Below are 121,896 nucleotides of genomic sequence, written 5' to 3'. Positions count from 1 at the left end.
ATTATTCTATTACACTATTACTGTATTCATTTGATACCACGTAGGCTCCCCCATGCTCCACCAATACCTAAATTTTCTTAAATCGGTAGCTACCCAGGGAGCATTTATCAATCAACTTTCCTCACCCTACACCCTGCCAGTCCCTGCCCCACTCTCACCTCCTCCGCTCTCCAAATCTTTGACCCGGGAAGCTCAAATTTCGTAATTCCAACCCGGAAACAAAAGAGGGAGGGAAAGGGTGAGAGGAAGCGGAAAGTGTTTGTTTCCTCTGGAGGCTCTGAGCGTGGACACTACTCCTCCGCGGACCGTTTGCGCTGCCCTCCTAGGAAGGGTGCAGGGTGCTTGTTTTTCCGACGGACGGAGTACGGGTGCCGGGCGGGCTCTCGCGGAAGTCCATGCGCCATTGGGAGGGCCGCAGTGGGTGTTCTGTGCCCTTGTTGCCGAGGGCTTCTTCCTGGGTCATTCCTGGAGCAAGGCCGGACGGGGGCTGACACCCGGGCTCCCGCGTGGCCCTGTCGGCGCGTGTGTGACTTCCTCGCCGGCGGGATGTGGCGACTACGCCGGGCCGCCGTGGCCTGGTAAGTGTGGGCTCCGACCCGGCTCCGTTATTTCTGTGGCCTCCGAAAAACCGAGTTGTTTCATCACTACCTCCAGAATGTGCACATAACCGTCAGGCCAGGCGGAGGGTGGTTGGAGGATTCCGGGATGTTTTTGAGGACCGGTAGTAACAGGAGCCCTGACCGGGATTACCTGAGGTGCCGGCGGCAGTCCTGGCCCTTGTTCCTGTTCCTTTGCCATTCGAAGATTCTGGGCTCCTTTCAGTCTTGGCCTGTCTCTATTGTCCTTTTGTCCCTGCCCCTTTCACCTTTCTGCCCTTGCCGTTATCGCTGGCTCTGGTTGCTTCTTGTTTCTGCCCTCGACCTCCCCGGCCTCTGGCTCTATTCATGTGTCACCCTCTCCGCCTATCTCTTAATTCTTTTTCTTCTACCTCCATGCCAGGTGTACATTGCTCTTGCGGGTACGCGTTCTTCTCCCAGAGTGAAGAGGACTCTGCCTCTTGTCCTAATCCGCTGAGTAGACTTGCTTTGGAGTCAGTTCTGGGCAGTGACGCAAATGGTGTCGGAGATGGTGATTAGAGATGCCCTCTTAATAGCAGCTTTTCAGTGTTTAGGCAGGAAGGCTCGCTTTGGATGCAAAGTGGTGAAGATAGCACCAACTTTCTAATCACACTGTTATTGCTGCCCTGGCCTGGGGTTTAAGCCCAAGTAAAAAAATCTTAGAATCTTTTCATTTCTGTGGGTTACTATAAACATTTTAATAAGACTTAAATTTGACTTTATCTTTACACGTATTTGTGTTCTAATATCCTTAGATACTTTCCGGCTTAACTCATTGTTGCAGGCTGTTGATAAGAAGTAATATGCATCAAATAAGGTTAGAAAAACTTGGTTTTCCTGAGTTAGCCTCTAAACACCTGTCTTGAATTTTTTTCATAACGTTGTTTAAAGGGTGTAGGTAATTTCTAGTTTTTATAAGGAATGGAATCCGTTTTTATGAAGGTTGAATCTAAATTTAGAACTGGATGACATACAATAGTTATAGTCAATTAGAATAATTGAATAGTTATTTCCGATTTTATGGAATTTGAGGTTCTGAGTAAATCCACAGCCCTTGATACTGCAGTAAATTATTTACTACCTTTTTATTTCTACTCTTCACTGTTTCCTGGAGAAACATTTCTAATTTTATTTAAATAAAAAGGGAAAAGACTTTACAGAAAATAGCATACTTCATTGGAACAATTGAGATATGTAGGAAAACTTTAAAATTTGAGCTTAACAACAGACTGATTAATAACTGGTATTTGTTTATTCAGGTGGATGCTATTGCACTAAATTGTTTAAGTTACTATGGACTCCATAGAGTCATGGCTTAAAAGTGTTTATGTTGATAGCACAGTTTAGCTCCCCTGCAGAAGTAGAGATGTGGAAGGTCAGAAGCCTCAAGCTCTGGAATTTGTCTTTTGCTGTATTTCTTTTGCATGTTCGTTATGAAGGAGAACATTTAAATTCCCATTCTTAAACAGATGGGAACATAAACATTTTTTGATATAATATATCTAATTACATATGGTAATATAAGAAGATCAGTGACCAGCATTTATTTAGGTGCAATAAATGTTTGTGTAAATTTGTTGAAAAAAGAATTTGTATTAGGAGATGATACATAGGTTAAAAGAGATGATAGATGAGAGAGACTACATGATTTTGGGAGCCATGGGGGGGATTGTTTTGCATCACATTGATTTTTAGTTTGGCCAAATATAGAAATCTATATTCAAAATACTTATTTATTGAGCACTTACTCTATGGTCATTGCTAGGTTCTTTCACCTTTTGTTTTGTTTTGTTTTTGCTATTTTCCCAATAACATATGTTCATTCAGCAAATTTATTAAGCATCTACTACTTGTGAAGCACTGGGCCAGGCTTTAGAAATACAATGACAAGCAAAACAGGACTGCCCTGGCCTTATGAAGATTGCAGTTTACTGGTAGAGATAAATATTAATCCAATAATTACAATATTATGTAATACCAATTTTATGTGCACTGAAGAAAAAGTACACGGAGCTAAGAACTGTAGCAAGGGACTCGAATTAGAATATAGGTTCCAGGAGAGGAGGGAATGCTGAAGTGAAACCATTTGTGACCAGAGTTAACAGGAGTAACGGGAGCTAAGTAGGTAGAAGAGTTTGTCCAAGCACAGTTGGTATCAAGGCCCTGAGGTGGGAAGGAGTATGACACAAAGAGCTAGATGAAAACTGGTCTGGGTGAAGCTGGGAGGTGAGACGGAGAGAGGCAGGACCAGACCATGGAGGGCTTCATAGACCAGGAGTTTGGATTTTATTCTGAATGTGGGAGGAGACATTGAGGAGATTTATGCAGGTGAGTGAAAGTGATCAGATTTACATTTCAGAAGAGTGCTTTGCCTGTGCTGTGGAGAACACCGCAGTCGAGACTGTTATAGCAGCCCAGATAAGGAATGGTGGTAGTGGAGATGGGACAGATGGAAGATTCGAGATCTGTGTTGGAAGTAGAACTTGAGGATGAGGAAGGTATCAAGATTGAACCCCAAGTTTGTGGCTTGTGAAACTGGACAGGTGTTTGTGCCATTTCCTGAGATAGGAAGTACTGGGGGGGGGTCAGGGTTTGGGGGGAGGGAGGAAGGATATCATGGATTTGGACATTTGAGGTACTTTCTGATATTTAAGGGGTGATGTTCGGTAGGCATTTGGACACAAGGATCTGGAACTTAGCTATTTGTATTAGACATGCAAGTTTTGAGAAACATGAGTATGTATGTGGTAATTGAGGAAATGGGTATAGATAAGATTGCCTAGGAAGAGTGAATAGAATGAGAAGATAAGTGACTTTATATCTAAGTCCCATGAACTCCCAACATTTAAAAGGTAGTTGGGGAGGGGCACCTGGGTGGTTCAGTTGATTGAACATCTGATTCTTGATTTCCGCTGGGGTGGTGATCTCTGGGTCCTAGGATCAAGCCCATGTTGGGCTTCGCACTTACCGGGGAGTCTGCTTGGGATTCTCTCTCCGCCCCACCCCCCACCCCGCTCACAAGCTCTCTGTCTGTCTCTCTCTAAAATAAATAAAAAAGGGGGGGGGATAGTTGGGGGGGCCTCTGAAAAAGAGTGGCCAGTGAGTAGGAGTAAAGCTAGCGACTGTCCGTGTAAAGGGAGTTCCAGCAAGGAGGGGGTCAACACTGTCAGATACTGGTGAGAGAGAAAATGAGAATTGAAAAAAATAAATACCCATTGGAAGGCATCAGGACACTCAGTGAGGGCTGTTTCACTGAAGTGATACAAATGGAAATCAGGTTGGTTTGGCTTTTAATAGAATAGCTAGAGCAGGGAACCAGCGTCTGTTTTTTCTCTCTCCTTTAAATTGGGAGAGACTTGACTAGTGATTCCTGAAAAGGCAGGAAGAATTCCGAGGAAACAGAGGGATTTGCCTTTGAAGGGAAGAGGAGTACTTACTGTAATCTCAGAGCTCAGGGCTCAGGACCCAAGGGGACAGGGAGCTAGAGGAGGGTGGGTGTAGATGCAGTAGGAAGTAACAGCATGTCTCCTTCTGATGGCTTCCATTTTCTCCAGAAAATTGCAGGAAGTATAGGGAGAATGTGGGAGGGCAGAGGAGGGTGGAGAACATCTGAAATAGTCCTAGCAGAGAGTGGAAGAATGTATTGATGAACAAAGTAAGATTGTCAGGCATTCCTGTCCTGGGGACCAAGGTGAGATGTCCAGTGGATGCAGTTTTCTTCAGTAGTGCTTCATTCCCTTGGTACAGGCTTAACGTGATAATAAGGTTCATCTAGGGTTTGTATTTTGCCAGACAAGTGTAACAAAAAACCAGAGGGCAACTGCGTTTAGATTATTTGCAAAAGAGTCATTGAAACTATGAACTATTTATTATAAGGTGGCTAAGTAGGTAAATAGATAAGGTGGAGACAAATAGGTTAAGAAGATAGAAGGATCCATGACTTGGTTGTTCCAGTAGGATCAAAGATGGTTGTATCGAAGGGGATTATGGTCTGAGAAGAAGATACTTGAATCAGTGATTATTGGCAATAACTGATGTAGTTATTATCCCATTTTAACAGATTTTAAAAAACTGAGGCTTTGGTAAGTTCATAATTTGCCCTTGATTGCACACAGGTAAGCAGTGAAACTATAAATGGAACCAAAGTTTATCTGGCTCAAAACACTAAGTTGCTGCAAGGATAGAGCTGAAAGAAGTTTGAGCTAAATGTTATGGAACCATGGGCTATTCCCCCCAGTTGGTTTGGCTCTTGATTTTTTTTTTTATATCTGTAAGTGGTAAGTAATATTAGTCTTCCAGCAAAAACATCAGGACTACTATTTACTCTTTGCCCTTGTCTCCCGTGTCTAGTCTGTCATTCTGGTATCTACCATTCCCTTCCTTTTTCAGTGCTGCCACCTCAGCTCACTCTAGTGTGTTCTCTTATATCTGCACAACTGATATAAAATCACCTTATCACTCCCCAAATTACCAAAAGATGGGTGGTTTTAACAGTAGACATTTATTTCTCACAGTTCTTGGAGGTTGAGAGCTCCAAAATCAAGGTGCCAGCATATTTGGTGTATGGTGAGAACTCGCTTCCTGGTTCATAGACAGGCATCTTCCTTCTGTGTCGTCACGTGACAGAGAGGGAGAGATCGATCTGTACTCTTCATCTCCTTATCAGGGCACCAATCCCAACACAGGGCTCCACGTCCATGTCCACATACAAAGCAAGTTACCTCCCAAAGGCCTCACCTCCAAATACTTCATGTTGAGAATTAGGCTTCCATATATAAATTGGGGGAGGACACAAATATTCAGATTGTTGCACATTGCCTTTAGTATCTTCTTTTATTTCTCTTTAATCTTACTCTATTCAGAAATGTTCAGTCAGGTATCTTATATATAGTTAATGATTTTTCCTTAATTTCTATCCCTGGGCTATCTCAGGATTCTGAGACCTAGAGGAGAGGGCAAAGAATAGCTATTCTAAGCTGTTGGAATTTTTGTGCTTAAAAGCAGGTTTGCATTCATTTTGTTTCCAATTTTACTGACAGCGAATAGCGGTTAATAAAATAAGTAAATGAGAGGGCAGGCTCTGGAGTCCCACTGCCTGGGTTTGAATCCTATCTGTGTGGACTTGGGCAAGTTATTTGTATGTGTGTGCCACCTTTTCCTCATTGGTAGAATGGAGGTAATACTAGTATTTTCACCATAGGATTTTTAGCAGGATTAAAGGAGGTAGCACATGCTGCAACAGTGCCTGGCATGTAGTAAATGGTTAGTAAATGCGAGGTGTGGTCTGACATAATGTGGTTGGTCACATGCCCGCCTGTGTGTTTTCTCTTGGGTATATTGCTCTTTTTATATCATTTCCTTTGCATTGTTACCCAGTCTGATCTTTGTCCCATGCTCTTTTTTTTTTTTTTTTTAGCGAGGTCTGCCAATACTTAGTGAAACATAGCTCTGGAATCAAAGGAAGCTTACCACTACAAAAACTGCATCTGGTTTCAAGAAGTATTTATCATTCACATCATCCTACCTTAAAGCTTCAAAGACCCCAATTCAGGACATCATTTCATCAGTTCTCCTCTTTAACTAACCTTCCCTTATGTAAATTGAAACTTTCTCCAATTAAATATGGCTACCAGCCACGCAGGAATTTTTGGCCAGCGAGATTAGCTGCAAGACTCTTAAAACTTCGATATCTCATACTAGGATCTGCTGTTGGGGGTGGCTATACAGCCAAAAAGGTGAGTCTAACTTCCACTGCTTTTTCAATTATTTTAGCATGATTATTTGAAGGTTTTACAGCACAAACCATTTTTCTTTAGTGCAATAGAATAGAATTAGGTATTTAAAAATGTATTGTGTATCTCTACCATGTGCTAAATGGTTTTAATGGTGCTAATAGAAAAATGCTCTTTGAATCTTCGTTATACTTAAAGGAGATGAGAATGGCCTAGTGGAAGGGAGCACTGGGCTGGGGTGCGGTCTCCTAGGTTTCATTTTCAGCTTGCCACTTAGTAGCTCAGACAGGAAAGTAAGGTGGCATGCTAACACAACCACTTTTTGGCAGCTTTGGGAGTAGAGGCAACACCGCTGGTTTATCTTCTGTTCCACAGTATTGTTTAAAACCAGGTCATGAAACCTGTTTGAAATAAGACTGTTTTGAATTTTTACATTTTCCGTATTTTGTAAAGGAACATTTACATATTTTATATGCTTGCCAGCTGATTTGTTTTTAGAAGAGCCGAGGCTACTTTGTTTCTAAAATATTTGAACATAATACATCGTTCGTAGTAGATTAGCATGTTTTAATTAGATAAATTAAGGTAGTTTTTCTTTATTTTTGTATGACGTTCAGAGCATTTGATTGGCATACTTTCTTTTCTTTTAGACTTTTGATCAGTGGAAAGATATGATACCTGACCTTAGTGACTATAAATGGATTGTGCCTGACATTGTGTGGGAGATTGATGAGTATATCGATTTAGGTTTGTATCATCAACATTAAAACACATTTCTTGGTAGTGTCTTTGGGAAAGAGAAATAGTGATATTGAGATAGTTTCTTCACTCATGAGCTTACTGTGTAGCAGTTTTATTTGAGTGATAAAAGTAATAGAATCAAAGAAAAAATTGGTAGGAAAAATAATGCCCTCGCCCGTCACTCTCACATAGCCACCACTGTCTTTCCTTAAGGACATTTTCTTTTAATTGTAGCTAGTCTGTGTGTATGGCTAATATTTTAGAGCCAAAGTCTATGTACACTTTGGTTTCTTATCTTTTGCTAACTAATTTGTCAGCTAAGCAGCCTTCCTAGACATCACTTTCAGTGTTGTGTATTGTTACCCAGAGCAGATGCACCGTGACCCACCTAACTAGTTAATTTTGACTAGATCCCTTGGTTACCTCTACTTTTTGTGACCAGGTCCCTAAAAGCCTGCTAATGTCCGTAGTAATTTCTCCCCATAGTTAGCCACTGTTCCCCTTTCTGTATAACAGGTAGATGAGAAAAAAGTATATTTGATAGTTCTGATTGCCAAGATTAAGTTATGGTAATTTTATTTTCCTCAGTCTCTTTTTTTTAGACTTTGTCTAATTTCTTAGCCTAGGTGTATATGGGGGTGGAATTAATCTATGTACTTATTCACACGACATTTTCTTAAAGATAAAACCATGCTGCATTGACAGAGGAATCTGCAGGAATTTGAAGCACTCTTTCGGTATTTTTCTAATATTCGTGTGGAGAGCTTTGGACTTTATTTGCCAGTACCACAATGTGGGGCTGAGGGTCTGGATTCTGAAGCTAGCCTGAGGCCTGACTCCCCACTTCTCTGTTGTGTGCGCAGGTCCAGCTACTTAACCTCATTGCCTCAGTTCCTCACCTGTAAAGTGTGGTTGATGATAATTTTGTAGGGTTGCTATGAAGATTGAACAGGTGAATGCTTTTATAGCACTAGAACAATAGCTGACATATATTCTTATTTTGAGAATATTTATGTGTTTTGGTCTTCTGCAGAGAAAATTAAGAAAAGCCCATCCTAAATCAGAAGATACTGTAAAGTTGTAACAAACCTCGACAAAATTGTTGAGTGTTTGTAAACAAAAATTCTCTGACCATTTTATAAATAAAGCTAGCAAAAATAAAACCAAAGCTCGCCTTGGGCTCTTAGACAGTTATTTCCAAATAGTAACAAGTGTGAATTTTCTGAAGGTCTGTGAAAGGACAGAGAAAAGTAATGGAATTCTGTTTCTGAACTTGAACTGAGATTTCATTACTTTTTTTTGAGTTTGGACCAGGTGTTATAGGAGGCGTTTTCTCTTTTTCCTTTGATTCTTAGCCTCTTTGCTGTGACTTTCTCCTTAAAAGTATTTCTGATTCCAGTACAGTGTTAACATTGTTAATATAGCGCTTCTGTTTCAAGTCATTTAACTTACAGAGCAAAGCTGTCCATGTAAGCCAGACATTTGGTGAGTCTTTTTAAACAAATTTCATGGCTTGTGGAATATCCTTAGAATTACACATTGTTTCAGATACATGTAGCAGTTGTGGTTGTAGTAGGGAGAAAAATGGAAAAATATTTTAATTTAAATTTATATATATTTATATATGACATTATTTAAATTTTATCAATGTTTTAGTAGTGAAATTCTTATTTTGAGAAATTTTTTTCATCTTCTCCAGAGAAAATTAGAAAAGCACTTCCTAATTCAGAGGACCTTGCAAAATTGGCACCTGACTTTGATAAGATTGTCGAAAGCCTCAGCTTATTGAAGGACTTTTTCACCACAGGTAAGGAAGGATCTATTTGATCTCACTTAAAATGTCAGAAACCGCAGAGGAAAAATACTGAGATGTATTCATTTGTTGATTCTATCTTTTAAATGAAAACATTTAGTACAAATGAAAAACAGGTTTTTGAAAAAAAGACGCACAAAGTTTTGGTGCTCAGTGGTTTTAAATTTTGGTTAATGCAACAAAAGGAAAATTTGTAAGAGCTTAAACATGCTTGGCTTTAGTCAATGAGGGAAAAAAAAATCTCTTGTTCCTGACAAGTAGATGAGACTTCCTATGTGCTTGCTTTTCATAATTGGTTAGAACCAATTTGGTGATTTTAAAACAAACTTAATTATGATGTACCATAATGAGTAGAATTTACTGAGGTTAATCCTGGTGTATTTGCCCAATTCATGCCCTGTCATGATATAACTCCGATCTCAGACATATTTGTTTGCTCATTCCTGTCAAATTTTACATTTCTATTTCCCCTTTTGCTGGTTTTTCACAGGTCACAAATTGGTTAGTGAAGTCATAGGAGCTTCTGACCTACTTCTCTTGTTAGGTGTGTAAACAGACATTTTTGCTGACCTTAACATGCCTTTTAAATGCTTTTAATAAACTAGTTGCAAATAAAATGTCAGACCAAATTTACGCTGCTTATGCTGAATTTTAAAACTCCAGAACTATATTGGGCAAATTCTTTATCTTATAGGTGAAATAATAAAATAGTTATTTTGCAGTAAAACTAAAATTCCTAAATATGTATCTATAAGATTAAAACTATTAGAAAGTTTGCTTAACCAAAATATTTTCTTGAACTTGATATGATTGTTTCTGATAATTGAAATGAAAAGTAATTTTAGTTTGTCTCATCTGTCCTGTCACAGTTGACATTTTAAATTTATTTTGTTACTATCTGTGGTCTGTAATGGCAGTGGTAAAGGGCTGAACTGTAAGTACTTTCATGGAAAATAATCCTTATCAAAGATTGTCTTTTTTTTAATTGTGATTTTCGGTGAAATTTTAAACATGTCTTATAATATTTAAAAAGGTTTTTTTTTTTTGACATAGGTTATCAGTATGTTCCTTAAAATAAGAATAGCTTTTAATTTTCAAAAAAGTGATTTTTGCTTTAAAAATCTATTTGCCTTTAAAATAAGTTGGAATTTGGGCTATTGACAGCAATGGAGAATTTAAAGGACTGCATATTTATCTTTAAGGTTCACCTGGAGAAACAGCATTTAGAGCAACAGATCATGGATCTGAAGGTGACAAGCATTATAGAAAGGTAAGTATAAAGGAGAATTCTTCACATAGGTAGTCTTGAAAGAGATAAAATAGTTTTTACCCACCTAGAAGACTTGAAAACAGTAGCATCTGAGGAGCAACTATAAAAGCATCTAAGTAAAGGTGTTTTTAGTCTTGGTACAAAGTGGAGGTACTATGTGACAGTTCTGGAAATATTGGAGAAGCCCATTTCTTTCAAATATGCTCTATGAACTATTAGTTATACAAGGATTGTTTTCAACAAAGTGCTTTATTGTTAAATATGTATAGGAAAAGCTGAGTAAGTAAAATAAACAGGCTTTCCTTTTCCCTAGGACTTCTCAGACGTTAATATACTTGTGTGCATTGTGAATCCCAGGAGAAGTCAAAGTATACAGCGTTGTCCAGATTTATTTAGCAACAGAACCCTTTTTCCATGAAATATATCCTAGGGACTAATGTTTCATGGCATATATTTAGTGGAAATATTAAGAGAATAGGAAATGGGTTATTAGGGGATAGATTGATTCTGTTACATTAGTAGTCACAATTGTGTATGAAGTTATTTTGGTTATGTCAATTTCAATACTTGTGTTAAAATCCATATGAAAGTTTTGGTAGAATTGATGATGTAAAGTAACATATGCGTTGCTCTTTATTTATATTCATATGTTAACCTGATATTCTCTTAGTCTTCATTTTTTTCATCTTTTGGAATTGGTAAGATAACTGATTCCTTGGAATTTTTTCCAAAATAATATTTAGATAAATAGATACCTGAAAAAATAATGAACATTTTAAAATTAAATTTGGAGTATGTAACTTTTATACTGAAGGTTATTATGGTTTTTATAAATTGAAGGGAAATTTATGTTTATTTGGAAAGCAGAAAGAAAATAATTCTGATGCATAAGTTTCCATCTCTCTCCTTGTCCTTTAACTTTGAACTTTTTGCATGATATTCCAGGTTTAAATTCTAGTATTTCAAAGACTTTTCTCTTGCCTTTTAACTAGATCTTTTAGAGAAAACATTTTAAAATGTTTGTGCATATCTGTGTATGTGTACAAGTGTATTTGCCTTTTAACTTGATCTTGTTTGATACCTTTTCCATTGGCATTTTAACAAAAGGAACACCCTTGACTATTCATGCGACTGGGAAGAAAAATTTGAATAGCAATTAGCCTATTATGCAAAGCTTATTTTGAGCCAAGGCCTTGGCCTTTAATGCAGGTAGACTTAATGGGCAGAGAAGAGCTAATCTAGTGAGGGAGAAGGAACCTCTCTTATAGGATTAGTAGTGTGGTTTTCCAGTGAGGAGGCCTTGTTGCGTAGATCAGTTAGGGGAGGTCGGCATCTTTGCTATTCTCTGTTATGGCCAAGGATTGCTTTGGTGAATGAAAAAACTTGTTTCAGGGTCTAGCTCAGATAATCTCCTTAAAATCCTGCTAAGATGCTTAATGAATAATTGGTAAGTGATCAGGAGCTTTGCAGTACAGAAGAAGCAAGAGAATGGATCCCTGGGAATATCATTATAGTCTCAGATGTTTTTTATGCAGTAGACATAAAAGTAAATTTACTGCTTTATTTTATAATTTACTTTGCTTAAAGGTAAATGTCCTCATCTACTGTTTCCTTTTAACTTTTTCATAATTTATGGTGATTATCTTTCCCATTAAAAGCTCAACAATTAATATTACTGAGTCTAGAGTTGTAATTAAGGTGCTTTCATTACAGTTTAAATTAAATTGTAGGAAATGCTAGTATAAGAATTTACTATACAGGAAAAGTATTTCCAGCCTCAACTAGTGGTTTTAAATTTTGTTAATATGCAACATTATGTGTTTCAAGGCTTGACTCTTAACTATGATATTCTTGCCTATGAGAGCCCCAGATAGAAAATGGTATTCAGAGTTTGAAGCAGCCATGCCTTAGCTTAATGGTTGTCTGGGTTGTACCAAAATTTCTGGCCAGACTTAAACTAGAAATGTAAAAGTAAATGTGAATCCAATTTTTTTAATTTTTTTTTAAGATTTTATTTATTTATTTGACAGAGAGAGAGACAGCAAGAGCGGGAACACAAGCAGTGGGAGTGGGAGAGGGAGAAGCAGGCTTCCTGCTGAGCAGGGAGCCCAACATGGGCTCCATCCCAGGACCCTGGGATCATGACCTGAGCCGAAGGCAGACGCTTAACGACTAAGCCACCCAGGCACCCCCCAATTTTTTTTTTAAGTAGTAATAAAAACATTTCTACAGCTAGAACTAGAAAAGAGATTTGTCCTTTCTAATAGAAGAACACAGGGGCACCTAGGTGGCTCAGTCTATTGAGTGTCTTGACTCTAGGTTTCAGCTAGGGTTGTGGTCTCCCCATCAGGATGGGGCCCTGTGTTGGACTCCCCGGCTTCCCCTCTGCCCCTCCCCCTACTCATGTGCTTGCACTCTCTCTCTCTCTCTCTCCCTCCCTCCCTCTAAAATAAATAAGTAAATTAAAAAAACAGGAACACATCTGGAGAAATGCTAGCAGGTAGAGGAATAGTTAGGACCTTTCAAAATCAACTGAAGTGAAAATGACAGAGTTGAGAGAATACAGATGTCAGATTGTTTGACTTGAGTCAGACAAAATGAATAACACAATGAACTGATTACCTATGGCTCCCAGTCTGGGGTCACTAGACTTTTAGGTACTCTGGAAAGTTGTAATTGAGGTCTACCAAAAGTCTACAAAAAGGGAAAAGCATATATTTCTGCATGATGCTGCACAGGCTAACTAAACATCAAGTTCCTTTGACTTTGCCTGGATTTATCTCCATTCAGTTTATGGACAGTGGTCATTTACATCATGTTGACCAGAAGTTCTGATACATATTACCAAATTTAAAAAATGGAAAAATATCAAAACCACTTTTCAATAAATGCTGTTAATCAGAAATTTTAAAATTTATATCCACTGAAGAAAAATATTAGAGCCCTTGATGTCAACTGAGTAATATCCTTGAGACCTGGAGACCTTCAGAACCACCTGAAGGCAAATTGAGAACTGAAGTGATGAGCCTATTTTAGTGAATAATTTGCAAATCTGCAGATTTCTTTATATCAATCATAACATAGATAGGTGACAAGACCACTTAGTGAATCTCCTTTTTTAGATTCAGTAAGATTGTCTGTTGTAGTGAAAACTAACTTGCTAAATGAGACATGTTATTATCTGTACTTTCATTTTATCATGTTTCTCATTGGTCATAAACATTTCACAGAAGTAAGCAGTGTGGTCATTCTGAAGGTTACAAGCACATTTATAATTTATAGAAAATATTTGAAGGACCTTTTAAAAGTCTAAATCATGAAGAGTGGTATTACTGTTTTAAGTATAATTATTAGATGGTAATTAATGTTCTTCCTTTTCATATGTTACTCTAATTCTTATTTTTGTGGCTTTACTTCTCTTGTACCTCCCAGCTGAAATCTCTCTTCCCTTTTCTGCCAAATTTTTTCTCATCCTTAAAGCCTCGCTCTGTTGTCCTCTTCATGAAACCTTCCATAACTATTTTAGCTCCATTAACACTGAAAACAGTTGCCAGCTGAAACATTATTTACTTTGGCTTGCATTCTTTCTATCATAAAATCTCGGTCCTCAGAACACCTAGGATAATACTGAGCTTTTAGCAAAATGGAGTGGTTGATTTAACACAGTAAAAGAGATGCTAATTGAAGTAAATAAGTTTCATTAATGCCAACAGGTAGGCCACAAAATCTTATATAATGTGTCTTCACTCTGATCACATGTGAATTTCTCTTGGCCTTTGATATTCGGCATCTACTGAGGAGCATAAGAATGTGAAAGTAGTACCTGTGCTTGGTGACTAAAATGAAGCAGCATTGCTTAAGTAGGATTTATGTTTCTGGGATTCCTCAGGCAGCAAATAATGTAGTAACTGTGTAAAATGAAATTCCCACAACCAACATCATCAAGCAAGCACAGATCAGTAAACTTAAGTTTCCTGAGCAGCTAACTGGCAAACAAGGTTAGAATCTTAGCTAGGAAGCCAACCCACTTGTGCACCGAAGTGTAGTAGTTGGGAAGCAGAGGAATCAGCGGAAGAAAAGGAGGGAAGAACTGCATAAAGAAAAATGGAATGGCAAAACAGGCCATCCTATTTTATTCCTTCATAAGCACACTGTCCTTTTATGTCATTTAAGAAACATTAAATGTACATACTGTGTACATAATACTGTTTTTTGGTAACAATTTAGAACAAAGGGGATTTGGTAGGAATTGTAATACTGATAATAACTATCCGTAATAGACTGATTTACTCATCTCTTAAAATTATCAGTTGTAGAAATTGTCCAAGTAGTAAAATAGGAAATTATATTTCTGAGTAGAAGCAGATTAAATAATCCAAATGGAAAGATATATTTCCTTCTGATATCCATTAATAAATATTTTTCCATTGACCATAAATACCTTGAGCAGAGCTATGTATTACTGGGAGGGGGGAAAATAGTTATTTTTAGCTAATCAAATAGAATTATTCAAATTTTGAAAAGTAGTTTAATTCATACCAGTATTTTTTGAATGGAAGTGGAAAGTCTTCTCATTCATAAAGTTCTTTTCTGGACCCAGGTTACTTTTTTAAAAAGTAATAAAGCAGGAGTTGGCACACTTTTCGTTAAGGGGCTAGGTAGTGAATATTTTAGGTTTGTAGGTCCTGAGTTCTCTGTGGACTACTCAACCAGCCCATCTTCTTGGTAATTCAAATATGCCTTCTAATGTATTGTAGTATTACCATTTTCTTCTTTTAAATGTGGATTAAACCTCCTGGAGTCAGGGCCACTTTGTAAATATACCATTGTGCCGATAGGACTGCATCAGGTACAGACTTCATAGTCACACTGCCTGCATTCAGATCCTGTCCTTCCTGCTTTCTGAGCTATGGGATCTTGGTTGGACAAGCTCAAACTCTTGAGTTGCTGGTTTCCTCTTCTGTAAAAGGGGGAACCCCTGCTTTATAGGGCTGTTTTATGTATAGCCCTTTAGCACAAGATCTGCACATAATAAAACTAAACAAATATTGGCCATTAGGGTGATGATAATGACAATGATTATTATTACCTTACATTTTTAATTACTGTATGAGTTAATTGCCTATTAACATTATTTGATGAATTTCCTCCCCTTAATTTCTGTGGAGTCTGTTCTGGAGATTATGAAAAATGGGAAAATAGATTATAGGGCTGATGTATAGCTTATTTACAGAATACACATTTTTTTGGAAACCCAATTTGAATTTTATACTAGAAACGTCATGTGCCTTATTAGGTAAAAGTAGGTCATAATTTGATCATTGAAGGAGCAAACGTGCCAAGTCGTTCTTTAGGTGTCAGCTGTAACACATCTCAAGTGTCAGGTCTTATTCTAGGTGGTAGGTATACAAACAAACAGGATAAAGGCCTAGTTCTGCTATGATTTCTTAAAATGCTGTTATAAATACAGTATTTTAAATGTATTCATATATGAATGACTTATAATTTTAAGATTATTTAAAATCTTTCCTATTAAGGGAAAGACTTTAAGGTTTTTGCAGCATTTTTGGCTGATATTTTGATTTCTAGACTTATCGCTGATTTTCTTGATCTAATGTTAGAATTCTTTAAAAATCTGGCAATACTGTAGAAATAACGAGACTGAGAGTTGCAGGGTCAAATTGACAGTAACTAGGAGATGTTTAGAGAGTATATCGTTTGTAGTTGTTTACAGTAACTATTGTTATTTACAACAATTATGTTTATATATAATGTATACGATTTTAAGATAATTACGTGCTGTTTCTTGAGGGAAAAATGTCTGAGCTTGGGAAAATATTTATTGAACAAAATGTATTTTGTCCACTTAAGGAATGTGTCTTGCCCAGTAGTCACATTTCTTTCCCTTTCTTATTCCATGTGGCCTTATTAGCTCAGAAGCTGTATTTAGGGTGAGATTTGATATCCAGAATAGATAAAGGTAATCTCCTTTAGTCATGTAGCATAGTGTAAATAGTTTTTTCTGTATCTAATTCTTGTTTTCTTCCTACTTTTTCAGGAGGTAACAGTTAGTTTCAACTATCTTCACGTAACAGTGCTTCAGTTAACAACCTGGAAGGAAAGTGAGGTGTCCCTAGAAAGAGGGTGTTTACTTGTAATATAATAGATATTAAGTGTTTACCATACAATTTGTATATAGATACAAGCAATGGATTAGGGAGGGGTATTTAAGCTATAACTAAAAAAAAATCTTGTGCCTGATAGACTAGCACAGTTAAAAACTGTGGGATATTTGCTCACTGCTGACATTATGTAAGTTAGAATACTGGTAGTATGTGAATTAAAGCACAGGTACACTACTGTATAAGCCAACACAAAAGAAACCTTTAAAAGGGTATTGTTTTGAGACATCTAAACATTTGGATGATGAGAAGTGATTATAGTAAATGACTAATAAAAATAAGTTGGATTACTCTTCTTTCTGCTTTATGAAAAACAATCATACAAAAAATGAAAAAATGACAGTTAGGAATGATGAGGACAGTGAGAGTAGTTGGTTGGCATTGTCTTTCTTTGCTAGATTTATCCATGACCCTAAAAGTATTCATTTAAAAGATCTATCTTTAAAGATAACCGTGATGAATGAATTTGGAAACAGATGTTGACAGTTCAGTTATGTCACCTGCCATTTTGATGTTCTCTCACTTGTCACGCAGAAATTTCAACTAGTTTCATCCTTTGATTTCTAGTAAGTCAACCAGTTTTATTACTGTTGGCATAGCCTAATGTATTCAGTGTAAGAATCAGACAAAAATCTCCCAAATTATATGCCAATACTTTCCCTTAATTTAAAATGCTTTACTATAATACTAGCTTTCCTGTTTGTATTTCTTTCTTTTCTGGAAAACTTTCATTTATAGTAGAAGTCTTTGGGTTATATAAAGTTAAGTTATTAAGCCTCTGGATGGTTCTACTAATTAAAATTTGAATGTAATGTTAACCAGCATTTTAGGAAGCTTTCTAGTTGTATTATATAAAATATAATATTTTGGACTATTATTTTAAAAATCTCTGAAGCTATTTGAAACTGCCAATTTAGATTATTTTAATGAGTTTAGTTTTCCTAGCTCTTTTTATTTTTATAATGTGGTAAAAATTGAGCCCATTGTTCTCCCAGAGCACTGTTCTCGTGCAAATCAAATAGTGACCCCATTCATTGGAACTTTACCTTTTTTTGGGGTGTCTAATTGAAAAAATATTAGGCTTGTGACATTTTCAATCCTTAGTTGTCTTTTCTCCCACATCTTTTGGGGGTCTCTTATCTAATAGGCCAGCAATTAAAAATACTGTACAGAAAATGACATGTATTGAGTACCAATCCACATGTAAATACATTGTGATAAAAATTGCACCAGTTAACATTTCATGATTATTAAATGGAATGAATTTTAAACATAGGAACGGTGATTGTGTTGTACATAGGTAACTGGGTTTTGTTTCATTTTGAGTTTTCATAATAACTGTATTTCCAAATCTCAGTTATGTTCTTTTATAGTGCTTTTGCTATTACTTACGTTCTCAGAGACTGTTTCTACTGAATGTCAGAACAGCTCATAAAAAGTGAAAATTCAGTCAAATACTTTATGTTGTATGAAGTTAAAACAGCGCCTCAAACATTATTTTTTAATTTGAAGAAAGAGAATCCTAAATTGTAGTTAGATAAGCTTGTGTGCGTAGGCATGTAGAATATATGAATTAATATAAAACTGTGATTAACTTGATGCTTGGAAACTCAAATTAATGGTTTTGAGGGGCTGTAATCTTTAACTTAAGTCATTAGATATCAAGGAAAAAATACTTGAGTAATAATTTAATAATTAAATAAGCTATTATGTATACTCCTTTCAGTCTTGTGAGAATTATGGTTGAGAATTAAGGTTTTTTTCCCCTTTTGTATCAAGTCAGGAGCATATACTAGTTCATATTGGCAATTCAGAAATAAGGGTTGAAGTAGTAAGCTATTAACTACAATGCCACTTTCCTTGAGCATTCCAGTTAGTCTAGGTTTTACTGTATATTAATATTACATGTCTGGCCCATTTTATTCAGCAGACAGTCACATTGCTTTTCACTTTTGTAAACTCTGCTATTTTATATTTTGAGACATCTAATTTTACTGAGGGGAAAAATGGAAATGTGGTATAGAGCCCTATTATATAGTGGCTCTAAAGGTACAGAAATGCATTTCCATTTTTGTTATAAGCTATCCATTCTTCCCTGACTTACACCCGTTCCTTGCTTGTGCCCTTTGGTTTAACATTGTTCTCCTCCCCAATTTTCCTCTTCTCCTCATTGTAAACTCATGGCAGGGTCTGCTTGGTGAGCTCATTCTCTTACAACAGCAAATTCAAGAGCACGAAGAGGAAGCACGCAGAGCTGCTGGCCAATATAACACGAGCTATGCCCAACAGAAGCGCAAGGTGATGGATGATTTAAGGGGGCTACTGATGTATTCACACTAATCAGCCATTTCTACCAAGATCATATCACCTTAATCCATTCGTGGACTCCAGTGATGGGAAATTATTTTTGACAAAGTAGAAATATAAAAGATACATAATACAAATATCTAACTTTCCTGAAAATAAACCCAAAATATTAAACATAGGAATTTTCTCAAACTGAGATTCTCTGTGAGGGTCCATGGATTTGTATTTAGAGAAGAATTATGAATTCTGGTTTGCTTGGTCCAGTTATTGTATCAAGTCACCCTCAGTTTTTAGCTTGTCTATGGTTCTCCCAAGTTTTCATTCCTAAAGTGTAAAGTGTAAACTGTGGACAACCACTATTTAAATTATTTAAAGAATGAAATTTGCTTGTTTTAGTAAAATGGGTCAGCAGAAAACATGGTTATTTCTTATAGAAAAAAACTATTTTGGTATAAGTTTTGGGCAAAATTATTCGAATACACCCTGATAAACTCATTGATTAAGTTTTTCCACAATCATCAGTGAAGTCAGCACAAGTAAATTTTCACCTTGGACTACTGAAGGATTGAATATTGGAAATTTGATACGATTCAGGTTGCTGAAGAACAGATTCTAATAAAAGTTGGCATAAATTTGTACAAATGTTTGGTTTTAGTTTTAGGTATAATCAAGAAGTTCTTAAAAGGATGCTTTTGGCTGTTAGATGATCGCATGGTGTAGATCCCAAGGTTAATGTTCTGAAGAGACTTGAGTCAAAATGAAATGAATGTAATGACTTTAAAGTTACATTCTGAGATCTTGACATCAGCTTAATTAGGTTACATATATTAGATCAGGAAAGTTTTAAAAGTCATATACAAATTTTACTCAGGAAAGGAGATTCAGCCATTTAATTAGCTTCCTGTAGGTTCTGGTTTAAAGTCAACCAATAATGATTTGATGCAGTAATTTTGCTTACTAACTTTACCTCATTTGGTGATGGGTAACACTTGAGAGTACTCCTCACAGTTTCATTTATCTTTTCAGTGTCACTTCCTGGCTTTTCTCAATTCCATGGCTGTAGAATCAACTCCTGTATATTTAGCTTTCAGTGAATGAACAACATAGGTGGAAATCGAAAATAAGTTATTTTCCTTTTTGGTTAAGTTAAAGTAGATGTGTTAAACCAAGAAAGGGCTTATTTTAAATGGTGCTTTAGCATTCTCTGTATGTCGTTGAAGTGCCATTTAAATATTCTAACAAATTGGATGGTTAAGCTGAGCCATCTGTTCCTTAGGTTTGTTACAGAAAGAAGGGGAAAGAACTGGTATGTTCTGGTATGTTAGTTAGAAATATGAATAGCTCTAGTTACAAGTTCTTGTTTTTTCATTATGGTAAAATAATTTGAAATGAGTCCCACAGATCTGCCATTCTAAGATTCTAAGATATGGTTTAAGATCATCGATATACTTTTGAATCGGAGGATTTAAGGGATATTAGTAGTGAATAATGTTCATTTTCTGCATTGCCCAAGGTTAGTGTTCATTTGAGGCCTACTTTACTAGGCTGTTTACAGGTTTAGAGATCTCATTTCTCTTTCTGATGTCATCAGATTGTCCATGTAATCTTTTATTCCGCATTTTCCTCATTTGTAAAATAGCAACTGACAGGACTGCATCTCTATGTGGTGTGGTTTATTGAGGCATACTTAGTAGAGCACCGGATAGTCTGGCCCACTCTGGAGTTACCCAGTGCGAAAGTAAATGGAACTTCAAAAGCAATTCATGCTCTTCTGTAATGACATCATTCCCATGACTGTCCTTAAAGATCATTTCCTTACTGCATCTTCCCCCATTTCTCCCTGTAGTGGGTACACAGGTGACTTTTTCAGCCCTTCACTGTCTTCATGATCCGAATCCCAATTTGTGAGATTTGTGTCATTCCTCCAGGCATTTGAGGTTTTCTTGAGGTGCAGAACCACAGCTTTTTGTCACTTGTTAATCATTCTTCCTCCCTTACCTTCTTTTTTTTTTTAAGATTTTATTTATTTATTTGAGAGAGAGAGAATGAGAGATAGAAAGCACGAGAGGGAAGAGGGTCAGAGGGAGAAGCAGACTCCCTGCTGAGCAGGAAGCCCGATGGTGGGACTCGATCCCGGGACTCCAGGATCATGACCTGAGCCAAAGGCAGTCGCTTAACCAACTGAACCACTCAGGCGCCCCCTTTTTGTTTTTTTCTCCCTTACCTTCTTGAAAATATAAGTAGGCCTTCATTTTTTTATATCTTATTAGTAGCGGCTAATAAACTGTCCATATAGCTCATGCAAACAGTAGATTCAAACTGCCTTTGGTAGTTTTGCCTCCTATGAATACATACACATACATGGAAATGTTTACGAGTCCTTTACCTATGTGTTTTGGTATTTTGAAACGGCCACAATGGCTCAGTAGGAAGAAATACTTAAAATACAACACTCAGGCTTGGTTTTGTGAGGAGCTAGTAAAGGTTTTTCTTTTTCAGCTTTAGCTTGTTTCTGCGGAGGATTCCGCTCTTTCTCCATCAGATTCACAGCCGTGGAATTGTAGAAAAGCTGTGGTTTCAAGACCATTGATACCCATTTCTGTCAGGGTGAGTTTTAAATTAATTTCATAATGCAAACTGAATATATTGAACAATGGGACAAGAACTTAAGTCTTGTCGTAAGTAGCAGAACTTTACCAGTAAAGTGCATCAACATTAAATATACCCAGATTAGCTAGTTAAGATATTGAATAAGTGACAGGTGAAAAATCGTATGTGCTGTTCCCTTTAGAAAATACAGAAAAGTATCTTTTCATTATCTTTAATATTTACTTTGTAAACCTAAAGGTTTTCATCTTATTTCCTAGAATGTATTAGGTCTGATTCCTGACTCCACCACCACACTTGTCTTTTAATATAATGTTAATTTTGATGTTCCGTTAAACTGAGTAGACAGGAAGCATAGTGATAAAACTACGCATGAGTTATGCCTAACACTTGTGCCAGAAGGGCAAATGATAAATCCAAAGACTTCTAAAAATCCAAATTTATAAAAATCTTAACAGTCATAGTTGCTAAATACTAATATTAGCATAAAGATTGTGATAGTCTAATAACCTTGTATCATTTTAACTTTTTATAGACCCTTTTTATTTTACCAAATTACCAAGTTAACCTTCTATAGACCTTGGTTTACAGTAAGCATTCTAACTTTTTTGTGTAATTGTATTAGTTACTTAATTATTGTCCCAGATGTAGAGTACTAGTGGATTTTCTATTATAATTTAGGATGTATTGCAGAAGTCATTAAATATTCACATTCAAAGCTAAAACAGTTTATACTAATACTGCTTATACATTTCATACTAACTTAACTGCAGTCGGATGAGTATTTAATAGAACACAATTACCTTTTAAAATGAATTGGGAATTTAATCTACACAGCAAAATTTTTATGACCACATTATTACAGCATGATGGCAAGCTGTATGAAAACAATATGGAATTATTTCATCCGTCTTCAAGATTTTGTTCTTTGGGTTATTGGTGCCTTCTCAGCTTGCTTGTTTCCTCACATTTTAGGAGACTATTAATAATTCTTGTCCGTTTTACACAAACACGGTCAAATGAAAAAGCTTCTCTCTGTAAGTCTCTGCTTGCTGTACAAGAATGAGAAAACAGTAATACAAATTTTGTTTTATATTATCTTTTCTTCTAATTACTGACTCATATTTGGAGATTTTTAGTCATAGACTTTTAAGGAAAAAATAATTTGTTTGTAGCAAGTATTATCATTTTTATTTAAAAGAAGTTTGGGGAATATTTTAAGAAACTTTGGAAAGAGGAATTAAAACCTCAAAATAACTTTTTGTGTGGATAAGAGTTATTAATATCTACCTCAGTAAGTAAATCATTTAAAATTTTTTCATACACAGTTGCTACCATAATGTCTTGATTGCTTAAATAGCCATTGAATAAAAGTGAACACAGACTTACATGAAGTTTACCTTGAGTTTTGTCTCCTATGAAATAAATTCATGTTTATGAATTTTGATGACCAGAAATTAGACAATTATTTTGAAAGACTGAGTATGACAACTTCTGCACCTCACCAAGGAGTCAAAGCACAGTTATATGGGTTTGTCATAAATGATATCATTTTAATAAAATTGATCATTGTGTTTTATATTTTGAATTATACTGTGACTAGAGCCTGTTAATGTAATAAAGTTCTTTGTTGTTTTGGATATTTTATCTTAGAACTATTAGCTTTAGTAACAATTGGAAGTAGTTTCCACAATACCTGTAGGTTTTGTCCTACTTTTATGTTTAAATCAATTTTAGTTGCCTTACTCAACTTTATTGCTATTGCATTCACTCTATTATGGGTTAGCAGATCTTGCACTGGAACTGAATTTAAAAACAAGCAGCTGGCTCCACTTAAAGCTCTGAAAATACAAGTTGTTCTTTGCATTTATTAAATACTTCCCTACTTACAGAATAGAAATGGGTAATAGATGCTTAACATATACACTATGACTAGTGAAATTTTTTCAGTACTATAAATGATAACATGCATCTAAGTTCCCAAAACACATTTCTGTAGGTGTCAGTGCTCTTTTTCTCCAGGCATCCAAATGCCTGGGGTTGAGTATAAAACAACCTATGAAAACTGTAGTAACCATATGTGTTGATCTCTTATTTTTCTAATGAGCCATTCATCAGAAATGACGAGCATAGCATCTGGAAAAGGATTGCTTTTTCAGGCTTTTACGTATTAATACAGTTACAAAATTTTAATAAGCAATTTTAGTGTTGAATACAGATTTTTTTACTTTATTAAATCATCTGATTTAAAATTTGCTTTGATTAAATATGCATGTAAAGTCAGTAGTTTTTGTTTTTAAAAATAACTTCAAAAAATTTAACTTACTGTACATTTTATGTAAATCTATTTCTACTGAAATAAAATTAATTTATTTTAAATATTTAGGTGACAGACAAAGAGAAAATTGACCAGCTTCAAGAAGAACTTCTGCATACTCAGGTAATTCTGATGAGTAGAAAGAACCAGGGACTTTAAGGGGCACCTGGGTGCCTCAGTCATTTAAGCATCTGCCTTCAGCTCAGGTCTTGAGGGTTCTGGGATTGAACCCCACATTGGTCTCCCTGCTCAGTAGGGAGTCTGCTTCTCCTCCCTCTGCCTGCTTCTCTCCCTCCCTCTGCCTGTCGCTCCCCCTGCAGAGAGAGAGAGAGAGAGTGTGCAGGCTCTCTCTCTGTCAAATAAATAAAATCTTAAAAAAAAAAAAAAACCAGGGACTTTATCTTAAGTTTGATAATGTGGGAATTTTTTTAAGAGAGTGAAATTTGGAGTGGTTTGATGATATGACCTTATAAATAGATGTAAAAAAAGAATGCAAAAATAAATTGAGAAATAAGGAATAAAAAAGAAACTTGGTAAATGTGGTTTAACTCCTTTATTTGTAAAAACCTATTTTTGAGTGAATCTTATACTTCTAATTTTGAAGGAAAACTGCTATGGAAAAAAAGTGGGGAAAAGTGACTTGTTCTTACATAGACCTGTGCTTGCATTTTTACATTGATGGACTAATTAATTTAAGTCATATAAGAAGTTGATTTGAGTCTACTGTAGTTCTAATCAGCCCTCAGTATCTTTTCCCTTCACTTCTCTAAATCCCTAAACTAATCAGATAATGACTTTTCTAAATGTATTTCCGGCACAGTTTGAAAAGCTCCTCTCCTGTAGTTTGTTATAAAACTCATTATTTTAAAGTTCTGTGCAATCTGATGAGTAGGTAAATTCTAGTACAAAATTGCCATATCACACACTCCATCATTAGTTAATATATTTTTACGATTACTACTATATTATGATGTAATATAAATACAATAATAATATATAATCTAGTTATGTTAAATTTACATGGATAACAATGATGTGCAATAATTAAGAAATTTTTGTCTTAGGGTACCTGTGTGGCTCAGTTGGTTACAACTGCCTTCGGCTCAGGTCATGATCCTGGAGTCCCGGGATCAAGTTCCGCTTCGGGCTCCCTGCTCATCAGGGAGTCTCCTTCTCCCGGTGCCCACCCCTCCATGTGCTCGCTCTCTTGCTCAAATAAATAAATAATGAAATCTTAAAAAAAAAAAAAGTTTTTGTCTTTTAAGAAAACTTTTTTTAAGGGGGTCTCTTTTTAGGGAAAAAATACAAGAGACAACCTAGATGAAATTAAACAGTATATTTTGAGTCACAGGTTTTCTTAATATCTGTGCATTGATTTCACTGATATCTATGCATTGATCCTCATGCCTGACTATATCATAGAATCACTTGTGCTCTGGCCATCTCCATATATATATGTATATATATATATATATATATTTTTTTTTTAAAGATTTTTATTTATTTGACAGAGAGAGAGACAGCGAGAGAGGGAACACAAGCAGGGGGAGTGGGAGAGGGAGAAGCAGGCTTCCCGCCAAGCAGGGAGCCCGATGTGGGGCTCGATCCCAAGACCCTGAGATCATGACCTGAGCCGAAGGCAGTCGCTTAACCAACTGAGCCACCCAGGTGCCCCTCCATATATATTTTTAAAGGCTTCCCAGCCAAGCAGTTGTAATCTTCAGTTCAGCCAGAGGTTAGGAATCATTGGTCTCAAAGTGTGGTCTCTGGAGCAGTTGCATCGGTACCTTTCCAGGAACTTGTTAGGAATGCAAATTATTGACCCTTTCCGAAACCTCCTGAATCAGAAACGGTAGAAGTAAAACCCAGCAATCTTTCTTTTTAAAAGCCCTCAAATTATTCTGATGCATCCTTAAGTCTGAGAATTATTAGTTTAGATCTTTGGAGGACAGCTCAGTAACACATCTCTGCAGAATGGCTAAAGCTTGGCACCTATACCAAATGTTCCGTCCCCAGAAAATGTAGACCCCATAATTGATTCCGTATCTACAAAGAAATGAGCCATTGGAAATCCTACCACCCTTATATATTCATTGATAACAACTCTTTGACTTGTGAAATTTGTAGTGTCAGCCAGTGGGCATTGACACAAACACTGTATGAAAAATTCCTGATAAAATAAGCCCTGAGGTTCTCTGTATCAGTCATGTGCAAGAGAAATACAATGCAAGCCACGTGTGTAATTTAAAATTTTTACATTCCAAAATGTAGTCCAGTTCCATCCAGAACTGATTTTAATAATATATTTTATTTAGCCCAGTAAATTCCAAATTAGTATCATTTAAACGTGTAATTAGTATAAAAATAGTAATGAGTATTTTATTTATTCATATATTTACTGAATCATAAAAGTCTGGTATGTATTTTACACTTAACAGTACATCTCAGTTCAGACTAACTACATTTCACAGTGCTCAACAACTCCAGTGGCTAGTGGCTACCATATTACACAGCAAAGATCTATTATGTCAGAATTTTGTTGTATATATTATATATACAACATATAAATGAACAAGTATGTTAAAAAATGTTTATAGTAAAATCTAGCTTCTAGTTCTACCTTTCTCATATTACAGAGTTCTGCAGAATATGCTTTTTTAAAATTTGACTATAGTTGGACATTCTCTGAGGATAGACCCCTGATTTCCTGTTACTTACTTTGTTCTTGAAAGATTACAACAACCTAAAAATTTTCCTAAAAATGATTTTCCATTTTGAAAGGCATGATATTTGAAGTTGGACATAAACGTTCTGCTGGTTGTAGGAACAAGTAATTCTTAATAGTGTCTGAACATTATTCATGTTTAGAGAAGAAATGATAGTATACAAACTGAAATGACCAAGTAGAAAAGGATCACATTTATTTGAGAAGAAAAGTGTATAGCTAAGCATCTACTTTGGCAAAACAAGCTGTCTACATGTTATTAGTCTTATTTAAATCTGTGTTTATATCAGTATTTTAAAAATTAATGTGTAATCTCTGGCCTTGGTAACTTAACCAAAATTTGGAGTTTGAGCTCTTGATTCTGACCTATATTCAAAACCCTGTGACCTTGGATAGGCTATCAAGGGTCCCTAACCTCAGGTCCCTAATCTAGGTTACCTTTGCCTCATGTAAAGACTTAAGGAAGCTCTAATGCTTGTAAAACACTCAGTATTGGGCCTGTCACATAATATATGCTCAGGTACTATTAGCTGTTGTTATTTTATATCATTTTTATATACGACATAAAATAATATGGGGAATGGGAAGAATTTGAATTTTTGTCAATTGTTCCTATAGTAAAGACATCAATTTTTGATGTAATAGGAAATACTGTTTCAATAGAGTGTACTTAAGAACTTGCTTCTTTAAATTCTTATATTTTAGTATTTTTAAATAATTCGGTTTCTTCAATGTAAATAGCAAAGAATTTTCCAAATAAAATGCCAAATTATAATAGAAAAATAATTCTACTGTTTGAGATAATTTTCATAATTGATTTTATTCTCAACATTTTTGAAGAAGCTTTTTAAATGAAATAATTCATTTTAAATATTCAGGAGATATGACTTCAGGATTTTGGAAGATTTTAATTTAGACTTAATTAAATTATTAACTCATCTTTTTCTTATGTAGTTATGGTGTTATTTTGTTACAGTTAAAGTACCAGAGGATCTTGGAACGGTTAGAAAAAGAGAACAAAGAATTAAGAAAATTAGTACTGCAGAAAGATGACAAAGGCATCCATCACAGAAAACTTAAGGTATTTTCAGTTTACCTTAATTTTGCTAGTTCCAGAACTTTGCTACTTCACATTGTGCGTTCATCAATACCAGTTTTTAAAGCTGTAATGTGTTCTTTCCTTTTCTTTCTAACCTGATATCCTTGGGAGATAGGGAAGTCTTTTCCTATATTAAGACATCTCATAAATTATAGTCGCCAGGTATTTGTTTCATACAAGGCCCGTACAATTTTCATTCTTTTGACAGTCATTTCTTGTCAATCAGTTTAGTTTTCTAAAATACCACATTTGTCTTTAGGCTTATTTAATTTCTGCAGCTATAAGTCAGAATTGTGAGTTGAGGGACATGTAGATATGACTTAGCATCATAACTTACTTGTATTTCCAGGGAATGATTAGTCCACTTTCTTTAGTTTTATAAGAATTTTACATTTTCTTCTGGAAGGTTTCTTAGGCATTTTAAAGCATTTTCGTAAAAAGCATATGCTGATATTTTTAGCACATTGGTAATCACCATTTTCAGTAAGTTAAATCTCATTATTGCCCACTAAACCAAGCTGTATTTGCTGAATTAAGCTGAAGTAATATTTTTAACTTATATCTCATATAAGTAGACAATTTGTGTGTAGCAAACCTACAATAAATCATGGCACATGTATTCTGAGGCCAAGGTCCAAAGATAAGTAGTTCTAGTTTAACCAACATGTATTAGTAGTTCTGACTCTAATCATGTCTGCATAAAACAGATAAATAGCATGGCCTTATTCACAAGTTACACATGGCAATTGAGAAAAGTCATGTCCAAGTGTTAATATATTTTGAGAGTTCACCTCAGAAACGGTATTTTCTCTCATGAAATGAAATAATAATGAAAATTTCAAGAATTTTTTGTTTACTTTTAGGTGGAAGCGATAGCAGTTGCTTTCCATTTAATTACTTCTGGGTGTTAGGAAGGTGAAAGGAAGTGTAGGCCCTCGTTTTCTTCCTACCTTGCATTGAAACTTGTTTTTAATTATTAAATGCTTGGCATAGTAGTCCTTTTTTTCCTCGCTTGTTTATTTATTTATTCATTCGTTCTTCAGATACTTTCTTGAAGCTTATTATTTGCCAGGTACCATGTTCTGTCCGGGTCCTAGAGAGAGAAACAATGCAGGATGCCTGCCCCTGATGCTCTCACACTTGAGACTTCCCAACTGTCACAGTACACTTACTCATTCTTACTGATTTAACAGTCTTCTTGGTGATGTCTTCTCTACTTTTATCCTTTCTTCAGTTTCTTTCTCTCTCTCCCTCCCTCTGATACACATACCAAACGTGATAGAGGATGATTTCCTTGTAGTTGGTCACCTGACTCCTTGTTTGGCCTTTATGGTATTAATGGTCTTCCTTTGTTGGGTATTTAATATTACCTCTTCAATAATAAACAGTAACTTCCCTCTTTTAACATTTAATTGGAAGGTTAGGAAATCCTCAGTTAATGTACTATATTAAATCACCATATCTGTAAATAAATTGAATATGAAAAAATGGAATTTTATTCTATACTGTTTTACTATGAAAGTGTTATTTATGTAATTAGAAAAAAACAATACAATCATTATGGAAGAACATTTTGGATTTATCAGCTTTTTTTTCTCTTGACACATCTGATTTTCTTTAATTTGTTCATTGTTTAATATCAATTTTTAAAATTTTATAGAAATCTTTGATTGACATGTATTCTGAAGTTCTTGATGTTCTGTCTGATTATGATGCCAGTTACAATACACAAGATCATCTGCCAAGGGTAAGTGAAAAATTAATACATAGTGAACTTGCTCTTTAGCAAAAGAACACTTTTAGGTTTTAAAAAAGTTATGTGTGTCTATATATGTGTGTGTGTATATATATATGTGTGTCTCTATATATATGTAGACACACACACACACACACACACTCAGACACACAATATAGCCATATACGTATGGACACACCACACAGACATAAACAGAGACATATTTTTTACCTATATAATGTTACTTATGCGCTCTAGATGATGTCTTAAGCATTGAATGTTGTTTGACTATTTTGGTCCATTGGCTTACTTATATTTATGTGTAATGAAGTAAGGTTATCAGGTACTTGGCATTATGTATTTGTAACATCCATGAAACTAAAATTCCGGAACAGTGGATGAAATTAGTCAGTGAGTGAAATTTAACATCATAGAATTGAAAATGTCTTTATGAAGAGTAAACTGGCTGTGGAAAAGATTTGTAGAACATGAATGATATGGTTTTAGAAGTGGTGGCTTAATTAGCACAACTTTTTATTAAAAATTTGGTTACAAATAATGGATCCAATTAATATTTTGCTGTTTATATTTTCAATATGCATAGAGGTAACAACCATCTTTGTTTTTATGGGTGGGATTTTTAAAATCATTTAACTATAGGTATTTTAAAAGACTGAAAAATCTCAGCGGTATTTCATATCTATTTAAATATAAGCCTGTATTTAAAAATCTGAATTAATGTTATGTGTTCTATGGTAAGGTGGTTGTGGTTGGAGACCAGAGCGCTGGAAAAACTAGTGTGTTGGAAATGATTGCCCAAGCGCGGATATTCCCTCGAGGATCTGGGGAAATGATGACACGCTCTCCGGTTAAGGTAGGACAGTAGGCCATCTGGAGGAAGCTCCTCAGGAAGGTAGCTGCTTCAGTGAAGTTTGTTCATTATGTTGAAGTGAAGAATTGTAACTAAAAAGAATTGACACATAGCACTGGGAATTAGTCCAATTGTGGAAATCGGTGGAGGCACAGCCTGGAGACCAGTGGGACAGGCGCGGGGCGGGTGATGGAAGAGAGAGAGAAGAGGAGGGCAGAGGCGTGGTTGAGCCGGGCTGCCCTGAGCTATTGTTAGCACTCTGGATTTTATTCGGAGTGAGGTCACTGAGAGGCTGAGTTAGAAGATGACGGTATTGGAAGTGGAGTCAGTAAATGTAGATAATTTTCATGGTTTACTGTAAGAAAATAGAGCAATGGGACAGTACCCATTTCTGGGGCTTTACCACCTTAACCCAGGGCTGCTTGATACCCTGATCTCTTACCTTGTCTCCTCAACCCAGTAAGACCGCTTCAAGTTTTAAGCTTTTTTCTTATGCTACCCTGTGCCATAAATCTGCAGTTGAAATGTGTTGGGTCAAGGGAAAAATATTTACATACTGATTGTAATGATCTACTTTTAGAGGTAAAAATGATGATGTAAGAGACAGGGGACAATTGATTGCAGTAGCAGGGTCTTTGAGGTAATAGGCTAGGACTCAGCATGCAATATATAGAAGTTCTAACAGTTTGTCCGTAGTCACAGGAAGAAAGTCTATGGCTACAGTCTTTCATTCAACAAATAGTTATGGAGTGCTTAATACATTCAGCACTGTTCTAGGCAGTGTGTTGGTTAAACAAAACAAAGATCCTTGCCATATTGGAGAATACATTCTAGTAGGGGAAGCAGGCAATGAAACGAGAGGCTAGATTATCAGCTGTGAAGTAAAGAGGGGGGAAAGTATTAAAGATTGAGCTAAGAAGTCTTTCTTGGCGAGTGCTGACTCCAGAAGTGAGTTGATGTTGATGAGAGAAGGCAAGATAATAGGATTCCTGAGCCATACTAAGGGCTCCATTAAGATCTATGGATACAAGGGTGCCTGGGTGGCTCAGTCGGTTGAGTGTCCAATTCTCAGTTTTGGCTCAGGTCATAATCTCAGGGTCATGAGATCAAGCCCCATGTTGGGTTCTGTGCTGGGTGTGGGCCTACTTAAGAGTCTCTCTCTCCCTCTGGCCATCCTTCTGTGCCCCTCCAGCCCCCAACATGGGCGCTTTCTCTCAAAAAAAAAAAAAAAATCTGTGGACATAAATTTGAGGGAAAGCTTGTATGGGTGTGTGTATGGTTTTTTTTTTTCTTTTACTTTAGCTGGTGGTTGTAGAGTAATTGGAGAATTAGAAAATTGACATCACCAAGAACGAAGGCCAAAATAGACAATAAGGCTGATGCTAAAATCTTCCAGAAATGAAGTCTATTCATAACTGCAACAAGCAGTCTAGTATGATTTATACGGAATGCACTGTTTTGGGTCTGGGTGTCAATTCAACTATGTTGTGTAAAACTAGTTTCTTTTCCATTGCTCTGTAGTTTTGTGTGAACGCACCAAAATTTATAGATCCATTTTACTATTGATGGGCATTTGGGATATTTCCAGTGGGGGGAAATCAGTCTGACTGCACCTCATATCTTGCTCTATAATCATCTCTAAAAACATTGTAAAAACCTACCTTCTACATTGCTACTAGCATTCTAATTGTAGTGGCTGTTATCTGAATAACACGATGAATGATGTTTTGGTAAAATAACATTATGAATGATGTTTTATTTTAGGAAGGAATTAATTTTCTTCTAGCAGGCAAGTAAATCATGGACAGATTTCCTTCTTTCCAGTTCACCATTACACCTCTAGAATTTACTAGGACTTCTTCTCCTTGATGGACTCTGAACTCCAGATTTTTGTCTCTCCTAAACAGATTGCCAGAATCTTGACTTAGCATTTTAGCGTTTTTAGCAGATTCTTCCTGCTTTGTTAACTCATGTGCAAACACCTTATGGGGAAATTGTGCACAAAAGGTAGGGCTTGTTCTTTGGAGATTCATTTCTGCTGTCTTTTTTTCTGGGGCTTTACCACCTTAACCCAGGGCTGCTTGATACCCTGATCTCTTATCTTGTCTCCTCAACCCAGTAAGACCGCTTCAAGTTTTAACCTTTTCTCTTATGCTACCCTGTGCCATAAATCTGCAAGCACCCTGAAGGAAAGCAGCCATAGGAGTGTGTCCTAAAATCCTCTGGGGTCTTGGACCAAGTCCAGGCTGCCATGGTTGCTCTCCAGTGCCTTCAAACAGCTGAGTTTTGTTGGTTATCTAGCCTGCTTAGCTTGTCTCAGTAGAAGGAATTGTATTTTAAAAAGTGAAATCAGATCATTATAAAGAAACTTGAAAAGTTACAACTGAAAAGTGAAGGAATGTGAACTTAAAAGTTCTCATGAAAGCCCTGACTGTTGATATATAAGTTGTTAGAAAATTCCTTATGCAGATGTCAGTCACTCCTTGGGTCAAGGCTGCCTTAGCTCCCCTGTGGTCATTCTTGTGTGCACCTAGGTTTTGCTACACTGTCCTGTTAGCTCTGTGTATATTTCCACCAGGAGGTAGTGAGATCTAAACCAGAGACAGTCTGTTCTTGGTTCCCTCTCCCCCCAACACTTGACACAGTTAGCCCTCAATAGATAGAAATTGAATAAATGAATTCACCTTTACCTAAGTTGACCTGTGAAGTTAAATCCAAGATTTCTTTTTGTTTTTCAGGTTTTAGGTTGATGGTTTTGTGTTCAGTAGTCGTACAGCCTTGACTGGGAAAGGAGAGGGACAGCAGCATTTAATTTTAGGTCATGAAAGATAAAGAGTAGCCAGCAGTCTTGTTGGGAAGTTACAGCACATGTAACAGATGTATGGACAATACAAATAAAAAATTCTGTAGTCTCTGTACTGCCATGTTGACAGCCCCCAGGGGTGTTCCTAATGTGTACTATGAGGGCATGCCCAGATTTATGCAGTGCAGTGGGCCTCTCTAGACCATGTAAGTCCTATGGGATCAGTATGAATGGTAAATGCATTACTACCTCTCGATTTTCCATTAATTTCAGGTTACTCTGAGTGAAGGTCCTCACCACGTGGCCTTGTTTAAAGATAGTTCTCGGGAGTTTGATCTTACCAAAGAGGAGGATGTAAGTAGAATTTACGTGGAGGTTCATGTGTGTAACTTTATAACTCCTATAAGCTTATGAAAGACAACTAACTGGAATATTTGTTAGCTGAAGATTTTCATAGGATTTTGTTGTTTTCCATTAATAGCTTGCAGCATTAAGACATGAAATAGAACTCCGAATGAGGAAAAATGTGAAAGAAGGCTGTACTGTTAGTCCTGAGGTAAGTGTTGTAATTCATTTTAACAATGTTCTATGGAAATTCAAAGTTAATGATTTCAGATAAATCATGATATTGGTATTCGTGTTTAGATTGCAGCTATTCTAAGATACATAGATTTTTTTTAATATTCCAAATAATGTATCATTTTGTGGGTAATTTCCTAGAATAATTAAAAGGATTAGAAAAAGAGTAACTTCTTTCTGAATGGATGAGACTCAGAATTTTCAGAATATATATCACCAATAAATTCCTAACAAACCAACCCCCCACAATGAGTTTTGGTTTGCTTTTTCCCTGAGTAGACCATATCTTTAAATGTAAAAGGCCCTGGACTGCAGAGGATGGTGCTTGTTGACTTACCAGGTGTGATTAATGTAAGTATATACAAAATGTGTATTTTGTCTTGTTCCTATTGTGGAAAATACATATAATGACATTTAAAACCTTTTTCTTCAAGACTGTGACATCAGGCATGGCTCCTGACACAAAGGAAACTATTTTCAGTATCAGCAAAGCTTATATGCAGAATCCTAATGCCATCATACTATGTATTCAAGGTAAATCTTATCAAAAGGTTTTAATTGCACTGATATGCTTCCTTCTTTAGCAATCTAAGCTTTGCTCTAAATATGCGTGTTACATAAACATATAAGATAAATGTCTTGCATTTTATTAGTAAATGGAATTAAAATTGGGAATATTTTGAAAAATTTCATTGTAGGCATCACAGATTTTTATTGGCTAGAATTTCTTTTCATAACTAAGATAAATGTATTAAGAAAATTTTTCTTACTCTAATCTAGATATAAGGGTATAGCGTATAGAAGTTTTAAAATCTGCTTTGCAATTGTTAAGTATCATTTTTCAAATTTTTTTCAGATGGATCTGTGGATGCTGAACGCAGCATTGTTACAGACTTGGTCAGTCAAATGGATCCTCATGGAAGGAGGACAATATTTGTTTTGACCAAAGTAGACCTGGCAGAAAAAAATGTGGCTAGCCCAAGCAGGGTAAGGGCAAGTTCTTCATTATGAGAAAACAGATTCTTTGTACAAGCTTCAGCCATGATAGGGACTGGTGATAAAAACAAAAACAAACAAGCAAACAAAAACTCCTTGTGGAATACTTTAGTGGGATTTTTCTTCTCATTAAAAACAAAGTATTAGAAAGTTACAATAAATTATTTAAGTGCAATTTTAAGGTATAAATAAAATTCCATAATTTTCAGTTTGTTTACTTCAGAAATTCTTAGAAAACTGTTAATATTGCTTACTCTAATTTAAATAATCTTGTGTGCTGACAGTCATTAACCACTTATTAATTAACCACAAATTAATAATGATTGTGGTGTTTCTTTTCTAAATATTTTTTCTTTTTAGTTAATGTTCATAAATTAGTGTAGACCTGGTGACAGTACAGATTCGTTTTGGACATTGTGTATACTTACTTTTTTGCAAACAGACATTACCTTTCCTAACTGATCAAAGACTAAGAAGCAGATTTTTATAATAGGGAAGGCACTGGTTGGTGTCAGGCCTCAGCATTCTTATCCGTGCTCCACCACCAACTGGCTGTGTGTCCTTGGGCAAATCTTGTTAATTCTCTGCATCTAGTCAGTGCATAATCCATCCTGTTAATCTAGTTGATCTTTAGGGTCATTTTCATTTCTGAAATTCTGCAGCTTTATACATGTCCCTCCTGTCCCTCTCCTGTAACAAGGAAAGAGTTTTATTTCAAGATGACACTGTAAGTATTGTTAGGGTGCAAGTTGTAACTCAGGGCATGCTCTTTACTTAGTTGTACAGGCAGAAGGGAGTGGTTGAGAGTACAGAATCTGTAGCCAGATTGCTTGGTTTCAAATGCTGGCTATACTCTCTGCTAGCTGTATAATGTTGGGTAAATTTTTAAACCTTTTTAGTGCTTTCGGCTTCCTCATCTGTTGGGAATGAAGATAATGGGTACTGTCTCATAGGTTGCAAAGATTTAATGAGTTAAATATTTGTTGTGAAGTGGTTAAACTAGTGCTTGGCACTGTCTTATAATACATGGTGGCTGTCTTCTGTTATTACTATATCTTGATCCCCCATAGCACAACTTCAGGTATAAGTACACATCCCTTGTGCTGCTGCTTAGAATTTCTCTCCTTCCCACCTGAAACTTGCTGCACGTGTGCCTTTTGTGCTGGGTTCCCAAGATAGACTACCCCGAAGTTCACCGATTCCTTAGAAGGACTCACAGGACTCAGCACACAGTCATCCTTACACCTAACATCTGTTAACAGTGATTGGATACAAAGCAGAATCACAAAAGGCAAAAGTACAAGACATGGTATCTGGAGGAAACCAGGCTCAGGTTTCCAAGAGCCCTTTCCCAATAGAGTCCTGCAGGAAGCGCTTAATCCCTCCAGCAACAAGTTTCTCATGAGAGATTCAACACCTAAGGTTTTTACTGGGGGCTGTTCATGTAGGCACCCTCAAGTACCAAAATTCCAGACACCCAAAGGAAAGCAGATGTTCAGCAGAAACCACATTACTCACACAATGAGCCACTGTTATGCGGGGAAAGTTTTGTATCAATGTGGGAATTGTTTACCAGTGAGGTCCTCAGATGCCAGTGAAGGGCGAGCAGGCCTTTCTAAGGACAGCAGTCTCAGGCTGCTATGTTAACTCTTCTCTGTACAGCCTCCCTGACCTTTGCTTTGCTGTATTGGGGGGCAGGGAGTGCCTGCTATGGTGGTATTGGACCTGGTTTGGAGACAGGGAGAAACAAGGTAGAAGTGAATTCTGTGCCTCTTTCCCATGTCCCTTCATTTCTCTCATTACTTTCCCCTCTTCTCTAGGATAGTGAGTTTGTATTTCTTTTGAAATGCAATTGAATTTCGTATCAATCCTTTTTTATACCAAAGAGTCAGCATTAGCTCAGGTGTGTAACTTGTCTTAGAGAAGGGATTCTTACTGTGTTATTAATGTGAACGGGCTTCCGGGAGCAGGAACTCAAACTGTGAATGATCTCTATGCAAATATGCATTTTTCTGGGGACAGAGTCTCTAGTTTTTATTACATTTGGAAAAGGGTTTTTGACCCTAAAAGAGATGAGAGCCAGAGTAAGATAAGACAGTCCAACTTGGTTAGAATTTATCTATTTGAAGAAGAGTATGGGGAAATAATCATCGCAGCTGCCATTACCGAGTGCCTCTGCATGCCTGGCACTGTGGTTTGTATCGTAGTGCCTCAAGAGAATCTTTTCAGCAGTCATTTTGAAAAAAGTAAGTAGCTTCTTAAGGCCTCATAGCTATTAAGTGGTGGAGCTGAAACTAAACTGAGGCCTGACACCAAAGCACTACACATCATTCCAAGTTTTAATAATGCATCTTAGGTCTTAATAATGTATCTTTTAGTGTAGTAAAATTAAATATATTCATTTCTCCCCTCAAATAGCGATTAAAAAACATTTTAATACTTTTGTACAGATTTATATATTTGACTGAACATATATATGCAGCATTATTAAATTTTCTGTATAGTATGTTGTACTTTAAAAAAATTATATAAACCTGCATCTCACATTTATTTCCCACTTTTAAAAATAGATTCAGCAGATTATTGAAGGAAAACTCTTCCCAATGAAAGCTCTGGGTTATTTTGCTGTTGTCACAGGAAAAGGTATGCAAAGATGGATTATTATAATTTAAGATTTTGTTGTTTTCAAATAAGATTAATTTTCTTAGACCTCCAACATCTTTCCCTAGGAAACAGCTCTGAAAGCATTGAAGCTATAAGAGAATATGAAGAAGAATTTTTTGAAAATTCAAAACTCCTAAAGTAGGTATATGGTTTAAATATTTGAAGATTTTTGTAGTGAGGGAGTAGCTTAAACTGTTTTCACTTAAAAGTTTGTTTCATAGCTGCTGGTTTAACATTGAATTTCCAGCATTTTTCCCAAATAGTGATCTGTATCTAATAGGCAAGTCCTCAAGCTACTCAGAATTAGGAGCATCTTATCACTGGTATAATACATGCTGGTATAAAAAACTGCCCCTCAGGCTGTGGGCACTGAAAGACAACACGGACACCTCTTTAGTTGTTTTACTTATGAAATAATATTTAAAAATCAGTGCTTACATTTTTGTTTGTCTTTTAAACCCATCCTTCTGCTATTTTACTTTATTTTACGTAAACTCTACCCCTGACGTGGGTATCAAACTCACAGCAAGATTCGCATGCTCTCCCAGAGCACCTGGGTGGTTCAGTCAGTTCCGCATCCAGCTCTAGATTTTAGCTTAGGTCATGATCTCAGGGTTGTGGGATCGAGCGCTACATTGGGCTCTGCACTTAGTGGGGAGTCTGCTTGAGATTCTCTCTGTCTCTCCCTCTGCCTCTCCCCCCGCTCGCGCCCATGAGCTCTCTCTCAAATAAGTAAATAAAATCTTTTTTTATTGTTTTAAGATTTTATGTATTTACTTATTTGAGAGAGCGCGGGCGAGCAGGGTGCAGAGCAAAGGGAAAGGGACAAGCCGACTCTGTGCTAAGCGCGGAGCCCAACGTGGGGCTTGATCTCATGACCCCAAGATCATGACCTGAGCTGAAACCAAGAGTCAGATGGTTAAACAACTGAGCCCCCCAGGCACTCCTAAATAAATAAAATCTTTAAAAAACAAAAAGAGCTGCATGCTCTACCAACTGAGCCAGCCAATTTCCCTCAGCAGTTATGTTGTGAATACGTGTATTTGGTTCTCTTCAGTATTGGGGAAAGTTGGAGTGGAGGGTGGGGTTGCCAAAGGGGTACCCCTACATAGATATTGACAGAAATTAACAGAAAATAAGATCCTGATAGAAAAGCAAAAAGGAAGAGCTAAAGGACAACTAAATTATATTAAAACCTTATATATAGAATCTCTTAAAATGGCAAGGTATGTTTGCATCTGTATTAGTATAGTAAGTGAAGATAGCTCTTGCAAACATGGTCTTGAGTATTATATGTGGGGAGGAGCTGACAATCATATGGAACTTAGCTGTCCAACGTGATAGGCACTAGCCTCCGGGGGTTACTTAAATTTGAATTAGTTAACTTTAAACTTTAAACTTCTGTTCCTCGGTCACACCAGCCATACATTCCAAGGGCTCAAATACCCCAGGGGGCTAGTAGCTACCATGTTGGATAGCTCAGATAGAGGTCGTTTCCCGCATCATGGGTCTTATTGAACAGTGCTGGTATGAAATATGAGTGACTGTTCTCTTATATTATAACAAGCACATCTTCAAACGTAGTGAGAGAGTTGTCCTTTTTGCCATTTTTATGTACCGTAGCTCTTGTTGTTTTTTAACAGGACAAGCATGCTAAAGGCACACCAAGTGACTACAAGAAATTTAAGCCTTGCTGTTTCAGACTGCTTTTGGAAAATGGTACGAGAGTCAGTTGAGCAACAGGCTGATAGTTTCAAAGGTAAGTTGGCTTTTCAAAATGAGCTAACAACTTCAGACATTTTATTAGTTGGCGGTCTTAGGTATCCAGCAGATTCTTTATTCCCTGAGCAGTTGCTTTTTAGTTCATTTTCTATTAGCTACTATGTGGAAAATGGAAAAAATACAAATTTCCAGTTGTTGTTCAAGAACACTTTCTCCTTCAGAGGAAACATCGCAAGGAGCACTTTGCAGGTTAAACAGAGTAGAGGGTTTGCGGTAGTGTTTGGGAGAAAACTTAGCAAACTAGAGAGGACTCAGATTCCCCCATTTCAGGGGGAAGAGAGGAGTGGTGTTGGAAGGCAGCACAGCCTGGGCCTCAGCTATTTTGTCCTCGTTCCTGAATCCACACTTCCTGCTCTGTGGCTTTGCTTCCATAGTTTCATTTGATTGAGAGTATACTTTCCTTCCCTTTTCCCACTTGGGAATTCTACCTGCTTAGTCCCTCAGCAACCCTATGAGTATTGTTATTGTTCCCATTCCACAGAAGGGGAAAGTGGGGCACCAGAGTTAACTTACCTAAGTGATGCACCCAGCGTCACACACAATAGATAATAGACCCAGGATTTGAATCCTGGTGATGTGATTCCAAAGTCCATGCCTTTAGCAACGGTACTGAGTTGTTTCAGCTCTATGTTTTGTGGATTAAAGATGGAGAAACAAGAAGATTGGTTTGGAAAGCTGTTGCAGTAGTGAGGTTCTGAGATGTTGAGAGCCAGAATACTCAGGAGCCATAGATACACACTCAGAAATTCAGTTAGTACAGAGATATGTGAGATCACCTGTAACCACCACAGCTGGATAGAAAGAGAATCCTGAAACTGGAACATCTGTCCTTCTTCCTCAGCAACACGTTTTAACCTTGAAACTGAGTGGAAGAATAACTATCCTCGCCTGCGAGAACTTGACCGGGTAATGTTTGTGTGCCTCATGTATTTCGCATATGTCTTGTTTAATATTGTGCTCTAAAAGAGTTTATGTTGATGAGCAAAATCTGGTAAGCCAAACTGCTCTGATTTTGACCATAGGATTACTAATTTAGAGCTGCAAGAATATATTTCTCTGTATAACTGCAAGAGTGCAGTTATCTCCTCTATAATAATTTAAATTATTTAGGACATAATATTAAAAAATAATTATAGATCGTAAGATGCTAAAGCAAGTGTTTAAAAACGTTCTCTGAAAAAGTGAGAAACACTTGTTTAATAGAATTAATATATTTATGTAATGCAAACTTTTTTAAAATTATACATCAACTTTTTTACCTTTTCAACATTTACTGTGGAGAAGTATACTCTAATTTAGTGGGACTTAAATATTGGTTTTCTTTGATTTTTAAAATGCTCTCTGTTGTAAAACACAGCATTGGTTTATTAATGCTAATAGGCTAAGTTAATATGTATTGATATTTTCATGTAACATTTGTTACACGAAAAACTACACTCAGAATTAAGTGAATAAGGTAGACGTCTGTGTCCATGTCTTTGTCCTTATCTGGCTACTGGTATTCCTAAAAAAGAGGGTAGGAGAGAAGAACATTATTTGCTGGTCATGCATGCTTCAGACATAAGTTCAGCCTACTAGCCTGTCAGAGGCCTTCTTTTTAGTGATGTCTAAAACTCGTGGCAGGGCAGATTGATGTTATGAAAATCTTACTTGTATCTCTATTACCTAGAACGAACTATTTGAAAAAGCTAAAAATGAAATCCTCGATGAAGTTATCAGTCTGAGCCAGGTTACACCAAAACATTGGTGAGTATTTGACCTTTTCTCAAAGATTTTACTATAAGGGTTATAATGAGATACTAAAATTTAGATTGATAAAGCAGTGATTTATTGTAGCCTTCACTCATCCCCCAAAACAGTAAATAGGCAATAGCATAAAAGTATTTCTTTTTGCAAAATCTAACCACTATTGTAGTCTAATTAAGTATTTAAGTACAATAAATTGTGTATTTATTAAGTATCTTTCAGAAAAGATATTCTGAAAAATTGCTTTCTCCATGGTCTTTTTAAATCTTAATTTGTCTTAGGCTTTCTTTACCTTGTATATAATTTTGAATTCTGTCAAGTCATTTAGGCAAAAGTTTCATCAAGTTGTGTTTTAGGTAAAGATCAGTCTATCAAAACTGGTTGCTCTTATAGGGGAAGGGAGGGAAAAATAAAATAAGATGAAATCAGCGAGGGATACAAACCATAAGAGACTCTTAATCATAGGAAACAAACTGAGGGTTGCTGGAGGGAGGGTGGTGGATGGAGGGATGGGGTAACAGGGTGATGGGCATTAAGGAGGGCATGTGATGTTAATGAGCACTGGGTATTATATAAGACTGATGATCACTGACCTCTATCTCTGAAACTCATAATATACTATATGTTAATTAATTGAATTTAAATTAAAAAAATAAATTTAAAAAAGCTGGTTGCTCTTGTTAGATTAATCACAGAGAACGAAACTATAGAGAAAATTACTTTGTAAAGGGAAAGGAGTATATATTTTCAAGTTCTCATTTCTGAGTAAGAACAGTTGGTACTTTTTGTAATATGTGCCTCATGTTTTATACAAGTCTTATTTCAAGTTGAATTTTGTTGGAGATTTTTTAAAAATAGGTAAAGTCATCCTTTTAAAAAAAATAGTCATGCAGATCTCTTTCGGGGCAAACTATCACCTTCTATTTCTGTTTAAATGAATTTTGGCACTCTTAAATTTGTTGGCACTGAAACCAAAATAGGTTCTGTGTAACTCAAGCAAGATATGTATAAATAGCCTTGATTTTTTTTGCAATCATATTTTAATTAACAAATTCCTTGTGCATAAATTATCTTTCTAATGAAGTCTGTAATTTAAAAATTTATCATTCTTGGACTAGAACTAAATATTTTCTGTTCTTCTGTTTGCTCAGTTTAAGATGTACCTCCAGGAGGTGAGAGCAAGCAAGGTGACAAAGGTAGCTGAAGACTGTTACCTATGGCTTTAGCATAGGAGGAGGCAAGTGGCAGGAGATAAAACAGTAGATACAAACAAGATCTAGATTATCGAGGGCCATGCAAGTCGTGTTCAGAAGCTTGGAATTTATCCCACGAGCACTGAGGGCCACTGAATAACCTTAGGGCGGGTTTGCATTTTATTTTAGAATGATCTTTGTAGTAGGGAAAGTGGAATGCTATGAAGAAGAGGGCAGTGAGCAAGGAGGCAGTTGGCTGTTGAAATTATGTAGATGAGAGGTGATGGTGGCTGGAACCTGAATAGTGGTTGTGCAGATAGAGAAGAGGAGACAGTTTTGAAATGTCTGAGAAGTTACCTAGAAGATAGAATTGACAGAATTTAGTGATTGGATGTATAGGTAATGGAGAAGTCCATTAAACAGTGAGTACATTTTTATCCAGTAATTACATTGCTGTGAATTTGTAGGAATGAAGATACATTTGACAAAGATGAACACATAAGAACACTTCACCATTGTTTTGTGTATAAGTGTAAAAATATTGAAACCTTATGTTTTCTATTTGGAATTAATATATTTGATTTATTCATAGAGTGGATTACTGTGATGCCATTGAAAAATACAGGTTGTTGACATGGAAAACTGTATAACATGCTTTTAACTTTTTAAGAAGTATTTATAGGGGCGCCTGGGTGGCTCAGTTGTTAAGCGTTTGCCTTCGGCTCAGGTCATGATCTCAGGGTCCTGGGATTGAGCCCCGCATCGGGCTCCCTGCTTGACAGGGAGCCTGCTTTTCCCTCTCCCACTCCCCCTGCTTGTGTTCCCTCTTTCGCTGTGTCTCCCTCTGTCAAATAAATCTTTAAAAAGTAAATAAATAAAAAACAAAAAGTATTTATAAAACAGTCTGTGTAATATGTAAACACACAAATATTTATTCAGGGATTCAATGTTTTTATTGATAAATTAAGCTGAATAGTGATTGTACTACTGAAAGAGGAATTATGGAGGACTTCTTACGTTTTCTGTATTGGTTGAAATTATTATATAGAGTGAGTCCTCTGCTTTAAAACAAGAAATTTCCATTTTGAATTAGAATGGAGTAAAGTGGAGGTAAAGTTCCTGGAGATAATGAGAGGAATACGTAGAACTATAATGTTAATTGTATTTTGTGTATTTGTGGAATTTTCCCTAGATGATGGCAAAATTTAGGATAAAGTCTACAGTCACGTAACATATGCTGGGAAATGTAAGTAAGGGTGCACGTCAGGGTGGCAGATGGTGTAAGCACATACGCTGGCCACAGCCCACGGGGAATTTTGCGTGAGAGTTGAGGACCAGTGGTCTGGAAGAGAGATTGTGGGGTGAGGAGAACACAGCTTCCACTTCCTAACTCTGAGCACCTTCCGGTCACCAACCACGGTCTGGAAAGGAGAGCCAGGAAGGGTTTGAGGATGTAAGGAAGGGAAAGAGTGAGAATGTAAAGTGGTTTGTTTGTTCCAGACGGGGTATTGGGGGCACACTGAACATGATTATGATGAAGGGGGGCAGGGCGAGTGTGGGCAGGACAGCAGCTTGCTGGTGGAAGGGGGATGGGGATCGGGGACAGCAGCTACCTGTGGTGGACTGGAAAGCAGCCTCCTGTGAGAAAGTTACCTTAGGCTTGTCAGGATTTGATGGTCTGGGATTTTGTTATTATCTCCTTGAAAGTGTGTCTGGGATGTCGATTCTTGGCCCAGACTCTGAGGAAGAGATAACAGAGCAAGTCTGTTCTGAGGCAGGAGCAGCAGAAAGCTTGATGGTCAGAGGCTAGATCCTGGCCTTTTGTTCATCTTTCAGAAATCTTGAATTTGTGTTTAAAATTGTATCTGAATAGGAGACCCTGAGAAGCTTTTTTTCTTCCAGCTTGCTCCTAAAATTCTCCCCCTGTCATTATCTGTCGTTAACACCATGACTAAACTGACTGCGTCCTTCTGGTCCCCCCGTGGTGTATCCCTACCTCACACTCTTTGGTGTTCTGGTTGTCACTGAAAAAAGACCCAAAAGTTAGCAAGGGGAAACCAGCAGCTAAGCTCATTGACTCAGTAGACTTGATTTTACACAAGATGTTGCGTGAATGTGAGGAGTTTTGGATAGAAGGGAGTGTTGACACTGCTCAACCAAGAAAATTGCAGCTTGGCCTTAGAACAGCTGTTTCTGCTACCCTGAGCTTTATGGCTGTGTAGTAGGGGGTGAAGTTACTCTTAAGACTGACCACTCTTGGCAAGCAGAATGTTTTTGTATGTTACGGTATTATCTTAACAGTAGAAATTAGTTTGGAAGAAGCCAAATAAATATTTTCTTGAGAGTTCAGTTTTTTTTCTTGATTGAAATAGTTGTCTCTTTGTTGTTTAGAGATCTGTGTTCTTCTGAGATGTCTTGAAAGCAGGAAGGACTTGATTATCCATCTTTTATATTCTTTTATTTATCATGATGTGTTGGACCGTTTTACCCAGCAATATCCCATAACATCTCTGTGCTTTGGGCCGTGGTCTGATAAATTATTAAAATTATACCAACAAGTTCTCAGACTTGGACTCCACTTCACAGTCAGTACATATAAAGTATGTATTAATATGAGGCAAATAAGCACATGAAAAGATGCTCAGAAGTATTAGTCATTAGGGAAATGCAAATGAAAACCACAATGAGATACCACCGTAAACCTGGCAGAATGACTAACCATATCAAATGTTGGCAAGATGTAGAGCATCTAGAACTCTCATCCTGTGCCGGTGGGAATGTAAAATAGTTCAGCCATTTTGAAAAACTGTTTGGCAGTACCATAAAAAGTTATTTATATAATTGCAGTATGATACAGCTATTCCAGCCCTAGATATTTTACCCAAGAGGAGCAACAGTGTATGTCCATACAGTGAATGCTCATAGCAGCTTTATTTGGAATAGCCAGTAATGGGAAGCAGCCCAGATGTCCATTAGCAGGTAAATAGATAGATTCATATAGTGGAATACTACTCAGCAATAAAAAGTGAAACATGGATATACACAACAATATGAATGCATCTCAAAATATGCTGAGTGAAAGAAGACAGACAAAAAGAGTATACTGTATGATTGCATTTATATGCAGTTCTAGAAAATATAAGCTAAACCTCTTATAACAAAGCAGATCCAATGGTTAGAACTTTTGGAGATGATGGGTAAGTTCATTATCTTGATTGTGGTGATGCACACAAGTGTATTCAGTCAAAGCTTTAAATATGTGCAATTTATTGTAAGTGGCTATTACTTCAATAAAGCTGTTTTTAAAAACTATTATATTTAAATTCGGTGTTTTTGAAACTTTTTTTTTTTAATTTCAGGGAAGAAATCCTTCAGCAGTCTTTGTGGGAAAGAGTGTCAACTCATGTGATTGAAAACATCTATCTTCCAGCTGCACAGACTATGAATTCAGGGACTTTTAATACGACAGTGGATATCAAGCTTAAACAGTGGACTGATAAACAGCTTCCTAATAAAGCAGTAGAGGTTAGGATATAATTTAATTAAATGGGTAAGAAGCATTACTTGAAGGGAGGAGGAGCTGTGAATTTTAGGTTTTATTCCCATCACAGCCACTGTCTCTCCTAATGGGTCCTTATGCTCCATTTATTCTTTACTCCTCATCTCTGTGTTGGGATTAACCTAAATGCTACTACCTTGACTACCGTTATAAAAATTTACTAATTGGTATGCTGCTGGTCTGAGGGTATTGGTTCTATTCCAAAGATAACATGTAATAAAACCAGCAGAATTTGCTTGAATGTGAAATGTTTTTAGCCTTTTCTGTGGATGAGGATTCCATAAGGAAAATGTTTAATGAATAAAACATTTCAGTTGTTGATTTTCTACAGAGCTCAATTATACTTAAATAATCATTTCCTTAGTTAGGATCCTGCCAGAAGGTTAGACTAGGAATTATAAGAAAGTACCTTGAAGAATGCTTTTCTGTTACATGTGGTCTCTACCACATAGTAGCTATGTGACCCTTGGACTAGTTGCTTCAGCTTTCTGTTTATTTGTACATTAGGGATGATAATATTGCCTGCCTCACAGATTGTTCTAAGGAGTAAATGAATATGTAAATGGATGTAATATGTAAAGTATTTAGACATACGTGGCTCACAGTAACTGCACAGTAAGTGCCATCTGCTGTTAGGATGATGACCATCATCTAAGTTGATCTGCCATACGCATTACTCTGAAGAATGATTATTCTGTCAAAGACTCAGCATGTCCTGTGCTTCTATGTGTGGTTGCTCACAAAGTTAGACTTGGTGTTAAAGATAATTTTATTTCTCATTACCTGAAAAAGAAAATGTCAGCTAATTTTTAATTATTTGGCTGTGTTTCCCCCTTTCCTGTCCTTCACTCCTGGCTTCACCTCTTTTCTCAGCTTCTTCAAACTTCTCTTTCTAAAAACTGACAGCTGTTGTGCCAAACCTGCATACAGCTGAGCCCTGTCAGTTCTCGACACATTGACCCCTAAAATAACTAGAGGGCTGCCGCCACCACTCCACTAGCTCTTCTCACAGCTAGCCCGGTCCCATGGTAGGATATTGTCATATCCTAAGGCTCAGCAGGGAAGTGGTCATTCTGTTTCCTGCTGCTTTCTCCCTTCATGCCTGGGTGTGGCAGAAAGCTGTGGATCTGCTGGAGGGTCAGGAAATATAGATTCTAATACCTCACTGGGTATTCTTGGATAGTCACGTTGTTTATGCCATGGTTTAAAATGAGGAGGGCTAAATAAAAAACACAACATTAACTAGCCTAGCCCACTTAATCATAAGTAGATTTAGTTCTTTTAACACTATGCTCTTCTTTCTCTGGCCAGGTAATTACGAGTTAGCTATAATATAGGTTGAATATTACTTATATACCCAATATAAGTAATAGTCAGTATGATTGAAGGTATTGATGCATTGCTTCATATATTTGCATAAAGGCAAAGATGTGAAGAAGACTAGATCTTCACAAAGATGTGAAGAAGACTAAATCATTATGACATTTTAAACTTTCTACAGTATGGAAGAAGCAGGCAAACTCACGTGTTGTACAGAATGAAATAAATAAGTGCACTAAGTGTGGTGGCTGATTGGAGTGCAAACCTATCTCAAGGGGGCGGCCCCTGTTCAGTTCCAGTTGGTGTTATATAGGAATGCGGGTACAGTGCTGCCAGATAGTTCAAGAGAGGCTGGAAACACAGGTTTTATATGAAGTCTATTTTTAGTGTTGGCTACTAATTTTTTAAAATTTAAAACACTGTGTATGTCTAGCAAAACATGTCAGGACTCCAGATCTATCCCACCAGCTACCAGTGTGAGATCTCTAGGCCAGAGTTTGTATTTGCTGCCTTCTTTAAAAAAAAAAAAAATTGTGGTTTCAATATGTATTTTGTGATAAGCTAACTTATTACATCTATTTGGCTTAACTTCACGTTTGTCACATTACATATTAAAATAAGTAGTATAAATACAGCTTTTTTTCTTTTAAATCTAGGTTGCTTGGGAGACCCTACAAGAAGAATTTTCGCGCTTCATGACAGAACCAAAAGGGAAAGAGCATGATGACATATTTGATAAACTTAAAGAGGCTGTTAAGGAAGAAAGTATTAAACGCCACAAGTGGAATGATTTTGCGGAGGACAGCTTGGTACATCATTTGTATATTACAGTGTCAACCTCACAGTTTTATAGAATTTCTCAAATTGATACCCTTTTTATAGGAAGTTGTTTTTATATGACCATTTCAATTAGGTTCTGAATTTAAAATAATGAGGGAAAGAAATAGTTTATCTGTAATCAGCCCTTTAACCCTTGAAAGTTTTCCTAGGAAACTTTTCACTGAAACTTCGCAGCAAACAGGCTTCTCTAAACTTCCACAAATTGTTGTCCACTAGCCATTACATGAGCCTGAACCACAGATGGCTCAGATAGCTGCTTCTCATTTTACCCTTGGTGGTAACGAAAGGAGTGAGACGCATTGCTTTTCAGTGGATTTGAGTCATAAAATATTAGATTCCTGAAATAATGCTAACTACCACATGTTGAATGCTTAAAAGGTGCCAGAAACTTTACAATATATTTTGTAAGCACTATTTTATTTAGTTCTTAAGCAGTCCTATTATTGTCCTTGCAAAACTGAGACTCAAGCCCTGCTCTAATTACAAAGCCTGGCTATTGACCTTCACCAAATGCTCCATCTCCAACAGATCTTTTGTTATGTAGAACGTTTTCATCACCATAAACCTTGTTAAGCACCTGCTCTGCTCAGACAGTTCCAAGGAGGCACCCTTGAAAGATAAGATAGAACAGTTTTCTAGGAAAATGCATATCTCACTGGGGGCTGGTTGTAATTATAATTAATTTTTAAACAAGTGTTTTGTCTTCATGTTTGAAAACTATATTCTTTTTTTTTTTTAAGATTTTATTTATTTGGCACAGAGAGAGCGCGCACAAACAGGGGAAGTGGCAGGCAGTCAGAAAGAGAGGGAGAAGCAGGCTCTCTGCTGAGCAAGGAGCCCGATGCGGGGCTCGATCCCAGGACCCTGGTATAATAAAACAAGACAGCTCCGAAGGCAGCTGCTTAACCAACTGGGCCACCCAGGTGCCCCGAAAACTATATTCATTCTTGTTAAATACCTTATTAAGACTAGCTCCTTCGAGAAGTGTCCTTTTTCATTCATTCATTCAAAAATTATAACATTTAGTTTTCTTGTAATAAATAGCTCACATTTGCTTATAGTTGCCCAGACCTTTTACGCTTCTCTCCTTTATACTTTTCATTGATGTTAACAGTGAGACAGTGGTTGTTGTTCTCCTCTTTTCTGAAAATGCAGACACACAGATCATATGGCAAAAAGGAGAGGTAGCGAAGATCTGAATCATTAACTCCTGAGTACTAGGGTTCTAGGTGCAGATTTTATGTAGTTACATGTATAACATGCCTGTCTCTATCTTAGACATAGCTCATTTAATTTGGTGTAGGAAAAAATCTTCACTGCTCATTCTTTTGGGAGAAAGCTGACAATCGGCAGATAATAGGAACTTCTGCATTTGCATGGGAGCGACATACTTTATGTTTAGGTGCATCTATTATTTTGTGTATTTGATAAGCTGTCTATTTGAATAAAATTACTAAGATGATAAGGCATAAATCAAGTTAGCTGTTTTTCTTTCCTTCTTATTTCAGAGGGTTATTCAACACAATGCTTTAGAAGACCGTTCCATATCTGATAAACAGCAGTGGGATGCAGCTATTTATTTTATGGAAGAAGCTCTTCAAGCTCGTCTCAAGGATAGTAAGTAGGGACACTGGTTATTGAGTTTTGAGTATTCCCAGTGGTGAAGGAGTTATCCAACTTGATGAACATTTGTTAAAAAAAAAAAAAAAAGCTTTTAAAAAATAAATGAAACCAACATTTTATAGTCTTTGTCATTAATACTATAGTTAAATGTTTTTTGTGAGATTTTTCAGTCAACTGCTTAGTAACTACTGAAAATATTAAATAAACTGGACACATGTTTATATGTACTTACATTCTAAAAAACTATAATTGAAGACTATTTTAGTGTTTGCCTCTATACCTACAGGAACTTTACAAGCAGTTGTACCTTTCATAGATTGTAAACATCTATAATTAAAATAAATTTATTATAAATGTACCGTAACCATCATGTAATCTTTTTCTTTATCTCAACTGACTTTATATTGATATAGTAGTTTGAAATAGTTAAGAAAACAAGACTTATTTATTACTAGTTACAGTTTGTGAACTTGGTAAGTGATAAAATTTCTTGATGAATTAAAATTTTTTTAAATTTTTCTAGCTGAAAACACAATTGAAAACATGATAGGTCCAGATTGGAAAAAGAGGTGGTTGTACTGGAAGAACCGGACCCAAGAACAGGTAAAAACAAACAAATCTCTGTGTTATGATATAATTTTGTTTATTTTAATTCAAGCATTAAATACAAGTTTTGCATGCCTCTAGTCCAAGCTTAATAATTTCAAATGTTTTTTATCAGCCTTTCTAAAATATAATGAATCTTTAGAATAAATAGAAAACTACAAAAGAAAGTTGGTTTTTGGTTTTTTTTTTAAGTGAAGTAGCTGTGTTATTAAAAGGAAGGGGAAATGAGCCATGCGCCTTTTGTGGTAGATTACTTTGTTCATTTCAGTTCCCTGTTTGAGGTAAAGTGAAAATTAAAGTTATGAACAGAAATAAAAAATGACAAGAATTTAAAGGATGTAGAGTGAAAGTGATTAGAATAAAAGCTATAGTGACTTTTATTTTTACCTCATCTGTTGTTACCTCTGGATTTTTCTGTTAGTTTGTTGTTGTGTTCCCAAAATAGGTATAAAAATTCAGATAGGAATAGAACTATAGAATTTATTCATCCAATAAATATTTAATGAGCACTTCAGTAGAACAGAATGGTAAAGGCAAGTATAAATAACTTAACAAATGAATACAGGAAAGATGTACAGATCATTCAAGTCCCCATCCCCTATCATCTTTTTATTCCTTATTGTTACGGCTTCTCTGTTTTTACACCACATCTCATTCTTATGTTCATTCCTTAAACAGAAGCGAGAAAACAGAATGTAGAACCAAAATACGGAAGTGAAGGAAGTAATGAATAAGAAAAAGAGGTGGAATCCAATCCCCCTTCTTTCCTTTTGTCTTTGAATCCATGTAGTTAGAGAAAGGAGACCAAGATACAGAAATATCAAGAGAAAAAACTTAAAAAATGGGAAATTATCAAATGTCATGTCATTCCTGTTTTCTTATTTTTTTCTTTTCATCTTAAATACAGAATTAAGTTATATAATCAACACCCTATATATACATACAGAGATACAGGTATCGATATCTTTTTTTAGTTTCATGCATTTTTTGTTTCATAAGCTGTCTATCAGATGTGAGTTCCAGTTTGTCTTAAAAAAAGTGAAGGGACAGTCTTCCTCTTTTTTTTTTTTGATAGGATTCTTAGGGGAAAATGAGTCGTTAAGAGACTGGAGAGAAGCTGAGGAAGTGGACAGAGTTAGTGGTTGGATCATGTGTGTTTTCAGGGAGCATCAGTTATCTCTCACGACACATGGGATGAGAGGACGAAGTCTGTCAGAAAAGAATTTCTAGGAGATCATCAGAGGTTTCTGATTTTAAGACTAGAAGAATTGGTTGAAAAGAACTGGCCTGAGGCAGATAAACTTGGAAGAAAAATGGTGTCTGACCATCATGGCTTAAGGGAAATTAGACCTAAAGTTTCCGGAATAATCAAAGATGGCAACTTGCCTCAGCAACTAGTGGCAAATATGCTTAGGTCAAACACTCTCAGAGAGAAATAATTCTTAGTTGTAAGTTATTTTCTCAGGAATGTGAACCCATACGGGATTCCTGCAAGAGAAGCAGAGGAATTAGTTTTAAGATAAATGCAAGGATCTGTGGCCTAGGAGAGGACTGTGGAAACCCTTCAGAGAAGAGCCTTCTCAGGGTTTGAGGACAGCATGTGTAAGACCCAGACTGACTGTAGAACAGAGGCCATAATTGGGAATATAGGGGGAGGGACATCAGTACCTCCTGGGGAAGTGTTTGACTGTGTTGTTTCATTTTCTGTTGCAAAAGAAAGCCCCTCCTGCCAGACTCACTGAATCAAGTTCTCATTCTCTAACCTTTTTATCCCTCCTGCTCCCTGTGGAAAACCGCTATCCTAGACCTCATTCCTAGAGGTTACTGTGAGACACAGATTCTGGAAGAGGTTGAGATCATCCCCATATCTCACATTGCAAGTTTAGGTGACTGTGTAACTATTCTTTCTGTCTTTTTGCATGACTGATTTAGTAGGAAAAGAAATTTAAGAGGTCCTGTGTTAAAGCTGAGAAACCTGTGCTCTGAAAACTATTTTGTGCTTTTATATTGTTAGATATTCCTTAGTTTTCTAGGGAAAAATCCATCCCTTTGAAACATTCTCACCTTGTCCGAGCTGAACTGTGGAGATCTTGTTCAGGATGGATGGGAGAGTAGTGTTCTCCTGAAGACCCAGTGTGGGCAGGGGACAGGTGGACAGACGGAAGTGAAAACAGGACAAAAGTTGGGGAATATCCTCCAACTTAGAGAGCTCCTTCTTACTTTAGACCAAGGGCAGATGTTTAAGGAAACTGTAAAATTTCTCTTCGTTAAGTAATAGCTCTTCTAAAGTGTCATGTTTTCAGAGAATATTAATTAGTAGTTTCACTTATAAGCCAGTTATTTACATTTACATTTTATTCTTCTCTAAGTACTCAGATACTGTAGCTTGCTATAGTTTGGGGCAAAGTGTTGTGGTAGTAGCTTGTTTCGAGTAATCAGTGAATTTGAAGCTAGTTTCTTCTACCGTGCAATTTTGAAAGGATTGAAAAAAGAAAAGATAAACATAATTTGACACTGTATAGGAGTCTTATTTTCAAGTTTATCACTAGTATGTATATGTTTTCCTCCTTTGGTCATCAGATTGAACAATTATAGAGAAGAGATTGGAAGTATATTTAAGAATGATAGGTACCTTGGCACGCCCGGCAGCCTCAGTCGGTAGAGGGTGCTACCCTGGATCTTAGGGTTGTAAGCTCGAGCCCCAGTTGGGTATAGAGATTACTTGAAAATAAAATCTTAGGGATACCTCAGTCAGTTAAGTGTCTGCCTTCGGCTCAGGTCATGATCCCAGGGTCCTGGGATGGAGCCCCATATGGGGCTCCCTGCTCACCGGAGAGTCTGCTTCTCCCTCTCTCTCTGCCTCTCCCCCTGCTTGTGCTCTCTCTCTCTCTCTCCTGCTTTTCTCTCTCGTGCTTGCTTGCTCTCTCTCAAATAAATAAAAATCTTTAAAATAAATAAATAAAAATAAAATCTTAAAAGGGGAGGATGATAGGTACCTTGCAGAAGCAATCTGAAGCACAATTTTTAATGAAAATACTTTTTTAAAAAAAATCCCAACTATGAATTTCATATGTAATTTATCAGAAAAGAAACATGTCAGCAGGTGCAAGTCCTTACAGTCATCTAGTTCTTAGATACAAGGCATTTATAGAACATTATCTCTTCCCATGTATTCAGGGTCCTTTTTCCTAGAGTGATACCCCACCCTAAGATCAAGAAGCTATATAGTAAGGTACCTGGTACCGTAACTTCGACAGTGAAACATTTCAGCAAAAGTAAAATATATAACAAATAAGGCCTTTTTTTTTTTTTTGGCCTCGCCTGAGTCCAGCTTACCCTGCCTTTGTAAGCTGGTTGTCCTGTATTCATAAGCCAGGGTATTATATTCTTTCTTGTTGCTTGTGTGGAGCTCGTGTCCCCTATTGTTCAATAGCAGTATATTTAGGAAAATTTTTTTAAGTGTGCCAAATCATGAACCATAAAACAAGTCCTCTTTGAAACAATTTAAAGTTTGTCCACAATGAAACCAAGAACGAATTGGAGAAGATGTTGAAGTGCACCGAAGAGCACCCAGCCTATCTCGCGAGCGACGAGATAACTACGGTCCGAAAGAACCTTGAATCCCGAGGAGTAGAAGTGGACCCAAGCTTGGTAATACGTACTGCTGATAAGCATGCACTTGCTTCCTGAATCTCTGTTTCTTGTGGTGACATGTGACTACTTCTCATGTGTTATTTGGGTATTTAAGTGCTTTAATTTGACTTTGGTCTTGTGGACCTTTGCTGACAATAAAAGCAGTCATTTTGACTGTGTACAGAGTAGAGATTTATTCTCAGTATTGCTATTTTAAGTGTAATGCTTTAATTTGTAAGCAAGGATATTGAGACTTGAAAAGGTAACGTACCTGGGCAAGTTCAGCAGGGAGCTCTGGCAGGAGGGGGGTGAAACCCAGCCACATCTCTGCACCCTGCTACACTGCTTCAGATTGCAAAATTATAAGTTCTGCTTCAATACGGTTCATTTGTATGTGTGTTTTCTCAGTCAAATGTACCTTCATCAGGTAAGAGTGGGTTTAGAAAAAATATGAATGTTAAGTTTTTATTAAATTGGATAGTGCCTTAGGGTTCTACCTCATTTTCCTCATTTGTAATAAATACAAGAATAAAATTAATTGCAGTTTAGACTATGTTTTACTTTACCTTCATGATGCTTATTTGGGAAAATTTTTAAAAAATAACTTTCTGGGCCTTTGTGCCCCTAGTTGAGGTGTAAGGGATCGAAATTTCATTTTAATATTAGCTTAAGTTAAGTGAAACCCAATTAGAAAAATAATTCTAAGGGGAAAAATAATCATATAAGAAATTTCAGAGCCACACATAAATTATTTTAGAGATTATCTACTATTTGTGTTTCTGTATTTGAGAAATGAGTATACTTAATATAAATTCTGCTAGAGGTCAGAACAAGAAAAGAAAGCAGGTAAAACTCAAAGCAGTTCAAGCAGTTACATCTAGCATTATTTATAAATTGAAAATGAAATTAAAACTAATGATAATTACGTGAAACTATTAGTTGAACGTAAATTTAATTTATCCACATTTGGACTTTGCCCACATATTAGGATATGGATTGGCTATATATTTTAATTACTTTTTCTGAACAAGAAAATATCTGGTTTTTTCCAAGAGACATTTTGTTCAGGGTACTTTATGAAGCTGTGAAATAGCGAAGTATTACGACAAGAATAGCAGATGGGCTAGATGTCAGAGATGTGAATACTAGCACAGTTTCATCCCATTCATTAGTAATAGTACCTTTAGTAACTAATATAATCTCTTTGAACTTCCACTTTCCTTATCTGTCATATAGTGTTGGTGATACTTGTTATACCTACTTAACATTATTACTCTCGTGCTCAGAAAAGATAATGGTGTGAAAGAACCTTGAACACTCTGCATAGTAATGACATTAGAGGGGTCATTTTGTTGTGGTAACAATGAAATGTAGTAATCAGAAAGGAAATATTGTTGCATTGATGGACATGGTCTGAGACCAGCTCCCTAGTCCCAACTCTGTCCTTAGATTTGGCTCACCACCCCTTTTTCCTTGGGGCTCTTTACCTCTTTCTTACTAGGGGAGATAATAATCTCAACCCTATATATACCCTACAGGATGATTATATGAATATAATAGCAATGCTTGTTAAAAACATTGCATATTTGGAAGTATGTAAACTGGTAAAGAGTCAGACGAGTGGTAAATCTAATCTTTGTCTTAAAAAAAATTTTTTTTAATGGATAAAAAAGATTGGTAGAATAATAACGTTACTGTTAGTTTTAATTATATTTTTTATAAGTAAACTCTGGATGACTTTTCAGAATGTGTTTGGTGAACCTGCAGAATGTATAGTAACTCAGTTTTTTGTTTTCTTTTTTCATTTTAGATTAAGGATACTTGGCACCAAGTTTATAGAAGACACTTCTTAAAAACAGCTCTAAACCATTGTAACCTTTGTCGAAGAGGCTTTTACTACTACCAAAGGCATTTTGTAGATTCTGAGGTAAGGTGTCCAAAAACAAGGGGAAATGCTTTGGTGATCGTTTACATGCTTAAAAGTGAACTATAACTTTAGCATTAGTTTTAAATCCTTTGATCTACTGGGGAAAGAATGTGTGATTGATGAAGAATAACCTAACTGCTGTCTTTTCTAAGGTATTCCAGTTTATATTTTACACACTATAAGATTTTGTATGCAAATAAGAGGCACTAAACCACTTTTTAAATTTTTTTTTTAAGAATTAACTTTTTGGGGCAACTTTTTTGGGCTCAGTCATTTAAGCGTCTGCCTTCAGCTCAGGTCATTATCTCAGGGTTCTGTGATTGAGCCCCGTGTCAAGCTCTCTGCTCAGCGGGGAGTCCTGCTTCTGCCTCTTCTTCTGCCACTTGCTTGTGCTTGCTCTCTTTCTGATAATAAATTAATAAACAAAATCTTAAAAAAATTAACTTTTTTATGTTAGAAAATAATACATTCTTGTTGTGGAAATGCAATGAACAAATGTAAAAAAAAAATTGCAACAGGAAATAGTCACTTACTTAAATATTCCCTATTGAGGAGTAAGTCACTTAGAATCCCCTGACCTAGAAGTAATTTTAGTTAACATATATATATATATCTGTTCAATTCTTTCTATCCTTAGTTGTGTATGCATGTGTATGATATAACAGTCCATTTGGATAGTGGAAATCATACTGCAAAAACAGTTCTTATTGTGCTTTTTCCTGTATTGTAATTCTTTATACCATTAAAATCTTGAAATAATTATTTAAAAGAAGTATATAAGGTTGTACGTTGTTTAATGCCACATTTCACAGAGTAACCCCTAGGTGGCAGCAGACTCATGTATTTTGAGCATTTTCTTACAAGCAGAAATGCTTTTTAAAGCATCCTTCTGAAAGAGCTCTGTTAATCAGTGATCTTATTTGAGACCCCTAAAATAAGCTTTTGAGTTTTCTACGGCTTAAAATAAATTTGTATTTAAATATGTCTATGTAAAAAGTGGCAAGTTTTTTGCGTAATTGTTGAGGAGACCTCTCTATAGAATAAGCTTCTTTTAAAACATAATATATTATTAATTTACTTTTATATACAATTGCATTTCAAAACTGGCTTGAGTGCACAAACAAAAGAGGTTAGCCTAAGGGTATATTTAAGGTAACATGGTTGTTAGCTGAAACGAAATATAAATTAAGGGTATATGCTATGAATTTCTACTTGTATATAATGTCATGAAATTCTCTCCTTCCCAAATTGATTTGCTTTGTCATTGGAATCAAGACAAACCTCTGTGGTTGGGGGGCAGATTGACACCAAATCATGCAGATGTTCATGGACCTGTGCAGAAAAGATTCAGTGGCTTATATCTACAATAGGAATAGATGTATTAGGTAAACATGAGGGTTTTTACGAAAGTTTACGGTATAGGTACTAACTTCAGTAGTTGTATGTGTTTATGAACGTGGTTTTCATTTTTAAATTTGCATCTGGTAATCTTAATTACCTAAATTTCAGTTGGAATGCAATGATGTCGTCCTGTTTTGGCGAATACAGCGCATGCTTGCTATCACTGCAAATACTTTAAGGCAGCAACTTACAAACACTGAAGGTAAGCCACAGAGGGACCATTTTCTAACATCAAAAAAAAAGAGTAATAACTCATTTTTAATGGAAGGATATCAAAATACTTCTTTAAAAATAGATTCGTTAGGGGCACCTGGGTGGCTCAGTTGGTTGGTTAAGCCTCTGACTCTTGGTTTCTGCTCAGGTCATGATCTCAGGGTCATGAAATTGAGTCTCTTGGGATTCTCTCTCTCTCCCTGTCCCTCTACCTCTCCCCACCCCACACGCGCACTTTTTATCAAATAAATTTAAAATAAATTTTAAAATAAAAATAGATTTGCTAGAAAAATTGAGAACTATAATCTGCCATTAAAATATTAACATAAATGAATCATAAGTGGAAAAGATGGGAGATAAAACATAGCAGGAATCTCCCTTCATTACACAAAAACTATTAGAAAAGGACTCCTAAGCATCACTTAAGTTTTTTGGAGAAATCCTCACTTCTTTTAAAGTGTTAGGACTTGAGAATATGACTTTCTCTGAAAATATGTATTAGATTCATGTTGGATAGAAGTACTGTATAACGGGTACAGATTCTCCCTATACCTGTGAGAAGTCGGAACTGAACAGATCTAACATGATGACAGCAATCGGAACTTATTCTCCAGCTATTGCTAATTTATCATCCCTGTGCATTCATAAAAATGATGCTCCTCAAGTTTTTTGTTTACTTTGAACAGTCAGGCGATTAGAGAAAAATGTGAAAGAGGTATTGGAAGATTTTGCTGAAGACAGCGAAAAGAAGGTACAACTACTCACCGGCAAACGAGTTCAGCTGGCTGAGGACCTCAGTAAGTAGCTCTTCCTGCCCTTCCCTGACCGCCTTTTCTCCTTCCCCGTTTCCATTATTCATTCATCCATTTAATCGCAAACTGTAGAAAAGTACATACAAGAACTTTTTTCCATGAACTATTTGAGAGAAAGTTGCTGACCCGTAGCCCTATCATTTTCAAGTACTTTAATGCGTGTTTCTTAGAAACAGGGATTTTCTCCTAGCAACCATAATGCGACCATCAAAATCAGGATGTTGACACTGATACATTACTGCATCTAATTTTCAGACCCCATTCAAGTGTCATGTGTCATTCTAGTGTTGTCCTTCCATGTAACAAGGTGTTCCACGCTCCTCCTGTACTTTGTGTAATCCAGCTTCCTTTTTTTGGAGAATGGTATTTAGAAACCAAGAGTGGGGAACTAGATGTGCTGATTGTATTGGAATATCACTGTTCCCAGACCGTCTCAATGGAAAGAGCTGGGGAACAGATTTTCATGCATTTGTGTGTGTGTGTGTGTGTGTGTGTGTACGTGCGCGTGTGTGCGCGCACATGCACATATACACGTGTAGACACATTTACACACATTTACATCTATATTCCTAATCATAGGTATATGTCTGTATTGAAAATCATAAGTTGAGGGGCGCCTGGGTGGCTCAGTCATTAAGCGTCTGCCTTCGGCTCAGGTCATGATCCCAAGGTCCTGGGATCGAGCCTCGCATCAGGCTCCCTGCTGGGCGGAGAGCCTGCTTCTCCCTCTCCCACTCCCCCTGCTTGTGTTCCCTCTCTCGCTGTGTCTCTCTCTGTCAAATAAATGAATAAAATAAAAACAAATAAATTCTTCTTTAAAAAAAAAAAGAAAATCATAAGTTGACACTGATACTTTCCATTTTAATTCAGTAATACAGAGTTCATCCTAGTTTCCTCCTTTTTCTAACCATGAGAAATCTGTCTCCAAGTCTCCTTAATATTTACTTCCTTTGATCAGTCTTACTGTATGGAACTAAACTTGTCACTGTTACCTTCATTGCACAAGCATCCTTTTCACCCAGTTCAGAATCTAACCACCCAACTCCACGCCACCACCACAGTGACTCGCCCTGTATGGACCCCCTTTTCACTGAGCTCATGCTCTGGCATCGTGTACCAGGCGTATCCCCCTTTATCCTTCCCACCTCTTCCCCTGCAGCAGGACATCCTCCTCACCTGAAGCCAGGCCATGCTTTTGTAGAGGACAACCCCTTCATCCCACATATGCTCCAATACTGTGCACCAGACTGGACTGCCCTCCTACAGGGCTACTCTCCTCACTACTGGGCCAAGCCCCCAGCACCCCCATGTGAACACCCTCTTCAGCCGGGTCAGGCGTTAACAGCTACACTAGACCCACAAGGCTTTCCCTTCTGCCACCCCTCCCCCACCCTCCAGCCTAGCTTGGCCTTCCTGATCACCTTTTCACTTTGTTTGGGGGGGGATATTTGGTTCTTTCCTGAATGCTAGTTGGTTCCTAGCTTTAAGGTATTTGGATTGCATAGTAAGATTTACTTAGATCCTTGAGAACCCAAGGGAAATCCATGAAAGAGTAATATTAAATAAAAATAAAAATACTGAGGTTGGTCCTTCTGTTTGAGCTTACCTTGGTACAAGTTTCCCCTCATTTAATTCCATGAAACAAAGTATTTTTCCTTTCAGTGTATACTTAAATTTAGTGTCTTAGGATTTTTCTGATATCTAAGAGAAAGTTCATCACATTTGAAAACCATTTCTAATCTGAACTTAGGTCACTACAATACGCTCCCTAAAATGTCCAAGAGAAAGCAGCAGTTGTCCTGTTTAACACCCAGCGCCTCAGCAGCGCGCTCCATCACCGCCGTCGCTGCCTCCTCTTGTCATTTGTTCTCTTTCTGTCCTCTTTTCCCTTAAAATAGTCTTTTTTTAAAAAGACTACGGTTTTTAAAAACGTATCTCATTTTAGCTTTTATTTCCATTTTCTTTTGCTTTTCTTTTAATTTCTTTCATGTCACTTTATCAGAATAATTAAGTTTGTGCTAACTCGTAGAAGATCTGTGTTTGAGTATGAACTGCCATTCACTAGCTGCATTATCTTAGGCAGGGTATCTCTCAGAGTCTTAGCCTCTTGTTTGTAAAAATGACTCCAATAGTTATTATATTGCTAGGAGGGGCTTTGGGAGAATTACTTCAAAAACCACTTGCAAGTCCCTGCTTCACAATTTTATGCTATATTAGTGCTGTTACAGGAAGAGGTGTGTCAGTGTCACAAGGTGTACAAATATATTTCTTTTGTATCCCTCAGGACTTGGTTATCAGACAGCAAAATACTTCACTGAATTTTACCAGCATATATAATTTTAAGTAATGAAAAATGTTTTTTCTCATGTTCTGTAAGAGAGCCTTATATAACCCCCAGTCCCAATTTGATTATTTCAAGAAAGTGAATTCCTAACACAGATTTGTGCACTGTCAAGCCAAGTCTTATGTTATCCTGCTCGTTTTCCTGAGAAAGTACTCTATGACTCCCTTGAAATGATTTACTGTTTTTGTACATATAAAATTATGGTCATGTTAATGTACCAAATAACGTCCTCGGAAGCAAGTGTTTCACCAGCGACTCAGCTTCATCATTCACACTAAAGGAGGAGATGAGCCAGGACGTTGTCTATTAGTTGGAAAAGACTCTTGGGAGTACCTTTTCTATACTGTTTATCTTTAGTGTAACACTTGGGAATATGGTCATGGATTCTTTTAGCCAGAAAACTTTCAAAGTTTTAACAGTAACTACTGTATTACTTGGATCAAAGTTTTTAGTATATAGCATATTCAACTAGAATATCGTGTGTTGATGGAATTTAGAGAAAGGGAAACAGTCAAAAGAGCTTTTACTATTTCAGAATAGTACAGGGGTAGAGTATTGTGGCATTTGGGAAAGTTTGGTGCATGATATTTTTTGCCAGTCTTATTAAACTTGCTCGATTTTAAATCCTTTCACCACTTTACTTTGGAGATTCATCAACTGATTGTCCTGAGTTAGGAAGGTCAAACAAATGAAACAAGAGCCTACCCCTTCCAGTCTCAAGAAGAGAAATCATACATAGGAAACAGGACTCTTTGGAGAGGTGGTGGATTCCATAGCTGGAGCAAGAAAGATGAACCTGGAGCATCCTAAGATGACAAAATAAGGAAGTATTTGAAGGATGAAGGGGACATGTCAGCAAGGCGCAAAAGCCAGCTCTTAAAAGGCTCCAGCTGGCCAAACTAGGACAATTGAGGTATCAAAATAAATAATGACAAGTATAAATTGTAACCCACTGAATAAAATAGGATTCCATAAATTGATAATTATATAAATGAACAAAATCAGTGATGAGGAATGGGATATTTGTATAATCACACAAAGTATCTCCACACAAAATAATTAAAAAAGAAAAAAGAGTAACTTTACAATGGAGAAGCCTGGCAATAACCACCTTAATCAAGCTGTCAACATTAATATTGTCAGTAATGGTCAAATTAGAACTGTGTGCCACCTTGTAGAATGGCAGTGAAAAAATGCCCAGCATCACTTCTTGGATATTTTTACCAAAGGATGTGTACCTTAAATCCAATCATGAAGATAAATCAGACAAACCCAGATTGAGGCACAGTCTACAGAATAACTGGCCTGTAATCTTCAAATGTATCAAGATCATGAGAAACAAGAAAATACTGAGGAAGTATTTCAGGTCGAAGGAGACTAAAGAACATGAAAACAAAATGCAACGTGTGACCCTGAACCTAATTTTGTTGCTGTACAGGACATTAATGGGACAGTTGGTAAAAGTTGAATAGGGTGTTACATGGTAGTGATACATCAGTGTTAATTTTTAAATTTTGATTGTAAAATTGGGATTATTTAGGAAGATATCTGTATTTGTAGCTAGTACACAATACAATATTTGGGGTTTATGAGATGTAATGACAGTAAATTATTCAGGAAAAATACATTCTTTGTAGTGTTCTTACAACTTTTCTTCGTATCTGAAATTATTTTTACATAAAAAAGGTAAAAAATGGTTTAATTTTGTTTTTATAACTGGATTTGTTTCTGTAAATGGATCATGGTCATATGAAAATAATTTAGAGAAAATGAGAATTTTAAAAAATATGAATTCTGAGTATGTTGAGGCTGAGTTACCTCCTAGACATTTTTTTTTTTTAAGTAGGCTCCACGTCCAGTGTGGGGCTCGAACTCATGACCCTGAGATCAAGAGTCGCATGCTCTGCCAGCTGAGCCAGCCAGGTGCCACATGTCCTGCATAGCTCATCTTTCCACCTAAATTCCTTATTTGCAGCATCTAATTACACTTAGAACTATTTAGTGTTGAAATATGCCCACTATGACCTTGATGAAATTCATTTGACTTTGTAGCAAATTTTATTTTAAAGGATTTTTTTATAGATAAATACAGTGTCTACTTAGATAAAATCTATTTGGATTCCCGGTATAATTTGTAATAATGTTTTTAGTATATTTATTGAAGCAGACTATATTTTTAAATGCTTTCTTTGAAGAAGGGAAGATTGGTATGGTATGTAGCTCAATTCAGAGTTTTTCCATAATGCGTCATTTTATGATTTATAAAATCTATTTTATGATTATCATCATATGAAACAAGTGATAATGCTAACATCTCACAGACATTTTGGAATTTATTCTCTGTCCCGCCCTAGAAATGGAGTATTTGGGCGCTGGTAACAATTGCTGTAATGTTGCCAAACTGAAGTCCAGCAAAACAAAATGGAATTCTTTTATTATTTGTTATATGAATGTTGTGTCAGTTGTTAACTAGGTTATTGTGAGTTTTGGACCTTTATTATCAATTGCTTGGGCTTTAGAGCTTAGATTTCTTTCTAAATTCTTGTTCACTAAAGCCCAAATTACTTTTCATTGTCTGTGTACATAATCAGAGAATAATTGATATCCAGAAATTAAAGGGGCATTAGAAATCATTTAGATCTCTCTAAGATCTACAGTCTTTCCCTTCTTATTTTACAATATATTTCTTTTCATTTTTATATTAGAACTTGAAACTTTATGAATATGAATTAATATTTGGGTACTTTTCCTGTGCCAGATGTTAGTTTGTGTGCCTTATATGCATTCTCATAGGTAGTCATTTTTCTTATTTTATAGATTAAGAAAATGGAAGCCTAGAAACACATAGGTAGTAAGTGGTAAAGCCGGGATTTGAGTTCAGGTCTTTTAACGACTCTGCCAAACTAATTTGAGAACAAAACTCAAGTCTTTGAAAAATATAATTACACAAAATATGGTCCTTTACATTTGGAAGGTTATAGTTAACAGGGTCCTTTACAGAGTGAATCAGAAAAACATACACATTAGTGATTTAATATTTAAACTCCCAAATGATATGAAAACTTTGTTAGAATTAGAATATCTGGATAAGGGGACGCTAAAGTGTAAAGCAAGCCACTGACCAGATGGAAGAAGTTAATTTATGACTTTTAAACGTGTCTCAAATTATACTCTATCAAATTCCACCATAGTTAATTAAGTAGTATGTAAGTTGCCCAAAATTCAGACACAGCTTTTCTGTGTGTTATGTTCATGCTTAAAGTCTTAAGATCCAGTTGGAACAGATAGAGAATCTTTACTTGAGCATAAAGACTACTACTCTAAGTTGAGGGGCGGTGGGGAGTTTTGCACTGGGAGTATTGAAATCTGTGGTAATAGGCTTCAGTGTATTGCTTCCTACTTCTCTCGTACTTTATATGAATTGAAGATGTGCTTCAGTAAAAATTGAGTTAACTTCATATTTCCATTCTCGTTTACTAGTGAAATGTGAAACAGTGATAAACTCCTTTACTTGGGCTGTCATTGCATAGGCTTATTTTATTTTAATGATACAGTTTGATGTCCCTAATGTTTAAAATAGTATAGCTTATAGAGCTTAGCCAGTTGGAGTCTTCCAGTATCCGCAGCCTTTTCCTCCTGCAGTTAGTTTGCTCTGCTGACTCCCTGCGCCAGGTGGCAACAGCTGGCCTTTCACTGGAGCCCAGGGACTGGGGAGTAGGAGTCACAGCAGTGTGCTCGGCCTCTCGCCTCTGTTGGCTGTGCTTCATTGGTTGATGCCTGGGCGTCTCCCAGACAGCCAGCAGTTGTTTCTTAAAACTTGAAGTTTGTTTCTCTTGGGAGTATACAGTGCTGGTGGGGCTTGTCTTCGGATCTCTTCACTTTCCCAGTCTCCTCTTATAATCCATCCTTGCTTTCTCTTGATAATTAGAAAGGAGCAAAGTTACCAGCTTTGTATCTTAGTGTGTGTGAGATTCAGTTTTGACTTTAAAAGCTTAGATGGAAATTTTATTTTTCTCTGAGCTACCAGATACTCACTAACAGAAATCATTCTTAGAATGGGAACTTTGTTCATTATTAGTATACTAATGTATTTTTGAAATTATGGTGATAAAAAGGGCATGATGTTAGAGTGAACCACTACTGCCATTTTAAAAGCTAAAATTGGAAGACAAATGCACCATAGCTGCTTAAATTTAAAAAGATCCTTTATTGGTACAGCACAGGGAATAGAGTCAATGGTATTTTAATAATAGCGTTGTATGGTGACAGATGGCAGCTACGCTTGTGGTGAGCACAGAATAACAGACTTGTCCAATCACTGTGTTTACACCTGAAACTAATGTAACATTGTCAACTATACTTCAATTAAAAATTTTTGTAAGATTTTTTATTAAATCTAAAACAATTCTAAGGGTGCCTGAGTGTCTCAGTCAGTTAAGCAGCTGACTTGATTTCAGCTCAGGTCATGATCTTAGGGTCCTGGGATCAAGCCCTACATTGGGCTCTGCACTCAGCGGCGGAGTCTGCTCTAGGAGATTCTCTCTCCCTTTTCCTCTGCCCCTCCCCCCCATGTGTGTGCACACTCACTCATTCTCTAAAATAAATAAATCTTAAAAAAAAAAAACCACTGACTAAATAAATAAAGCATAATTCTAATTTATAGGATAGTTAAGAAATGTATCTTCATGCCATGTTAAAACTTGAGTAAAAAGTAGTTAGAATATATCTAGATGGAACCCTCAGCCGGAATGATTTGGTTGTTCCTTATTTAGAAAGGAAGACTATCAGGATACTCTCAAATTTAATTTCCATTGGTTACTCCACATTCCTAAACTTCTTCCATACCTGCCATACCTTTGAAGGGCCATTATGGATGAAAATAGTGGCCATGAAGTAGTGTGAGGCTGAAAATTATCATAAAAAAATTATTATACTCAGAATCTGGAACTTAAAATTATAGAAAAAGGAACTCATATTTAAAACTATTTTTCTAGGGGTAGGGCTCCGACATGCGCAAATTTTAACAAGTCTCCATAGGGGATTTTTGCTGGGCACCACCACTACCCACTCTCCTGCCCCCAAGTCCATACTCTAGAGAATTCTTCCTATTCACAGCAATTAAAAATTGTCGTTTTATTAATTGGGATAAAATTGATGTATATCTTCTTTTAGTAGAGTCTTAGAAACCGTGTGACTGTTGAAAATTTGGTAAGTTATTTGAACTCTATCTGTAGTAGCATATTCATTTTGTGTCTGTTGATGTAACCAAAGAAAATGAACTTTTAAGAGATTTGAAAAAGGAACGAGTGGTATTGAATTGTAGAATTCTAGACACAAAGGCCCAGAGAGGATTTTTTTTAAAGGCACAATCACGGAGAATAGAGTAAGGTGCCCTGGAGAGAATACATGAAGTATGAGGACTGTAACCCCTGTAATTTCACTTATATCTGACTACTGCATTTCTTTTTGGCCAATAATTGTAAGACCTCAGTACTGTTTTCTCATCTGTCCTGGCATCTACCACATTTCTAAGCAGTCTTTTCCCTTTGTCTGTTTTTTATGTCTCTCACTGTGCCTACTTCCAGACTATTATCACTTGCTCAACCAGGATTTTTCCTTCTGCCTACTTATTTACCTTCCTCCAGTGAAAACCTTACTGAGGTACTGCCAGTGTGGTTTAATTGAGCAGAAGGCAGACTTCCCACTGTAGGCAACTGTAGATCAACTAAAATAACCAGTTTAAGAAGGAAAAATTGGGGGGCTGCCTGCGTGGCTCTGTCAGTTAAGCGCCTGCCTTCAGCTCAGGTCATGATCCCAGGGTCCTGGGATTGAGTCCCACATCTGGCTCCCTGCTCAGCGGGGAGTCTTGCTGCTCCCTGTGGCCCCTCCCCACGCTGTGCGTGCACTCTCCCTCTCAAATAAATCTTTAAAAAAAATTTCATGTCTATTTTGATTCATCTGTTCCGCTAAAGTGATTTGGTTCTTTCCTAAATTCACCATATCTTGTATGGTACATAATGTATGTGTTCAGTGATTATTTAATCATGACCTTTTAATACAGACTCTTTATTAGCCTCCTCCGCCTCCTGGCTTCAAAAAGAGGAAGAAGGACGCTAACTCTTATCTTAAGGAAACTTCCTAACACTGTCATGCCAGAAAGCTACCATATCATTTCTTTTGTAGAACAGCTTGCATTTGCTATGTTGGCCCCCGCCTCCACCCACCCACTCCCTTGCTGACATCTTGTGATATGGCTTTCATTCCTAATGAAACCACTTCCTTCTAGGTCCCCAGTGATTTCCTAATTGCCAAGCCATCCAATTTACCAAAACAGTTTAATAATTTTTTATGTTTGTTAGGCACTTTTAAGTTTATTGGAATTATTTTCATTCTCTTTAATATTCGTGGACCCTTTGTGTACTTTTTGGAATGGTTATTAATAGAAATTAGTATGTTTTAAAAAATGGAAAGATTGGAATGTTTCTCTTGTTGATACAGAATAAGATAAACTTCTTTCTGTTTCGTGTTACCAGTGTTTGAGGTCTTTAAGGCATCTGTTCAGGGTAAAAGCAGTTGAATTTTACATTTTGCCTTTGTGAAATAGTATTTTTTATAGTCAGATGAAATTGACAAACTAAGGAAAATGGTGAAGGATTATTTTTACCTTGAGTCTGCATAGGTGAAGTAGACTCTGCTTTGTGTTGTAGTGAGAGAGAGAAAAAGAGAGAGACAGCACAAAGAATAAAGTAATCCTCAGGGAGAGTCCTCTGTGTTAGAGAAGTAGTTATTTACACACAGAATTCCATGTGACTAGCCTGAGTGGTGTGCTTTCCAGGTTATTGATGAGAAAATCCAGACTCAAAATGGGGCATTTAGAACCAAGCACATTTTTCATGGCCTAAGTCTATCTTTTAAAGGCAACATTGAGGATATTGGTAAATTGGTAAAGATTAAAATGGTATTACTTCTCTGTGTAATCTTATACAGGCTACTGGTATTCAGTGTTTTATTAGCAAGTATATTCTTTCTTTTTGCCTTAAACTCATGTTTTAACTTATTTAAAGTAAGAATAAAGAAAGGTCTTTGTTTATCATTTTGAAGTAGGTTTTATTTACGTGTTGTGATACGTGTTTATGTGTATATTGTTATGTATAAAAGGGCCAGTGTGCATATTTTCAGCTAGAAATTCAGCTTTTTTCCCTAGCTACTAATGCTTACCACTTTCTTACTAAGAAGGTACTGAAATGAAGTAACATCTTTAAAGTTTGGATTAAATTTTGATGTGTTTTGTTTTTTAATTGTTTTATGTATTCTCTCCATTGCGAAGATGGAAAAAAATGAAATCTAGTCATTGAAAACCAAATCTAATCATAAAACAGTCTACCGGCCTGTGGAACACTATGTTAAATAAAATTAAGCAGGACATGAATAAATATTTTTAAAAGGAATGGTCATGGAGGATGAATTGGTACACACTGAACTGGTAACCTCTATGAAGTAGAGTTCTCAGGGTAGTTGGAGAAGGGAGTTAAAGGCAAAAGAAATTTTAACTGTTTACTATTTTATACATTTCTAGACTTTCTTTTCCCAAATAAGCATAATGCAGAATTACCTTAGAAATTTCATATTCTTAATTATTGTATTCATAGAAATGACAAAGGTAATTCATGATATAATCAATCTTAAAAGTGACCGAATATTTTCCCAAATAATTTCTTGGTGATTGTGATGACAAGAGACATTTCATGGGACTAGACGGTAATTGTTCATCATGGGGTCTTCGTTAGTGGTTGGGATTCACTTTGAATTCTTCTGATTTCCAGTAAATGCCCACTGTGGATCTGTCATCTGTAAATGAATTGAAATCTTTCTTAAACTGGTGAAGTTTTCAAGCTCATGCAACCCATGCAAGAGAATAGATTTTTCTGCTTCATTGTTACCTACTACATATGAAAAATAGTCCATATTCATTTCTCTTAGAACAGCTGTTTCATCTCAGTATTGTGCATCGTAGAAAGGAGTTTGCTGGGTTTTTTTTATTCCCTTCAGTTCGGTCTGTTTCCTGGGTGAAGGAATTCAGGTCTTTCTAACCTCGCCTGTTTAGTCTCCTTGAGGCACCACTTCATTCTCTGAGTCATAGGTACAGACTACCTGTCTCCACCAAGTACACTACCAGTATTTCAGGTGTTTGTTTTAATCCCTCTTGTTATCACAGAACTAGTACATATATATGCATTGTGGAAAAATAGAAAATAGTGGGCGCCTGGGTGGCTCAGTCTGTTAAGCGTCTGCCTTTCGACCCCACACCGGGTCCCTGCTCAGTGGGGATCCTACTTCTCCTTCTGCTGCTCCCCCTGCTGTGCTTGCCCTTTCTCTCTCTCTCTCTCTCTCTCAAATAAATAGTCTTTGAAAAGAAAATTAGAAAATATAGCTAGCAGAATTTTTTTAAAACAATTGCCACTACCCAGAGATAACCACTGTAACATTGTATCTAACAAAAATTTTAAAGTGGTCTTAGGGACATAATTTCTGTGCATTTCTGGAACACATTTGTCATGAGGAGATCTTAGCTTGGCTTTCTCTTGTACTACCAGTCTTCACTTCGTTGCCATTGCTCCTATTTCTGGTCTCTCATTTATCAGAGTAAGCTAAATTTCTCCTCTTTTTTCTTCATATGGTACTAGTTACTTTAAATAGGTCAGGTATTCCAAAGGCTATATTGTAGCAAAACATACACAGAAAATCATTCTGCTTTCAAAGTTAATCCCCACCTGTATCCAGGACTCTGGCACTTCCTGTGTGTGCTTAGTGCCTGCATTATGTCTGTCCTTTCTCCAAAGATGTTCACACCATCCCCATCTTAAAACCATTGGATTGATTCTTCCACGCACTCTGCCTTGATCTTGACTTTCTTATCCAGAAAAACCTTCGAATGTTTGCCTGCTACCTCCACTTTAACCATCCACTCTCTTAACTTTGTAATCTTATTCTCACTTCTGCCAAATTTGTTTTTTCCAAGATTGCTGACAATCAAGGGAAAGCAGTGAGCTAGGTGAGCATTAAGGAATAGAAAGTATCTATTCCCATGTAACTGCAGCATTTGGTACTTTGAGATCCAAATCCTGCTTGGAGCTCTACAACTGTCTCTGACATTTGTATAGAGCTTTGCGCTTTTGTCCATGTTTGCCTTGTAAAGGTGTAAGAGGCTTGTAAGGTATTACCCCTGTTGTTTGGATGGGGAAATTAATGATCATTGAGGGAAACGATTTAGCTAGGTGCATAAATATTTATGGCAAAGCTGGGGTAACAACATGTGTCAGAGATAGTATCTTTTTAGATTTGTTTTGGGATCTGCTCGTCTTTAGTCTTTGGGTTTGTACTTGTGGGTGATCAAATTCATATAATTTGGCTTCCTTTTTTATATTGTTTTCAATGTGCTAGTTTCGGAGCCTGCTCTCCTAAACTAATTATTAAGAACCTAGAACAATGAATTTATCTCCTAAAGACCTATGTACTGGTTTCATTCTTCAAAAAAGATAAACACACAGGTTTATAAATCTGTGTATTCTGTATTGCTATTTCAATTGTGTGATTTTCCTTTTCTGCAGGTAGTAAGTTGTGACAAAATGTAAAGGTGATTTTCTGAATTAATAAATATGTAAAACTAATTCTGAAATTATTTTCATTTCTTTGAGTCTTATTCTGACTTCTGGAATCAACATCAACAGTGATACCTCTTTACAGGGTCGTAGTGAGAAATAACTGAAAACTTACAGAATCAGCCTAACAAAACATGAATTCCTGTTAGCTCTTCTTGTGATAAGTTTAATAATAATCCTTTGTCCTAGTGCAGCATCTTAGTTAAGAAGTATCATTGTATTTCATTTTTGTTTTTCATCTCACTTAATTCATAACTTTATTAAAACCTGCAATTTTTAGTTCCATATTTTTTTCATAAACTTTTGGTTAGGTTCATAAATCAGAATTACAGTCTCTATTCTCATATTATTTTCTTTTACTTTTAAAAATTACATTAAAGAGCTGACTGTTTAAGAATCATTCTTGTGATTCATTCATCTGTTACGCCTCCTTTTTAAAGCTTCAGCACTGAAGGTCTTTTGACAAACCAATATTTATAACAGTTTGACAGCAGGATGAGGAACAGCGTTTGTCTTTGTAACAGCTTGAAGAAAGACCCTTTCCAGGACCCAGTCATGCAGTTACAATCTTGACCTCTTTCTTATGCTGGGAACATACATACAGCAGCACCTCCCATGTGTTTTCTTGTCCCATTGACTGTCCATTCACTTCCCATCTGTTTTGCAGTCTTAAAGGAATAGAAGGGGCCCTCTTCTTATAAATCTGTCTTCGCAGGTGATAAATGATGTCCTGTCTCTTTAAGGGCTGCCTGGGTGGTTTTCCTTTTCTTAAAATGTTTCAACATTCCTTCTAACAAAATTCAGAATAAAGTATACTTTAAAGAAGAAGAGGAAAATAGAAAAAAAAATGGATTATTTTCAAACTTTCTTAATTGATTGGGACCAAATATTTTACTGGTCATTATGCTAAAGATTTTTTAGCCTTCTCAATTAAATACCTAAACCATAGTTTAGAAATTGTTTTGATGTTTAGATTTTTCTGTGGAGACAAAAGGAATGTATTCATTTTGAAATAGTGTATTTATTTAAACTTTTTGGGGGGCAAATAAAGCAATGTATCATTAATGACTTAGTATATAAAATGACTTTTAAAGATTTTTTTCACCATAATTTGATTTGATAGCTGTAATTAATATGGACTGTTTTATGTACTGGATACAGAATAAAATAATTCACAGCAGATGATTATTAATCTTATGCTAGAGTTTAACTTTTACATTGAAAAGACAATCATGAATCCCATAACAATTTATTTTTTCTTTGATTGCTAAAAAGAAATGCTTTAAGTATCCATATTTATATCATTGGATTTTCCAAGCACTGGGCAGAAGTAAAAATATTTTTTTCTCCCATGCAGAAATTACTTAGAGAAGGTTAATAGGACAAATATTGTCCCCCCAAAATGTTTTTAAAACACTGATTTTAAAAACATTACCAGCAAAAAAAGACCACTTTTCAAGTTTTATAGTGTGTTGTATGAATCAGCCACCTCATGGTACATCTTCTATGAACTAGTATTTTAGCTTATTTATTCCCTGCCCTCTTTCAAAAAGGGTTTGAGGCAGCTTGCAAAGATCTATCCTGTACAAAATGTAAAAGTGCTTAAGTGGAAGGTTGGATGAGAGGAAAGAGAAAGGTAAGGCAGGTGCAATAATGTGAAACTTGGGATAAGATTGGTACCCCTCAAAACACTTGCTCAGGGGTTCTTCTGTTTTGCAGGTAACCTACAAATTTAGCTCTGAGTTTCCTAGACAGCTAATGCAAAATGGAAAGCAAAGTTGATTACGTGGCGTTGCTGGTGGCTGTCGGACAGAGCAGTTGCTTAGTGGAAGCATAGGTGTTCCTGGTATACAGCACCTGAGGGAAATTTCATCCATCCTCACAGACAGAACACTGAATTATATGATAGAGTAAATCAAATGACTCCATATAATCATGAATTTCATGGGCCTCTTTACTTGGTTTCAGCTCACTGTGGGCTAATAACATAAATGGTGCAGTCCAGATTCATAGCTATTTGACTTATCTAAAGATGAACTTACATAGTATGTAATATCTAGTATCCCCCACACGGTCTTCCATGCATATGATTTCTTTTTTCAGCTGAGCCTTGTAATAATCAGGTAGCAAAAAGTTCAAGGTTTTATACTCATTGACAATGACAGACACCTGGAATGGAGCCACTCAATTAAGGGCAGATCCATAAGCATTAATAGTTAGCTGAGATGAAATTACAATTGCCATCTGCTTATAAAAGTGAAAGACCTAAGTGTAAGGCTACTCTGTGTTCATTCATACTGAAGTCTTTTGGAGAATTAGCTTTAATATATCATGAAAGTGTTTTAAGATGTTTTGGTTATATTGGCCAAAAGAGCCTGGTAGAAATGCTACAGTTAAGAGTTTTTAAAAAGAAAGAAAAAGAGAAAGGGAGGGAGAAAGAGAAAGCAAGCCGAATTCATTTATATATTCACCAGACCTAAGTTGCGGTTTATCTCATAGACTTTCTTAAGGCAGCTTTCTTTCTAAATCAGATTGTTTTGGGGGTCTGATTGCAGCAAATTTTTTAAATAGTCATCTTTAGTGTTTGATTCATGTTTTGGTTAAGTAGATTACTCAACAGTGAATGAATATTCATAGGCATCTATTGCGTAGCAGGTTCTGTGCTAGGCCAAGTGATATTAAATGGCACTTTTTTGTATGTAGATAATTCATGCAAGCAGTCCCACATTGATTCCTGGGGAAAAAAAAAAAACAGTATAAAACTGATGTTTCTAAAATTATGTAGCCCTGTGAGAATAATACTGTCATTTGCAGTTGAATTTTTACTCAGAGCTTAATATCAAATAAATTAAAATATTAAGGCACAAACAAGAAAATTAAGTTTAAAAAGGATGCAGTTAAAACATATGATCAGTTAGAATAGTAAATTTCAGTCCTAAGTTTTAAAGCAATACAGGCTTTGAATTCTTCTGGATAGATTCCTTCATGTTATAGATAAAGAAACTGGGGTTGTGACATGACTGTGATCATGAAGTTAAAGGCAAAGCCGGAGCTAGAAGCCTTGTTTCTCCTGACCACACTGTTTTATAGCTTTTAATCCATTATGTTCTTTCATCTTTATAAAAACCATATAAAATTACCCATTGATTATTTAGGGGTGTTAGGGGATTCTAACATTTGTTGTCATCAAACACTCCTTTCATTGTGTACTCCTGTGAAGTCTATGTTTTGGAAGATCTGTCTATGGTAATAGATTTTTCATTAGAAACATAGAGTTACGATTATATCTTCTATCGGCCTAAATAATAATTGTTCTGAGAGTAGATGTAATTCTTGCCAAAGATTTCCATTTGAACTTTTGAGACAATGGAAATAACCCAGACAACTCTGTTACCACCTTTAGCGGACCCCCTAGAAGTCAGGGACCCCACCCAGCTTTGAAATTAGCGTATCAGTCTCAAACAGTTTTCCAGAACATAGGAAATAATGCCTCCTTTTTCTGTAACAAGCAGAAGTATTCTGTTGGTCTTCATTAATGACTCTGTTTAAAAATAGTCATGCCTGTTTGTAGGGGGAAAAAAAACTACAGTGCCAAGATTCAGAAGATAAGCATTAGATTTAGCTATACACCTTTGACTCTCTCTTTCGTTTTTCCTCTCGACTGTAAAAGGTGCACATTTTTTCTTGTGCTAAATCTGTTTTGACTATACCTTTAAGAGCTTTAAATCTGGTCTCCTGTTACCTTTTTCATTTGTTTTTTTTCCTTGTTTCCCTGTACTCTAGATAATTCCTCTAAATACTGAACTTCTAAAGAGCACTTATAATTGTCCATTAGGAGCAACATATATTACATGTTAAGAACTGTTCCTTTAGTGAACAGCTTTTTTACAGCTAAATCTCACCTACAAGGTGTCCTCAAGCTTGGTACAAAGTATGTATGCAGCATGTTATGAAACAGTTCTGTTAAGGTACATTTTAATCTTTGGATGTGTGGTTTGCTTAAAGTACACTGCATTAGTAAGTTTGCAGTTTGTTTCTTTGTGCTTTCTTTAAAAACCTCAGAAGTTGTAAAAGATTTATTTCAGCGCATGTGGTAGTGTTTTGTGTGTGATTCTTTGTTCCTATTCTAAACTGTTATTAACCACTGAAGTGAACCTTCTCCCAGGTCTGGCCTTTTGGTATTCACAGTGTATTCAAAACCTAATTACAGATTAGTCTATATTTGAGACTTTTTGAGCAAGTATCAGAAGATTCAAAAAGAAATTGAGAGTAGCAGTATCATTTCATGTGGAGATAAAGAGACCCAAAACATGAATGGGTGTCAAGTCATCTGAAGAAAAGAAAAAAGAGAAGGAACTTCATTCACTGAGACGGGCGGTTTATGAGGTGGGGATTATGGGAATATTCATGACTCAATCAAGAAGCACAATGAATTGATGTTTGAAATAGTTCATCTTTTAAGTAAACATTGGATAAATGGAAAGTAGACTCCATATTCACTACATGTAGAATTGCCTATTTCAGAACCGAAATAGCAGTTCAAACAGAAATAGCGGTTTGTTAATCCCTTCCTGAGTTGGTTTAATTTATCAAGTTAATCTGAAATTTTATAAGAATTCTCTAGGTATAAATATTTAGTGCAGATATTTAATAGAAAAAGGAGTTTGTTTTGTAATTAGCCATGCTAATCTGTACACACATTTCCGTGGGAAAGTAATTTCTAAATAGTTAAACACAATAAGATCTTAGAATTTGAAAACACTAATACTGGGACATTAATTTGAAAGGATCAGAAAGTAGAAAGTTTTAGTTGCTAGCACTTAACCTTATTTTTATCGGTAACTATTTCCTGGGTGCAGTTAGATGGCATAGTTTGTATATAAGAAGTGCTGAAAAGTTAGAATTTAAAATGAATGAATTCAAATATAAGAAATAATGCTGATTATTATTTGTAATATAGCTTCTTTGCAAAGAATGAAATCAGTCTACTTCCTAAAGCTCTGTGTCTGTGTGTGTGTGTGTGTGTGTGTGCACGGTCAGCATGGTTTAGTCTTCTTAATAAAGTGAAATAATTAAATGGAAGTTTCTCTTTCCACTGGTATTGTATTGTTGGATCTGAGTATTCTCTGTTCTGTGTGGTTCAGGTGACCCATCAGCGTTCCTTGACCTTCATTGTCAGTGTGTATGTACCCTGCCTCCCGTTCCCAGGCTGGCTCTAGTTCTTGTGCTCCTGGCGTCTGCCCTCTGGGTCATTGGCTTAACACCCAGGAAGCCTGTCAAATGGTATTTTCCTTCTTAATAACCTACAGCCTTTATTTTCTGTGCTCTATTTTTGGGAACTTCGCTTACCACCTGTCAAGTATTTATTGAGCATGTATATTGAGTCTGATATCGTAGACACTGAGGATGCTGAACTTTTTTTGTCCAGTTTCATACTTTGGTATTGTTTTCCAAGGATTTCTTCCAATGTGTGTAGATCTGGTCTCCTCAAGAGGTAATAATATTTATTATATGTTTTTTAGTCATCCCTAGGCACAGAACTACTTGGGAACATGCTTGGTAACTAGTCCATTCCCTAACTTTTACCATAGTGTGTCTTACTTCACATAAAAGGTAAAACTTAAAACAAATACACTTGAAGTAATAGCATTGGTTTTCTTACCATTTAGAGTCTGTAGCAGATCTAGTATGTTTCTGATCAGAGGGATGTCACAAAGCGAACTCTCCAGGCTTAATATCCTCATCTTTGGCAGTGACACTTTGGGTCGTATGAGGACCAAGTGAAATGTGGGATTTAAAATCATCCCAAATATAGTAGACACTTCATAGACTTATAATGAGGTAGGAAGGAGGTGATCAGGGAGTTCTTCTCAAAGGCAGGATAGCATCTCTGTCCCCATGTCACTCCATTAAGTGCACTGTATAAAATGAAGGAACACAGAAGTGAATTTTTAAATTTAGTGTAAAAAGGATATGTTTATCACAATTATTCTTTTTTCTTTTAATGTTTACCTCCACCCTCTCTTCTCATCTACCCCCATTACTTCCTAGTTACTCACTCAAATGCCCTTTGTGTCATTCTTGAGGTTTCAGAGTATAGTGTCACGGTGTCCTGATACTCTAACTATAAAATTTGTAAAAAAACAACTTTTTGAAAGGGAAATTTGGCAATTTTATTCTGTGGTTTTCTTATTAATTGATAAGTCTTTTTACTTTCATTTGGAAAAAAAAACATTGCGTATCTCTAATTTTCAAAGAATTTGAGTTTGATTCAGACTTCACAGTTAGACACCTGTATCGGAGTGGTCCTTGGGAACCCTCCTACACTGTTGGTGGGAATGCAAGCTGGTGCAGCCACTCTGGAAAACAGTATGGAGGTTCCTCGAAAAGTTATTAAAATAGAGCCGCCCTACGACCCAGCAATTGCACTACTGGGTATTTACCCCAAAGATACAAATGTAGGGATCCGAAGGGGCATGTGCACCCCAGTGTTTATAGCAGCAACGTCCACAATAGCCAAACTAGAGCCTGGATGTCCATCAACAGATGAATGGATAAAGAAGATGTGGTATAAATATACAATGGAATATGATGCAGCCATCAAAAAAAAAATGAAATCTTGCCATTTGCCACGACATGGATGGAACTAGAGGATACTATGCTAAGCAAAATAAGTCAATCAGAGAAAGACAATTATCATATGATCTCACTCATATGAAGAATTTGAGAAACAAGACAGGATCATAGGGGACGGGAGGGAAAAATGAAACAAGACGAAACCAGAGAGGGAGACAAACCATACGAGACTCTTAATCTCAGGAGACAAACTGAGGGTTGCAGGAGTGGAGGGGTGTGGGAGGGATGAGGTGGCTGGGTGATGGACACTGGGGAGGGTAATGTGCTATATGGTGAGCGCTGTGAATTGTGTAAGACTGATGAATCACAGACCCGTACCCCTGAAACAAATAATTATATGTTAATATAAATAAATAAATAGATATAAAAAAATAAAAGAGTGGCCCTTGGTCTCTTTCAATACAAATAGACCTTGCTCTGAGCAGTCTCCTGTGAGTGACACTACTGTGCCACCCACTCACAGGTCATCTGTCCAGCTAAGGATGAAGGTCAGGGACAGGGCGAAAGGATGGATAGAGCCGGCCCTGCAGCTGCCCGACTGTACGCAGATCATGGAGCAAATAGAATCAGACGACTTCTTACACAGTACAGCTTTCCCAAGTAGAAAGAGTTCACAGTGAAATGTTTAGAGGAGCTGCCAAGGCTTAACACCTGTTTTAGATTTCCATGTGTTGTGCTGTTTAAGCCAGATGATTTTTTAAAAACCCTGTTCAATTCCAAAATTCTGTGAGACAACTTAGAAAACTCCTTTTCTCCTACTCTCCCTTTTTTTAAAAAAATTCTTCAGCTGATGAACTGCACTATGTGGAATTCTGTAAATACTCACTGAAGAAAATAGGTGAAGCTATTTCTAAGCAACAAATGAATTAATTTTAAAAATAAGAATATGACCTTATTTTGAGAAGGGATGTATATTTTTGGTTTGACTTTTCTTTTACAAATAGTACTGACTACCAAAAAGTACAGACTAAACTTCTAAGAGATGGGTTGGGATTATTTTTTCTGGTTTCTCTAGTTTACTTTCACATATAAGGAATTGTTGGCATCTCTGCAGTAACTATTCTCATGTTTGCTCAGTAAATAGTTTGATTAAAACAATACACTTTTTTTTTCTCTATAGATTTTGTGTTAGTCTCAGACTCATACGAAGAGGTAGAAGTGTTAAATTACTGGCAAAAAAAAAAAGAAGACATGTTCTTGATATGCAGCCATATAGGCTTTGTTGAGTTCCTGCAATGCTAATAAGAATTCGCAAAGAGGACGGGTCTTCCTTTCATTGGCTATTCATCAAAACTGCTGTCTCACTGATAGAAATACTGTGTCTTCAATTGCAGATTATTTATTTTTAAATATAAAAGATACAAATGTTGGGGTGCCTGGGGGGCTCAGTTACTTGAGTGTCTGAAACCTGAAGTTTCAGCTCAGGTCATGATCATGAGATGATCCCCGCATCAGGCTCCATGCTCAGCAGTCTGCTTGAAATACTCTCCCTTTGCCCCTCCTCCCACTCGAAAGCACTCTTTCTCTAAAATAAGTAAATAAATATTTTTTTAAAAGATACAAATGTTGAATATTATAATGATTTTTCTATAGATATAATGCAGAATGCATTACAGTTTTGCCTCTAGATCGATAGTTTTGAACCAGTCACTTCACTGTAATTGATAATTCCCGCTAATATGTAGAATTGTGTTAAAAGGACAAAGATATTTGTTACTGTGCTTACCACAAGCTATATTTTAAAGGGGAAGTTGCATAATTAAGTTAGCAGTGAAGTAGAATAAATCACAACTTCCATTTTTTTAACATTTGGAGATTGACATGTACTGTGACTAGTTTATATTTGTGAAGGAAATCTTTATATTTCAGAGAGAAGTTACAGATTTTATTTGGAAGTCTATAAACATGAAAATCTAAAATCAAATAAAATAATGTAAGTTTGTCTTCAGCGCCTATAGTGTTCTTAAACTATTCATTTATAGCTAGAAAAGTACATTTTTTCTATGTATTTTTGAAGTGTTTTGCCCTTTTCATGTTTGTTGCAAGTATTTCCTACAATTTCTTTTATCTATTTTGACATATAAAGTGTACATTTTAATGTGGTCATACTGGTAATCTTATCGTTTGTATTTCCCATTTATCCTAAAAAATCATTTTCCAGTCTAAGGCCTGTTAAATGCTCACCTGTATTCTCTTTTAATTTTTAAAAATGGTTTCATTATTTTATTTTATATTTTCCTCTGTTCAGATATTGCTAACTGAGTCCTTGGTTGGACTCCAGAGAACCTGAGAACTCCTTAAAGTTCTATATGCAATTACATATGTATCTATACATACATTTTTCTGTGTAAGATTCCATAACTCTTACTACATTCTGAAAGGGGTCTGTCACAAACCCCACACTCCTTCCCTTTCCAAAAAATTGTTAAGAGCTACTTACTACAGTCCATTTTAACCTTTTCTGGACATAAGGGGGTATGGGGTGCTAAAGTAATTTTTTTTCCCTTTCCCAAATAGAGTATCCCAGACCATATATTGGATAATTATCTTCTAAGATTTGTGTTGCCTTTGAAAAATAAATTCACTTTTAACTAATTTATTGTCTTTTTATCTCTGCAGAGAAAGTTAGAGAAATTCAAGAAAAACTTGATGCTTTTATTGAAGCTCTTCATCAGGAGAAATAAATGGTAATAAGTTAAGTAAAAGTCCTCTTACTGCATTGGTACTGACTAGATGCAAAATTTATACTTTTTAACTTATTCTTATAGTTCATCATTGTACTTGACTATATCCTGCTTGTTCCTTAATAACAATTTTAGTGTAATTAAATAATTTTAATGGCAGGGATCTCTGAAACTAATTATACATTTCATATGTGTAATGTTCCTTTTGAATACTTGATTGTCTTCTGGCTGAACTAAAAATATCCTCTAGAACTCATTTTGAACAGAACAAAGGTAAACAAAGCTAAGCTGTTTCATAATATGTATATGGCTTGTAAGTTTTCTGCATTTAAAGAATTGAACTGTAGCTCTCATTTCATTCCTCATTGTTCACATTCAGTTGATAATTATATGTATGTTAAGTTGCAAAGCATTTGTTTGGCTTGACTAGTAATCCTAACAGTTGTTCTTAATCTTATTCTCTTATGTTTAAAAATATTTCTCCTGTTTAAAATTACTCAGATAGCCTTAGTATGTAGTACTCTTCTGAATGTGTGGACTCTTGTCTAATTTTATAGTCTGGCATTGGAAGCATGTTCCAGATAAAGTATTACATATATAGAGACTTGCCTTAGTAGCTTAGTAACCTGCTAATTATTGCTAAAGAATTATAATTAGTCTTTTGCTTTTATTGAAGAAGTTGAGAAAGGGAAAATGCTATAATTAAGACATTATCGTGTGTTTAAAATATTTAATTAATCACTTTATCTGTGAGCCTTGCCCTGTAGGCGGCCCGCAACACAGTCAGAACTGGAAGGAATAGAAAAGTAAAAGATTCCCTCCCTAGCTGCTGCATTCATTTCAGAAAAGGCCCTTTAACCAAACTACCTATTTTCCTCTACTGGAGGGACAGTATGTTTGAGAAAGCAAGCTAGAAAAGGAAGCACAGCTCAGACCATTATCACTCAGAACAGCATCCCAGCAATGAATGAGGGAGGAAGGAATTCGAAAGCTTTCCAGTAATGCTTTGGTACTTTGTTCTGTCTCTCTCCCTGAAGGTAAGACAGATGTGTATATGGATGTATACAAAATGTGTCTGGAAACTAAGTATCAATCATCTTGAACACAATCCAAAAATAATTCATTGTTTTTAAGTGTGTTCATAAATGTTTTATACAACTTCAGTGTATGAAAATTTTCTTTTAAAGTCATAAGGTTGTTATATCTTCCTCATCATAATTACTCAATAATTAATGTTAGAAATAAACATTTTGAGAGCCTTTTTGATTTGAAGATTCTCCTCTTCAGCACCAAAGTTCTCTTGAAATTTTTGTTTATAAATGTGGTTTGGGGCGATGGGGCGAGGGGAGGAAATTCATGAAAATCCTTCTGTCTTTAATGAAATTGAGGAAGCCTAAAGCCAGCCAGTGTTTTACATAATGGTGAGTGTCACTTCCCTGAGTGGGTCAGTGTGACATCTTAGTATTACCATTGCCACTGGAAACATGCCTTTTCCTGCCAGAGTGTCTGTCTCAAGTGGAGTCCAGGGCAGTCCCAAGAGCTAAGTTGTGATGATACTTGTCTATGAGGAAACCATCCCAACTTTCTTTGTTCCTTACTTGTCTTTAATCTCCACGGCCCTGCCCAACCCTTGGGATTTATAACCCTGTGAACTGTTAGTAATTCTATTTTGTACCCTGCAAATCCAATGAAAAGAATAAATGTGGCAAAATGGTAGTAGCCTTGCTTCATTCTGACCATTTTATAAAAGTTACCAGGAACTTTAAGGAGTAGTTTCTTAGTGATAGTTTTAACATGTGTGGATTCCTCAGCCTGGTAGTTTTAAGTAATTCATTCTGATAATTGCCGAAGATGTTTATACCCAACACAGTCATACACAGATTCCTTCTGCTGATCAACTTTAATATGTTTTTAAATTTTTCCATAAAAATTAATTACAGTATTTTTTGATTCACACATCATGTTAATAAAATTGTTCTATTACAGTAGGTGATATTTTGAATTTAATACAACTAGCAGACAGGCAGTTAAACATCAGTATTTTTATGATCATGCAGTAATAAAGTTTAGAAATTTTGCATTTGTCTCCTCATACCTTAATTTATCAAATATGTTTATTTTTGCAGAATCCTACTCATAATATAATCACCTCTGCATACATGTGAAGAAAGAAAACGCCAGAGTCTCTTGTCCTCCCTTTTTTCCTTCTGCTATTCCACCTTTCTAAACATAAAATAAAGTCATGGGATAAAAATAATTTATGTGTGTTCGAGGCACTTTAACCATCAGCTGCCTTTTGAATGCAAGAACAGTAGAAATGGCATTAAAATCCTATTTTATTGTATTGAAGTGACAAAATAATGCAAGTGGTCTGGCCGTTAGATTCAGTCCTTGAAGATAAGACTCTTGCTCTCCTGCTTGTCTCATTTGTGGTGGCACGCATTCAACTAATTCATTAGCTGATGTTACTCAGTGTCAGTTTTTTTCTGGGGAAAAAGTGCTAGATGTTGTGAAAAGCTATCAGTTGTATATAAGATGATGGTAACCTGCTAAGTTGTTGTCTGTATCTGTAATGTTCTATATGCAGTAACTATCTGATTATGAAAATTGAGTTTACATTTATCATGTGAAAGAGGACTAGCTAACAGAAGAGCGCCTCAAACAGGTGAATTCGGATTGCAACAACCCAGGTACATCCAGTGAAAGAGGTCTTACCCTTCGTTGCCAGCTGAGAGGGCTGTCTTAGAAGCAAAGTCGGCAGCAGCTTCCCTGTTTGCTTCCATTGATGATTTTGTCCTTTCTGTACCCATTTGAAATTCATTTATTTTGTATAGGTAAGCCGGGTTTTCTGTTAACCGTGGGTTTTTTGAACCTGTTGACAGAGCTACTGGGTTGTGACACAGGGTAAGGAAGATAAAGAATAATCGGTTGACTAATTTCATTGAGACTGTTGTCAAGCACTTCAGGTGGGCTTCAGGAAAAGGCCTTCTGTCATAAGACTATTTTAAATAGAAATTACTTCAACAGAATAATGTTGACCATCTCCCTCTTAGCTGAACGTGTAAAGAAAAACATAAAATTTGATTCACTGCAGTTCAGTTATTGTACCTTCACAGCATTTTCATGTGTTTCATACAAATATTTCTTTATTGGCTGACGGACTTTAAAGCAAAGAAATATGCCATTTTTGACTTAAAATGTCTTTCTCATTTATCTCTGCTTTGTTGCCATTTCATGGAACCTTTATTATTCTAATAAAAATGCCCACTGTGTGACAGTTTTTATTTTATTTTATTTTATTTTATTTTAAGATTTTATTTATTTATTTGAGACAGAGAGAATGAGAGAGAGCACATGAGAGGGGGGAGGGTCAGAGGGAGAAGCAGACTCCCTGCCGAGCAGGGAGCCTGATGCGACACTCGATCCTGGGACTCCTGGATCAGGACCTGAGTCGAAGGCAGTCGCTTAACCAACTGAGCCACCCAGGCGCCCGACAGTTTTTATTTTATAGTTTACTTAATTTTCAGCTTTTTTAGAATTATGTTTTGGTAACAGTTCCCTTGCCACCCCACTTTTTTTTTTTTTAATTTAGCATCAATATATCCTTCATTGTGATTTCTCTCAAGATCTGAGGACACTTAATATACAAAGTTGGAAGGATATCACAGAGTATTTCAGAAATTGAGAATTCAGTAAGTATTTGTTTTATCCTGTTTGATAAGAAAGGTAGATCCTGTTTTACACAGCTGGTAGCAGTCTACATTGTTATTTGGTAGGTGAGAGTCAGGAACATTTCATGTGTCTTTCAGCTCTAGGGCTGATGGGTGAAAGGGAGTACAGAGCCCCACTCCATGTTCATGTGTCTTTCAGCTCTAGGGCTGATGGGTGAAAGGGAGTACAGAGCCCCACTCCATGTTCTGTGCTGAGTTTGGAGATGACCTCACTGGTTAACTCCCTCTAACCAGTGCTGCTTGGTGGTAACTCCTCACTGAAGCAGGCACCATGCAGTTATTAATATTTTTGTAGTTGTAAAACACAGCCACTTTACAACTACAAATCTATTTCTAAAGAAATAGGACCATGTTTATTTATATGTGCTATGGATAGGAAAAAATACCTTCAGCAGTATTTCTGTAGATTTTTCCCAAGCAAAAGGCTGATGTTAAGTCAGTACTTTTTTCACATCTCTTCGTGTAAATTTAAGAAATGGGGATGGGGTGTCTTCATTTTGAGATCAGTATTTGTAATTTAAACATACAAATAGATGATAAAAATTAATGTGATTAAAAATGCAAGTAAGAGTCCGGACACCCCCTCATCCCCCCAGTAATATGACTTCTTTCTTTTATGGGCTACATATATATTTGTTTGTTTGTTTGTTTGTTTTAGCTGAGCTCATTCTAAGCATGCCTTTTTTTTTTTCTTGGAAGTTAGGTTGATGCAGATGTTATTAAAAGAAAAAATAAAATTCGGATTCTCAGGAGTAAACCCTGTGTGTTGTGTCTATAGTTCAAAAATTACAAATGATTCAAAGTTAAACCAGTCACTTCAGAAATTCAATGTATTGGAGTTAAGTTCTAGCTCGACCAGGAATCATTTGTTTTGCATGGCAGAAATTGCAAAGAATAGAGTGAACAAAGCTCTGTATGGAAGACTGAACAACTGTAAATAGATTATATCCAAAATTGACTTGGTCAAGGTATCAATTTTAAAACTCCATATTCGTAGGCAGTGCACAATAGGAAACAAGCCGTTCTTGCTGCTTCACAGTTCAATCAGCTGAACTATAGTTATAGGTGGAGCAATCCTCCTTTCTTAGTAGCTTAATTATATTCTCTCCTCTTTGTATTACCCCCCTTTTTCAGGCTTTACTCCAGTGGACTCCTTGCCACAAATAATTTGGCCTCCAAATGCAAATGAATAGTGTAAAAATGAGTAGGGAACATTGCAGAGAGTGGTGCTTCCTAACCGTATAATTTGGGAAGTTTACATATGATGATAAGATTCAGAATGGAGGCTTAAAAGGTAATTTCCTTAACTAGTTAATAATTTTATATTTATTTCAGATGTATTTATCTGCAGAAAGAAATATGGTCTTTCAGGTTTCCAGTAAAAGGGATCAAAACAATACTTTTTATCTCAGTTCTCTTAGCTGGTGTTTGCTATAGTTTCAGGTACTTTAGCAGTATAGAGATGTGCTTACAAATATACTTACTTTTGAATGATCATGACTATGTGTTTAAATATTTAAAACTTAACCTTGTTTTTACTTGTGCACTGTGAATGAACTTTGTATTATTTTTTAGAACCTTCACACTCCATGTAGATGTTACTGCGATTATATTTTGCCTGTGATTAATTAAGGTCATTTGTGTAGATTAGTAATTAAAGCTATTTAAATCATGTTATAATTCAATATTGGAGAGCATCTTTTAACTTTCTGTGTATTAATGAGAGGGTGAGAAAGAGAGAGAGAGAGAGAGAGAAACCTGAGCACCTGGGGTCATAATTTGACCTCACAGTGTAACCAAAATCATGGTCTCACAAGCCTCTTAATGTGGCTCTCCTCTAAATACTTATACTTCACACGCTTCACATTTCGCAGTTGTAATCCACGGTCAAACAATGCCCTTTTTTATGTCTTGATACTTGTCAAAACATTTTGGTATTTACTTTGATAAAATATATTAAAAATGTCTTTTAATTGGATTTTGCTGCCATGCCCATCATTTTCACTAATGATGCTAGCATGTTCATTCGTACAGGAGGCTTACTGAAAAGTCATACCTAAGTCTTAGAAGGGGAAGGAACCTTGAGGATCCCTTACTTCCATCTACCACCTTATTATAAACTCCCATTTCTTTTTTTTTTTCTTCCCAGAACTTTGCTCCTAAATGATGCTTATTAAATGTCTGTTGATCATTTGATATGTAAAATAAGGCAGAGTATAGGTGTGCCTTCTCCAGGATTCATATGGTTGGCTGAACTCAAAACTAGGGAAAGACTCAAAGTCATGATTGCTTCAATAAGTAGTACATACTAGCTGGAATATGGTTTATTTCTGGTGAGTTAATGTCAGGAGACAGTCTTTGAATTCCTTTGGAAGGTTTGTAGAAAAGAACATGTTTCAGTCACATTAGCCTGTATGTCACTTGTCACTGTTAACGGACCAGTCTCAATGTGAGGCTCAAAAAGTAGTTGTACTTTAATTTTTTGTCCTTTGTACACTTCAAGTTCAAAATCTGCATGTATCAAAAAAGTTGGAGACTTTACTTCCTGTAGATTTAACAGAGTGATTTGTTTCCTTCTCACGCTTCCAGTTGAAGACTTCATACCTTTTAAAAATTATTCATTTTTAATTGTAATAAAGTTGACGTAATATTAAATAAGTTTCAGATGTATGAATTCTCTACCAAAGTGAAGTAGTTTATCATGTGCTTGTAAATAAGACAGATGTATAGTTTAATTGTATTACAAAATGTGTTTTAAAATAATCACATCCAATTTGTGTTAACTAAAATGGTCATATTTTGCACATATTAAAACTAAGTTAATGGACGTAGAAAACTTAAGAGTTAAGATGAGTGCTACAAAAATTGTCAAAGATTAAGAAGCAAAACAGTATCAACAAAGTTTATTTATTTAAATTCAGTTAGCCACCATAAAGTGCATCATTAGTTTCTGACGTAGTGTTCAGTGATTCATCAGTTGCATATAACACCCAGTGCTCATCACGTCACCTGCCCTCCTTAATGCCCATCATCCAGTTACCCCATCCTCCCGCCCCCCCTCCCCTCCAGCAACCCTCAGTTTGTTTCCCAGAGTCAGGAATCTCTCATGGTTTGTCTCTCTCTGATTTCTTCCCATTCAGTTTTCCCTCCCTTCCCTTATGGTCCTCTGCACTGTTTCTTATATTCCACATATGAGTAAAACCGTATGATACTTGTCTTTCTCTGATTGACTTACTTCACTTAGCCTAATTCCCTCCAGTTCCATCCACGTCGATGTAAATGGTAGGTATTCATCCTTTCTGATGGCTGAATAATATTCCATTGTATGTATATGAACCACATCTTCACCCATTCATCTCTTGAAGGGCATCTTGGCTCTTTAAACAGATTGGCTACTGTGGACATTGCTGCTATGAACGTTGGGGTGCATATGGCCTTTCTTTTCACTACATCTGTATCCTTGGGATAAATACCCAGTAGTGCAATTGCTGGGTCATAGGGTAGCTCTATTTTGAACTTTTTAAATTTTCTCAAATACCTGGATAGGAACCAGGCTAACACCTGGATTAAGTAGTTAAAAACAAAACAAGAATTCTTTAGCTAAAAGAATGAAGGAACAGGGATTTAAAAACATTTAAAATTACTTCCTACTCAGTGACTTGACCCCAAATGAGCCTCAACACTAGCCCTAGAGAATGTGAGCTCAAGTCTTTCTGAGAGTGATCATATACACGTTCTCAATTTTCAAGATAGTAACTCAACTCTGTCATTTCAAGATACCTCTTTAAGCTTATGATGCACATTTTTCTTACCCTTACTTTATAAGATGGTCTTCTTCAGGGTAAACGTCATTCATATTTAAACAGAATGTGTTTAATTAATAGGCCCAAGGCCCCACTGAAGACCCAGTCACCGTGCCGTGACACACCAGCTGCCTCCCACAGAGGAGCTGCCTTACAGCTGTGTTACCAGTACAGGTTACACTCCTTAATGTTTGAAGCAGAATGTCTGTTCTGCTGCTTACTCTTGGAGTCACTAAGTCACATAGCAGCAGCATGGAAATTAGCATTTTATCCACTTGTCAGAAAATATAGTCATGGTTGACATGATCTAGCACTTGCCAGAAGCTTGTGAGACTTCTAACATTTGTGAGAAAGTGTGTAGAGAATAGACTGACTCCATCTTGCTTTGCTAAAGTTTTTCTGAGAATTAGGCCAAATCTTCGGGAAGCAATACTGCCTGGACTGACACTGACCTACCTCTGGATTTATCTAATACGCCGTTGGCTTTCCCAATACTATATGATGTACCTAGTTGAAGAAAATACTCTTTTCTGCAAGGTATCTTTTGCAGAAGTAAAACCTAAGAACATGTCTTATCATTTAAGTTCACTAAAGTAAGAATTACTAGATAATTCAGGGCCAGCAAAGCTTCCCACTCCAGACAAATGTATATGCCACTCTTCTTCTGTCAAAGAGAATTCAAGACCTTAACCTATTTCTTCACTTCAGCTGCAGGAAATGCTAAAATGAGTTTACTTCTTAACTTAAGGAATTAACCTGTCCATTTTCCTGCGTTCCATTTTTGTTTTTAATCTCCCTTCTCCATACGTCTTAACATAGAAGTAGTCACACATCATTAACGAGTTGCAATGCTTACTCTTTCTCCATCAAGAAATGTATTTGTCTAGAGAGCTTAAGTCGGAAGTCACTTGCAGCACCTTAGCTGTGCCTTAAGAACACTGCACACACCCAGTTAACAGTAGCGAACCTGCCTCCCTGCCTCCATGAGCAATACTAGCAGGAGGAAGAGGTGCCGGGTGTGTGTCGGGAGAAGGGTACAGATGGTAGCACACCCTTACTAAGGGCCCATTCTACGCTACAGGACTGAGCGCACAGCAAAGATGTGTACTGTCACAGGCCATTAGCATTTTGGGGTCCGTCTAGAAACCCCAGAGCCTTTTTAGTATCCTATCTTGCCAAAGATGGGTCCCATGAAATTTTTTTCGTTTTTCTTTTAAGTTTTGAAGTTAAGAGGACTTGAACCAGTATGTCTTGCGTTTTGCATTCATGACCACAGGCAGTATGATTTCCATTTTGTAGATGAGGAAATTGGCTCAGAAAAGTTGTTAAGTAACTTGCCCAAGGTCATTCTAGTGAGCAGCAAACTCTGAATTCAAAAACAGGTCTGGTGACAAACCCCTGTACGTTTTGCTGTCTCTCAAAAATACTTTTAGGACAGTGAACTTATTTACAAAGTAAACTTACTGAGGAATACCCTGGGCACTGACACCCCTAGAAAGTGCATAAGGGGCTAACCCTAACTATATGAGGCTGTTGCTGCACCACAACAGTGGGGATCTCAACAGAGATAGGGGTCCCCCTGGGGTCCTGGGGGGACAAGGTGATACTGAGATTCAGGGGGCTCTAATCTGTCTGACCCAGACCTCAAATCTCAGCAGTAGAAATTAGTACTTTGTGATTTTTCCTCAACATGTTAATCATGTTAATTTTCCCGTCGTAACTATGTTGATTCTCTAAATTTGGGGGGTTAGCCCAACTAGTCAGATCCAGAATTATTTCTACTCTGGTTTTTAAAACCTTGATTGAATATTTTCCCAAATTTTGACTACCTTTTTGTTTCTAATAATAAAACACTTGAGAGCCTATTAGCAGACGCCTCTACAATTTTGACTAAATTTATTTTTAAGAACATCATATCCATTCTTTATTTAATTTTCTTGCCCTGAGTTTCTAGTTTCCCAGGACTTGGAAATAGATACTTTTCTTGCCAACCGTCTCATGAGTTTATCCTTTCGTGTATCGGATTGATTTGAACATCCCCACCCTTTGCTGCCTCTGCCATATTGGAAGCTCTCAGCAGGAGCAAAACCACTCCCATTTTCATACATTCAGATTTCTCTCTAAACATCTGAGACATTTACGTTCTTGCTAATTATACTTGCCAATTGCCGTGGTCATAGCTGAACCAGGATTGTGAGATTGTAGTTTCATTCATGTCAAAAGTACTGTGTGTGTCGCTATGGGTGGATGAGGCATTTGGATCTTGTTCTCCATTGGGCACCCCCATCGGTGCAGTTCGCCAGCTGTGTACCCTATGATTGGCTGGGCTTTTGATGTGCAGATACTACAAGTTGGTCACAAACTTGTGTACAATGGGCCTGTTCTGGTTCATGTGAAAATCAACATCCTTTTTTGTGTTCCCGGGTGACAGGATGCTACAATACTATTAGCATTTGCAAAGAGTGTGCTCTGTCCAAGGGTGTAACCACAGATCGTGTGCTGCTCAGTTTGTGTTTCTCTATTATGTGAGAGACACAAAGAAGCTGAAGGCTGGCAAAGGCCTGTCAAATCTTGTAATGTAGCGCTCGACCCCCAAACTCCACTTGGCCTCCGAGAATCTCTTGTTCCCCGTTCCACCCCTTTCCCTGAATGGGCTCTGAGGTAGGTAAATGAATTCAGAGGCCTGGTAGGCGGGGGATTCCTTTCTGACCTCATTCCTGTACCATTTGTTTGCAGGCTTGTAGGGGGAGAGGAGGACATTTTGGAATCCTTTGTGTTAAATAATTTTCTTGCAGGTTGGGGAGTTAATGGTAACTTTGTCTGAAGCCAACCGAGCAGAAAGCCTCCAGGGACCAGGCGTGGCATGTTCAACCAACCTCCTCAAAACTACAAGATGAGAATGTGGAAATAGGGAAATTTCTTCCAGAGTAGATGCATACAGGGCACATCTGCATGCTTCCCATTGGGTAGTGGGAAGCTGAGATCTTCCTGTGTATATAAAATAGAGTAGTTCCTCCTTTAAAAAATAGTTTCCTCTTTCTGAACTACCATAGCTTTTATTATTAATGCCTATCGTTTGGATAATCTTTTGTGCAACCAGATAGGTATATTCGGAAACATTTTTAAAGCCTTCCACTACCTGGCTGACTGTATAGAGTGGGATTTGTAGAGGATTTCTATCATTTTTTTTTTTTACCCTCGGCTTCACTTTGTTGACCTAGCAAGTGATTTATAGTTCTAGAACAATGATAGCTCACGTTTTGCAAAAGAAGAAAAGAGGTCCAGAGAGAAGAAACAATTTGTTCAATTAGCGGCAGAACTAGAACCCTTCTCTCCTGACTCCTAAGCAAGTATGGGAGTCCTCCCTTATCCGCGACTCCAGTGACCCAAGGGCAACCTCCATCCGGAAGCGGGTAATCCTCCTCTTGAGGCGTCATCGGTGTCCTAACGCTGCATCACGGTGCCTATACCATTCCCCTCACTTCGTCCCATCACAAGAAGGAGGGTGAGTACAGTCCAGTAAGGTATTTTAAGAAAGAGACCATATTCACATAACTTTTATTACAGTATATTGTTATAATTGTTCTATTTTATTATTGGTTATTGTTAATCCCTTACTATGTGTAATTTATAGACTAAACCTCCTCATAGGTATGTGTGTATAGGGAAAAACGTGGCATGTATAGGACTCGGAACTATCTGCAGTTTCAGGCATCCACCGGGGGTCTTGAAATGTTCCCCCCTGCTGATCCTGGGGGACTACTATACTGTTTCTGTTCCAAGAAGATTTAAGTCAGGCCACAAACTCAGTGCCCCCAAAGTCGGGCATTTTGTAAAAGAAATTGGGGATCTGGATATTTGAAACCTCCCTACTTTTGAATGTTAGCAGCTAATTAAAAAATCTTGGGGCACCTGGGTGGCTCAGTCGGTCGAGTGTCTGACTCTTGATTTCGGCTCAAGTCATGATCTCAGATCTGTGGGATCCAGCCCCACGTCGGGCTCCGCACTCAGCGGGGAGTCTGCTTGGGATTCTGTCTCTCTCTCCCTCTGCCCCTCCCCCTGCTCTCTGTCTCTCAAATAAATAAATCTTTAAAAAAAAAATCCTAAACGGTGTGTGAGTCAGACAGAAACATCCACAACCAGCATGCTGCCCAGCCACGGATCCACCACGTGAGAACTCTTGATTTGAACTGCAGCGTTCTGTCCACTGCTGGCCTCAGTGCATCTGAATGACAATTCTACTAAGGGCTTCTGAAGAGAACATGATTTCTGGTCATGCTTAGAGAGATGCATAGATGTTTAGCTTCATTTAGATGCACGGAGCTTTAACTTTAAATGAAGTTAAATGATGACGCTGTACTGAAGGAAAAATCTCATTTACTAAATGCCAACTATATTAAATATATGTTACATACATTACTTATTTTTACTTCCTAATGTCGGTGCCATTGCCGTTTTTCAGCACGTCAATGCCTGCTCGGAGAGGTTCCCTGAGTTCCCAGCTGGCAAGTTGGCTGAGTCTGTCTGGGATCCCATGTAGGTTTGCCTCCAAAGCCTGGAAAGCAGAGCAGGTATTGAATAGGCTGGCAACGTGCCAGGAGCCCCTCCCCTTACCCACTCCCCTGTCCCGACCCGGCAGTTCCTTTTCATGTTGTGAGCTGCAAAAACGTGTGTACATTCATCAAGAGACACTTAACACACTACTTCCAGTGCAATGGATAAGTCGGTGCTAAGGGGAAACCCTGATCGAATAAGATGCACATATTTATATAAAAATCTTTTGTTCTACACGTCTACTTTTTCAAGTTCTGGAAGTCACGCTGGTGAACTTCAGCAGGGGAAAGTGGCCCTGAGGCCAATTTTACACATTTTAAGTGAATCCTGAGTATTCAGAGCACATTCCATTTTTAAGGTTTACTGAGGAAGAGGTAGCCCAGAATTCTGGTAATTATTTTGTATTTGTCGCTCAGCTTGAATAAAATCATCTCACTAACTAAAGGGTACTGTATCATAAGGGAGAGCCAGGTGTGTGTGTGTGTGTGTGTGTGTGTGTGTGTGTGTGTGTGTGTGTGTGTGTGTGTGTGTGTGTGTGTGTGTGTGTATTTACCCTGGTTTTGTAACAAAGGGTTCACCTCTGGTTCCAGAAAAAGCAGTCCTATTTGGAGAAATTCTGTCAGGAAAGAAGACAATGACATGTGCACACACACACACACACACACACAGTTCAAACCTGTGCATTCGGATCTTCAGAAGGGCAAAGCAGAGCACGCGACCATGAAGCACAAGAGTCCTAGTTCTGATTAATCATGCTCTGCTCCCCACATGACCTTATTAGAGCCACTTCCTTCTCCAGACCAGATGTGTGAAAGGACAGTGAGCTGGATAGTCCCACAGGTTTCCTCCAGCCCAGATAACCTCTGAATTTCTGCCACTGATTAAACTTGGCATCCAGAGAAACCAAAGGAACATGCATCCTCATCCAACTAAGTCAGGCAAGATATTTTCCAGATTACATTCATTTTTAAGTGAAAGGCATTCTAATATTTGCCTCCAAACCAGGTACAAGGTGTTTCTCTCTTACATCCTTCTAAATAATGAGAGTTACCATATACTGAGTGTTTGTCAGGCACTGTTGTAAGCACTTAAACTATGTGAATGTTGTTAATTTCCACAACCCTGAGAGAAAGGTACTATTACTTTCCCCATTTTATAGGCAAAACAAAACAAAACAAAAGAGCCTCTAAATTGTTCAAGTTGTCAGAGTTTGCTTAGCTTATAAGGGGCAAAACTGGGATTTCCACCCTGGAAGTCTGGTTCCTGGTCTGTGCACCTCACCACTGCCCTATACTGTAAATTGTTTCTCAACCATAAATGGCCTGCATTACGGTAGGGTGCATGAGGAAGAAGTTACTGTTGGCAAAGATGTCAGAGCAGTTTGAGAGGTTGTGAGTTCAGAAGGGAAGCCTTTGGGAGCTGTAGGTAAGAGAGGGCCTGCTTTCTCAGGAATGTTTGCACAGAGAAATAGCGTTGCTGGCTCACAGGCACCTTGGCTCCACACCCAAGTCCTGGGATACCCCTGACTGCCAACAAGACGGCTCACATCCAGCAGCTCCTCCCTGCCAAGGGCAAAGGGCATGAGCCTGGGTTAATCTGCACTGGGACAGTGATGAGCAAAGAGACCTAAATCCAAAGTAGGTTTCTAAAGAGACTATTGATTGGCTGCCTGAGAGAGGGCACAGTGTGAGTTGTGTGAACTTAGGTTCATGGCCAGGCTTTGGAAAAGGGATTGGCTTGTCTACTTGTAGCCCCGCTCCCAGGCTGTGCTTTAGCCACCATGTGGGTATAAGGAAACTGGATTTGGAGCATTTTAGATTACCAGTAGGGTGGTTTGCATTTGCTATTTTTGCATTTTTCTAATCTGAATGGGTTTTCCTTTATTCTCATTTTGTACCACCACTTTAACATACTGTGTTCTGGGTACTCTGGATATAGTTATCTGGAAATAAGGCAAATGAACTTTTTAAAAAAAAATTTTTTTTAAGATTTATTTATGTATTTTTGAGAGGGCATGTGCACATGCAAGCAGGGCAAGGGGCAGAGGGAGAGAACCTCAAGCAGGCTCCGTGCTGAGCGCAGAGCCCAATGGGGGGCTCAATCCCAGGACCCTGAGATCATGACCTGAGCCAAAATCAAGAGTCAGGGGCTCAACCTACTGAGCCACTCAGACGCTCCAAAGGAACTTTTCAAATATCCGTGAATCCCAGGATCTAGAAACGAACTGGTATCTTCTGTGAAGTCTATGTATCTGTAGATTGTATACTCTCTTTCCTTTTATTCACAGCCAAGCTCCTTGAAAGAGAAATCATCCGCCATTCCTTGTTCAGCTCACTCCAAGCTTGCATTTTCTTTCACCAGCTGGGCTCCTATGCCGCGTGCCCCTCACTGAGGCCACCACTGTCCCCCCAAGCACTCTTCTACTTACTTGTGACATCCGTTCCCTCTCCTTCTTCTTCCCTCTCTCTCTGTAAACCCTTATTTCTTTGGCTTCTGTCCTTTGACGACACCACTTTCTCCTGGGTTTCCTTCTAGTAACAAAGCAGCTGCTGGTTGTCACTGCTGTTTGCAGACCTTCCTAAATGGTGACCTTTCCCGGAGCTCTCCCTCAGTGTCCTTTCCTCAATCTCACACTCTCCCTGGCTGGTCAAGTCCCTGCCCTCCCAGAGAGTGACTGTCACTCTCTGGCTCCATCCCAGTCCTCTCTTCATGCCCCAAAGCCCCATCTCTGGCTGTCCACTCGTATGTCTCACACACACCTGTCCACAGTGAGACCACCGCTTTCTCCATTAAACCTGTCCCTTCTCCAGACCTCACTATTTTGGTGACAGTCACTGATAGGTGCACAAGACAGACATCTAGGAATCTCCCTCTCTCCCTGATACAGGAACAAACCCAATCGCCAGTCTCTCTAGTTTTCACCTTACCATCTTATGTCCCCATCCCACAGCCTCTGTGCACATCAGGCGGCCCTCATGTCTCACTCCATCGCCACCACAGACCTTCATTGTCCCCTCTCCCCCATCCAACCTCCACACTCTTGCCAGAATGATGTGTCCGAAGTGCAAATGTGACCACTTAATTAATAACTGTCTCCAGATAGCTTTCAAGGTAAAGTTCAAGATCTTTACCTCATCGCTCTTCCCAATGAGCGTCTGCCCACCTCTCTAACAGCAATTCCAGCCCTTCTCCTCATCCCACATGCCTGTTAGAGACCCAAAGCCCCCCAGCTCCGTCACACTGCTTTCCTGCACACACACTGCTCAGTCTGGACAGGCCTCCTTGCTCTGGTGACCTTCCTGCCTCTCTGGGGACCCCGATCCAGCACCCGCTCCTCTGGGGAACTTACGTGACCCCTTCCTCACTCCCTTGTCTCCCACCTGAGTTAACTGTTTTTCATTAGTGCCTTCATTACTAAGCATAGCCCTAACCTAACACGGCAGCACATCCTGGAGTTACTGATCACTCACACATTTCCTCACAAGGCTGAAAGATCTCTGAGGGCAGGGACGGTGTGTTCTCTTTTCATATACCTATCACTTAGCACATCACAAATATGGAAAAACTGTTTAAATGAGTCAGTTGTTCACGTCTATAATATAGTATGTAGATACTGAGTTACATACAAATCAATGTTTACTGCTATCTGTACGTTTACTCGTGTGTGTGTGTGTGTGATCTCTTTTTTCATTTGCTAACTGGTATAAACAATTAAATTTTCACTTCAATTGGCAAAAAGTTGGACCCATAATCAGGATTTGCTATAACTTGGGAAGTCCTTTTCATCTTTGGTCTTCATTTCCTCACTGATAAAACAGGGGATTTGATTGGGTATTCACTAAAGGTCCTTCTAATGCCAATATTTGTGAAAAGTTTGATTCTATTTTTATATAAAACTGCCTCTCATAAATAAAACTACCCTTAAAAATAAAAAATAAAACTACCTTTAATTGACATACAGCTTTCAGCGCTATTATCTCATTTGATCTTCACAATATATCAGTATGGTAGAGAAGATAGTCATTGTGGTGGGGTGAGTAGAATTCAGTTGTTAGCCTATTTTAAGCATGTATCTAACCTTAATCAAACGGTTTGACTCTAGCACTAAATTTCTGAAATATTTATTTCTGCAGCACAGATGCACTTCTAATTCTTTTAGCTGTCAGAGCTACACTCAAGATAGAAAACATTTTCAGAAGGAAATGCTTGCCTTTTCTTACTTGACATCTGGAGAGCCTCTCCTCGAGTAACTGCCTTCTTACAAGTCTGGTCTTCCTCTGCACCCGCAGTTGGTAAAAGGTGGCCTGTGGACCCTCAAGGTGTCCTCAAGACCCTTCCAGGGCTCAACATGACTTTATAATAATACTAATACGTTATTAGCCTTTTGCACTGCACTAATATCCACTGGATGTGCCAGAATCGTGGTGGGTAACCCTGCTAAGCAGGAATCAGGGAGTGGCGCCGCCCTGCTGCACTCATGGGCATTGTGCCGTCCGCACCACCATGCACTCAGTTTAGAAAAAAAGAAAAAGCCCATTTTACTTAACAAATGGCTTGGTGAAGTAGCAAAAACTAGTCATGTATTTTATTAGTTTATATTAATATTATTTTATTGATTTTTACTTTTATTAAATCTCCACTCTTAAGTATTTTTCATGTCTTTTTCATGGTCTGTGTGACAAATTAGGAAGTTCACATAAAGCACTTTCCAACCTAAAATATGATGGTCATCTTGAGGAAAAATACTTGTGCAGTTATTTGGTGACTTAAAGTCTCACTTTTTTTTGAGGAACGCCATTTTGCTGAGGATGACTGAGGAGCTATGGTAATCCAAACTTAGTCACGTGGCAGACATTTTCTCGAAAATAAGCACAGTGGGCCTGCCACTTCATGGAAAACAACTCTGTTGTATTTGTTGCCAATGACAAAACTTACCCAGGTAGGCAAAAGCAGAATCTGGAAAAACAATGAGCTTGACAACTTCTCAGTATTTTTCTGGTGAGGTGGATGATGACTTTGGTGAATGTATCTTTTTTTTTAGTTTTAAAAGAATGTTTTAATTTTTTTAATTTGAAAATAATTGACACACGGTGTTACATAGTTTCCGATGTACAACACAGTGATCCGACTTCTCTATACTATGCTCACCACAAATGTAGCTACCCTCTGTCCCCCTGCAACGCTATTACAATGTCATTGACTATATTCCCTATGCTGTGCCTTTTATTCCCATGACTTAGATGAATGTATCTTTTTGATTTTGTAACAAGAAATGTGTCAGTTAGAAGATCTGCATAACCAAGGAAACCAGTATTTTCCAAATGGCTGATGCATGATGGGGCCAAGTCAAGCATGGAGAAAGCTCCTTTTTAAGGAGAAGGTAGACCAATGGATTTTACATCACAGAGTATGAGAAGTTCATTGATACAGTTTCAGAGTCTACACTGTAACTAACCTTTGTCAAGTGTTGATGTAGTACCAAAGAAGATTCACAATTACCTGGAAAGCTATTAAATCGTCCTTCTCTTTTCCAATTGCATTACTGTGTGAGACCAAATTTTCTTCATACACTTCAACCAAAACAATACATTGCAATCGGTTGAACGTAGAAGTGGATGGAAGAATCCAGTTATCTTCTATCAAGCCAGACATCAAAGAGAATTGCAAAAATAAGCTACTCTTATTGCTACAGTTTTTTTCATAATGTAATTTATGTTAACATGAAGTTGTTTTATTTTTTAAATTAATTAATGAGTATATATTTTAAATAATTCTTCATTTCAATTTTGAATATACAAGTATCAAGTATTATATTAAATATTAAATATCAATACACATAACCCACCTAAAGAAAAATTTCTCTGGGGTACTCAATAATCTTTAAGAGATTAAAACTTTGAAAATCACTGCTTTGTACTATGAGGCTTAGCTATAGGACCAGACCCTTTCTTTGTTTGAAATATCTGAAGCAATGCACTCCCCATGAGAATTACCTCTTAGTTTCTTAGCCTGAATTCAAGTTGGATTTTAAATCCATGGCAAGTGTTAAAAGCAGTCTAGCAAACGTCAGGGATTGTTGGTATGGGAGTTGCACGTTAAGCCACTTGAAAGACAATTTAAGGAAACGGTTCTGAGATTAGGGAAGACATGTTTAATGCAGCACACGAGAATTTTTGTTTGAGGACCCACTGTTGATAGAGGGTCTCAGTCCTCAGTGTCAGGGAGAACTGTGCTTCCCCTGAGCGACTGGTATGCTCTGACCATCCATGGACCATTTTTCTCCCTTTTCTTGGGCTGCTAGGAAGCCCAAAGTTACATTCTTAGCTCAGCCTTGCTCCCATATGGAAACTGACATTTACCTGTAACTTACTTGTTAACACTTACTGTGGTATTAAGCTTTCGCCTGCCTTGGTTCCATTTTGCTCTAATTATCTTTGAGTTCTTCATCTGAATTTTTGTGGGTATTTCCAAAAGCTACCTCCAATCCTTTTGCCAAATAAAGGTGAAGTCTATAAACTAAGTGCACTCAACTACCAGTGACGCTGTCACTTTGCTGTCCTCGGTATACTGACCCCAGTTCCTTCTAAGCAGCAGGATGCATGACTGGGGTTTCTTTGTTATATCCTTTGATTCGTCGGCAGAATAGGGACAGGGAGTACTGAGGGAAGCAGCCTAGCAATGCCTTATGAAAATCTGGCTCTCCATCCAACCTGCACCAAGAGCGAAGAAGCTAGCCAGACCCTGAGGCCTTGGAGCAGGAAATCAGCCAGCAGGCAAGCCGGTGGGTAGGAGGGGGAGGCAAGCCCCCAGGCCGCCAGGAGGAATCTGCTCCTCTAATGAAAGGGCCCTTCTTTCCAGGGGATTATAAGAATATTCATGACCCTTGAGATCAGCAGGTGAGGCTCAGCCCTCCCTACTCATCCTTTGGGCAAATAGTCCAGAAAGCCGAGGTTGCCAGGATGAGAAAGGAACAGTGGGAGTTGGGAGCTTTTCCTGCTTCCCTAGGCCCCCAACCCCCTTTATTTTCAGAGGAGGGCAGGGTGGGGGGCACTTGTCCTGAGGTGAAGCAAGGACTGTGTCTTTCATTTCTAAAGAGCAGGCAGCGAGGCCGAGGCAGAAGTCCCGTGACATGACTTGAGACACAAAATGGTATCTTAGCATCGAAGACCCCCTTTGACAACAAGAAGAAAAGCCCTTTTCTTCCCAGCCCGGATTAGGCGAGGAGCGAATTCTCCCGAACATGTGTGCATTGTTTCGTGGAGGGCGGCCAGGCTGGCCTGGGGCTTGCCTCCCAAAGTCAGTCCAAGGAAGCTTGTCCCCGTGTAATTAAAAGGGAAGGCCAACAGCAGGGAGCCTTGTTCCGCTGCTGCCCACCAAAGTGGGGTCCCCGGGGGACGGTGTGGCCCAGGAAATTGGCTAAATTAATGGTTATTGGAGGCCTCACTGAATGTGGGGGCCCTGGAGGCCCAGAGAGGGCAGGGCAGGCCATCTCATCAGAGCTCCTCTGATCAAATGGGAAAAAGAGTCATTCTCAGAGAGCAGAGCTGTCTTAGCGACTTGCCACCTGACCGCGCAGCAAGGCTGCCCCCGGGACAGAGCGCCTGCAGCGAGGGGTCAGCCCCTCGTGGAAAGCAGAGCCCCCAGGCAGCGTTTCCAGGCCCTCGTTTGTCCAGCTGACGCAGGCGGGGCCCCTCTCTTTCTCCAGCTGACAACAAGGCTGGGAGCCAGGAGGTCACAGGTCATGGCCGCCGCGGCTGGGGCCCGGAGCTCACAAAGGGGGCAGAGTTTCTGGAAAGTAGTCTCTTGTGTTTGGCAATGGGAAAGTGTCTCACTCAGAAGTTACCGGGGGGACGTAAAACCCTGAACCAGAGGCTAACATGTTTGGCATTGGTAGGGTTTAATTCCGTTATGAGAAAGAAAACTTTTTCAGGGGGAAAAAAAAAATCTTTCTAATTGCCATTTCCTGAAAACTTCAGTTCAAGACTGTGAACTTCATGCCTCGTTTTCACAGCTATCTCCTCTGCAGGTCTAGCGGATTGCATTTGCACAGGGCTACAGGGCGATCTGGAAACTCCTGACTCCCCTCCACAGCCCGGGGTACAGGGCGAAGGTAACAGAGACAACAGGGAAACCCAGCAGGGTGGATTTTCCAAACCCACAGCCCCCCAGCATCCTGCCTAAGGCCACACACTCCCTGAAGGCCCTGGCAGGTGCGGAGGCAGGGCTGGGGCCTCCACTTTTTCTGGTAAGTGGTGGATCTAAGTCAATATTGCCAAGAAGACACGGCTCCTCTAAGTGCAAATATTGGACCAGAGACTTGAGCACCGCATCGCTGTTGACAGTTACGAGATGGTGTGGCATTGTTGTCTTTGTCACCATGAAGTGCAGCCCGGTGGAGCCTGGCCTAACACCCTGTGTACACAGAGGGGCCAGTGTGCTCGGAGGCCTATGTGTTTGCTCTGCCAATATGTGCGGGCAGTCGGCCTTCCAACCTCCCACTGCGGGGGAGACAGCGGGGGTGTTAGCCGTGCCCCGCCCCCGCCCCCCGGGGTGCTGAGCACAGCGTCCAAGACACGTGCTTCCCTTCCTCTCTTTTCAGTTCGTTTTCTTTTTTTCTAATAGTTTGATTGAGGTGGAATGTACACGTGTCATCTGCACAGCCTCATGAGTTGTCACACACCGCCACCCCTTTGTATCCAGCAGGTCAAGAAGCTGAACATTCCCAGCATCCCACGAGCCCAACTGTGACCCTCCCAGGCATCTCCTCGTGCAAGGCTGACCACTCACCTGACTTCTAACATACAGTAGTCTCACCTGTGTTAAGCCGCATGATTTTTGAAAGACTTCCCTTGGCATTTGAAGCCAGCTTGTCGTGTGTCTGTCCAGCAGGGCCTGGTTACAGCACAGCCTGGCGCCAATGGATCCCAGCTCTGCCCTGACCCGGCCCTGCCCCTTCCCTGCTCTGGCTTCGGGGGACTTTGTTAAAGGACAGAGTCAGTCTCATGTCTCTTGGGGCCCTTCAAGTACCAGTGTGTGGTCCCTGGCTCCACTCTACTGTTTTGAGCCCGAGAAGGCGGATGGGCTGACCAGAGGAGGACTGTCTAAACCAGTGGCAATGCACAGGCTCAGGCGTTACGTCCCAAGAAGGTGGCAGGTGCCCTGCCCACCATGCCTCACTGTACCTCCTCCCTCCATACCACCATCCAGAAACATCAGAAGACAGGTCGTTTACGGATTCCCTCCTCACCACCGAATATATCTGAGTTATTCCAGTCCTGAATCTGGTCCATTCTTCTGCCTAAGAACCCTCCCAGGCCCACTGAGAGAGGGATGGGGGAACCTCCCTCCAACTGCGCTCTGCTATGTGATACCCCTCTCCTTTTGCCTTCCTAAAGCAAATTGGGGGTTGGGGATGAGAGGAAGCTTAAAATGGATGATAAAAAAAACATGCCAGAGCTAGGGGTTCAACTTTCTCACTCAACAGGTGGGGAAACTGAGACTCAGACAGGGAGGGGACTTGTTTGAGACCATGTAGAGTGTCGGGACAGGCTCTCTCCAGTTTGCCGAATCCAGTCCTAGAATGCTTTTAAAGAACTTCATTGCTAATGTCAAAGGACACACAGTCACCAGTGCCGGCCCCCACTCCACACACACAAACACACAAAAACAACTGTTCCCATCATGAGAATTCTCCACGTCACCTACTTCTCCGGGCATTCACATTGACCTCTACCCCTGACCCCACCCAGGGCTCTTACCGAATCTGTGCTTCCCATGGTCACAGCAACCCTCTGTTCTACTACTGGGAGTTCTGTGTTTTGGATTGTGTTACCCCATGTTACATTCTTGGCTAAGAAGCCGGCTTGGAAATGCCAGGTTCTGGAGAGACTTCTGTCCCAAGTCAGGGGCAGAGCCTCTGGATCTCCTTCTTGCCCGAATCCAGAGTCTGGCTCCCTCTCTCCTGAGTACGCACAGTGGATCCGCTATTGCCAGACTGTCAAGACATGCCACCCACCGGAGGCAGAAGGGCATGGCAGAGGCCACCAGCCCAGGGGCCTCCATGGGGGGACCCAGAGACCCTACAGCCCTGGCAATCTTGGGAGCATTTCCCTTATCTTGAGGCCTTTGCTTCACTTCCCTTCAAGACACACACCAGCAATGCCCCAGACCTCATCACTGGACTACCTAGAAGCTGGAAGTTGGGGGCAAAGGTGAGGTGCTGTGTCTGCGCAGGTGCACAAGAATCCTTGGGAAGCGCTGGGGGCTCTGCAGCCTTGGGAGGAGCCTGCTGCAGGCATGTAGGTTCTGTTCCATTCAGTTCATCCTCCTGGCCTGGAGAGACAGAAGTGAACAAGACATGCACGCTCAGCTCAAGAGGCTCACACTGTTTGGTAGGGGTTGAACTTGAAGAAGAGAGTAATAATCCTGGATCACAGGCACAAAATAACTTTAGACAACCAGCACTCTGAAAAGGAGCACAAAGAGAACAGATTCAGCCAAGGTGGGCTTTGTGGAGGCGGTGGTATGTGAGCTGAGCGAAAGAACATCCTTCAAAAAGTGAACCATCCTGTTTTCCTTTGGCATAGTAAGCTCTTACTTAGTCATTGTGAAGTCTGGGAAAGTTTACAGTGAAAATGCACCTAGAGGGTTTCTGGTGCTCACCAAACATCACAGCCAGAGCTAGGCGTCAGCAGCTGGCCTCTGGTGTGATTAGAGCCGAGTCTGCGTCTTTGTCAAGGGAAGAAGGCTGGGTGATGAGATGGAAGAGTCAGGTTTGGGTTACATTGTGACAAGCTGAGTATAGGTTTTTATCCTGAAGGTGATAGGGAGCCATTGAAGAATTTTGAGAAAGAAGAGACATAATCAGAATTGCTTTATCAAAAGATCATGTTGACCACAGTATGGAGTGGAGAGTGGCTTCCTAAGTGAGGAGTTGGAGATCAGAGGAAAGGTGGAGGCTGGGTGACCCTTACGAGTCTTTTCTATGGTCCAGGTGTAAAGTGACAAGGGTCACAGCCTGACCATGGCAGTAAGGCTGAAGCTGATGGGACCAACATCGGGGTTCACTCTTTGTCTGCGGCTGGGCATACCCTCCCTCGGTGTTGGTGTGGGGGAGGGGAGGAGCATGGGTGTGGTCCACATTTGAATGGTTCCCAGAGAAAGCCCTGGAGGTGGGCAAGGGCAGCAGATGGACCAGGAGGTGAGCACCAGCTCCTCTTGGCCATGTCCTGATTCTGGCCTGGACTTGGCCTTGGTTCCAGAGACAAGGTTCTTCTTAGCTGCAGCTTGCAGAGCTGAGATGGACTCAAACTCGGGAAGCCTAGTTTTAGGCTCTTTGTTGGGCAGCATGCCTTTCACTGAGCACCCATGTCTCAGCAGCATACTTCTTACAATCATCCTGTGAGGTATGCTTTATTGTGCCCATTTCAGATGAGAAAGCTGAGGCTCAGAAAGGTCAAGTCAAATACATGGTAGAAATGGAACTACAGTTCAGGTCCTGTGATTCCCTGCCCAGGGCTCTTTCCAGAGCACACCTCTGCCAGCGTTCAGCAAGATGGAAACCCAAGATCCTACCAGACTGTATGAAAAGAGATATTAGAAGTTTTTTTTAAAACAACATTTATTGTTTTTTTAAAAAAATAATTACAAAGGTTATTTTCTTTTTTTTGGATTTTATTTATTTGAGAGAAAGAGTGTGCATATGTGTGCAAGATGGAGAGAGAGGGGGAGAGAGAGAGAGAGAGAGAGAGAGAGTGCACACAAGCAGTGGGGAGGGGCAGGGAGAGGGAGAAGCAGACTCCCTGCTGAGGAGAGAGCCCAACGTGGGGCTCAATCCCAGGACCCTAAGATCAAGACCTGAGCTAAAGGGACGCTTAACCGACTGAGCCACCCAGGTGCCCCATCTTTTCTGTTTTACTTCAACATATGTTACAAATTCTCCAGTACACTGCTGTTACTTTGCATTCAAAGATCTTTTTTAAAAGTGATCTTTCAAAGGGATTTAAATAATTTTTAAAAATCATACGTCCTTACCCATGTTTGGCCATTCCTAGTGTTCACCATTCCTTTCCGGAGATCCAGATGTCCACCTGGTATCATTTTTAATGGATTTCCCTTAATATTTCGTATAGTGTAGGCCTGCTGCGGATGAGTCTTTTCAGCGTTTACATGTCTCAGGAAGTCTTTACTTCACCTTCCTTTTTGAAAGATATTTTCTCTGGGTGTAGAATTCTAAGTTGGTTTTCTTTTTTCAGGACTTTGATGGTGTTTCTCCACCATCTTCTGACTTGCATTGTTTTCTACGTGAGGTATACTGTCCTTCTTGTTCTTTTGTTCTATATTGTGCCTTTTTTTCTAATTGCTTTTATTTATTTTTTTTTCTTTTTACCACTGGTTTTAAGCTATTTGATTAGGCTATGCCTTGTGCTTTTCTTCATATTTCTTGTGCTTGGGGGTTTATTGACTTTCTTGGATCTGGGGGTATTTTTTTTAATTAAATGTATAAAAACTTTAGCTATTACTTCTTCAGTATTTTTTTTGAGCACCCCCTCTTCCTCTGTGAGGCTAGTTACATACATTAGGTCACCTGGAGCTGTCTTGCAACTCATTGGTTGCTTATTTTTTCCTGTTCTCTTTTTATCTCTGGGTTTTATTCTGGCTCTCATTTGGCATTCTGTTGCTATGTCATCAAATTCACTAATCTTCTCTGTAGTCACAATCTGCTCTTAATTCCATCCAGGGTATTTTTCATATAAGACCCAGGATGATGGAAATTTGGGGTGGTGGACAGAGAACCTAATGCCTTGTATGCTTCTTACGTCTGGAGGAATCACAGAAGATTTCACGGAAGAGGTGGCATTTGAGATCAGCCTCAAGTGATAGGGAGTAAGGGTATTTTAGGAAGAAATGGATGCAAAGAGAAAAAGGAGCACTCATCACTGGCAGACAGACCAGCAGAAAGCAAGGTACAGAGGTCAGGAAGGGTCCTGCTGGTGTGGACATCAGCTGCCTGGAGTATGGTGGAAGGACAGGAAATGGTCTGGCTTGTGAGTGAGGAGAGCCTTGAATGGCAGAGTGACTCTTTTACATTTTTAGAAGAAAAAGCACGAGGCTGGGATTGTAATAAAAATCCTGCCATAAAGCTCAAAACCAAATAAAACAAAACCAGAATTCCTAAGACAGGTGGAGTTACAGGTTCCTTGCATCAGAGTCATTTCCCCTCCTTGGTAATTAGCTCTCACATCAGAAATAGGAGGGTTGAACATGACTTCTTTATAGTTTTGTACACTTGATCTCGAAGGTCTCTTTCTGCCCTAAACGTGCACAACTCCATGAGTCAACATAATTTCAGTAGCATTGGGAGTCATTTATTATGTTTGGGCAGGAGAGTGACATACTTTTAAGAAGATGATTACTTGAGCAGTTATGAACAGGCCTGGTGAGTAAGTTCTCATTATATTCATGCGTAGTGAGACTTAGAGGGAAGGTACTATTTGCATAGATGAGAGTATGTGTTTTTCCCACTCGCTGAAGAAGTGAGAATGAAGAGAGGGTCAGTCAGAGAGAAGTAGCATGAAGGATGTGTTTTTGAAGGTCTATTTTGCAATCAAGTAAACATTAAGTGATGGCTTCATGGGTTGAATACAACCCAAAAATATTTCAATGGGAAATCCCAGCTGAAGGCTGGGACACCATTTATGCTAACTCCAAGCTCTATTGCTGTAGCAAGAATTAGAGCAGTCATGGGTCCTAGTTTTTATTCTGTCAGAAATGAGATTCTGTTACCTATATGAGTCTTGGTTTCTTCATCTATAAAACAGTAAGAATAATGCCAAACTCAAAAGATTTTTGGTAAAATTTAAGTATGATCCGCATATAATTAAAGATAGGAGCTTCAGAAATATCCCAGCAGATATTTTTTTTTTAAAAATTAAGTAATCTCTGTGCCCAACTGGGGCTTGAAGTCACCACCCTAAGATTAAGAGTTACATGCTCTTCTGACTGAGCCAGCCAGGTGTCCCTCAGCAGAATTTTTAAGTAGATATTGACAAACGGATCCTAAAATTCATATGGCCGGGCACCTGGGTGGCTCAGTTGGTTAAGCGACTGCCTTCGGCTCAGGTCATGATCCCGGAGTCCCGGGATCGAGTCCCACGTCGGGCTCCCTGCTCAGAAGGGAGTCTGCTTCTCCCTCTGACCCTCTTCCCTCTCATGCTCTCTATCTCTCATTCTCTCTCTCTCAAATAAATAAAAGCTTTAAAATAAATAAATTAATTAATAAATTAATTAATTAAATTAAATAAAATTCATATGGCCATGCAAAGGACTTGAAAACCAAAACAAATTTGCAAAGAGAAATAATTGGAATAAGATGAACAATAGTTGATTTCAAGACTTATTGTAAAGTGGGTGGGGACAGTGTGATATTGGCTTAAAGACAAATAGGTCAATGGAACAGAAGAGAATACAGAAATAAACGCATGCATGTATGGACACTTGATTTTTGACAGATGTGCAAAGACAATTCAATGAAGAAAGGATAGCTTTTTCAAATGTTGCTAAAACAATTGAATATGCAAAAAATAAGCTTTAATTCACCATACACATAAATTAACATGAAATGCATCATGGGCATAAATGTAAAAACTATAACTATTAAACTTCTAGAAGAAAACATAGGAAAAAATCTTTGCGACCTTGAATTAGATACTACAACTAAAGTACCATCCATAAAAGAACAAACTGATAAACTGGACATCATCAAAATGTAAAACTTCTTCTCTTCAAAAGACAAACCAGAGACTGGGAGAAAATATTAACAAATCCTACATCTAATAAAGGTCTTGTATTTAGAATATATAAAGAACTCTCAAAACTCAATCGTAAGAACTCAAACAGCCCAATAAAAATATGGGCAATAGATTTGAACAGACATTTGAGCAAAGAAGGTGTATGATGGCAAATAAGCACATGGAAAGATGAGGTTCTATTACACAGCACACCTATTAGAAAGGCTAAAATTAAAGACTGACCACACCAAGTGTTGATAAAGGTGTGGAGCAATTGGAATCTTCATACATTGTTGGTGGGAAATGCAAGGAACTACAACCACTTTGGAAAACAGTTGGCCAATTCTTAAATGTTTAAATATATAACCTACTGTATGATCTAGTCATTGTATTCCTAGGTTTCTACCCAAGAAAAATGAAAGTATGTGTCTATACAAGATTTGTGGGGTTTTTTTAATTTTTTAAAGATTTTATTTACTTAGTTGAGAGAGAGAGAGAAGGAGGAGGGGGAGGGGCAGAGGGAGAAGGAGAAGCAGACTCCCCACCAAGCAGGGAGCCTGATGTAGGACTCCATCCCAGAACCCTGTGATCATGACCTGAGCCCAAGGCAGACACTTAATCCACTGAGCCACCCAGGTGCCCCATCTGTACAAGATTTGTACACAGATTCCATAATAGCTTCATTTCTAACAGCCAGAAACTGGATATAACCCCAATGTCCACCAACAGAGAAATGTATAAACAAACATTGGTACATCTATGCGATGGAATACTACTTGGCAATCAAAAGGAACAGATTGGTGATATATACAACAACATGGGGAATCTTAAAATGATTATGCCGAGTGAAAGAAGTCACACTAAAAAAAAGTATATATTATATGGTTCTGGGAGTCCTACATTCTAGGAATTTTAAACCAATACATAGTAAGAATAGATCAGTGGTTGCTTTGGGATAGGATAAAGGTACTAGAAAGAGGCACGAAGGAACTTTGGGGAAATGAATATGTTCACCACCTTGTGTGGTGTTGGTCTCACATATACTGAAGACAATCAACTGTACACTTTAACTCTGTGAAGTACATTGTATGTCAGTTATACACGAACAAAGAAAAAGAATATAGACTTCTCTATTGCACAGACATGGATTTAAATCGCACATTTAAATCCTAGCTCACCACTTACAGACTGTGGGACCTTAGGCAAGTCACCTTAACCTCTTCGAAGCTCAGCATTGTCCTCTGTAAAATAAGGATGATAATATTCCTACCTTTTTTGTAAGACTGTTGAGGACCTAGAATGAAATGATAAATATTAATTGTTTAACAGAATGCCAGGGACACAGTAGGTGCTTAATACATATTAACTTGTTAAAGTGCTTCCCACACCACCTGGCATTCGGTAAGAGCTCCATAACTTTTCCCCATGGAGCCCTCTGTTTCATCATGACATAGCCTTGGCACTCGAGACAAAGAGGGGTCATTAGCTGCACCAGGCAGAAAAAGGCTGCCTCTGAATGAGACATTTCAGCTGAGCTTAGATCTCCCAGCTTGCCCCCCAGTGGATCTGGTTGATGTTGGCATCACCAGGCAGGTGAGGGCTGGCAGCGGCTGTCCCTTGGGTTGTGCCTTGGCCTAAGAGGGCCCCGGCACAGCAGAGGCCTGAGCTCTCTGTATCTCCTGGGCTTCATGGAACTTTCCATATCCACAAAGTGCTGGGCAGCCAGCAATTCGTGAGCCTCGGCCCTCCCTCCTGGGTGGAGCAAGCACTCTGGAAAAGGGTGGCCCTATTGTCCAGGAGGTTTCTTTGGCCACAAAGGTCCCGCTGAAGCCTCCACATCCCTGGAACGAAACTGGGGCTAGAACTTTCAGGAGGGAACAAGGCCTGCTCTGTGTGGCCCATAGCCGCCGAAACTTGAGAGCAGGGATGGCGGAGACACAGCCCCACTGCTAACTTATTCTGGCCACAAAGATGTCCCCCTTCAGTTAATCTTTCCCTTCTGAGTTCTTTGACAAAGGGCGGCTGAATGGGATTGGGTTAGAGCTGGGAGGTGTGGGCCGGTGGCCGGTGGCCGGGTGTAGTGAGCGGGTTTCAGACACTCCCGAGATAAAGGGAGTTTGTTGAGCTTCTTGTGGAAGGTTTGCTGTTGGCCTGCTGGCAAGTGATGTTGCCAGTTTTAAGTACCAGATCAGACCCACGAGTGGGAAGTGAGCTGAGCTCTAAAGGCCAAACATCTTCAAAAGGATATCTGCAAGCATTATCTGCTGCATGGGATTTGGGGAATTCTGGAAAGAAGGTGGCTTACATACCCCTCTGTTTACCAAACATATTGCTAAGACCCATTTTCAGCCTCACACCAAGCCCATGGGGTTCATATTATTTCCAGATGAGGCAATGGAGGCACAGGATGTATTTGAGCTTTGGAGTCAAAAGAATCGTGTTTCATTCATTCATTCAACAAACACTCAAAATTGCATGGCGTGGGCAAGGTGTGGGGGATACAGCAGTGAACACAGTGCAGTCTTACCCTCTGGGTCTTCCCAGCATAGTGATTTGGCTCCACTGTGTCTCCTTGTGTAGCCTCGAGCAAGCTACTGACCTCTTCTGGACCCCGGTTCCTACCTCTGATACCTGGGGTTGCAACTCTTTTAAGGGATCCCCATAAAGCTGAAGTGGAATTAGACAAGATGATGGATGTCACAGCCGCAAGGTCTAGCGGAGACCAGACACTTCACAAATCCGGCCATGATGGCTATGAGTGATGAGCAGGGTTGGCCCAGGCTGGTCTCGTCTTGTCATGGGACCTGCACCAGATGGGAAGAGCAAAGCAAGGCATGAAGAGAGGCGGCTGGAAACTTCCTGGGATGGGGGAAGACCCAAGGGGCCACACGATCCAAAATGTAGCTCCCTCACAAACCCGTTGCCCAAGCTTTCGCAAATGGGCTCTCCTGAAGGCGCTGTGTGCATTTGAGTCACTCTCATTCATCCCACACACGTATTTACTAGCACCTTCCATGGGCCAGATGCTGGGCATATGATGTTGCTATGATACCTTTTGGAGGAACGTACCGTCCAGTGTGGGAGACTGACAAGCCACAGGCAGCTACAACACCATGTATGGGTGGCGGTGCCCTGGGGTAACAGATGACCCCCTCATGGCGCCATGGAAGCTGCTGCTTGTCCTTCCTTCCTCCCCCCACCAGGGGGTTGTCTGCAGAGGCCCTTTCCTTTGGGGTGGGGGGTGAGCTCTGAATCCACTCTCTCCTCACTGTTGCCACAACCCAGTCCACACCTGCCTGGCTACTATGGCCACCTGCTCATGGTGGCCCTCTCCATTATCTCCTTCCTCAAACACAACCTGTCAGAGTCACCACACTCGGACAGAGCTCACAGCATGTCACCTCTTGGCTCAAGAATCCTCAAGGGCTTTCCTAATACCCATGTGAAGCCTCTACAAATATAGCTCAGCCTTCTTGTCCAGACTCACTTTGTGTGTCCTCTTGGCTCCAGTAAAACTGGTCGCCGTTTTACATTCACATCTGCATGGTTCCCTTCCCTGATGCCCTGCCCTGCTTCCAGCACCAGGGAGACTATAAATTTATATATAGATCCTTCCACGCTCTTAATTTTATTATCATATAAATAGAAAGTTTAGGATTTTTTTTTTAAGACTTTATCTTTTTGACAGAGAGAGAGACAGAGAGGGAACACAAGCAGGGGGAGTGGGAGAGGGAGAAGCAGGCTTCCCTGCTGAGCAGGGAGCCCGATGCGGGGCTCGATCCCAGGACCCCGGGATCAGGACCTGAGCCGAAGGCAGACGCTTAACAACTGAGCCACCCAGGCGCCCCAAAGTTTAGGATTTTTTTAAAATAGGATATACTAAATGATTTTGAATGCACATGATCCCTGATAGATCCTTAGATAGATCCTTAATAGGAAAAAAAAAAAAACAAACACAAAACACAAAACAAAAACAAAAAACCCTGAGCAAACCACTTCCTTGTTCTTGCTAGAAACCAGCGTGACCCTTGGGACGAACTCTTGGCAGCCACCCAGATGGCACGTGACACCAGCAGCCAGCTTCTGCGTTCTTCAGGGTCTGCAGCTTTGGGCAGGTTTTCCCCACCAGAGGCTGGGCCCCCTCGGGCAGGCCCGGGCTCCCCCGTCACTGGGAACACAACCCACCGCTCAGGAGCAGTCTGCCCGGCCAGGTGCAGGCCAGAAGGGGAGAGCCACGGGCCTGTGGAAAGGCAGGTTCCTCTGAGCGCCAGAGTGACTGTCCTCCTGGGGCGGGGAGGGCCCCACAAAGCCCTGGAAGGAGCTATTGAGATTTAATTGTGCAGACCCACGTGGCCAAAGGGAAAGACAGGAGAGAAGCTCTAGGGGGCTTCTTTTTTCCTTTCGTCCCTTTCTTTGCTCTCTCACTTTTTTTCCCCCTGACTGATGGAATAAAAAGAAACGATGCGTCTGTCGCAGCCTGGGGACTTTCTTAGGGTTCTCTGTGTGGTGTTATTTGAAAAAAGACAAAACTCCCGAACAAAACACAGTTGTATTAACACAAAAGTCCAACTCCACGGTTGAAATCTCCCATTCCATTCCCAGGGACGAGTTTCCCGAATGAACCCCGGCTCATCCGGACAGACAATGGGGTCCCCAGGGAGCTGCACGTGATGGGAGCTGGGAGTGAGGGGTCAGTCGGGTCAGCGGGAGGGGAGGCTCTCCCAGGCTGCCCACTGGGTCCCTGTGACCACCCCCCCACTACAGCTCTGTGAGTTTCCTATTTTTAGCCTGCACCTCCTGTGTTCAAACCTGATCCCAAATGCCTGAAGGATCAAGGCACAGGGCATGTCCATGTTGACTTCTGACGTCATTTTCTGCTTGCTTATCTTGTCTGCAACCCCGGTCAGACTTTCAGCCTGGCACCCAGTACAGGGGCTGGGCCAAGGGCACATTTTGCTGGACGAATGTGTATGGGTGTGTGCACGTATGTATCTTCTCATATATTCTTAAATGTTTATAAAGATTCCTAAAGCAGGTGGAAACCTGGCCCCAGGACCTAAAATGGGCACTTTCAGACCTGGGGGAACCTAGGGGAGCCTCGGGGCAAAGCTTTGGCTGAATTAAAAGAAAGCCGTGGCAACTTCTACCTAGATTATTATATTAACCCGGTAACTGAGTGCAGCTGAATTGGGGAGCCACATTGACTCACTTGAGGCTGTCACAGAAAAAAAGGAATAAATTCTTGGTTTTGATGCTTGGTAAAGCAGCGGCCTCTCTCTGGGATAAAATCTCACATATGTCCACCTGGAGCTTGTGTGTCTGGGGCCACAGGCCTTTTGAAAGTCAAGGTGTGGGGTTTAGAGTCACGGGAGAGTGGAGCAAAGACTGGACATTTCCTTCAGGGCCTTGTCCCACGGATGTGGAAATGAAAGCCCCACAAGAACCCCTACTTAGGAGAAAGAATTGAAAACCTCTTCTCCAGCTTCTCAGAGTAGAGTCCCCACCAGCAAGGGAGGGGATGCCCGGACCATCCTTGCCTTGAACTCCAAGATGCGGAGGTCTGGGGCCAGTGGGCAAAGCATAGGCACAGGGACGGTCTAGTGCCTGGTTTCCTCTCTCTCTCTTTCCCTCTTTCTCTCCCTCTTTCCCCCCTCCCTCCCTCCTAGTCTCTCTCTGTCTGTCTCTCCCTCTCTCCCTGTCTCTGTTTCTTATAAATGCCACTGCCGGGTAAGGCTGCCATGGCGGCCGTGGTCCATGACCTTCCTCCTTGGTTTGGCCGCATCCCTGCCCTTCTTCAAAGTCTGGCTTCAAGGCTCTAGGGTGCGTGTGTGGCCTCAGTGTCCGTGCCCCGGCCCCAAGGCAGGCCTGACCCTCCCTTTGTCCTCCTCTTCAATCCCGTTGAGGAGCTTCATCAGCAGGCCTCCTGAAGCTCTGAGCAGACGGACTGGCTCACAGGCAGGAGGACCTTCATCTTACTTTCAGCCGGACCTTCACACTCAGCTTTGATGATCTGGGGCTCGGGCATCCTCGGGCTTGTGTTTACTGCTGTGGCTCAGCTGGAGTTCCAATAGTTCTCTGTTCTGTCATGCTTTTCTCTCACCTTCCTCCTCCTCAAATAGATTTCTCTGCCCCCTGGTATTGAAGGATGGCAGGCATTGCAAAGGGGCAGCAGAACTGGTCCAAGGACAGAGACAGGAGGAAATGAGGAAGCTCCTAGTGGCCAGGGGGCCCAGAAAGAACTTCAGTGAGGAGTTGGGAGATGGAGTATAAACCAACCTCTACCCCCAGTGAGCTGTGCGACCTTAAGGAGGTTGCTTCCCTCTCCTTGTCTCGGCTTCTCATCTGTAAAATGGGAATCAGACCTACCACATGGCTTATTTTAAGATGAAATAAAATAAAGGAGATGGAGTTTTGCACAGTCATGTGGCCCAGGTCTGCAGACTTCCACGGACCCCCAGAAACTTCTCTGGCAGAAACCACGCTAACAGACAAGGTGAACATTCTCGCTATGCTAATGAAGTGGTTATATGATACTATTCCAAGACTCCCCTCACTTAGTGCCTGCAGGGAGGAAATGTGATTCCCCCTGTGGCCGGGTGGAGCAGGTGCAGAGGGGAGGTCTGGCCATCATGAGGATAACAGGAGGCTCCCAGTGGGACTCTTGGGGTGCCCTGAAAGAGAGGGTGATTTGGGATTGCCCTGAATGGCACGAGTCATGTTTTCTTTTTTTTTTTTTAAGATTTTATCTATTTATTTGAGAGAGAGAATGAGATAGAGAGAGAGAGAGAGCATGGGGGGGGGTCCGAAGGAGAAGCAGACTCACTGCCGAGCAGGTAGCCCGATGCGGGACTCGATCCTGGGACTCCAGGATCATGACCTGAGCTGAAGGCAGTCGCTTAACCAACTGAGCCACCCAGACGCCCCACGAGTCATGTTTTCTACAAAAGATGCTTGACTAACTCTTGAGAATTCAGGGAATTTTTTTAAATGACAGACTGGAGAATTCTCATCAATTCTGGATCCTGAGCTTCATTCAAGAAATGGTCTAAACCACTTCTTGAAGCCAGTGAGTCTCCTTTGGTCAAGGTCTGGGACTGACCTTACCTAAGACTGGATTAGTGTGCAGCTGGGCAAGTTAGTCAGCAGGAACCTCTCCACCTACACCCTCCTCCATTATCTATCAGCCTGCCCTGCTGCCTAAAATTGCCCATGGGAGGGCAATCCCTCAGATTCCTTTTGGAATCCAATCACCCAGACAGAGGGGCCAAAACCTGCTATCAGTCCCTGAGCTGCCTCAAAGGTGAGCAGGGCAAGCCCTATTTTTTTTTTTTTTATACATGAATTGTAGTTTGATCTTTTTCACTGAATATATGTTGGATATCTTTCATTCTAGGACATGTAGACTTCCCACGGGTACTTTTTAATTGCTGCATAGAGTTGAGAGGTACACCCAATGATCAGAGTTGTCTGGTAACCATAAGAGCAGCCCTGAAAGGTGATGAGCTTCCTGTTGCTAGAAGAGGTCAATCAGACACTAATTGCACGTGAGTCATAGTGAGGATTCCTGCAGTGGGTGCACAGGTTATGGTAATGTAAATTAGTAACTGACACAGAGCGAGTATTATGTCTCCAGGATCGTTCTATGGGCCCTCAGCTGTGATACTCACAGAACTCTGAGAAGTAAGTACTGTTCTTGTTCCCATTATTACAGATGAGAAAATGGAGTTACAGGGCAATGCCCTAGGTCACAGAGCTGGTAAGTCACAGAGCTCAGACTCAAACCTGCTTCTATAGTCCAGGCTCTCAGCCTGAATACAGTAACACTGACCTTCATAGGAAATCTCTGAGCAAGTACCCTTCCATCTCCAGAGTTCAGTGAGACCCCGCCTGGCCGAGGCCTGGTGCTATTGATGTTCTTGTCAAATTAGCCCTCATTGGCTGGTACCTTCCCTTGCTCAGCCAGACAGTAAGGGCAACAAAAGATACGCGTCTTTGAGGGAAGAGAGGCTTCTCCTAGTAGAAGAAGAAGACAGTGGGAACGTCCCCTCTGCTGCCTGGCTGGCCTGGGAGGGGTGGAGGGCAGTTGGGGTGTGTCTTCCCTCCACCACCCAGGGCCCAGTTCCAGGGGCAACAGGGACCCTGGAGCTCTCACTGTCCTCTCGGGCGCTCCTCCACTGCCCCTTGCATATTTGACCTGGCCCTCCGTCTGGTTTGCATGCACGGGGCTGAGCCTCAAGCCTGGAAGGAGATGAAACCATTTGGAGCCTGGCACATCCTGACTTGGCAGCAAATGGACTGGACGCCAGCCAGGATCAGAACTCCTGGCCCACTGAGAACTGGTTCCTCCATGGCCAGAAGGCCTGCCGTAGCTTCACAGGAACTCATTTGTACTGATCGGATTTCCTTGCAAAGTCTCCTAGATCCCCCTTTTTTTAAAAAAAAAACAAATTCTGGAATTTGTTTTTTAGAAGTTTTAGGAATTTTTTTTAAGAAAACACATTCTGGAACACAGACTCTTCAGGCTAGTAATAGTCCTACAAGCTACCATTTATGGAGCAGCTACTATGAAGAAGGCCCTGGATAAAATGTGGTTTCTACTGGTGCTTCTGGCGCTGCTCCTCTCATACCAGGTAGTGCAGAGGGAGTGCGTGTCGGGCACTGGGCTGTGCAGGGAATAGAGCACAGTGGTTCCAAGTGAGTCAGTCTGGCTCCTCCACTGAATGACTGTGTGACCTTGGGCAACTGATGGACTCTTTCTGTGTTACATTGTTTTCCTCTCCATGAAACAGGGACAAGAATAGTATGTTGTTCAGAGATTGAGATAAGACATATTTAGCACGGTATCTGGCACTTACTAAACATTATCTTCCATTCTTATTAGTGATAATTTATTAGGTCAGTGTTATTATTATCCCCATTTTATAGACGAGAAAAGTAAGGCACAGAGAAGTCCAGTGAGTTGCCCAAGATTACATAGTTAATACATGGCAGAGCCAGGCTTGGAAACCTGGGTGTTTCTGACCCCAAAACACTCACTCTTACCTGTCAACTGAACTGCCTCCAGAGATTCCTAGAATGTTAACATAAACTTTGAGGAATGTTCCTTAAATTGTTTCTAGTCATTGATGTTATGTGGAAATGTCAGATATTCCCATTTATACCAACAGGCTGCTTATCCGGAGAAATTGCTTAAACCGATCAAAAGGCCAAGGGCCTTTCACAAGGAATTTAAATAATTAACCTTCCAAAGAGAAAGCCGTGGCAGATGTGAACTAAAATGTAACGTAGTTTGCTGGTCGGAGCCCGGGGTTGGGTCAGGAGACTCGCGTTCCCTTCGGAGTCCGCCACTAATTTGCCATATGGCCCCATGTGTTATCGGCTTTCTCTGGGGTCAGTTTCCTTATCTGTACAGTGAAGGTTGAGAGTCAATGCCCTTCACGAGGCCTCCTGTTCAGTGAACTCTTTAACTCACAATTTTATTCAACAAATTTCATCGAATACCGATTATGCGCCAGGAAACTTTGAGGAGCTAGAAATGCAACAGCAAACAACACTGTGGCTGTGGTCCATGCCTTCAGACATTTTGGAGCAACACAGAGAAAAGCAAACAGATAATGGCCACAAAGTGGTGGGCGCTCTGAAGGCCCAGGATGGAGGGACCCCATAGGAAGTCTCCTAAGCCAGCTTGAGGGGCCAGGTAGGTTTTCCTAGAGGAGGGGACGTTTCAGCTGAGACCCAAGGTGAGCAGGTGCTAGCAAGGTGGCAGTGAGGAGAGTCTACAGTCCTGAATGTGGATTGTAGAAGTAAAATGTAGCCTGGTTGGGTCTCAGAGGATGAGGGGCAAGGAGGTGACCAGAGAGGAGGCTGGACAGGCAGGCAAGGCCCTGATATCATGCCAGACCTCAGCAACCCGGGTGAGGATTCTGATTTTATCTTTAAGTCATTCAGGAGCATCCCAAGAATTTTGGATCGTTAGAAAGATCACCCTGGCTCCGCTGGAAGACTGAAGCCGACCAAAGAATGGACGTGGGCAGCCCTGTAAAGTGGCTATTGTAACAGACTGCTACAGAGGTGATGGTGCCCTGATGGGGAGAGCAGGCCGAGGAGCAGGAAAACAGGAGGTGAGGGCAAGTGAGAAGGTGGAACGGGCAGGGCTTGGCCTCTGGTGACTTGATGTGGAGCAAGAGTGGAGGAGAGAAGCCAGTAAACAGCAGAGTCCTGCTGGGGGTAGGGGGTGGGGGGACTGGGCAGGAGACAGGCACAGACGTCCAGCTGGGCCACGCCCAGGGCCCTGAGCCCCAAACATGCCCTCCTGGGCAACCACAGCTCCAGCCCACACCTGAGCTCCAGATCCATCTGTCCACTCACCAAGGTCCCCCTCCCTCTTGGCCATCCCTGAGCACCAAGAGGCCAACGTGTTCAGCCCAAACCATTCGTCTCTTGCACCCCCCCCCCCCGCCTCCCCGGTTCAGCAGGAGGCACCACCTCCGTCCAGCCCCCTTTCCAAAGCAGGCTGTCTGCCGCCGTGAGGAGCCGTGTATGTTTGCGTGTGCTTGCACAACCCATGTGCATCTTGGAAACCTGGGGTTCGGGGGAGCGGGCTATGGTGAGGGGACAGAGGGAGCGAGCAATTATCGGCCTTCAAGACGCCGCCTGTGCTGTTGGCAGAAATGTTTCTTTCCTGGGTGTCAGTAGGAGCCCAGGGTCATTTTTCAGCTTTTGCCAACGGCTGTAATCGCATGAGGCTGAGCGGCTCTCCAGAGAATCCCGCCGCTCTCCATTCTCTCCGCCCGGACACTGCTCTATAGACACGTCCCAGGCCATGGATCATGTTTTTCACATAACCCGTTAATTACTAAATAAAACAACCGAGCTTTCAACCTGATTAGCCCAGATTAATGGCCAGCAGCGGGTTTCACGCGCCTGCACAATTTATCACTGAAAAGAACTGTGTCTTTAATGATTTAGCTACCTGGCCTAGCGGGGCCTGCTCAGGGCCGCGGGCCTCCGGGACGAGTTAATTGCTGTTCTTCGTTTCTGACCTGGAAGGGCCCAGGTGACAGTTCCCATTAGCCAGGCTTGGCCTGTGTGATGACAAAGGATGGCAGGAAGACCTTCCCTCCCACTTTGTTCAGAAGATATATGGAGGTCAAGTGTCCCCAGCCCCACCACACCAGCTGCAGCTGGAACAGGTTGAGTCAACCTGTAAATTTATGTTTTTCTCTCTCCACCCCCCAGCCTCCCACCTCCTGCCCTTTCTTTCTTCCTTCCTCAATATGTTGAGTGAATCATTTTTTGTTTGCAATTGTTAAATTTCACCAAAAATTCTAAGACCTTTCATAAAAACGAGAAAAAAGTGATTTCCTCCTGTTCTTTTTCTTGACATTTTAGCTTAGTTTGGTCCTTCTGTGGGGGAGCGAGAGTGGGAACATTTCTTTAATCATTTATCATTGAAAGATCCTTTGATCAAGAGACCCTTCAAAGGTCAGACCTGGTCACAAGCATCTGGTACAATTCTTGCATTTTCCAGACAAAGACGCTGAGGCCCAAGGTAGGGGGAATAAATGATCCAACGTGACATAGTGGATGAGCAGTGGCCCCAAGGGTTGCCAGGCCAGGCTCTTTCCAACAACCAACGCTGCCCACTTCTTGTCTGTTCACCATAATGATACCAGCACTTACCGAACACTCATTATGTTCTAGACGTCATTTTGCTCAGTAGTCACAGCAACCTGTGAGGTAGACACTATGCCCATTTTTCAGGCGAGGCCACTGAGCCCTTGTTCTGTGTTAGGGTGGTGCTCTCCAGCAGAACTTTCTGTGATGGCAGGAATATTCTGTATCTAGCTTTCCCGCAGAGTGGCCGTTGAGGGACTGAATTACAGTTACAGGGACTGAACTTTCAGATTGTTTATTGCTAGGATCTAGGGATACAACTGATTTTTGTATGTTGATCTAGTATCCTGGAAGCTTGCTGAATTCATTTATTCTAATAGGTTTTGAAACAATTTATTTCCTAGAGCAGTTTGAAGGTAACAGAGCAATTAGGCAGAATGTACAGAGTCCCCATATGACCTCTTGTGAACTGCCCCACCTTGCACACGGCCTCCCGTACATTAGGGTGGTACGTTGGTTACAATTGTGAACCGGTACTGATTTCATTATTATTAACTGAAGTCCTTAGCTTAGTGTTCACTCCTTGTGTTGTCAGTACTATGGAGGTTGAAACATGCATAGTGTCATGTATCCATTCTTACAGTATCTTACAGGACAGTTCCACTGCCCTAATAATCCCCTGGGCTCCACCTGTGCATCCCTCCCTTCCTCCCCTGAAGCCCTGGCAACCACTTGTCTTTTTACTGTCTTCACAGTTTTGCCTTTCCCAGAATGTCTCATGGTTGGAATCATAAAATATATAGCCTTTCCAGACTGGCTTCCTTCACTTAGCAATTTGCGTCGAAGTTTCCATCATGTCTTCTTATAACTTGAGTGTTCACTTCTTCTCAGTGAATAACAATTGTATACAACAAATTGGGTATATGACAGTTTATCTATTCACCTACTGAAAGACACCTTTGTTGCTTCCAAGTTTGGGCAAGGATGAAAAGGGCTGCTATAAATATTAGTGTGCAGGTATTTGTGTGAACATCAATTTTTAACTTATTTGGCTGAATATCCAGGAGTGTGATTGCTGGATTGTAAGGTAATATTACATTCAGTTTTATAAGAAACTACCAAACTGTTTCCCAAAGTGGCTGTGCCACTTTGCATTCCCACCAGCAATGAATGAGGGTTCCTGTTGCACTACATCCTCGCCAGCATTTGGTGGTGTTAGTATTTTTTTGATTTTCACCATTCTAATAGATGTGATGTGGTATCTCAGTGTTGTTTTAATTCACAATTCCCTGATGACTTGCAGTGTTGAGTATATTTTCATTTGCTTATTTGCCATCTGTATTTTTTCTTCGGTGAGATGTCTGCTCAGATCTTTTGCCCATTTTTTAATCGAGCTGTTCATTTTCTTATTGTTGAGTTTTCAGAATTCTTCGTCTATTTTGGATAACAGCCCTTTATCAGATGTGTCTTTTGCAAATATTTTCTGGGAGTCTGTGGCTTTTATTCTTTCACAGAGCAGAAGCTTTAAATCTTAATGAGGTCTAGCTCCTCAATTATTTGCTTCATGGATCACACCTTTGTTGTTGCATCTAGGAAGTTATCACCAAACCCAAGGTCATGTAGATTTTTTCCTCTGTTATCTTCTAGGAGTTTCACCTGTTACATTTAGATCTGTGATCCACTTTTAGTTAATTTTTGTGAACAATGTAAAGTCTGGGTCTAGGTTCATGTTTGTGCATGTGGATGTCCAGTGGCTCCAGCACCATTTGTTGAAAAGATGATCTTTTCTTCATTGTGTTGTCTTTGCTCCTTTGTCAAAGATCACGTGACTATAATTATGGGGGTCTATTTCTGGGCTATTTGTTCCATTGATCTATTTGTCTATTTTTTCATCAATACCACTCTATCTTGATTACTGTAGCTTTATAGTAAGTCGTGAAGTCAGGCAATATCAATTCAATACTGTGCAGCTATAATTTTTCCTCTTCATGTAAGCTTTAGAAATCAATTCGTTGGTAGCCATAAAATAATTTTCTGGGACTTCAATTGAGATTGCATTGAATCAAACTGGGAAGAAACTGACATATTGACAATCCCAAGTCTTCTTTTCCACAAACATGAAATACCTCTCCATTTATTTAGTTTTTCTTTGATTTCCTTTGTCCGGGTTTTGTACTTTTCTTCATTTATATCTTGTACATTTTGTGTTAGATTCTTACCTAAGTATTTCATTTTTATGGTATATAGAAAAGCTATTGACTGTGTATCACCCTTGTTTCCTATAATTGCTATAATGACTTATTAGTTTTGGGGGTTTGTTTTAGTTTGTTTTTGTCAATTTTTTTGGATTTTCTACGTAGATAATCATATCATTTGGAAACAAAGACAGTTTTAGTTCTTCCTTCCCAATCTGTGTGTTTGTACTTTCAAGCAAACATTTGTTTTTAAATGACATCCATGTGCTATTTTTTTTCTTTTTTCTCCTTTTTTTAAAAGGTCAAAAATATAAAAAAATAAAAGGTCTAAAATTTTAATGTGGATAAATGGTAAAAAAAAAGTCTTTAACTTCTTTTTTTTAAAGGTTTTATTTATTTATTTGTCAGAGAGAGAGAGAGACAGAGAGTAAGCACAAGCAGGGGAAGTGGCAGGCAGAGGGAGAAGCAGGTTCCCTGTGGAGCAAGGAGCTCGATGTGGGATTCGATGCCAGGACCCTGGGATCATGACCTGAGCCAAAGGTAGAGGCTTAAACGGCTGAGCCACCCAGGCATCCCAAAAGTCTTTAACTTCTAATATTGATTTTACAAATCTTAGCACTGCATTTAAATTACAAAGTAACATAAATTTGTATGTAAATTGTTAATAATTAGGAACTGTTAAAGGGATCTTTGTTCTACATGGGAAATCATTCCTTCTTGAAGCTCAGAAACTTCCTAGCAGAAATGTTTTCTTCCTTTGAAATAGTTCTTTTTTAGAAAATCCTTTAGTAACTATTCTGTTTATGGCAAAATTTTTCAAGTTTTATTTATCTGAAAATGTATTTTGTCCTTTTTCTTGAACGATATTTTAGTTGAGTTTACAATCCTGGGTTGACAATTGTTTTCTTTAAGCACTTGGTCTTTCAGTTGACTCCAAAAATACGTATTCTGCATATTTCTTTTGATCAACTTCCCAGTTGACAGATTTTTTTCTTTGGCTGTGCCTAATTTAATGCTTAATGTCCATCTAGGTTTTTTTTTTTTTTCTCATCCACTTAATTTTTAACTACAATAATTCTATTTTCTCATGTTTAGAATTCTATTGAGTTGTTTGCCACAAATGCCTGGCCCTTTTTGAGAGTATTTTGTTCGTTGCTCATGGTTTTTGATCCCCTCATTTATTCCCTAAAGCATTTCCTTAAAACATGCCAATTTTTTATTCTGTGCACGTAATTCATATATATGAAGTCCTTGGGAGTTCCTGAGACTGTTTGTTGTTTCTTCTGGTTTTTGTTTATAGTGGCTGTTTTTTTTTTTAAGATTTGGGAATTGTGAGCTCCCACAATCCCATGTTCAGCCGGGTTTTTCCGTGGGAACGCATGAGGTCTGGCTTCTAAGTGCATCCTTACAGAAGGATAATGCCTTGGCTCCTGCCAGGTGACACTGCGATGCTGTAGCCCCAGACCACTTTAAAGTAAATTCTTCTGCTTGAGGCATCCAGGCAACAGAGAGAGTGTGAATTTAACCCCTCATGCAGGTAAGTTTCATTTTCATCTTTTTTGACCAATGGGATGATTATTTCCAGTCCGGCTTTCTTCGAGACTATACCCTTAAGGCTTCCTTCCCACTTTACGTGGGGGCCCGGTTCCAGTTGCCCAGCGTTCTGGGGCTGAGTGTCTGGTCTCCTCCAGGGCAAGACCAGCAGAATCAGATTCGTTTCACACACTGAGGACCACTCTCAAGGAGAGCTGCCGCGTCAGCACAGACTCCCTCTTCTGTTTTGGCTCCTGGTGATTTTCCTTATTTGAGGGCGGCTCATTTCTGAATCTAAAAGTGTGCATGGTGTATTTTACCCAGAATATCTAGATGCTTTTTTGCAGGAGGAATTTTCAAGTTTTCTAGCTATTTGCCAGCAATGCCACAGCATGAATTTCTTTCTAAAAGTAGCCCTTTTTGGGAGCGCCTGGGTGGCTCATTTGGTTAAACATCTGCCTTGAGCTCAGGTCATGATCCCAGGGTCCTGGGATCTAGCCCCGCAGGGAGCCTGCTCCTCCCTCTGCTTGTGAGCTCTCTCTCTCTCTGTCAAATAAATAAATAAATATTTAAAAAATAAATAAAAGTAGTCATGTTTTCACTTCATTGTTAAATATCACTTTTTTTTTTTTGAAGGGA

At 38.9% G+C, this 121,896-nt stretch overlaps 1 protein-coding gene across 4 annotated transcripts; it reads left to right on the top strand.

The window, feature by feature from the left end:
- Positions 1-288: 288 nt before the first annotated feature.
- OPA1 (OPA1 mitochondrial dynamin like GTPase) lies at positions 289-84,745 on the top strand. 4 transcript variants are annotated; one of them, XM_028101053.2, is made up of 31 exons: positions 289-578; positions 6,034-6,352; positions 7,000-7,096; positions 8,790-8,897; positions 9,394-9,447; positions 10,106-10,173; positions 18,543-18,653; positions 23,656-23,709; positions 27,288-27,392; positions 29,071-29,157; positions 29,906-30,019; positions 33,093-33,173; positions 33,301-33,375; positions 33,678-33,749; positions 33,833-33,932; positions 34,255-34,385; positions 36,965-37,037; positions 37,124-37,196; positions 38,702-38,817; positions 39,682-39,746; positions 40,510-40,586; positions 45,139-45,304; positions 47,315-47,467; positions 49,007-49,115; positions 49,645-49,724; positions 53,238-53,378; positions 55,171-55,287; positions 56,797-56,890; positions 57,588-57,698; positions 78,972-79,039; positions 81,163-84,745. In XM_028101053.2, the coding sequence occupies exons 1-30, from the start codon at positions 547-549 to the stop codon at positions 79,034-79,036; spliced, it is 3,048 nt and encodes a 1,015-aa protein (XP_027956854.1). In that variant the 5' UTR covers positions 289-546; the 3' UTR covers positions 79,037-79,039; positions 81,163-84,745. The 4 variants fall into 4 exon arrangements, with proteins under 4 accessions (XP_027956854.1, XP_027956855.1, XP_027956856.1 ...); XM_028101054.2 differs by lacking the exon at positions 9,394-9,447 and having other exon boundaries at positions 290-578; XM_028101055.2 differs by lacking the exon at positions 18,543-18,653 and having other exon boundaries at positions 290-578.
- The last annotated feature ends 37,151 nt before the right edge of the window (positions 84,746-121,896 follow it).

This window comes from Eumetopias jubatus, unplaced genomic scaffold, assembly GCF_037043125.1.
Source record: "Eumetopias jubatus isolate StellerSeaLion01/CBP00866 unplaced genomic scaffold, mEumJub1_p1.0 scaffold_1, whole genome shotgun sequence".
In the NCBI taxonomy this organism is placed as follows: Eukaryota; Metazoa; Chordata; class Mammalia; order Carnivora; family Otariidae; genus Eumetopias; species Eumetopias jubatus.
This window is presented reverse-complemented; position numbering and strand designations above follow the sequence as displayed.

Excerpts from the sequence above, each read along its gene's own strand:
- OPA1 (XM_028101053.2), top strand. The coding sequence starts at position 547 with ATGTGGCGACTACGCCGGGCCGCCGTGGCCTG. Across the intron at positions 10,174-18,542 it reads GTGACAAGCATTATAGAAAG|GGTCTGCTTGGTGAGCTCAT; the intron begins GTAAGTATAAAG and ends AACTCATGGCAG. Across the intron at positions 33,174-33,300 it reads ATCTTACCAAAGAGGAGGAT|CTTGCAGCATTAAGACATGA; the intron begins GTAAGTAGAATT and ends TTCCATTAATAG.